A 144179-nucleotide genomic window follows, 5' to 3' on the forward strand; every position below is an offset into this window, starting at 1 on the left:
ATAAGGCCAAAAAAAAAAAAGTTAAAGGCATAAAGAATAGAAAGGAAGAAATAGAAGTTTCTTTTGTCACAGAGGACAAAAATTTACATAGAAAATTATACAGCAATTATAAAAAACAAACAAAATAACAAGCCCTAGTAGAGTTAATAAGTGAATGCAGAAGGCCATCAGTAGGAGATAAGACGAACATTGTATCTCAGTATCATAGACGCAAACAAGGGAGAATAAAAATTTTAAAATACTAAATTTTCCACTTCCAGTTAGTATTTAGATGGTCAGAAGAGCCTATCACTTCCACCCTAACAACCAAAATAAGCCAGAAAAGGTTTAGCACCAAACCCCTCAGAGAACTGAGGATGAAAAAAAAACAAAACTCCAGAAATTGACTAGTTCTTCATAAGTGAGAAGAAACCATGGCTGTTCTCATCTCTGGGAAACAGCAGGGCAAAGCAGAATCTACCATGGATAGAAAGTGAAACTAGCCAATTTTTTTTAAACCACCTAATGGCTGTATGTGGATTGGTACAACAAATTAGAATTCTGAAAAACAAGAGTCACAGAACAAATCAGGCACTAACCTGACAAATCTTTCCTATGGGACTTTACAGAATACAAGGGATAGTATACCAAATCTGAGGGCAGAGCAGGAATGGAAAGACACCATCAGGCTTGCAGAGCTTCTCCCTAGTGTAAGACAGTCATCCACTGAATTGGATGGGCAGAGCAAAGGGAATGAGAGCAATCAATTCAGGATGTTAGGGTCAGAGTGAAGAATTGAGAGAGTACTTCTATCCCTGTCTACTGCAGGTATTCTAGGCTCTCAGCTTCCAAGGTATGCAGGTGAAGTAAAAGATAGTTCCCCAATGCATTCCAGGCAGAAAAGGATCTCCCAAGGAATTGAATGCCCAGAAAAAGACAAAAGAGCAAATGAAACTTCTCAGCTAGGCCTACAGTATGGGAGACTATATTCATAAATTTATTTATCTCATGAGGAGTTAACAACCAACATATATAAAGAACTCATATATGTCAATACCAAAAATATAAAATAACCCAATTAAAAAATGGGTGAAGGACCTAAACAGGCATTTTTCCAAAGAAATACAGATGGCCAAAAGATAACATGAAATGATGCTCCATATCACTAATCATCACGGAAATGCAAATCAAAACCACAATGAGATATCACCTCACACCAGTTAGAATGGCCACTATCCAAAAGACAAGAAATAACAAGAGTTGGTGAGGACATATAAAAAAAGAAACCCTTCAAACACTGTTGATGGGAATGGAAATTGATAGAATTGCTGTAGAAAATAGTACTGAAGTTCCTCAAAAAACTAAAAACAGAAATACCACGCAACCCAGTAACTCAACTTGTAGGATTTTACCCGAAGAAAATAAAATCCCTGATTCAAAAAGATACATGCACCCCATGTTTATTGCCACATTGTTTATAATAGCTAAGATATGGAAGCAACCGAAATGTTCAATAGATGAATGGATAAAGAAGATGTAGTACATATATGCAATGGAATATTACTCAGCCATAAAAAGAAAGCTACCCTGTCATTTTTGACAACATGGATGGGCCTAGAGGGTAGTATGCTAAGTGAAATAAGCTAGGTGGAGAAAGGCAAATACCATATGATTTCACTTATTTGTGGAATCTAAAAACAAAACAAACAAAATGAATAAAATAGCAGTAGAGTTTAGACACTAAGATGTGACTGGTGGTTACCATGAGGGTGGGGTTGAGATGAGGAGGGTGAGAGAGGGGGATAAAGGGGCACAAAAATTCTCAATTGTAATATAAGTTGGTCATGGGGGAAAAAAATGAAATAAAGTAAAATAGAGAAACTTCTCAGCTAGCAGCATGGCTAAAAAACATGAGATATTTCTAGAATATTGCCAGTGCTCAGAAGGTAAAATACTGATCTTGTTTCAAAGTTTTTGTAGCCAGTGATGAAATGAATTAACCCAAAGCCACAACAAAGTCGAGAATAAAATCACCACAGATCATATTGACTCAGTCTCATTTTAGGGATATGACAGAAAAAAGAGCATGCACTTTTTTGGAAAGTAAATATTACTTTAGTTTCTCTTTTTCTTGTTGTTGTTCATGTGTGACATAACATCAAATATTACAAGAAAATTTAAGAAGAAGGAAAATGTGATTCATGGCCAATAAAAGCAGACCCGGGTATAGCCCAGAAATTGAAATGAACAGTGACTTGAAACTGTAATAAAAATGCTGAAGAAAATGGAAAGCTGAACAATATCCATGAAGAGAATAAGAAACTTCAGGAAAGACACTGAAAGACTGAAAGAATCAAATGGAAATTCTCTAAGTGAAAATTATATCATTAGATGAAATTAACAGCAGACTAGACTCCATTTAGGAAAGAAATCTGTGTACATGAAATCAGATCACTAGATAATACCCAAACTAAACAACAAATAGGATAAAGAATGGAAAAAGAAAACCAAACAGAACATCTGTTCTGTGAGGCAATATTAAATGATCTAACATACACAATAGGAGTCACAAAAAGAGAAGAAAAATAATGGGAAAGAAGAAATATTTAAAGAAATAATGATTGAGATCTTTTCAAATTGACGAAAGACATCGACTTATATATAAAAAAGGTCAAGGATCCCCAAAGAAAGTCAATTCAGATAAAAACATACCTAGACATTTTACAGTCGAACTGCTGAACATACAGGGGAACAAGAATACCAATCATGAAAAACAGCAGAGGCCAGGTGCAATGCAGAACATCTTTAAGCGGCTGAAAGAAAATAAGAAGTCAACTGAACATTCTATATGCCGTGAAATGGTAATTTAGAAATGGAGGAGAAATAGAAACCATTTTCAGGCAGACAAAAGCTGAGTTTGTCTCCACCATAACTATATAGAAGATATGCTAATAGAAGTTGTTCAGACTAAACAGAAATGATCCTAGTTGGAAACACAGATCTAAAGATGGAACAAAGGACACAAAAGAATACATACTTAGGTAAATGAACTTTTTTTGTTGTTAAAATGTTCACACACACATATGCAATATTTTAAATGTATTTACAAGACTATTGCCTGCTTAAAATAAAAAAAAAAACAATTTATTGTAGGGTTTGTGGCATGTGTAGAATTAAAAAATAAAGGTCACAAAAGGTGGGACTAAATTATGAGCTTTGTGCTAATTACTATATTAGTTGAAGGTAGACTGTGATAAAGATGCAAGTTGTAATCTCCAGAGGAATAACAATACATTAAAGGAATTAAAATACATTAAAGGAATTAAAATTTTCAATAAGTAAAGTATAATGAAATATTAAAAAAAAACAACATACATACACATATATGATTCTCTGCATAGAAAGTAGGGAAGAGGAAGAGGAACAAATGGATGGGATAAAAACTAGATATCAAGATGAAAGAGTTAAATCCAAATGTATCAATAATTACATTAACTGGAAGTGGATGGAAGACTCCAAGTAAACTGTGGGGGATTTTCACATTGAATGAAAAGCAAAAACTAACTATATGCTATTTATAGAAACACATTTTAAATATAAAGAGGCAGACTGAAAATAAAAGAATGAGAAAAGATACACCTTGAAAACAGTAGTCATACCTTGGAGATATTACATGTCAGTTTCAGACCACCACAATAAGGCAAATATTGCAGTAAAGTGAGTCAAATAAAGCTTTTGGTCTCCCAGTGCATATAAAAGTTATGTTTACACCATATTGTAGTCTATTAAGTTTTTAATAGCATTATGTCTTTAAAAAAGTAAATAACTTAAAAATACTTTATCGCTAAATAATGCTGACCATCATCTGAGCTTTAAGGAGTTATAATCACTGATCATCATCAATAAAAATAATAATAAAGTATTTGAAATACTGCAAAAGTTACCAAAATGTGACACAGACACACCTAATGTGATACAGAGACATCAAACATTGGAAAAATGACAGGCAGACTTGCTTAATGCAGGGTGGCCACAAACCTTCAATTTGTGAAGAACATAATACCTGCAAAGCATAATAATGCAAAGTGCAATAAAACGAAGTATGCTTGCATAAGAAAGTTGATGTGACCATATCAATCAAACTGACCTCAAAATGAAGAGTATTACTAGAGGGAAAGATTTTTTATGAAGACAAAAGGATCAACTTATCAAGAAGACATAACAGCTCTGAACACGTGTGTCCTTAAAATAAAGTTTCAAATACACATATGAACAAAAATTATCAGAAAAGGGAGGTGCAAATCAATCTACAGATAAAGTTGGAGATTTTAATACCCATTGTCCACTGATTGCTAGAAAAAAGTAGACAAAAGTTAGTGAGCATCTACGAGATTTGAACAGCATGAACTAATTGTCATTTAGCACACGAAACTCAACTGCAGAAAACACATTCTTTTCAAGTGCTTCTTAGAACCTACACCAAGACAGATCATATTCTGTGCCATAAAACAAGTATCAACAAATAACTGATTGAAATCATAATTTTCTCTGACGATCATAGATTTAAATTAGAAATCAATAAAAATATGGTATCTAGAAAAATCCTCCAAATACAGAAAGTAAACCCATGGGCCAAAGAATAGATCCCAAGGGATATTTTGAACTGGTGATAATGAACATACAACATACAAAAAACTGTGGAATATACTTAAGGCAGTTCTTAGAGAAAAATTAGTAGCTTTACATTATTATTAGAAAAGAAGAAATATATAAAAATAAAGTTTCCATTTTTAAGAAGCTAGGAAATGGTAAGTAATAAAGCTAAGTGGGGACATGAGTGAAAATAGAAAATGGGCTAATAAAAGAAAATCAACCAAGTCAGAAGTTTGCTTTTGATATATATCTAGCAAGATTGATCATTATTAATGACAATTCCTCTACAGTCTATGAGCAAGGTGCATGAGAGTAAGGGGCCTGTTTACTTGTATTTGCTTTGTTTGTATGCAATAAGAGCTCAGCTGTAAAACTGACTGAAGGAAATACATCTCCATTCAGCCTGAAACCTTAAATCCCAAGAATGACGGTTCAGATCAAGACTCCAATGTGCTAAATTATCCTATGCTTGAGCCTTATCAGTTCTCATCAACATTTAATGATCATTTATTTTACAGAAAATGCAAAAGAAATCATTTTATGGAGAACATCTTTATAAAGTAAGAAACACATTATTCTAGTAATTATGTGCCACTATGATCATAAACATTATAAACAATTGATTACATTATAAATGATTATAAACAATCTCATCAGTAATGATAGTCTGTATGAGTTAAGAACAAACCAGCAAATTAATCACATGACTTGCAATATTACCTTCCCCGAGCTTAGTAGTTCATTAGTTTCACTATATAGGTCTCGATTTTACCACCTTCACTATTCTGGACAGCCTTTTAAAAAATCAGTTTATTGTTATTCCCAGACTATATATTTTTTAAAAACAGTTAATCCTTTTTCTCATTAATAGTATAATATGTATTTTTACGGAAATTTTGGAAAATGCACTCCAGTCGTACAAGTGATTCCCAGTACATAATCCAAGATCGATACAAATACTTTTATTGTTCCTTTATTTCCCTCAAGTACATTCTTATTAAATATTAGATAGATAATATGGTTTTTTTTTCTACAATTCTTTTCCTTTATTTTGTAGGATATTTTCCCCCTTGGTAGTGTTTACATATCTTTCCCTAAGATCATTCCTAGGCCTTTTCCATTTTATTTTCTGCCACTGTGACTGGGATGTTACTTTTCATAAATGGTTTCTGCCTAGTACATGTATCTTGTATATTAGCTATAGATTTTCTTAGCCATTTTACTAAATTAGCACTATATTTTTATTTTCCTTCCTTTTTCCATACTTACATTGCTTATTTGTTTCATATGTATTTCATAGATCAAAATTTCTAGAATAATTCTAGATTATAAACATATTGCCAAGTTACTACGTTTTGGTCCTGGTTTGAATGGGAACAATTCTTCTGTGTCATCATTATGCTAGCTATTGGTGTGAGAGTAATATTCTTCATGGTGCTGGAAGAATTATCTCCCATACTTAGTTTATAAAACTATGTTATGGAAAATGGATGTGGGATTTTGTAGAATTCAACTAGATGATCATGGCTTTTAGTTTACATTTTGATATGGTGTAGAACTGATATCCTCATACTGAACCATCTTCAGAGTCTTAGGTTAACTTTAGGTGGCTTAGTTTTTTTTCACTATTCAATTCCAGCTATTAGGATTTTCTTTTAAGATTCTGTCACTCATTTATAATACATATGAGTGTCTAAGTCTCACTTTTTGGGCATTCACTTTGGAAAAGTGAGAAAGGAACTGGGAATGAACATTTATTAGGTTACTGCTACCTCCAGGTCATCACGTTAGTGTGCCACTTACACAATTGCATTTGTTTTTTGCAATTTTATAAGATTACCTTGTTTATACTAGCTTGATTAAAAGTACTTGCTTACATTTATTTTTCAGTATTTACTTCAATACACATATCATGGGATTTATCAATTCCTAGGAAATTTGAAATGATTTCCATATAAATAATACTTTATATATAACTATAAATAACATACATACTATTTAATAATAAACAATTTCCATATAAAGTCAACCTAAAAGCCAAGCCTTTTGTGGAGGTATTTATTTTTTATCTGTTTCCAACTTTCCTTTGATTTAGTCAATTTGGGCAATACTGAACTTAAAAGGGCTTGCCTGATTTGGTCTTACCAGAGTTCTCACTTGGATTCCTATTCCACAAAGAGAGAGAGGTACACAAACAGATGACTCCCCATCAACAAAAAACACTACCTTTCAGTTCTACTAAATTTCAGGAAAATCACCATCCTCTCTAAAACCTGAACCTCAACACTCGTCCCTTACAAAAAAACATTCTTTCTCCTCTATGCTTGGCCAATTACGCACTGTTGGGATATACTATACAATACCCTCTACTTCCCCTTACACAAGGCTTAGGTTTTGTTACTGATTTTATTAAATTTCATCATACCAGGGCATCCCTATTACATACCCAGCTGGCACAATCTGATGAATGAGATCATTGTTGACTAAGTTTTTCTTACAGTAAGTGCATTTACCTATTTTATTTGTCATGTAGTGCTAGATCTTTGTAATGCTATTTTTGCCTCCTTCTTTTTTGGTTTCCTAATGGGTATTTTCTCCTTACCTTTGCCACACATACAATGTTTTGTTTGTGCTTTGAAGGATATAAAATCTATTCAAAATTTTACCAGTGGGTAAAGCTTATTTTAAAAAATCCTTAAATGTTTATAATTGAAATTTTAATAATCAGTAACAACTTTAATTCCCTTTTATGAAAGAGGAAGAATTTTGTACTTTCATTTCTCAATTTCAGTTCCCCACTGTCCTCATTTCCTTATTTACAACAGATGATCACTTTTGCATTTATATTTGTAACATTTATATTTTTACATTTTATATTTCATATTTCTAAACCAGCCAGGGCTCATCAGTGAAGCAAGTTCTACCACAAGGAGGACATTAGCTGTCTGCAGTATGAAATCCGGAAGGGTGGGAGGAGGCGCAGGCAGTCTGGAGGTGCAGGAGGTTTTAGGGTGAGGGCATTGTGATCAACTTCTATATTTACATTTGTAAACATTATTATAGTAAGTCAGACTTCTAATAGTTTAATACTTGTTGCCAGTCCTTTTAAGCCTCAACTTCTTATGCTTAGGTTCATTTTGATCAATATTTGGCATTCCCTATGCTTTGGGTTGTATGTTAATATATTACTTCTACATGATTAAAATGTTAAGTTTAGAAATAAATCACTAAACAGTTGAGTTCTTAAAATTTGTTACACTTGTCAGAGAAATATGACTTCTAACTTTTTATTTATTGCTTGGATGCTCACATCACTTACCTTTCCAACTTACAAGTCACTCAGTATGTCTAGGTTTGGCTATCTGTTCATGAGTTTCACCTGGAGCACTATTAATTTTCTCATTTCTAAAATTGATTTTTTATTTTTATTTATTTATTTTGAGAGGGCATCTCTCATATTTATTGGTCAAATGGTTGTTAACAGTTAACAACAATAAAATTCTGTACAGGGGACTCAATGCACAATCATTAATCCACTCCAAGCCTAATTCTCATCAGTCTCCGATCTTCTGAAGCACAACGAACAAGTTCTTACATGGTGAACAAATTCTTACATAGTGAATAAGTTCTTACATGGTGACCAGTACAAGGGCAGTCATCACAGAAACTTTCGGTTTTGATCATGTATTATGAACTATATACAATCAGGTCAAATATGAATATTCGTTTGATTTTTATACTTGATTTATATGTGAATCCCACATTTCTCCCTTATTATTATTATTATTATTATTTTTAATAAAATGCTGAAGTGGTAGGTAGATGCAAGATAAAGGTAGAAAACATAGTTTAGTGCTGTAAGAAAGCAAATGTAGATGATCAGGTGTGTGCCTATAGGCTAAGTATTAATCCAAGCTAGACAAGGGCAAAACATCCATGGATGCAGATGATTTCTCTCAAAACAGGGGGGGGTGAGATTCTAAGCCTCACCTCTGTTGATCCCCAATAAAATTGATTTTTTAATAAAAATGATTAATATCTTTAATCACTGCTTCTATTCCAACTATTTCTTTGGCAATATCAATTGTACAAATACTTGCCACACACATGGTGGGTTTCCTCAACTCATCCTCTGAAAAGTCATGGCCTCCAATCTCAACTAAGACATCTGTTTTTTTTCACATCAGTTTTTCTAAAATAATTCTACTTTTCTGAAATCTTTGTACTATGCGAACTATAGCACAAGGGTCTAATCGAGCCCACTGTCTTTGTAAATAGTTCTAATGAATTACAGCCAAACTTACTTGTTTATATACTCTATGGCTGCTTTCACACTCTAATAGAAGGCTGAGTAGGTACTCATTATCTGAATCCTTTGCAATGTTAAGTCTGCAGACCCTGCTATAAACCCATCATCCAATCCCTTTACTCTGAACAGATGACTTCCTAAGGAATAAAAAACATAAAATGTGTTTATCAGCTTTTAGGCCAAAAAAAAAAAAACCCCAACTACAAATTGACTAAATCTATGTATTTCTCCCTCGCACATGTTAGGGGCAATCTTAGAATTTAATTCCAATCGTCTTGAGTAGGACTTTAGTAATCCCATCTGTATTCTATTTTCTGACTGCTTATCATTACCTGAATATACTGACACTTTTCCCACCATAAAGGAAAACCAAAATAAGAAACTGATGCTAAATCCCATTCTCCAGGTCACCTTTGCTTAACATTCCATGTTCCAAACTTACAGCATCTATTGCCTCACTCCAATCCTCTCTCCCCACTCAATACTCCTGGTCCTTTCCTCAAATACTGAATTTCTATTTTAGCTTCCTATTTGACTACTTAGCATTGGTCACTCTTGTTCATTCCTTCTCTTGAAATATTCTCTTCTCCAAATTCTGGGATGGACACTCTTCCAGTTTTATTTTTGTCATCATTCATCCCCTTTTGCAAGTTGCTCTCTGTCCATGTTCTGCCTTTGTGGCTAGCTTCTCTTTGCTGGCCTAGATAAACCAATCATCACTTGTCCAATGAGGACTCCTGATTTTACGACCTAGATGATTTTTATGTTTAAGATTGAATCATCCAACTGAATTGCCCCATAGGAAACTTAAAAATAGTCAGGATTTCTCCCCAAACTGCTGCTACTCTTATGATTACTGTATCAGTGAATAGGTACTATCTTCCACCTGATTGCTAAATATAAATCCTAGGAGTCACTTGACTCCTCTTCCTTCTGCCATATGCACTTACTTCTAAGCCCCCTTGGTATTTCCTCTTAAATCTCTCCCTTTTTATCCATCCCAGTGGTCCTAGCCTAGCACAGAACACCAGCATTACTCACCTCTTAAGAGGGTCTCCCTAACCTCTCTTCTAACCCCCTCCAATCCATCAGCAGATTGGCTGTTAATGACGTAACCACAGTTAAAATACCTCAACACTCATAGGTTAAATTCAACTCCTGTAATGAGTCTTTTAAAAAAATCATGGCCTTTGCTTTCTGGTTTAGTCTTCTCTTCCCTTTCACACTAGGATATAGCTATGTTCATTTTTGTTTCTATACATGTTCTATATGACCAAGGTCAACCCCTGGAATTTCACAAACTGGGTTGGGTGACACTCCAACTTAACTGCCTAATTTCCACTCAATCTTAATTTAGATGTTACTTCCTAAAAGAACCTAGGATCTCCACACCTTCCCCAAAGTAGATAGCCTTCTTGTAATCCTATCACAACAATCACTATTGTATAATTGTGCTTTCTTCAAGAACACGGACTTGATGAGAATATGGACATTTCTATCTTACTATGAAAAACTAAACTAGTTCAGCACAGTGCCTGGCACTACATTTAATTGTTGACAGAAATTAAACTGAATCATCTTTCTCTCTCTTCTTGTCCTTGTGTTCTGGGAGCATTTTTGAACCTTGTCTTCTACTGAATGAAATTTCTGCTTTATGACTTCTGCTATTTATCAAGTTTAATGCACCTAATTTTGCTTTTTCAACTCCATGCCATTTACTTTTCCTCATTTTTGTAAGGACCTACACGTTTTTAGCATTTATAATGTACAAAGTATACATTCTAAAACCTTCTGCTATGGCATTAAATCTATTTTAGCACAAAGTTGGTATAGGAGTCACAAGAACACTGGTTGCTTCTTTTTTTGGTGCTACAATTGTTATTTCTAAATCCCACAATTTTTCTTTCTTTGCTGTTATCTATTAAGGCCTGGGTTGAATTTTGGCAGAAGAGAAGATTAGATACTACAGGAATTGCTGGGTTGTTATGTCACAAACTGGCACAGAACTACACCTGAATCTTTTACAAAAGGTGGAGGGTAAGAGACAAAAGGATAGGTAGGAAGGAAGCACTCAAAATGAGAATGACAAAACAGTTTTGCCTCTATCCGTTGTGGATGCATGCTAACCTCCCTGGTACTATCCAACCCCCACCAAAAAAGTCACAACAACATATTATATGAAAGATTTCTACCAATATGTCTTCTATTTAGAAACAGTGATCAAAGCAAATGCCACTCTCAGCCTTCTCTTAGAAACAAATAATGCTGAGGTGGTAGAATGAAGGAAACAACATTCCAGTGTTCTAAAATAGAGTAGTAAGGGTGCTTGCTGCTGTAGAGTAGAAGGGGAAAGGTTTATATAGTTCATTTAAAACTTTAGAATATGGCCACTTGTCCTATTTTATTATAATTACATAGACAATGTTCTAAGTTTTTCAACCCTTCCTTTATTCTTCTAAGGTGAATTCATTGTATGTGTACATATATGTGTGTGTTCAGTATATGGAAGGTTTTCCACTGTGCATTCCTATTGCATCTTGAGCCACAATGCTTAAGAACTAACTGCGTCACTGTTACTAAGCTGGTACAGAAAAGCACTTTGACCCAGATCTGCTCTTTCTGATAGCAAATGATTGTTATCAGATTAAATTAAGAAAGGATAGGAGGACTAGGGAAAGCTGATCTTGAAGCCCATTAAAGTTACATGACATGAGCGAAAATCATTCAATATTGACAGTATGACTACGTTAAAGTGAATATAGGTATCTCACAGTTAAAGAGTAAGTCTTTAGCAGGCTCAAAAATAATACTATCTTTCCTATTAGAAAAAACTACTATGCATTATTTTAAAATTTACCATACTGAATACATGACTCTTTTGCAAAGCATCATAGTCATTCTGGAAGAGTTCTTGTTCTCAAATAAACACAAAATAAACCAACTGATTCTGAATAAGTAGTAACAACTTTATTTTAACTCAACGTGCTGAAATGCAAAAAATATTTTCAGCAACAAGATACAAAAAGTATGTATCTCACTCATCATTAACATCAGCTGATTAAAAATGAGGCTGAAAAGTTCAATATAAGTCTTTACACATTTGAATCTTGAAAAATCAATTTCCCCCAGAACTAATTTTTTAAATAATCAGAATTTTATTTTAAAAAATGGGACTCACTTAAGTTATAGCTTCACTCTAGAAAACTGAATGCAAAATTAACTGGTTACAGTATACAATGATAAATTCTAACAGAAAGATTTAAATATAAGATTTCCTCAAACATAAAGTCCATATACTGCAAACAGAAGACACAGTGTGGTGATTTTATTCCTAGTGATGAGGAAGTCTTGCATATGGTAGGCACTCAATATTCATTAAACTGGACCTAAAATTGACATCATTCCATGAACACTTAAAGTAGAGCTCATATCTGTATAAAAGAAGTTTGCAAAATACTCTGTGTGCTCAAAGTGCTGTCTTTATAATCTGAAAACACTAAAACCCACCCACCCACTTTATTTTGCAAGAATACACTGAGTATTTTTATTTTACCCATCCAAGAGCATGAACATCCAACTCAGAATAATTCACCTCTTTAAGTATGCCTGGCTGAAAAAAGCTTATTGAGTTCGATTTTAACAAGACAACTTACCAAAGTCCCTAGTGTTTTATATTAGTAACACTGGGTAGCATCTATGATCCACCTTTTCATAAAGAAATCTATTCAGATTTTAAATTTATGCACAAAACTTAAATGGGTAAATAAATTAGTAATTTTACTTATGTAAACTTAAGCTCTAACTTAGGTCTAGTTTAAGAATAAGCCAATAATGTTCATAAATTTTTAAGAGAATTTTGTTAATATTTTAAAACTTAATTTAAAAATTGATGTCCTAAGAAGGCACTGTTTTCACATTTTGTCATGCAGTAAATTGGTAACATTTTTGAAAATTGTAATTTCCACTGTCAACCAACTGTCCCTCAAAATAAAGCACATTTAAATGAAATATTTCAACTAACCTAAACTTTCAACATTTAACTAAGTCCTATTTTCAGAAATTTACTTTTTTGAACATACTGTACACAAGACCAAGTGAATACAAGTTCATGTACACACACACACACACACACACACACACCCGCCCAAGGACCACGTAATACGTGCAAGGTTCTCCAATTACTATTTCAAGACAATGATACATGAGTATTCAAATTCAAGGAGGTAACAATGGCAAGCCATAATATGGCACCTTCATATTTGTGCTCCAAATACCAATACACATTAAAATTAAAAACAAAAAGGCACAAATATAGTGTTTCTGTACTCAATCCAAAGAACAGTTCTCCAATGGTTACTTTTATAATATGTAATACTTAAAATCAGTTACTACTTTTCTAAGGAAAAGCTTCACATGATGAAAGGAAAACAGGAGCAGGTGGGAGATAGTTCAAAAGATTAGACTGCTCAGGACACAGTCTATGCCTATTTGAAAACAGCATGTGTAGTTTAAAAATGAATTTAAAAAATGCTATTAGAGCACTCACATCAGAATACACTAACAATTTTTAACATTGCCTCAAGAACCCAGAATACAAAAAAAAACCCCACAATAAATAAAAAAAAATAAATCAACTACCATATGATTCTGTTAGTATAATGGTAGGCATTATATTATCTGAAAAGTGGACATTTCTACGCACATGGGTATTCTTTCAGCACAGTGTTTGACATTTTTTGGTACAAAATGTGCTACCAAACCCAAAAAAACCCCTTTATAATAAATTCCTTAAGATTTGCTATAAACACTAAAGCAAATAAGGGCTAGCTGCTGAAATGTTCATTACATGGTGTTATTACTGATGTCACTATGACTAGAAATGTAGATTCAGTGAATTAATTCACAATGTGCCTGTGTGCATTTGATGTAAATGGATACAACAGTATATATATAATATATATATACACACACACAACAGTATATATATATATATGACAACAAAAAAATAGCCTGAGGATTATTTTCTTACAAGACCCTGGCAAAATCTTGAAGTATATATGTATATATGTGTATTTTTTTTTTAATTGTACATTGTAATTGTAATAGACTCAATCTTGCTGTGAAGTTAAGGGGTTTCTGCTCCCTATAGTACTCTTACATAGATAGGATGAGGCCCATTAACATGTAAGCATTTTTCTTCTATCCCAAGATACTCTTCCCACTTCAAATTTAATACAACGAAGATCCAATTCAACTACAGAGAAAGAAAGATATCTGAAAATATGGTATTTTCAACCTCCAGTTTGTTGTGGATAACACTTATTTGATAGTGTTTGTTCAAGGTAAATATGAACATTAATGATATATTAGGATTGCTGCAGTGAAAACCTAACAAAGAGATAACAAAAATAAAATACATTTTAAAACCTCAGGCTTCATTGTTGTCCTAAATTCAAAACCTAAATAAACAAATTATAGAAATTTGAATCTGGAGAATAAAGTAATATATGAAAATATATAGGTACATGAATTTTTTTTTTCCAGTGACACAGTTTTTCCTTGTGGTCAAATATAAATCTTGCCTAAGAAGCATACTGTCACTATAAAGGAAATCAGATGCTGTGACTTGACACTGACCACTTGTACTTCTCTGGGACAATACACCAAAACAGACCTCCACTGTGAACAGAGCTATCAAACACTGAACATGTGTATATGTTTAAAGCTAAAATTCATTTATAATAAAGAACTGGCCCATGAAAAGCAGTTTATAAATAGTTTATCCTGTTCACATTATGCAGAATTTCAGTATCGTCCACAATGTTAGTACAGTAACTGAAACAGAAAGGAGAAGGCTAGAGGGGGGGAAAGGTTCAAAGTGTGGCCTGACATATTTCTAAGGGTTCTCTCCTTTAGTCTGCAAAAAATACTTCATTATTTTTAGGAGAGTAGACTGCCCAGGATTCATTTACTGTTCAGACACCTTCTCCAAATTATGACAGAACAGGAGTAAATTCAATAATGAATATCTGAAATTCAAACCCATTTATCTATAATCAAGGATTTCTTTCTTATCTGTTATGACAAACATCTCAGTTGCCTCAATCTGTCTTAAAAAATTTCTTTCAAAAGTTAAGACACAATTAATTATAACTTATTAGTTTCCTCAAAAGCAAAAAATATATGTACCATTCAGCATACAAAAGTTACACATTAAAAGTGCATTATATATCTTTCTTAATTGGCCCACTCATTAAATTTACATTTGGTCACCCTTACTTTTAACATGTACAGAATTCTTCATATAAATGTAGGTCACTATAAATTAAATTAATTTCAGCACAAAACATTCTTTTTCTAAACTGAAATTTTAACCTCAATCAATTCTCATTCATTGTAAACTTGGAGAAACCCACAAAAAGCACAAGCAAAGGTTCATTATGCTTCTCTCAGTTTGTTGGACAGTTAACATATAAGCAAACAACATTTGGGCCAACTCATTGCATATCTGCCCCCTGAAATGAAAAATAAATTAGAATTGAAGCAGTGTATTGCCATAACTTACCTTGAAGGTAAGTAGGTTCTCTTGTATTTATACATCTTACACTGGAGATGTTACCAGTAATCTCCAATACAAGTGCTCTTCAGGAGAATCTAGTTTTAAACTTTGAGATAGCACAGGACAAACCCTATAAAATTGACTTTGTTTTTCTCAAACTGATGGAAGATCCTTTTGAAACTCAGTATCTTCAGTTATCAATATTACTGCATTATGGAGCTAGTGCAATCCTGCATAGCCTTGGTCAAAATGACAAGGCACAATAAAAAAATGAAAGTATTACATGAACAAGAGAAGTCACTGAAGATAATTTAAGGCCTTGAAGTGAATTAGAGTATAATCAGTCTAATTTAAAGCTGAAGAATAAACCATAAATTATCCACCTGAAATACAAGCAATATGCTTTTTTAGCTTCTGTTCTGTGGACAAGACAACAGAAACAACTCTTGCTTATGGTTTGTGTATTAGAATCCTTCTGGACCTGGAGGAGTAAAAGTCAATTCCATTTTTCTACAGTTCATGGAAGATTCAAGACTGTTTTAGCCGTTTGCGGGGAATGCCAAACTGCGGACACTGTGCAGATGCTAGCGCTCGGAAGGCTTCTGCTACTAAATGAGGGTGAGACTGAATCATGGACTTCCAACCTGATGTTTCCATTATGTCTGCTGATTGGCTGAAAAATAAAATTGAGAGATATTAAAGAGTACTTTTCAGAATGTATTGTCAATTTTAAAAAAATGTACAGATTTCAAAATATTTTCAACACTTTGCCATTCTATGTAGTCAAATTATTTTAATTCATTAAAATATTATCTTTACCTTACTGGTATTTTCTCTTGTGATTGAAGCTTCTTATTTTTCTGGAAGTTCTATTCTCTTGAAGTATGTGACACTTGTCTCCACAGTCCTATTCCCATCATTACCATTTCTGTACTAGCTCTCTCCAGAGCTCTTTCCCCTGGCTCTTACATGCAGGTTTTCTTCAGACAACTTTAGTCCTCTACTCTTCTCCTTTAACATTCATTATTTATCCTATCTCATGCACTTCACAATTTTAACTATCATATTGAATGATGGTAACTATTGATTTGCTCAATTCTAGCCTCCATGCACTCCCCACTCAAGGTCCAATCAGCTTTCTCTTTACTTGGATGTGTCAGGATCCATAAATTCAATACTGTCAGATAAGAACTCCATGTGTCTCTTTCCAAGCCCCAAATTCTTCCTCCCGCATTTCCAATCATCTAATGATTCCACCATCACCTGAGATTCAAGTCAGAAACCTGAGCGTCATCCTAGAACCTGTCATTTCCAAACAATCATTAAAGGCCTATTTTAATTTCCAAAGATACCTAAAATCCCTAGTTAATGCCCACATCATCTTGTGTTTGATTATCACAACAGTCCTCTCTTTCTCTTCTGGTCTACTTACTATCTTGCTCCTCTTGAAACAGCTTCCTTCCACGTGCTGCTTTAGTAACATATGGGACTATCATGTCATGTTCTATTGTTCCCCATGGCCAGGATCCAAATTCTTTAGAAAGAGAAATAAGGTCTCCTTCTTCCTCTCTCTAGTGTTCCACTTGCCACTTCCATGTTCTGGCATTTTGTGTACTGATACCAAATGGCTTATTGTAGCCTATGTACAGTATGTTCTCACTCAATTAATATAGCTCAAACAACAAATTCAGTTACCCTTTATTGTCTCCTGTCAGGACTCTCCCTTTCTTGTCTTCTGCCTTCTCTCACCCACAATCCAAATACCCAATTATTATATATTTTCCCTTCAAAACAGTATATCCTTTCATTTCCATCTAGTCCCCTTATCTATAATCAAGTCTAATTTCATCTTTCATCTCTTGCTTTAACTACTCCAATAACTTTCCAATTGGCTTACCTGTTTTTAACATTGTTCCTCAACCACCACTACCACCTCAAAATCTCCTCAATTTACTCCCTACCTGGCATACAGACAAATTGCTAAAGACACAAACTGACGATTCCCTACCCTAGTTTAAAGGGTGAATGAATTTGGATGGCCTTCCAGGATCTCATCTGTCTGCTTTTTCCAGCTTCTTCTTATAACCTCTCTTTCTCACCCTCTGCTCTTCTTCCTTCACCAAAACTTGCACACCTGATTCCTTTTTCTAATATGAACTTTCTCATTTCTTCACCAGGGTAACTCCTACTAATACTTCAGATCTTTATACAACAATTCCTCAAGAAGTCTTCTGAATCCTACATTAGGTTAGGTTCCTTTCATATATGTTCAGATGGGTTACTACCTGTCACCACACTATATTGCTAAAGGGTATCAGTCCTGGGCAAGTTCACTATGGATTTAGTGTGACCAAAGAAAATGACAGCAAAATGTACTTGGGGTCAAAGAGTTATACCCAACTTTATTTCCAGATGGCAGGTCAGTCACCAAAATCCAGTTCACTCAGAGTGAGTCTGCATGCAGCAAGCTGGTCTCTGCCCCTGGGCCCCTCTGTCTGCACAGCCGTCCTCTGGGCCCCTCTGTCCACACAGCCGTTCTGTACAGCCGTCCTCGGGGCCTCTCTGCATAGTCGTCCCACATAGCCATCCTCTGGATCTGTGTCCTCGGTGCTGCCACGACTCCAGCCTCTGCTCTGCTCTCCTGCAGCCTTGCAGCCCTGCCACCGTGTGGTGTCCAGAGCACTGGGCGGAGCTCTTTATTATAGAGTCAACAGCCATGTATTGCCCACAGGTGTGCAGTGAGCTAGTCAACGACAGCCAGGTGAGAATCCTGTCCAGAGAAACTCTCAATTTATCCACACTCCAGCCCTCCAGGATTCTCTCTCTCAATCTATGTGCCCTTAGTCCTCTGCAATGGTCCATGTGCAAGGAAGCTTGAACATTGTTCTCCAGCCTTTCCAGCAAAAAGTCTTGCAGACACACAGGCCGGACTTGTCACTCTGTCTCTGACCTCTGCCTCTTTGGTCTTAATGGCTGGAACTGCTGCTCTGGTTTCAGTTGTTGCCATAGCTTCAGTAAAATCCTATTTGGCTTCCCGTCTAATTAACTTCCATCTACTGCTCGTATCAAATTGTCTTGCCAATGGGCTTCAGCCCCAGGCAAGTTCTCTATGGATTCAATGTGACCAAAGAAAATTGACAGCAGAACGCTCTTTGGGGTGAAAGGGTTATACCCAACTTTATTTCCAGGTGGCAGGTCAGTCACTAGAATCCCATTCACTCAGAGCGAATTTGTATGCAGCAAGCCAGTCTCTGCCTCTGTGCCCTTCTGTCTGCACAGCTGTCCTTTGGGCTTCTCTGCACAGCCATCCTCTGGGCCTCTGTCCTTGGCGCTGCCACGACTCCAGCATCTGCTCTGCTCTCCTGCAGCCTTGCAGCCCTGCCACTGTGTGGCACCCAGAGCACTGGGCAGAGCTCTTTTTATAGAGTCAAATTGCCCACAGGTGTGCAGTGGGCTAGTCAACCAGGGCTAGGTGAGAATCCTGGCCACAGGAACTCATTTTATCCACATAAATCAACCCACATCTGGGTCTTGTAACCTTCACGAGGCCCCTCAAATTCCTCCTGTGAGTAATAGGTCTTACTTCTTTCCGGGCTCTCGTTGCTTCAGCTACTGTATGTGTTACCTTGCATTTTGTAATCGCTGCCTCAAGGCGGGCTGCACTGTCAGGGAAGACAGCTTTCCCATCTCTGATCCTGACAGAACAATTCCATCCACCCCTAAGTCCCACAGCCACCAGCTCAGCCTGAGTATAGGGGTGGACCACAGAGTGCTCCACGACCTGGGGAGGGGGCTGCTCCTCTCCTTGGGGAACTTTCAGCTGCTGGGTCTTTTATTTTCTTTACAACTACTGGGTGTGCTTTCAATACAGGAGGCACCAGTGCCTCTGGCACCACTTCTTCATCCTTCCCCAACTCCTCCATTTCTGGGACTGATGGCACCTTTCTCTCCACTCCCCAAGTGCCTCCTCTGCTACAGTCTTTACCTTTTTACTGTGCCTAGCAGCAATGCTACCTCTGTCTTCAGAAAGTCTCTTACCTTCAGCTCAATGCTTCACAGCTGATGTTCTCGTGCCACCTTCGCCTGTGCTTCTTTCAAGAGTGCGTCCTTTTCCTTGATGGCCTCTTCCTCCTTCAGAACACCTGGCAGCACTGCTGTCTCGTCTCCAATAGCACCTTGCTGCCAGCGCTCTTGTGCTGCCTCCTCCCGCATCAAGGCCATCTCCTTCCTCAGGGAATCCACAGAGGTTTGCAGCTCATGTTCTTGTGCCGCCTCCTCCCGCATCAATACCATTTCCCTCCTCAGGGCATCCACAGAAGTCTGCAGCTCTCATTCTCATGCCACCTCTTGCAACAATGCCACTTCCCTCCTCGGGGAATCTACTGAAGTTTGCAGCTCATGTTCTCGCACCGCCATTTCTTGGGTCTCCTCTGTACACCTTTTTAAGACTGTGAGGAGCAGCCAACCCACAGTCCCCGCTTCTCAAAGGATCCACTCACTCTACCAAGAGCCTCCCCTACTGCCTCAGGTGTCACCTCCAATTGCCTCCAGTCCTGGGGTGAGGCCCAGTCCTCTAAGAGGCAAGCCACCTCAGACCACATACCCATTGGGGGACAATCCACTATTTCCCCATTCACAGGGGCAGCCTGCTGAAGCACCCCTCCCATAAGGGCAGCCTGTCTTTTTCCTTGGTCAACAGTGAACCCTGCCGACTTTTCACCAATTGTCTTGCCAATGGGTTTCAGCCCCAGGCAAGTTCGCTATGAATTCAGTGTGACCAAAGAAAATGACAGCAAAACATTCTTGGGGTGAAAGGGTTATACCCAACTTCACTTCCAGGTGGCAGATAAGTCACTAAAATCCCGTTCACTCAGAGCAAGTCTGCATGCAGCAAGCCGGTCTCTGCCCCTGGGCCCCTCTGTCTGCACAGCCATCCTCTGGGCCCCTCTGTCTGCACAGCCATCTTCTGGGCCTCTCTGTCCACACAGCCGTCCTGCACAGCCATCTTCTGGGCCTCTCTGTCCACACAGCCGTCCTGCACAGCCGTCCTCTGGGCCTCTCTGCATAATAGTCCCACACAGCTGCCCTCTGGATCTGTGTCCTCGGTGCTGCCACGACTCCAGCCTCTGCTCTGCTCTCCTGCAGCCTTGCAGCCCTGCCACCGTGTGGTGTCCAGAGCACTGGGCGGAGCTCTTTATTATAGAGTCAACAGCCATGTATTGCCCACAGGTGTGCAGTGAGCTAGTCGACCATGGCCAGGTGAGAATCCTGGCCAAAGAAACTCTCATTTTATCCACAACACTTTTTCAATTATTTGTTTAATTCCTATTTATTTTCTGCTAAACCATAAATTCCATGAAGGCAGGGGAATCATCTGTCGTGTTCATTGTTATATTCTTTGTACTGAGTACAGTGCCTTGAGTATTTACTGAATAATAAATATAAATTATCTGTCAAATGAATAATCAAGCGTCACTGCTTTAATTCAAACTATTCTTTCTGTCTTCAATTCCTGTTATTTCCTTCTTAGCTCTGCTAATTACTATTCATGTTTTAAGACTCAGCTTGGTCATCCCCAGGAAGCCATCCCTAAACCTCTAGCCTCTGTTAAGTGCCCTGCACATACCGTCCTTTCTGTCATTACTTACCAGATTATGATGAAAATGCATATTTATATATTGATTTTTTTCATTAAATAAATTTCTCAAGAACAAAAATTTTTCCTCACAAGCATTTTTATATGCAGCACCCCAGCATGGTGCTTGAGACACAACAGATGCTAGTTGTTGAACTAAACAGTAACTAATAACAACTTTTTTTATTTGCCTGATATTAAATTACCACTGTGTCATTATGTTTATAATTTGAACTAGTTACTTAGAATCACCTAGATACCTCTTAATATACCTGACATTTTCATTTATTTAATTTAACAAATACCTACTGAAGGTCTGTACATACAACAGCTTATCTAGGGGATATAAAAATAAGCTGATATTTTGGCATTGAAAAAGCTAAAATGCAAAATGTTTTCTTAACAGAAAAAAACCTAGAGCTTAAAAGCATATAATTATGAAGGATCATAAAATTGTCATTTACTGCTAATACATTATGTTTTAAATTCAAATTTATTTTTCTAGGATCATGTACCATGATAATAACAATACCACACACTAACCCATATACAAACCAATCAATAACTTAAAAGTAGTCATTAATTTTCACTCTGAGAAAACAAAATTCACAGATTGATAGGAATTCACAGTTAACCAACTTCACATATATTAAAACAGATGAAAGCAATGTGAATTAACTAAGTCAACCAACATCCCTTCTATTTAAAGTCTGTAACACTGCCTTTTTTCACTTTCTATCAACTTGTCTTTTCTCACATCAACTTCTGGTGATTTGAAAATATGGAATTTAAGGGCTTACAGTAATCAAAAATAGATGCAAATTCTTCAACCTATTGATTTTAACCTTTTTTATTTTGATTAATTACAAAGAGTAGAAAAATCATTCTAAACATGAGGAAAAAAGAAAAGTTCTCTTAGTTCCTGTGCAGAAGGTACAAGCTTAAAGATGTAACAAATAGCCTACCTCTCATAGTTTGATCATAGAAAGGAAAGATCAAAGAGCTACCATTTTTGTAATATTAGGCAGTTACCCTACAAAAGTGTATGATGTAGAGCACTTGGTTAACTTAAGAAGCAGTGGGTCAGCATTCAAATGTAAAGACTTCTTAGGCAAATCTGGAGGGTACATTCCTTATAGGATAAAATGAGTATCTCCCACATTTTTAGAAATGCTTTCTGAAAGGGCAGGGGAAAAATCTCTAGTAGCCATTGAAATATTTGGACTCAACTATATACTGTGTGAGTACATGTGCTTAAGAAATTAAAGCAACAATCCTAGTTCACATTAGAAGCTAATCTACAAGGGAGCATAGCCTCAAGAATCCACTAAGTAGTCAAGTTATTTTTTTTAAGTAACTGGCAGTTTGCTTCATGTAACTAATATTTGGATTCATACTTATTGTAGATGACTAAAAGGCTAGGCAAACACTTAATTTCATGTGTGCAGATCAACTTTAAGTCAGAAACTGAGGTCATCTTACTTGCTGTTCCAGTTTTTCCCATCTTTACACCCAAGCTGTCGAAGTACACTGCACCTGCATTGAAGATTTAAACACACTTAAAAAAAGTCCAGTGAAAAAATATGGAAGGTGTCATGCCCAGTGAAATACAAGCATAGCTTACCTATTAATAAAGTCTATGGCTTGTGCTTTCAACTGTTCTGCACTGTGCAAATCTGCAAGGACAAGGGTATCAGCAACGTTTTCTACTGAGAGGTTACTACACAAAGCTTCTTCACACATGACCTTCAGTCGTTCCAGTGCATACTATCCAAAAAGAAAACAGCACCATTAAACATTTACTCAAACTACCAAGTTTTAATACATATTATTTGTGACTTAGAAAATGAAGTTAAAGCACAGTATACTTTGATTTGAGGGTTAAAACAGTCTTTAAATTATTTTAACCTAATATGAAGAAAATATGAATGAATTCATACAAGACTAATTTTTTTAAGGAAATTTTAATTTGCCTAAGTGAAAAATATGGTATATTTAAAAAATATATGCTTAAATTTTATTCTTAGAAAATCCCTTATTACTCAATACTCTTAATGAGCATATTTCTGTTAGCTATTTTTAAAAACCAGAGTGTATCAGCTAGCACATTGCATGTTACCACCTTTCAGTCTTGAAAATTTATAAGGCCAAACAAATCAATATGCATAACCACTAAAATTCTTGCAGTCATTAGTGTATATTTCATTGTAACATGTTTAGCAGCTTTACTGAAGCATAACTGATATACAATAAACTGCACATATTTAAAATTTAAATTTTAATAAGTCCATACAGCCATATAACCATCATTAAATCAAGACAGTGAACATACTCATCACCCCCAAAAGTTTCCTCATTCCTCTTTGTAATCCTTTCCCCTTGCCCCACCCCAGGTAAAACCTCTGATATGCTTTCTCCTGCCATAATTCAGTTTTTGGAGTCTTCTGTAAGTAGAATCAGACAATTTGTATTAATTTTTGTGTACAAAAATGAGTTGTACTTCATTTTGTGGCTTTTTCCACTCAGTATCATTACTTTGAGATTCATGCATGTCATTGTCTGTATATAGATCGTTCAATGCTTTTAATTGCTGAGTAGTATTCCACTGTAAATAGACATACTACAATGAGTTTTTCCACTCATTTGTTGGTGAATATTTGGGTGTTACCAGCTTTTTTAGCTATGACAAATAAAGCCTCTATAAACATGTAAACACAAGTCATTATATGGATATATGCTTTCTTTCCTCTTGAGTAAAAACCTAAAAGTGGACTCACTGGGTCATAGAGTAAGTGTAAAACTGTTTTAAGGAACTACCACTTAAAGTATTTTTATCATTTTATATCCCCATCAGCAGTGTATGAGAGTACTAATTGTTCCACAACCTTGATCAGACTTAGTATGGTATTTGTAATGTTAGTTGACATAAAACATGTACAGAAGTATCTCATGATAGTTTTAATTTATATTTCCCTCATGACCAATGATGTTGAGTATCCTTTGATACACTTGACTATTTCAGGAGGTGTCTATTCAAATATTTTCTCTATTTTTGAAATAACACTATTTTGTCATAACTGAGTTTTGAGGGCTCTTTATATAGTCTGAATACAAAAGTTCTTTATCATATATATTCTGGATAAAAGTCATTTATCAGATATATGCTTTACATTATTTTCTCCTGTTTTTTGAAGAGAAGTTTAAATTGTATTGATGTTCAATTTATTAGTTTATTTTCTTTTATATATTATGTTTTTGGTGTTATAGCTTAGAAGTTTTTGCCTAGCATAAGACTATGAAGACTTGCATTTTCTTTTAGAAGTTTTACATTTTTAGGTTCATAATCCATTTAGTATTACTTCTTGTATATGGCATGAATTTCACATACAAAGTTCATTGCTTTAAATGAATTAAAGTTCACTTTTTTTGGCATATGGATATCTGATTGTTCCAGCACCAACTTTTTGTTAGAAAGACTATCCCTTTTTCACTGAACTGTCTTTGAACTTTTATAATTAGATATCCACATGTGAGTCTATTTCTGTCTATTCTGTTTCAATGAGTTAGTTAGTTATGTGTCAATCTTGTCACCATTACAACACACTGTCTTAAATACTGAAGCTTTATAATAAATCTTTGTTATCAGGCAGTTAGTCCTCTACTTTGGTTTTCTTTTTCAAAGCTGCTTGACTATTTCAGGTTCTTGCACTTGCATATCAATCTAAATCAGCTCGTCAATTTCAGGGAGGAAAGAAGGAAAAAAAGCCTGCTAGACACACATTGGTTCTACCAATCAATTTTAAGGAGAATTGAAATTTTAACAATATTGAGACTTTCAGTACATGAAGAACTTTCTCTCTCCATTCATCTAGGTCTACCTGATTTTCACTTGGCAATATATTATAATTTTCAGCATACAGGTCTTGAACATCTTCTGTCACATTTATACTTTTATAATATTTCTATAGTCACTGCAAATGGCATTTTTAATTTAAGTTTCTATTGAGATAGTGTAGATTCATGTGTAGTTTCAAGAAATAACAGATTCTGTATACATTTGGCCCAGTTTTCCCCAATAGTATCACACATATGCATAAACATACACACATGAAAGTGACGTGGACAATACTTCTGGAAAAAGCTTCCAATGTAATTTCAAGATTGAGTACTAATGGCTTTGAGATTTTCTGGCATTTTTGCACTGTTTCCCTACCTTCAAAAAATCACCATTATAAAAGAGCATTAAAAAATTAAGTTTTTTCTTTCTATGCTATATTTAAAAATCTCTGAATACAGAGAAATAGACAAAATTCCGAGTATTTTCTCCTTTTTAAAAAAGTCATGCACTGTATTTTAATTAAGACTATCTGAACATTGTAATAAATTATGTATTCTATTATTTGTTCTTACAAAACAGTAAAGATATACTCAAAACAACTGAGTTATGGAAAAATTCACTTCCTTCCACAGACTCTAGCTGGCTCAAGATATTTTTATGTCTTAGATTTAAAAAAAATATCACTTCCATATTATACCACTGTATGTTATTCACAACAGTCTCAAGAGCCATCTAAGATAGTATAAATTAATTCAATATTTCAAGTTATTTGGGGTTTTAATTTGATGAGAGCTTTCTAGAGATACCAAGCTTAAGGACATTTTTCAGCTCTTTAAGACCTAATTACTTACTTTGTCTGCAGCTGCCAACAAGTTGTCAGCCATTTTGTCAAGGTTTGGTGCTTTCCCTGTGTAAATGAATCTCATCAGTTCTTTAAAAACCTCAGGGTCTACATCATTTATTTCCACTCGATTCTGATATTGAAAACAACACAAAAAAGTTATACTTAAAAAACTCACAAACATAAATGAAACAAAGTGAAACTTTGACAGTAATGTAAAAGCCTCAAACCTGTACTCAAGTACTGTATAACTCAAATATGCATCAAACCATTTTAAAATTGAGGTAAGTACATCTTTAGTATGCTAAGGCAGCAAAGGGAAGCAGGCAGGTCTAATAGAAGTATACCCAGCCAAGCACTACCATATAGATAAATAAACACTAATTTCTCAATTAAAGAGTAAAAAGAAACAAAAACAAAAACAAAAAACCCATAGGTCAAACAAAATACATCTGTGCTCAGTTTCTAACCTCTGTCTTAGAGGAAGATGGCTATTAGCTTTTTCTTTGTTGAATTACTATGAATTCCATTCATAATACAATGCCTCAGACCTATAACCAACATTTCTATTCCCAGCTTTAAGGAAAAGTAGGGCCAGGTATTTGAGATAATTCCAGGGTCTACTACCTCAGAACTTTCCCTTTTGCAAAAGCGGCATGTAATATTATCTACTGACACCTCACCTGTTTGTTTGAGACATAGTTCAAGGAGGACTAACTTCTTTTTCATTCCTGTACTTTGGTATTTGGTTTCTCTCCTGAGGTCAGTGAAGTTAAATATCTAATACTAAACAATACCAAATTTTCCTATTTTCTGATAATAACATTTGATACCATTGATGTCTCTACTTGAAAGTGATGAGAAAGCTGATCTTAGTATCTCCCCAGGACAACAAAGAAAAGAAAATAGCTATTTTGTTGCAGCCTCTGTTTCTACAGAAGTAATAAAGCTGACCCATATAAACTCTAGTTGTCTAGTCAGAGCACTAAGGCTTACATGCAATGCAACCATCAAAGAATCAATCTCTAATCTTTACTGACTACATTTCAAGATGACTAAGTAAAAGTTCTGAAACATCTAGGAAAACCAAAAAGGTAGTATCTTGATTATAGCAAATGTACAATAACATTGATGTATTTCATGTATTTTTGTTAAATCTAATAAACATTCTCTTATTTTAGTGGTAAAAAGAATATAGGCATTATTTTTGTTCTAGGAAACAAATTGCAAAATCAACTCATAAAGTCTAGAAAGGAGGAATATACATCTTAACCAGACCACTCTCATATAGTTATAAAACAGAACAGTCCTTTTGGATAACAACTAACCATTTTTCTGCTACCAGATGAGCATCAAAACAGCTGTTATTTAGAATATTCCCCCATATTAGGCTACATCAATTGTTTTACTATAGAACACATTTTTTCACATCTTTCTATTTCTTTCTAAAATAATAGCATAATAATGAGAATGTGAACTGTAACTCTTAAAATATATATTCCACTATTCTACACTTGCAGAAATTAAATATTAGCCTTCAAACCATTTACCTTTTTGCTTTCTTCCATTTCATGCTCAAACATTGCATTAAAAACTGGGGATCGAGCTGTAACAAGATTAAGCATCATTATTTATTGCACAAATGTATGAAAGAACTGTACAATATTACTCAAAAGTAGAAAGTACCTGCAAGTACAGATTTATGGGCTTTAAATTCTTGTCCTCTCACAAAAACACTGCAATCTGTAAATCTTGTGTTTTCCCAGAGATTACCTAAATCTTCTGCTAGTCGACATTCAGGTACCTTCAAAGTATTTGTATTGGTATGTCCTGATATATTTACTGAATCTTGGACCACACTCACCTAATAATAAAGGGACAGCAAGAAAAACACTTTTACAAATTAGTATCAGTAATTAATTACTAAGTTTATATTTAAATTTGTCATTAAAATAATTTGGGTAACTCAGTGCACCCCTGGATCAAATACCTGGAATTGAATTTAAGGATACAATTTAAAGAAAAGAATACAGAAAAATTTGAAACAAACTAGATTGAGTGTCATTTTCATAATTAAATGGCTTACTGATTAGCGGGAATGCTTGGTTATTAATTACAAAAACAATTCCTTAAGATAAAAGTCATAACAAGAAGACATTCTTTTGAGGTAGAGGAAGACTTTTAATTTCCTTATATATACTACAAAGCTACCAATATTTATTATACATACAATAACACAGCATCACACTCATAATGACTTTTCACAATATTAAAAGAGGTTATAAAACTGTAATCTTAAAATATACAATTTTTAAAGTATTTTAAGTGTTATTCTTACATGCTCTGATTCCAGTAAAATTGATTTAAATTTTAAAATGCAAGAATTCTCACAAAAGCAATTACAATTATTAAAGTTCATGGAAATCTTTTCTAAAAATCAACAGCAAGAACAATACAAATAGGTCATCATGAGGCACAGAGAAGGGAAGCAGGAAAGCACAGAGTCTTCTGAGCCATTATGGCAGTCAAGTGGACTGGTCGACATTCTTCTCCTATTCTCTGCCTGAATGTAAGTCAAGAAGGACTAGCTAGTGGCTTCTGGAGCAGAGGGTGGAGATCTAATGGCTCAGGGTGAAGATGGGACTCCATTAGGACACACGCCCTTCCAAGGGGCTAATGATGTTACCAGTGTCTTATTCTCACCCTCCTGCCCCACCAAACTTTATGCCTCACATGGAGAAACCATTAGCATAATGGATGTAAGGTCCCTCAAAGGTTCCCTGGACTCCTTTCATGTGAATAAAGAAGAAATCAATTGCCTTTCATTGAAGGAAGACCTGCTGGCTTCTGCTGACGATTCTGGTGCAATCAAAATCCTAGACTTGGAAAATAAGGAAGTTAGCAGATCACTGAAGAAACATGCCAATATTTGTTCCTCTGTGGCTTTTCAGCCTCAAAAGCCTCAGAGCCTCGTGTCATGTGGACTGGATATGCAGGTCATGCTGTGGAACCTTCAGAAAGCCTGGCCACTTTGGATTACAAATTTACAGGAAGATGAAACAGAAGAAATAGAAAGCTAATGGTTGGTCACCTGGTCAGCTTTTAAATCCTGCTCTAGCTTACTCTGTGTCTGTGGCATTGTGTGGCAATATTTTCAGTTGTGGTGCAGAAGATGGTAAGATTCAAGTCTTTAGGGTGATGGGAATCAAGCGTGAACAGAAACTCGGATTTAAAGGCCACACTTCAGGGGTATCCCAGGTCTGCTTTCTGTTAGAATCCTATTTGCTGCTTACTGGAGGGAATGATGGGAAAATAATATTGTGGAATATAAGCAGCGAAGTTGAGAAAAAACAGAAAAGTCCTACAAAACATACCCACAAAAGGAAAACTAAAAGAGCAACTTATACCAAGCAGGGTGGAAACACTCATGCTTCAGTAACAGATGAAGAACATGGCAAAATTTTACCAAAGCTAAACACTGAACATGGAGATAAAGTGAACTGGCTCTTGAGTGCAAAAACAAAGGAATACCATAATATATTAGTAGCTGATCAAACTAGTCGTATATCTGTATATCCCTTAAAGGAATTTTAAAGCCAATAAAAACATTTGAAAAATTGGAAAAAGAAGAACAATACAAATATAATTTAGTTCACTTTGTAGACCTTTTATTTGCCTATGAAATAATCAATCAATAAAAATTGGTATTATTACACTTTTATATCAATTTCAATATAATACAGATTAAATTATCTCTGATTACATATAACTATGTACTGAGTAGTAGCTTAAAACACTATTGAGTAAGTCTTGCACAACCACTTTTAAGAAAAGGTATGCTACTATTATTAGAAATTTCACATTACATTTAATAAACTGAAGAAGATACCTCAATAAGTAAAGCAGATGTTTCAGAGTAAATGAATCATCTTTTACAAAAAGTGCTATCTTAGTTATATTTTTAGCTTCTGAATTAAGTAGTCACTTGTTATGCAGGAAAAAGTAACCGCATTCATTTTAAAACATACTTTGTAAGGTATTTATTAAATAAAAGTATATATAAATAAGAAGCATAAATATAGTAAACTGTAGAATATGTAAATTGGAAATGAATAATTTGGACTGAACTACTAACATGCCAACACAGAAAGTATCATAATGGTGCAGTATTATAAAATGTTTGGAGAGCGTAAAATCTCAGAAATCCTTATTTACCCAGATGTATAAACTTGTATCTCATGTCAATCAATGGATATTTCTAAAGAAAAACTTTATTTTCTGAAGATATTTTAATTAACCATTTTGTTTTTCTAACTTGCATTAACTTTGGGAATCATTTGTCATAGAAATCTTATCCAATCATTTTATAAAAAGATTTCAAAGTGAGATCAAGGGAAGGTAAGTACTGTGTCCTAAATCACGCTGCTAGTCAGTATCAGAGGAAGACTAGACTAGACCTTTATCCTCAGATTCCTTTTTTAGCATTAAAGTACACATTATTTCTTTGGAGATTTAACAATCAGTAGTACTCTTTAATTCAATCATGGTTCAGAAATGATTAATCACAACACTCTTGTGAGATGTCTTTCCTAAATATAAGAGCCAAATATTTATAAATAAATCCTATAAAAGTTCTATTAAGTTTTTAATTATTCAAACTGTTTCTAGAATTTTAATAACTACAAAATTAAAAAAAAGCTTTACTGATCCTTACTTAATTGCCCTGTTATACCATACATTATAACTTAATGTTACATAAATCAAAAACGTTGGTGTTAATATTCAGGGTTGAGTTAGAGATTAGATTTTTTTAAAATCACACAGACCCTATATTTTTTATTTGTATCAAGCACTGCTCTTGAAATTTCTAGATGGGAGGAACTAGGTCAATTCAATTATTTGCATAAACTATACAGCAGTGTTATAAAACTGTGATGATATATTTAATTTAGGAAAGGACTTTTTGAATTCTATTTATTGTCTATAATCCAACCTCAAACAATATATTTATTGATAAATTTGGTAAAAATCACATGACAGAGGAAACAAAAGGATAAAAAAAATAAAGCCATTGTTATTAGGCATGGATATATATGATGATGTATTTTTATTTGTATATGTAATCAATTCATAAGAATTTATATTGAAATACATGTCTACATAGTATTACCACAGCAACCATAAATTTTAACTAAGACATAATTAACATATATTTCAAAAAGTACACCAGGGACTGTTTATAGAGAGGAAATTAATGACCTAATTAAAAATTGATATGCAATGAATCTGAGCATTATTTTCCTGATACCTATAATTAAGAAATTGGTAAAATTTTAGTTTTTCTAGTACATATTTAAATACAGATAATTCTTACTGAGTGGAACCTAGAGTAAAAAATTCAGAAAAAAGGCTGAGATTCTTCCCTGAAGTTATAAATTGTTCTTTGAATATAATAAGGCAAAAGCACCATAGTCAAAAGTGACAAATGCTACAAAGAAAACTTTAAACTCAGTTTACCATTCTTTTTCAAATTTACTTCTGGCTTAACTTTGAGAATATAATTTAGACTGAAAATGAACATATGCAGATGCTAATCAACTATGACAACCTGAAAATTTGAGTCTCCTTGAATGTGGAATTAAGGTGACTAGTGGTTCCAATTTCTAAAAATCACAATTCTCCAAACTAATTCTGAAAGCTAGAGATCTACAAAGATGCATAGTACTGCAAGTTTTGCCATCCCTAACATTGGCTCCAAAGTGAGAAACTTCTAATAGTCTAACTTTACAACATCTAGAATAGTGGGTCTTAGATTTTTTGGCTTTTATTGATTGGTATCCCTTTTTAAAAACTGGGTGAGAGGAACAGGCAGAATTTTCACTTGGCTATGAAAGAGTTTTTTTAGAGAATAATTCAACTTCCTTCTATTATCACAAGTATTTTGAAACAGAAAGGCTATCTTAAACATCAGAAAAACAGGACTGGAGAAAATATGTATCTTTCTAAATGAATTCATTTAATTTTATTAAAGCTCACATATAGTTTATTTGTACAAGTATATTCTGTGTATCATGAAATGGCATGGGGCTATGAGATTATTTAAAATCTTTGGGAACTTCAAAAGATGAACTAATTAACAAGTTTTCTATTTTTTCTACTTATTCCTTAATTCTTATCTTCTACATCACTCTGGGAAAGAAGTGGCAAAGCTGTTTATACTGCTAGAAATCTCTACCTCTGGCTACTTGATTCACAGTATGGAACTTGCAAGATTAAATTATGTCTTGCACAAAAAAGGTAGCACCAAACTGTCTTACCTGTCTACAGCACCACTTGCAGGGGAGGGGAAGGAGGCAGTTCTTTAGGTAGGGCAGTGCAATGCTTCCTCCTCTTCTGCAAGCAGTGCTGAAGGGGCTGTAGAAGGAAGGGCATCAATGAGAGGTATGGAAGAAACAGTGGAGGGCATGAGGAAGGTTTGTTCAAAGTGCTTTTTGCCCACCTATGTCAAATATGGTGTCCAGGGTATAAACGTCATCAGTAAAAAGGTACACATTAGAGTAATATTCAAAACTGAATCTGGGGTCAAAGCCAACTTAAAATGTAAGTCATGGTGGGTTCTATTTCTAGGAGGTCATTAGCATGGAGATACAAGGTATACTTTAAAAATATATATTGAAAACAAATCATCATTTCAGCTTTCATTCTGAATTTCTTGGTTGGCTAGGTTCCAATACAATACGCTTAAGAAAGGATCTGTAAACAATTACTTCAATTCTAAAAAAATAAGTATTTTCTTTAAAATTTTTTCACAGAAAGACTTATAGCTACAGTAGTTTTTTTTTTTTAATTGGATTGCAAAGCCTTTAAGGTCTTTAAATCCTAAGATTACATGATTCTTAAAAATTAACATGCTGAAATTGAAGATAAATGGTAAAATTCTGGAAGATTCTACATTAAAGATGCTGATTTTATAATACTACTTAGAATATCTGATTTTTTGGCAACAAATGCTTTAGTATTTGCTTTTCAAATTATTTAATGATTATCTCTGCTCAAGACACTTGCAGTGTGTGCTTTATCAACCAAATAATTGCATTCATAACAAATTCATCCTACAGTTCATTTAACTTGTCTAAGTGAAAATAAGATGCACTATATTTGCACTATGTAGTCTCTGGGGCCATACTTCAATTATTCTTCTGACACAACATAATGACATAGTTTATAATCTTGCCGAGAAATTTCACACATTTTATATAAAGAAATCATGCTAACTTAGTAGCAGTTAACAAAGTTATTGTGTTTCCAAGATACTCATTTGTTTACAATAACTTACTGAAATAGATTTAACATAGAAGTTAGTTGATCTTAATATTTTCAACTGACTTTTATATGAAATTTATCAACTACCTTAAACATTTAATTAAACCTTATTACTGATGTATGTTCTCTATCAACTATATTGGTAACTTAATATAACCGTTGAATTCTCTCCAGAGATGAATCTCAACAATTCATATAGTTAAAACTGTATAATGACAACAATGACAGAAGTAAATCCAAACCTCAAATTAAGACAAATCATAAGTGTAAATTATTGGGAGGGGTAGTGCTGGTAACTTTCAAAATATGACATTTTATGTATATACATATCCACTGTTAAGTTTATCAAAATACATGTGCATATCTTAAAATTTTGAGATGCTATTATTTATAATGATAACATCTATCTGATTAAATGAACCTATGTGCTTGAATGAATAAAAAGCTTCCCGATCTTTTTCAGGCACTTTTACCACTATTTTAAGTACAGATTCAAATCAATAAAACCACTAATAATGTTTAATATAATCAATCTGAATATGACAAAAAATATTGACCATCCATGTCAGAATTACACAGAATGAAGAAGATATTCAGAAAATTTCATATGAAGATATATACATCTGTAGCTTCCTAAGAGGAAGAAGTTTAATATATGGAAATACAGCTGCATATGTAATTTATAGCCAGAGCTATGACAGACTTCTTTCAGATTATGCTATCATACTGATTTATAAGACAATCCGGTCAGCTTTTGCTGGTAAATGTTTGCAAATGAAATCTTATCAATATAACAACTACTTAATTTTAAAATTAAGTTGTGCTCTACATTTTTTTTTTTATCACTAAATATAGTCAAAGAGTTCTTTGAAGTAAAAAATGTACCCACCTCACAAAATAACGTAAGCTTGTCATCTGGCAAAAGACCATTAGCTTCATCAAGCAAAAAATCCCTTCGAATGAATTTTTTAAAACCCCAGTCTTTTCCTTGCACAAATCGGTATGCTCTTTGGCTTTCTGGTGGAAAACAGAATAGAAGTTTAAATAAAACAAATACTCAAGAAAAATTTTTGTTAATGACAACAGTTACATGAATGTGCAAATATGTAATAGTTGGCCAATACATCCATAATAATTACAGACATGTGCATTCATAAATAATGTGTCATGAGAGTTTTATCAAGTAGAACCAGATCATTCTACAACATTACTCAAAATTTGGTCATCATAATGAGCTCACTTTCAGATTTTTGGATCTCTATGTACAAGAAAAGCATGATTGAATTTCATGGTGAAGGAAGTATCTTTCTAACAATGCAGGCCCTTTAATGAAAATGGGATCAAAATACATTGGCACTGACATAATACTCATCTAATATCACAACCCAATTAAAAATATACCTTCCATTTCCTGCTTCTCTCTTTAAAAATGGATTCTCTAAATCACCAGGGTATCATTTATACTTTCCTGTTTTTACTAAACTAGAGAAAAATCCATTAACTGGTGAAATCACTGAAGTCCCTTATCATTCCTAGGTTTTTAAACATAATCTCATCCCTAAAAACAACTTTCATAAAAGTACAAAAGATGGTTTCAATATAATTTGTAAAAGATTTAATCATCTTAAGTAAATGTTTCAAATGCCTAACATACTATGTAACAACTATATATTATGAAATAAACAAGATCCTCTACAGATAGTATTCACTATTTGTTATACAAATTAATTAAGTGGAGATGGAAAACCAGTAATAAATTTAATTGAATACTCCATGCTATGGACTATTTGTATTCCCTCCAAATTCTTATTCTGAAACCCTACCCACTCAATATGTTGGTATTAGGGGGTTGGTAATTGGGATTACATGAGATCATGAGCATAGAGCCCTCATGAATGGGATCAGTGTTCTTAAAAATGAGACCCCACAAAGTTCCCTAGTCCCTTCCACCATGTGAAGACACAGCAAGAAGCTGTCTACAACCCTGAAAAGGGCCTGCATCAGAATCTGACTATCCTGACACCCTCATGTTGGACTTCTCAGCCTCTAGATTTGTAAGGAATAAATGTCTGTTTGTAAGCCACCCAGTCATGGTACTTTGCTACAAGAATCAGAACTGACTAAAACACTCCACTATCTGAAACATCAGACAACAGAAAAAGTATGTGAAACTATGTATTTCTTTGGCAATGAAAGGTACTATTTAAAACTCTGGAGTGTTTTTTTTTTTTATAATGGTGTTACTTGTTTCGGTAATTCAGTTATAGAAATTACTTAAAATTTAATGTGACAGTTCACAACATATTTCCCTACTATGCATATTGTCCATTTAACCAAAATGTTCTATTATGAAACTCTAGGCTACATGGTTTCAATTGGCTATATATGTAAAGCCTATGCTGAATTTAGTAGGTCCTGAGAATTAAAAAAAAAAAATTCCTTTAAGTTAGCATACAGTCCACTTTTCAAGCAATTCTAGTGACAAATATCAAGACATTCACTCTCCTTTCATATTGTTCTTTAGATTTTATTATCTGGCATTAAAAAAAAAATTGCCAAGGGAAAAAGAGAAATAGTTCCTGAACACTTGTTTATACATGCCAGGCAATGAGCCAGGCACCTTGCCCTAACAGCAATTATTTTTCTAAGTGACAAGTGAGTCATCATTTTAGGACACAAAAAAGTTAAAGTTAGTATTATTTAACTAATTTTACATGTCTTATGAAGTCTAAGACTTGGTTAAACAACTGCAACTCTATATAAACATTTAAAATTAAGTAATTGCCAAAATAAGTATTTCAGGTTAAGCAGATTTTAGTGGAAAAAAAATACCCTAAGTTTTTCTAGATAAAAGTACAGAAGTCACAGTATATAGTTACACAGAGACTTCTTCACAGTTTGAAAATCACTTACCCATTGCTTTTGTTTCTTCCCTTTCAGCATTCAGAAGGGAAAATTTGAATTTTGCTCGAACTTCACTTTTTGGGCAGCTGACTAAAAGTAAATATAAGGACAAGTAGTCTTTACTTTCATCATCTAATCCTTTTGGATTTACCCTCAGGCACCTAAAATAAAACAATAAGCTCATATGGAGGAGTAATACTTTTAAATATTCAAAAAAGAGAAGCAATAGTGAAATCATTTGTTAAATAATACTGCAAACAGCACTCCATCAATATAGCCACAGTTCTTTATATTACTAGGAACTTATTACAAATCTAATATAAAATTAGACTAATATATCCATTCAGAAACAACAAAAATATAAAATAGCAATGATAACATCAAAAACAAAAATCCACTATGTTTTATACCTGAAATTAATACATTATGTCAACTGTAATTCAATTAAAAAAAAAAACCACTAAAATCCAAAAGAAAACAAAAAAATCTTACCATTTCATTTTGTCACTGGGGCTAGATGAGAATGTTGAACTTTTTAACACTTCACCCATTTCCTCTCGACAAAAACTGAAGTTATTAATGGTCCACATGTAGGAAAATTTTACTACTTTAACCTATGAGATTCAGAAAACCACTTTTATAATGATGACTTTTATGCTTTTAACTTGCCATGTTAAAACATCCTATACCATACTCTTCTACCACGTCTGTAACTATGCCAAAGTGCTTCAACAATATTCTCAAAATATATATTTGTGACATAAAGGAAGGCATTTTAAATACAATGTACCTGTGTATAACACCAGCTTTCTGCTATAGGACCAGTAGACATATCTCCAGGGAGAGGTGGGGTGGGTTCCCGAGACATTGCCACTTTATTGCAGTCTTCCAAGAATTATGCAATATCCCACACAGTTGAGTACTTTAATACAAAGAAAAGAGATTTCATTTACTGATCAAAACTTTAGCTGAATGAATCACGAGGGAAGAAGTACTTTAAAAGTCATAAAATACTTTCCTAAATTAGACTATGAGGGAACTATGAGGGAACAAGATTCTATTGTTTTAATAATATTTTAAAAATGAAATCATAAGTCTGTGTGACATAAGCTGAAATCTAAACAAACTTAATACTTACTTATAGATGACACATTACTTTATAAAGGCCTACCTTCCAAAATAGCACAAATCAAAAAACAAACATGTTTTAAGTAAGATCATGAACATAAAATGGCAAAAATAATATGAAAACTTATAGTAATTAGTATCTGATTCACCTTCTTTCATCTTTTCATTGACATATTCATAAAAATAAAAAGGGTTGCGATATTAGGACAGCCTTGGAAACCATAAATATTAGTCACTCATCTGTCAGACTCCTAAATTTTGAACTAAAACTCAGAATGCGATCTAACAGGTAATTCTATGTAAGAAGAATTATACAGATTTCCACATATGTCTACTTGAATCTCAAACAAATAAGTTCTCGAATAAGACTTCCTATCGAGTACTCTCTACCAAATGCCATGCCAGATATCTGGTTAGCTGTTCTCATACTGTATCCATGTGGATACCTGATCAATTCATCATAACCTAACCAGGATATTAGTGACTACATGCTGCTGCTTTGCAACTCAAGTCTACAGAAGAAAGAGGCAAACTAGAAGAGCTGTTTAAGTAGTGTGTTCTACAGGGGTGTGGGTGGAGGGTGCTTCAAGATTAGATTCCAACACAGGGACTTAAAAAGTCTAGGGAATCTTCTTTCTGTTTAAGAATAACAAATGAGGGAAGGAAACAAATGAATCTTATGGAAAGAAACTACTAGAGAAAAAAAGGGCGGGCTTCAACCAAAATGCAGAAGAAAATATTTGCTCTGTGTCTATCCCAATAAAACAACAGTATGAAATGAGAAAACAAGATTAAAGAGAGCCACCTGAAAGATATACAGAAACAAAAGACCTCAAAAAGTATGAAAACAATTAAACTTAAAAATGAAGAAGCTATTAAAAATCTGCACTAGAAATAAACAATCACAATAAGAAACTACTACTGAGATTTATTTCTGTGAAATTCAAAATGAGAGAAAAACATTACAAGAATAAATATACCTTTAAAGGAACAAAAATCAGTATGGCCCCATTTTTCTCATTGTCAAATGCCTGAGGAAAACAAGAGTCCTAAGGGGAAATGGGGAGTATAGCACAAGGAATCTACACTATGTCATAATTTTATTCATGTTTAAAGCAGTAAAAATTCATTTCCAGCTGTCTAGAATTACTATCTCAATAGCTATTTGGTGGAGTAACAAATTCACACAAGATATTCCAGCCAAAGATAGATGAATCAAAAGGAAAAACAAAGATTAAAAACCTCCACCTTAATGGAGTAGTGATTTTTATAGGTCTGAATGTATATAATAAATCCATGTTTAATAACACTATAGACTTATTAAAAAAAATTCTTAAAACATTCTGACAAAATAAGTAAACCAGATCAAATATTAAGTGAAATTATAAAATTAACAGAGTTTAAGGCACAATATCAGTGCACACAGGATTTAGTTTTAGAAATACATAAACAAAAGGGTGTTATTCATTTGATTCCTAGAATAAAGAAATAGCTGATTCAAATCAGATGCTAGGTTTGTGGGGAAAAACCCACCAACTTAAATGATTTAGTTCAAAGGAAGAAATTCATTTTGATTCATTCATCCACCAATATTTATTTACTTAATAATAATTTAGAAGCTACTGTTTAGAACATATTATTCAAGCTCAGGAAACATGGGGGAAATATAAAACAAACATGTGAACAAATAGCTAAGCAAACAATAAATGAAACTAAAAGAAGAGAAATAGGACACAGTAATTTAGTATGAAATAGCTGAAAATTCTTCATCAGATACAGAGGAGGCTACTTTAAATATGGGTAGATCAATTCGGATTTCTCTGAAGAGTTGAAAATTAAGTTGAGAATTAAAAGATAAGAAAAACAGCAGACAGAAATCTTATAGACACAAGTCAAGAGAAAGTATCTGTAGGAGAGGAGAAAGAATAGCCACTGCAAAAGACTGGGAAAAAGATGGCCAACTAGGAAAGCAAGGTGGAAACCTCCTCCCACACACACACCATGAAAGCAACTAAAACTTAAAATGACCAGAAGGCTACAGAATAAACCTACACCTGGTGAAGAAGAGAAAATCACACAGAGAAGTGTGGCAGATCTGTGATATAGTAGGACCCAAGCCCTTTCCTCCATCCAAGCCCACCGGCAGGAGGAAGAGTAATGGAGCGGGATGTGGAGTGAAGGAGATAGGCATTTAGGAACTCTGCACACCTGGCTGTGGAGTCCTACTCTGGGCACACCAGTCCACACTGTATTTAGTTTGGTGATTAGCAGAGCTAGAAACAAGGGAGAATGGGAGCACTATGGGAGGCTAAGATGCCAGCTGCTCGTGGAGAACAGGCAATCTCTGTCAGTCCCACTGCATCTCAAAACAGATTATCTGCAGATTATTCCAAACAAACTCAGCAGGATACATGTTTTTCTCAAGTGTCCATGGAACATTCTCAAGAACAGATCATATGCTAGGCCACAAAAAGAGCTTCAATAATTTTAAAAAGACTGAACTATAGCAAGCAACTTCACAGACCACAACAGCATGAAACTAGAAAAAAATTACACAAGGAAAACAAAGAAGCCCATAAACACATGGAGACTAAACAAGATGCTTTTAAATAATCAATAGATGCAATGAACAAATTAAATCAGAAATCAAGCAATAAATGGAGACAAATGAAAACAAAAATACAACAGTACAAAATCTGTGTGTGGGATGCTGCAAAAGCAGTTTTAAGAGAGAAGTACACAGCAATAAATGCCTACTTCAAGAAATGAGAACAATCCCAAAAGAACAGTAAAAACTCACAATTAAAGAAACTAGAAAAAGAGCTAAAATCCAAAGTTAGAAGAACGGACATAAAAATATCTCACAAAAAATAAAATCAGAGAATAAAACAATAGAAAAAAATAACTGAAAGCAAAAGAAAGTTCTTTGAGAAAATAAACAAAATAGACAACCCCCTAGCCAAACTTGTCAAGTAAAAAGTGCACAAATAAACAAAATCAGAAATGAAAAAGCAATACTCAAAACTGCTAAAACAGAAATACAAAGAATTATTAGAGAATTCTATGAAATATTATATGCCAATAAATTGGACAACCTAAAAGAAATGGACAACTTCCTAGAAAAATACAATCTTCCAAGGCTAAGGAAGAAAAAGAAACTCTGAACAGACCAATTACCCTTAATGAAATTGAACTGGTAATCTTAAAACTCCCAACAAACAAAAGTCTAGGAATAGATGCTTCACAGCTGAATTCTACTAAACATTTAAAGAGCTAATACCAACCCTTCTCAAAGTATTACAAAAGGTAGAAGAGGAAGGAATATTCCCAAACACATTCTATGAGGCCAGAATGACTCTAATACCAAAACCAGCACAGACACCACAAAAAAAGAAATTTACAGACCAATATCCCTGATGGACATAGATGCAAAAATACTCTAACAAAGTATTAACAGACCAAATTCAAACATACAGGAAAATGATAATCCATCATGATCAAGTAGGATTTATTCCAGAGATGCATGAATGGTACAACATGCGAAAATCAATCAACATCATCCACCACATCAACAAAATGAAGGACAAAAACCACATATTATCTTCATAGATGCTGAAAAAGCGTTTAACAAAATTCAACATCCATTCATGATAAAAATTCTTAACAAAATGGGTATAGAGGGCAAGTACCTCAATATAATAAAGGCCATATACGAACAACCTACAGCCAACATTATACTTAACAGTGAGAAGCTGAAAGCTTTTCCTTTAAAATAGGAAACAAAACAAAGAATGCCCACTCTCCCCATTTTTATTCAACAGAGTTCAGAGGTCCTAGCCAAGGCAGCCAGACAACACAAAGAAATATAAGGCATCCAGGTTGGCAAGGAAGAAGTTAAACTGTCCCTGTTTGCAGATGACATGATATTGTACATAAAAAAAGCTAAAGAATCACCTCCAAAATTACTAGATCTAGTAACTGAATTCAGCATAGTTGTGGGATACAAAATTCATACACAGAAATCTGTTATATTCCTATACATTAATGATGAACTAGCAGAAAGAGAAATCAGGACAACAATTCTATTCACATATGCATCCCAAAGAATGAAATAACTAGGAATAAACTGAACCAAGGAAGTGAAAGACCTATACTCTGAAAACTACAAGACACTCTTAAGATAAATTAAAGAGGACACTAACAAATGGAAACTCATCCCATGCTCTTGGCTAGGAAAAATTAATATTGTCAAAATGGTGACCCTGCCTAAAGCAATCTACAGATTCCATAAAGAACCACAAAAGACCCCAAATAGCCAAAACAGCTCTGAGAAGGAAGAATAAAGCTGGGGGGATTATGTGCCCCAACTTCAAGCTCTACTACAAAGCCACAGTAATCAAGACAATTTGGTACTGGCACAAGAACAGACCCATAGACCAATGGAAAAGACTAGAGAGCCCAGAAATAAACCCAACCATATATGGTCAATTAATATATGATATAGGAGCCATGTAAATACAATGGGGAAATGACAGCCTCTTCAACAACTGGTGTTGGCAAAACTGGACAGCTAAATGGAAGAGAATGACACTGGATTATTGTTTAACTCCATACACAAAAGTTACCTCAAAATGGATCAAAGACCTGAATGTAAGTCATGAAACTGTAAAACTCTTAGAAGACAACATAGGCAAAAACCTTCTGAATATAAGCATGAGCAACTTTTTCCTGAATGCATCTCCTTGAGTAAGGGAAACGAAAGCAAAAACGAACTCATGGGAACTCATCAAACTAAAAAGTTCTGTATGGCAAAGGACACCATCAACAGAAAAAAATGGCATCGTACAGTATGGAATAATATATTTATAAATGACATATCCGACAAAGGGTTAACATCCAAAATATACAAAGAACTTACACACCTCAAAACCCAAAAAGCAAATAACCCAATTAACAAATGGGCAGAGGATAAGAAGAGATGGTTCTCCAAGGAAAAAATTCAGATGGCCAACAGACACATGAAAAGATGCTCCTCATCACTAATCATTGGGGAAATGCAAATTAAACCACAATGTGGTATCACCTCACACCAGTAAGGATGGCCAGCATCGAAAAAACTAAAAACAACAAATGCTGGTGAGGATGAGGATAAAGGGGAACCCTCTTACATTGCTGGTGACATTGTAAGCTAGTTCAACCATTGTGGAAAGCAATATGGAGGTTCCTCAAAAAACTAAAAATAGAAATACCATTTGACCTGGGAATCCCACTCCTTGGAATTTACCCAAAGAATACAACTTCTCAGATTCAAAAAGATATATGCAAACCTGTGTTTATCACAGCACTTTTTACAATGGCCAAGATATGAAAGCAACCTAAGTGTCCATCAGTAGATGAATGGATAAAGAAGATGTGGTACAAATACACAATGGAATACTATTCTGCCATAAGAAAGAAACAAATCCTACCATTTGCAACAACATGGATGGAGCTGGAGGACATTATGCTCAGTGAAATAAGCCAGGTGGAGAAAGACAAATGCCAAATGATTTCCCTCATTTGTGAAGTATAACAACAAAGCAAAACTGAAGGAACAGAATAGCAGCAGACTCAGAGAACTCCAAGAAGGAACTAGTGGTTATCCAAAGGAGAGGGGTGTGGGAGGGCGGGTGGAGAGGGAGGGAGAAGGGGATTGATTTAGTACACATGGTGTGGGAGATCATGGGGAAAACAGTGTAGCATAGACAAGGCAAATAGTGAATCTGTGACATCTTACTACGCTGATGGACAGTGACTGCAATGGTGTATGGGTGGGGACTTGATAATATGGGTAAATGTAGTAACCACATTGTTTTTTTATGTGAAACCTTCAAAAGAGTGTACTTCAATAAGACCTTAATAAAAAATTAAAAACAAAAGAAAAAGCAAACTGGATATAGAGGGTATGTAGCTCAACATTAACAAGGCAACATTTGAGAAACCACAGTTAACATCATACTCAATGAAAGCTGAAAACTTTTCCTCTAAAATCGGGAACAAGACAAGGGTATCCACTCTCATCACTATTATTTCAACAAGGTACTGGAGGTCCTAACCAACCAAATTGGTAACAAGTTGAACTTACACTGTTTGCAGATGACATATTATAGATAGAATACCCTAAAGACTCCACCAAAAAAACTATTAGAAAAACTGGAGTCAGCAAAGTTACAGGATACAAAATTAATACACAGAAATCTGTTACATTCCTATAGACTGAAAACAAACAAGCAGAAAGAGAAATGAGGAAAACAATTCACTTGCAATTGCACCCAAAAAAATAAAATACCTGGGAATAAACCTAACCAATGAAATGAAAGACCTGTACTCTGAAAACTCTGAGACATTCATGAGAGAAACTAAAGACATAAATAGAAATCTATACCATGTTCATGAATAGGAAGAATTAAGATAGTCAAAACGGCCATCCTGCCCAAAGCAATTTATAGATAAAATGCACCATCAAAATATCAATGGCATTTTTCAGTGAACTAGAACAAATAATCCTAAAATTCATATGAAGCCACAAAAGACCCCAAATAGCCAAAGCAATCCTGAGAGAAAAGAACAAAGCTGAGGGTATGATGATCCCTGACTCCAAGCTAAACCACATAGCTACAGTAATCAAAACATTATGGAACTGGCACAAGAACAGACCCATGGATCAACAGGCCAGAAAAGAGAGCCCAGATATAAACCCAAACATATGGTCAATTAATGTAAGATAAGAGCCATGAATATACAATAGGGAATAGAGAGTCTCTTCAATAACTGGTGTTGGGAAAACTAGACAGATACATGAAAAAAATGAAACTGGATTACTGTCTAACTCTATACACATGGAAACTCAAAATGTATCAAAGACCTGAATTTAAAACATGAAACTATAAAACTCTTAGAAGAAAAAAAACACAGGCAAAAATCTCTTTAACATACCCCGAGTCACTTTTTCCTGGACACATCTCCTCATGCAAGGGAAACAAAACATAAAATGAATGAGTGGGACTATACCAAACTAAAAAGCTTCTGTACAGCAAAGAAAACCATCAGCAGAACAGTACCAGAAAATACATTCATAAAAAATTTATTTGTAATGTGTTAACATCTGAAATATATAAAGAACTCTTACACCTCAACATCAAAAAAGCAAATAATTCAATTAAAAAATGGTCAGAGGACCTGAATAGATATTTTTCCAAAGAAGAAATAGAGATGGCTAATAGCAACATGAAAAGATGTTCCATATCGCTAATTATCAGGTAAAAGCAAATCAAAACAACAATGAGGTATCACCTCACACCAGTCAAATGCCACTATTCAAAGATAAGAAACAACAGCTGTTGGTGAGGATGTGGAGAAAAGGGAACTCTCCTACAATGTTGGTGGGAATATAAATTGGTGCGGCAATTGTGGAAAGTAGTACAGAGGTTTCTCAAAAAGCTAAAATACAAATACCATAGGGCCCAGTTATTTAACTTATAGTAATGTACCCAAAGAAAACAAAGTCCCTGATTCAAAAAGATATGCACCCCTCTTTTTGTCACCACATTTAAAATAGCCAAGATATGAAAGCAACTTAAGTGTCCATCAGTACATGAATGGATGAAGAAGATGTGGTACATGGCTGACTAGGGGATTAACTGAGAGGCCACTCCCTGCACGTGGTTGACCAGCAACAGTGAAGCCAGGCACTGAGACTAGAAAGCACAAAAGGGCTTAGTCCTCAAGGCAGAAACCACACCACATGCCTGCAAGGAGCACCATCGTGCTAGGCCATAACAAGGGCCACCCTGCCGATGGCAGTTTAGGGGATTAACCCAGAGGCCACTCCCTGCATGCAGTTAACTGGCACAGACAATTGAGACAGGCACTGTGACCGGGAAGCAGGAAGGGACTTTGTCCTACCAGCTAACACCAGTACCACTTGCCTGCAACCACTCCCATTGCTCCAGGACTATGAAAAGGCAAAAGAAACTTTTTCAACCCCCAAATTCCTCAAACACCAGAGGGCTCTGAGACTGAAATCACCAATGTTCCTGAAAAAGAATTCAAAATAAAAGACATAAGCTACAGAAAATATTCAAGAACTCAGAGACAAATGTGGGACGGAGATAGACACCTTACAAAATACAGTAACTGAAATGAAACAAATAGAGGGATGTAAAAGCAGATTAAAGGAGGTAGAGAAGACAGTAAATGGAACAGAAATTAGAGAACAGGAATACAATGAGGCTGAGGCAGAGAGAAAAAAGGATCTCTAGGAATTAAAGAATATTAAGAGAACTGTGTGACCAATCCAAACAGAACAATATTCACATTATAGGGGTACCAGAAGAAGAGAGAGAAAAATGGATAGCAAGTGTCTTTGAAGAAATAATTGCAGTAAACTTCCCCAAAATGGGGATGGAAATAGTCTCTCAGGCCATGAAAGTCTACTGATCTCCCAACACAAGTGACCCAACGAAGACAACACAAAGACATATAATAATTAAAATGGTAAAGATCAAGGACAAGGACAGAGTATTAAAAGCAGCCAGAGAGAGAAAAAAAGATCACCTACAAAGGAAAACCCATCAGGCTATCATTAGACTTCTCAGGAGAAACCTTACATGCCAGAAGGGAGCAGCATGATATATTCAATGCAATGAAATACAAGGGCCTTGAACCAAGAATATTCTACCAAGCAAGATATATTATTTAAATTTGAAGGAGGTATTAAACAATTCCAGATAAGCAAAAATTGAGGGAATTTACCTCCCACAAACCATCTCTTCAGTGTATTTAAAAAGGACTGCTGTGGATGTAAGTGTGCCTAAGGCTAAATAGCTGTCCCCACAGAAAATAAAACCACAGCAAAGTAAGTAGACCAATTAAATACTAACCAAATGCTAAATTAAATAAGCTACCCACAAAGTCAGTCAAGGGAAACACAAAGAGTATAGGATGACATTTAACATATAAAGAGTGGAGGAGGAAGAATAAGAAGGGAGAGGAAAAAAACCTTCACATTGTGTTTATAATAGTGTAATAAGTGAGTTAAGGTAGACTGCAATGGCAATAAGTACATATCGATCAATAATCACTCTAAATGTAAATGGACCGAATGCACCAATCAAAAGACATAGTTACAGAATGGATAAAAAAAAGTAAGACCCGTCTGCCTACAAGAGACTTACTTCAAACCAAAAACATACACAGACTAAAAGTGAAGGGATGGAAAAAGATATTTCATGCAAACAACAAAGAGAAAGTAGCAGGTATCGCAGTACTTCTATCACACAAAATAGACTTCAAAACAAAGCAACAAGAGAAAAAGAAGGACATTATAGAATGATAAAGGGGCAAGTCCAACAAGAGGATATAACCATTGTAAATATCTATGTACTCAACACAGGAGCACCTACATACGTAAAAACAAATACTAACAGAATTAAAGGGGGACATAGAATGCAATGCTTTCATTTTGGAGACTTCAACACACCACTCACTCCAAAGGACTGATTAACCAGACAGAAAATAAGGAGACAGAGGCATTGAACTCACATTAGCACAGAAGGATGTAACAGGCATTTATAGAACACTTCACCCAAAAGCAGCAGAATATACATTCTTCCCAAGTGCACCTGTAACATTTTCCAGAATAGACCAAATACTAGGCCACAAAAAGAGCCTCGGCAAATTCAAAAAGACTGAAATTGTAGCAACCAACTTCCCAGATCACAAGGGTATGAAACTAGAAATAAATTGTATGAAGAAAACAGAAAGGCTCACAAACACATGGAGGCTTAACAACATGCTACTACATTATCAATGGACCAACGACCAAATTAAAACAGAGATCAAGCAATATATGAAGACAAATGAAAACAACAGTGCAATGCCCCAACTTCTCTGGGATGCAGTCAAGACAAATCTAAGCAGAAACTATGCAGCAATCCAGGCCTATTTAAAAGAAGAAGAACAATCCCAAAAGAACATTATAAATTCACAATTATTGAAACTGGTAAAGGAAGAACAAATGAGGCCCAAAGTTAGTAGTAGGAGGGACATAATAAAGATCAGAAAGGAAATAAATAAAATTGAGGAAAATAAAACAAAAGAAAAAATTAATGAAATCAAGAGCTGGTTCTTTGAGAAAATAAACAAAATAGATAAACCCTCTAGCCAGACTTATCAAGAAAAACAGAGATCTACACACATGAACAATCAGAAATGAGAAAGGAAAAATCACTATGGAAAACACAGAAATACAAAGAATTATTAGAGAATACTATGAAAAATTATATGCTAACAAACTGGATAACCTAGAAGAAATGGACAACTTTCTAGAAAAATATAACCTTCCAAGACTACCAAGGAAGAAGCAGAAAATCTGAACAGAGCAATTACCAGCAATGAAATTGAATTGGTAATCAAAAAACTAACCAAGAACAAAATTTCCAGACCAGATGGATTCACCACTGAATTTTATCAGACATTTAGAGAAGACATAATAACGATTTCTCCTTGAAGTTTTCCAAAAAGTAGAAGAGGAGGGAATACATTCAAACTCATTCTATGAGGCCAGCATAACTCTAATAACAAAACCAGGAAAAGACACCACAAAAAAAGAAAAATTACAGACCAATTTCCCTGATGAACACAGATACAAAAATACTCAACAAAATATTAGCAAACCAAATTCAAAAATACATCAAGAGGATCACACACCATGATCAATTGGGAATCATCCCAGGGATGCAAGGATGATACAACATTAAAAAATCCATCAACATCATCCACTACATTAATAAAAAGGAAAAAAATCACATGATCATCTCCATAGATGCTGAAAAGTATTTGACAAAATTCAACACCCATTCATGATAAAAACTCTCAACAAAATGGGTATAGAGGGCAAGACCCTCAATATAATAAAAGCCATATATGACAAACCCATAGCCAACATCATACTTAACAATGAAAAGCTTAAAGCTTTTCCTCTAAGATTGTTAACCAGACAAGGATGCCCACTCTCCCCACTTTCATTCAACATAGTCTGGAGATCCTAGACAAGGCAATCAGACAACAGAAAGAAGTAAAAGGCAACCAGATAGGTAAGGAAGAAGTTAAACTTTCCCTTTTTTGCAGATCACATGATACTGTACATAAAAAAGACCTAAAGAATCTACTTCAAAACTACTAGAATATCTGTACTCAGCAAAGTTGAATTATCTAAATTCAGCTAATATACAGAAATCTGTTCCATTCTTGTACACTAACGATGAACTAATAGAAAGAGAAATCAGGAAAACAATTCCATTTACAACTGAACCAAAAATAATAAAATACCTAGGAATAAAACAAACCAAGGAAGTTAAAGACCTATACCTGAAAACAAGACACTCTTAAGAGAAATTAAAGAGGACACTAACAAATGGAAATTCATTCTATGATCCTGGCTAGGAAGAATTAATATTGTCCAAATGGCCATCCTGCCTAAAGCAATCTATAGATTCAATGCAATCCCTATCAAAATACCAACAGCATTCTTCAACAAACTGGAAAAATGCTTCTAAAATTCATACGGAATCACATAAGACCCTGAATAGCCATAGCAATCCTGGGAAGGAAGAATAAAGTGGGGGGGATTATGCCGCCAACTTCAAGTTCTATTACAAAGCCACATTACTAAATCAAGACAATTTGGTACTGGCACAAGAACCATACACCAATGGAACAGAATAGGGAAATCAGACATTAACCCAAGTATATATGGTCAATTAATATACGATAAAGTAGCCATGGATATACAATGGGGAAATGACAGCCTCTTCAAAAGCTGGTGTAGGCAGAACTGGACAGATACATGTAAGAGAATGAAACTGGATTACTGTCTAACGTCATACAAAAAAGTAAACTGGAAATGGATCAAAGAACTGAATGTAAGTCATGAAACATTAACCTCTTAGAAGAAAACATAGGAAAACTCTCTTGAATATCAATGTGAGCAACTTTTTCATGAACGTATCTCCCCAGGCAAGGGGAATGAAAGCAAAAATGAACAAGTGGGACTATATCAAACTAAAAAGCTTCTGTACAGCAAAGGACACCATCAGTAGAACAAAAAGGCATGCTACAGTAGATGAGAACATATGCATAAATGACATAACAGTAAGGGTTCACATCCAAAATATATAAATAACTCACATACCTCAATAACCAAAAAGCAAATAATCCAATTAAAAATTGGGCAGAGGATCTGAACAGACAGACACTTCTCCAAATAAGAAATTCAGATGGCCAAAAGGCACATGAAAAGATGCTCCACATAGCTAATCATCAGAGAAATGCATATTAAAACCACAATGAGATAGGAGCTCACACCAGGTACAGTGGCTAACACCCAAAAGACAAAGAACAACTATTACAGGTGAGGATGCTGAGAAAGGGGAACCCACCTACACTGCTGGTGGCAATGTAAATTATTTCAACCATTGTGGAAAGCAGTACGGAGGTTCCACAAAAAAATCAAAATGGAAATAACATTTGACCCAGGAATTCCAATCCTTACCCTAAGAATGCAGGATCCCAGATTCAAAAAGACCTATGTACCCCATGTTTATCGCAGCACTATTTACAATAGCCAAGAAATAGAAGCAACCTAAGTGTCCATCAGTACAAAAATGTATAAAGATGTGGTACATACACACAAGTACTATACTGCTATTAGAAAGATGCAAATCCTACCATTTGCAAGAACATGAATGGAGCTGGAGGATATTATGCTCAGTGAAATAAGCCAGGCAGAGAAAGACAAGTACCAAATGATTTCACTCATATGTGGAGTGTAACATCAAGAAAATCTGAAAGAACGAAACAGCAGCAGTCTCAAAGACTCCAAGAATGGACTAACAGTTACTAAAGGGAAAGGGACTGGGGAGGGTAGGTTGGAAGGGAGGGATAAGGGGATTAAGGGCATTTTGATTAGCACACATAATGTGGGGAGGGGGGCACGGGGAAGGCAGTAAAGCACAGAGAAGACTAGTGACTATAGCATCTTACTATGCTGATGGACAGTGACTGCAATGTGGTGGAGACTCAATAATGGGGGGAATGTTGTAACCAGAATGTTGCTCATGTGACTGTATATTAATCATACCATAATTTTTAAAAAGTATATATATATATACACACACATACACATACACATAAAGAGTGGGGTAGAAAGAAGGGTGACAGAAAAAAGAACCTTTGAATCCTATCTGAATACCATAATAACCAAGTTAGGTTAGACTTAGATAGTAAGAAAGCTGCCCTTGAACTTTTGGTAACCACAAATCTAAAGCCTGCAATGGCAATACATACATATGCATCGATAATCACCTTAAATGCAAATGGACTGAATGCACCAAAAAAAGACAGAGTTACAGAATGGACTAAGAAAATGGGTATAGAGGGTAAGTACCTCAACATAATAAAGACCATATATGACAAACCCACAGCCAACATCATACTTAACAGTGAAAAGCTAAAAGCTTTTTCTCTAAGACTGGGAACAAGATAATAATGCCCCCCTCCCCACTTTCATTCAGCATAGTATTGGAGGTCCTAGCCACAGCACTCAGACAACACAAAGAAATAAAAGGCATCCAGATTGGTAAGTAAGAAGTTAAACTTCCAATGTTTGCAGATGATAAGATATTTTACATAAAAAAACCTAAAGAATCCACCCCAAATCTACTAGAACTTATAACTGAATTCAGCAAAGTTGCAGGACACAAAATTAATACACAGAAATCTGTTGCATTCTTATACACTAACAATGAACTAGCAGACAGAGAAATTAGGAAAACAATTTCATTCACAACTGCATCAAAAATAATAAAATACCTAGGAATAAAACAAACCAAGGAAGCAAAAGACTTATATACCCTGAAAACTACAAGACACTCTTAGGAGAAATTAAAGATACCAGTAAATGGAAATACATCCCATACTCATGGATAAGAAGAATTAATATTGTCAAGATGGCCATCCTGCCTAGAGCAATATAAAGATTCAATGCAATCCCTATCAAAACACCAACAGCATTCTTCAAAGAACTAGAGCAAATTGTTCTAAAATTCATATGGATCCACAAAGGACCCCAAATAGCCAAAACAATCCTGAGAAGGAAGAATATAGCGGGGCAGGAATTACACTCCCTAACTTCAAGCTCTACTACAAAGCCACCATAATAAAGACAATTTGGTAATGGCACAAGAACAGACCCATAGATCAATGGAACAGAACAGAGAGATAAGATATAAACTCACACATATATAGTCAATTAATATATGATGAAGGAGCATGGATAACAATGGGGAAATGACAGCATTTTCAATGAATGGTGTTGGCAAAACTGGACAGCTACATGTTAAGAGAATGAAATTGGATTATAATGTAACCACATACACAAAAGAACACTTTAAACGGATCAAAGACCTGAATGTAAGTCATGAAACCATAAAACTCTCAGAAGAAAACACAGGCAAAAACCTCTTGAATATAAACATGAGCAACTTCTTCATGAACAAACCTCACTGGGCAAGGGAAACAAAAGCAAAAATGGGACAAGTGGGACTACATCAAACTAAAAAGTTTTTCTACAGCAAAGGACAACATCAGTAGAACAAAAAGGCATCCTACCGTATGGGAGAATATATTCATAAATAATTATCTGGTAAGGGGTTAACATCCAAAATACAACAAGAGTTCACAGGCTTCAACATCCAAGAAACAAATAACCTGATTAAAAAATTGGTGGAGGGTCTGAATAGACACTTCTTCAAAGAAGAAATTCAGATGGCCAACAGGCACATGAAAAGATGCTCCACATCGCTAATTACCATGGAAATACAAATTAAAATCACAATCAGATGTCACTTCATGCCAGATATGATGGTCAAATTCCAACAAAGAACAACAAAAGCTGGTGAGGATATGGTGAAAGGGGAAGCCTCCTACATTGTCGGTGGGAATGTAAATTAGTTCAACCATTGTGGAAAGCAATATGGAGATCCTCAAAAAACTAAAAATTGAACTATCGTTTGACCCAGGAGTTTCACTCCTAGGAATTTACCCAAAGGAAACAAGGTCCCTCATTCAAAAAGACACATGCGAAATGTAAGACAGAGAAGCCAAGACGGCAGCATGAGTAGGGCAGCGGAAATCTCCTCCCAAACCCACATATATTTTTGAAAATACAACAACTGTTAACTATCCCTAAAAGAGAGACCAGAAGATACACTACAACAGTCAGGCTACTTCTACACCTACAAGAACGCAGTGCCTCATGAAGGGGGTAAGATACAAGCCGCAGCTGGTGTGACTTGAGGGCGTCCCCGACCCCAGCTCCCTGGCGGGAGGAGAGGAGTTGGAGCGGGAAGGGAGTGGGAACCCAGACTGCTAAATACCCAGCCCTAGTCATCCGCACCGGGAGCACAGACACACAGTGTGTGGTGTGCTGGATACTAGGGAAACGGAACAGTAAAACCTGCAAACTGGTCCCCACAGCTGGCGCCCCTCGGACAAAAGAAAAGTGAGTGCCTTTTGAAACTCTTAAAGGGACAGGAGCCTCACAACTGGATGGAAGTGTCCCGGCACACTCAGTCCAGCAGCTGGGAATCCCGGGGAACTCTGGGCGCCATAACCCCCTGTAGGCAGCGCAACTCTGAGGCCACTCATGGCGATAAACAGCCTCCCACCCGTTCCCCCTCAGGTGCGGCACCGCCATAGTGGAGCAGAAGCCTGAGGCCGGCCACGCCTACAGCCGCTGCACAGAGCCACCTCCGTAAACGCCCAGGCCAGACTCAGAGATACCGTAGGCGTGCACCTACCCAGCTCAAGCCACTAGGGGTCGCCGTTCTCGCAGGAGAGGAAGGCAACAAAAAAGTGGGAAGGGGCTTTGTACTCCCAGCTGACACACATGCCAACTGCCCACTACTACCTCCATCACAATGAAAAGGCAGAAGAATCTGATACAGACCAGAATAACTCAGACATCCCCTGAGAGGGAACCTGGGGAGATAGATTTAACCAATCTTTCAGAAAAAGAATTCAAAATAAAGGTCATAACCATGCTGATGGAGCTGCAGAGAAAAATGCAAAAGCTAACGGATAAAGCTGGGAGGGAGAATACAGAAATAAAACAATCTCTGGAAGTACTTAAAACCAGAATGCATGAGATGCAAGAGACTGTTAATGGAATAGAAATCAGAGAACAGGAACACAGAGAAGCCGACACAGAGAGAGATAAAAGGATATCCAGGAATGAAAGAATATTAAGGGAACTCTGTGACCAATCCAAACAGAACAATGGCTGCATTATAGGGGTATCAAAAGAAGAAGAGAGAGAAAAAGGGATAGAAAGTGTATCTGAAGAAATAATTGCTGAAAATGTCCCCAAACTGGGGGAGGAAAGTCTCTCAGACCACGGAAACACACAGAACTCCCAACAGAAGGGACCCAAGGAGGACAACACCAAGACACATAATAATTAAAATGGCAAAGATCAAGACAAGGACAGAGTATTAAAGGCAGACAGAGAGAGAGACAAAAGGTCACCTACAAAGGAAAACCCATCAGGCTATCATCAGACTTCTCAACAGAAACCTTACAGGCCAGAAGAGAATGGCATGATATATTTAATGCAATGAAACAGAAGGGCCTTGAACCAAGGATACTGTATCCAGCACGATTATCATTTAAATATGAAGGAGGAAATAAACAATTCCCAGACAAGCAAAAGTTGAGGGAATTTGTCTCCCACAAACCACCTCTACAGGGTATTCTAGAGGGACTGCTCTAGATGGGAGCACTCCTAAGGCTAAATAGATGGAAACGGAGAAAATAAAATCACAGCATAGAAAGCAGACCAACCAAACACTAACTGAAGGCAAAAAATGAAATCAACTACCCACAAAAACAGTCAAAGGAAACACAAAAGAGCACAGAATAAAACACTTAACATATAAAGAATGGAGGAGGAGGAATAAGAAGGGTGAGAAATAGAGAATCATCAGACTGTGTTTATAATAGCTCAATAAGCGAGCCAAGTTAGATGGTAAGATAGTAAAGAAGCTGACCTTGAACCTTTGGTAATCATGAATCTAAAGCCTGAAGTGGCAATAAGTACCTATCTTTAAATAATCACCCTAAATGTAAATGGACTGAATGCACCAATCAAAAGACACAGAGTAAAAGAATGGATAAAAAAGCAAGACCCATCTATATGGTGCTTACAAGAGCCTCATGTCAAACCCAAAGATATGCACAGATTAAAAGTCAAGGGATACAAAAAGATATTTCATGCAAACAACAAAGAGAAAAAAGGTGTTGCAGTACTAGTATCAGACAAAATAGACTTCAAAACAAAGAAAGTAACGAGATAAAGAAGTACACTACATAATGATAAAAGGGTCAGTCCAACAAGAGGATACAACCATTATAAATGAATACACACCCAATACAGGAGCACCAACATATGTGAAACAAATACTAACAGAATTAAAGGAGGAAACAGACTGCAATGCATTCATTCTAGGAGACCTCAACACACCACTCACTAAAAGGACAGATCCACCAGACAGAAAATAAGTATGGACACAGAGGCACTGAACGACACACTAGAAGACATGGACTTAAGAGACGTCCATAGAATTCTACACCCAAAAGCAGGATACACATTCTTTTCAAGTGCACATGGAACATTCTCCAGAATAGACCACATACTATGCCACAAAAAGAGCCTCAGTAAATTCAAAAAGATTGAAATCCTACCAACCAACTTCTCAGACCACAAAGGTATAAAACTAGAAATAATTGTACAAAGAAAGCAAAAAGACTCACAAACACATGGAGACTTAACAACACGCTCCTAAATAATCAATGGATCAATGACCAAATTGAAATAGAGATCAAGCAAAATATGGAAACAAATGACAACAAGAACACAAAGCCACAACTTCTGTGGGATGCAGCAAAAGCAGTTTTAAGAGGGAAGTATATAGCAATGCAGGCATATTTAAAGGAAGAACAATCCCAAATGAATAGTCTAACATCACAATTACCGAAATTTGAAAAAGAAGAACAAATGAGGTCTAAAGTCAGCAGAAGGAGGGACATAATAAAGATCAGAGAAGAAATAAATAAAATTGACTAGAATAAAACAATAGATAAATATCAATGAAACCAAGAGCTGGTTCTTTGAGAAAATAAACAAAATAGACAAGCCCCTAGCCAGAATTATTAAGAGAAAAAGAGAATCAACACACATCAACAGAATCAGAAATGAGAAAGGAAACATCACGACGGACCCCACAGAAATACAAAGAATTATTAGAGAATACTATGAAAACCTATATGCTAACAAGCTGGAAAACCTAGAAGAAATGGACAACTTTCTAGAAAAATACAACCTTCCAAGACTGACCAAGGAAGAAACACAAAATCTAAGCAGACCAATTACCAGCAAAGAAAATGAAGCAGTAATCAAAAAACTATCCAAGAGCAAAACCCCCGGGGCAGATGGATTTACCTCGGAATTTTATCAGACATACAGAGAAGACATAATTTCCATTCTCCTAAAAGTTTTCCAAAAAATAGAAGAGGAGGGAAAACTCCCAAACTCATTCTATGAAGCCAACATCACCCTAATACCAAAACGAGGCAAAGACCCCACCAGAAAAGAAGATTACAGACCAATATCCCTGATGAATGTAGTTGTAAAAATACTCAGCAAAATATTAGCAAACTGATTTCAAAAATACATCAAAAGGGATCATGCACCATGACCAAGTGGGATTTATCCCAGGGATGCAAGGACGGTACAACATTCGAAAAATCCATCAGCATCATCCACCACATCAACAAATAGAAAGACGAAAACCACATGATCATCTCCGTAGATGCTGAAAAAGCATTCCACAAAATTCAACATCCATTCATTATAAAAACTCAACAAAATGGGTATAGAAGGTAAGTACCTCAACATAATAAAGGCCATATATGATAAACCCACCGCCAACATCATACTGAACAGTGAGAAGCTGAAAGCTTTTCCTCTGAGATCGGGAACAAGACAGGGATGCCCACTCTCCCCACTGTCATTCAACATAGTACTGGAGATCCTTGCCATGGCAATTAGACAAAATGAAGAAATACAAGGAATCCAAATTGGTAAAGAAGAAGTTAAACTGTCACTATTTGCAGATGACATAATATTGTACATAAAATCCTTTAAGACTCCATTCCAAAACTACTAGAACTAATATCTGAATACAGCAAAGTTGCAGGATACAAAATTAACACACAGAAATCTGTGGCATTCCTATACACTAACAATGAACTAATAGAAAGTGAAATCAGGAAAACAATTCCATTCACAATTGCATCAAAAAGAATAAAATACTTAGGAATAAACCTAAACAAGGAAGTGAAAGACCTATATCCCGAAAAGTATAAGACACTCTTAAGAGAAATTAAAGAGGACACTAACAAATGGAAACTCATCCCATGCTCTTGACTAGGAAGAATTAATATCGTCAAAATGGCCAACCTGCCCAAAGCAATATACAGATTTGATGCAATCCCTATCAAATTACCAGCAACATTCTTCAATGAACTAGAACAAATAGTTCAAAAATTCATATGTAAACACCAAAGACCCCAAATAGCCAAAGCAATCCTGAGAAGGAAGAATAAAGTGGGGGGGATTTCGCTCCCCAACTTCAAGCTCTACTACAAAGCCACAGTCAGTAATCAAGACAATTGGGCACAAGAACAGAGCCACAGACCAGTGGAACAGACTAGAGACTCCAGACATTAACCCAAACATATATGGTCAATTAATATATGATAAAGGAGCCATGGACATAGAATGGGGAAATGACAGCCTCTTCAACAGTTGGTGTTGGCAACACTGGACAGCTACATGTAAGAGAATGAAACTGGATCATTGTCTAACCCCATACACAAAAGTAAATTTGCAATGGATCAAAGACATGAAACAATAAAACTCTTAGGATAAAACATAGGCAAAAATCTCTTGGACATAAACATGAGCGACTTCTTCATGAACATATCTCCCAAGGCAAGGGAAAGAAAAGCAAAAATGAAAAAGTGGGACTATATCAGGCTGAAAAGCTTCTGTGCAGCAAAGAACACCATCAATAGAACAAAAAGGTATCCTACAGTATGAGAGAATATATTCATAAATGACAGATTCAATAAAGGGTTGACATCCAAAATATATAAAGAGCTCTTTCACCTCAACAAACAAAAATCAAATAATCCAATTGAAAAATGGGCAGAGGAGCTGAACAGACAGTTCTCCAAAGAAGAAATTCAGATGGCCAACAGATACATGAAAGATGCTCCTCATCGCTAGTCATCAGAGAAATGCAAATTAAAACCAGAATGAGGTATCACCTCACACCAGTAAGGATCGCCACCATCCAAAAGACAAACAACTACAAATTTTGGTGAGGTTGTGGAGAAAGGGGAACCCTCCTACACTGCTGGTGGGAATGTAAATTAGTTCAACCATTGTGGAAAGCAGTATGGAGGTTCCTGAAAATGCTCAAAATAGAAATACCATTTGACCCAGGAATTCCACTTCTAGGAATTTGCCCTAAGAATACAGCAGCACAGTTTGAAAAAAACAGATGCACCCCTATGTTTATCACAGCACTGTTTACAATAGCCAAGAAATGGAAGCAACCTAAGTGTCCATCAGTAGATGAATGAATAAAGAAGACGTGGTACATATAGACAATGGAATATTATTCAGCCATAAGAAGAAAACAAATCCTACCATTTGCAACAACATGGATGGAGCTAGAGAGTATTATGCTCAGTGAAACAAGCCTGGTGGATAAAGACAAGTACCAAATTATTTCACTCATATGTGGAGTATAAGAACAAAGAAAAACTGAAGGAACAAAACAGCAGCAAAATCACAGAACTCAAGAATGGACTAACAGTTACCAAAAGGAAAGGGACTGAAGTGCATGGGTGGGAGGGGGTATGGAAAAGAAAGGTGGCATTACGATTAGCATGTATAATGGGGGGGCACGGGGAGGGATGTGCAACACAGAGAAGACAAGTAGTGACTCTACAGCATTTTACTATGCTGATGGACAGTGACTGTAATGAGGTTTGTGGGGGAGATCTGCTAAAGGGGGGGCCTAGTAAACATAATGTTCCTCATGTAATTGTAGATTAATGATACAAAAAAAAAAAGATATATGCACCCCTATGTTTATCAAAGCACTATTTTACAATAGCCAAGATACAGAAGCAACCTAATTGTCCATCAATAAATGAATGGATAAAGAGGTGGTACACACACACAATGGCATATTATTCAGCCATAAAAAGAAAACAAATCCTACCATTTGCAACAACATGGATGGAGCTAGAAGGTATTATGCTCAGTGAAGTAAGTCAGTTGGAGAGAGACAAGTACCAAATGATTTCACTCATTCGTGGAGTACAACAACAAAGCACAAGCAAAACTGAAGGAACAAAACAGCAGCAGACTCACAGTCTCCAAGAAGGTACCTGTTGCCAAAGGGAAGAGGTGGAGGAAGGTGGTTGGGGAGGGAGGGAGAAGGGGTTTAAGGGGCACTATAATTAGCAATCACAATATAGGTCATTCATGGGGAAGGCAGTACAGCACGGAAAGACAAGTAATGACTGTATATCACCTTACTACGCTGATAAACAGTGACTACAATGTGGGGTGAGGACTTGATAAGATGGGTAAATGTTGTAACCACGTTGTTCACGTGAAACTTTTATAAGATTGTATATCAATAGTACTTCAAAAAAAAAAAGAATTCCTAGAAATTAGAAAAAAAAATACAAATAGTTCACAGAAAAAAAGAACTTCACTTATAATTAAAGAAATACATATTAAAAGTAAATTAAAAAGCCATTTTTTAACTTATCAGACTGGCAATCAAAACATTGGTGAGAATGTAAGGATACACGTGGAATGTAAGGTTAGGCACTCTCATACATTTCTAGAGGGAGTATAAATAACAAATTTGTTTTAATAAGCTCCCTTTTCACTTTTTATGGTGAAATTTCTACCAAAAAGGTAAGGAAATAATGCTAATCAGTAAGCCACTGATTTTGTAAGTATCAAAATTCCAATGAAGTTATTTGATATCCACAAGTACAATTTATATGGTTTCTGGCAACAATGAATGATTTTTTAAAACATTCAAGGAAAGGTAGTGAGATGAACAAACAATATGCTGAGAAGGAGAAAAAAAAGTTAACTCTTTTATAATCACTACAATACAGAAAGAACCCATGAATTTTTCACCTATAGTATCATCAAAGACTTTTTAAACTGTCAACCCCTACAGCTAGCAAAAATTCAGAGAATTGGACATTAGTTTACTGGTAATCTTTTTCTGTAAAACAATTTCACAATTAGCACCAGAAGAGATTCTTTGTCAGTTTCACCCTAGAAATTCATCCAGGGAAAGGCATTACAACTGTGCAAAAAGATAACTGAATATAAATATAGTATATTTTTGTGATACACATGTAGAACTATGGAACCATTAAGAATGTATTAAATTTTTTAATGAGAAAGTATTCAAGATACATTATATATAAAAAAGCAAAGAGCATGCGTAAAAGAACCTCACTTTTATGAGTATAAGTAGCATATAGAGTTATTAGAGGTACTGGTGCATAAAGAAAGACATCCTGGCACACAGAGGTACTAGAGTTGCACTTGGGCATTGCAGTGATAATGGTGGTAAGATATGCATATAAATATAATAGAGGTACCTCTGGGTAGTGAGTTTTTTTTTCTTATTTTTGTTTTTATTTTCTAAACATGTTATGTTTTAGTGAATACAGAAATACAAGTCATTATTTTTAAAAGAAGTAGAAAGTAGTTATTTGCAGAGCCATGTGTGTGTGTAAAGCACAGTAAATATGAATGTGCATGCACATGTATATATATGTGGTACTTTTCAAACAGAACAGATTGAGAAATGTTAGGTCAAAAAAAATGACAAAAATAAGAAAGTTTTAACATTAGTCTTTAATATTTAAGTTTATATAAGGAGATAAAGCTAATTTACTACTAATCAAATATATATAAAAATAAGTTTAAAAAACCTGGAGAGTAAAGTTCTTCAATACCTCTACAAGAGTTACTACCTTCCTCAAGAGTAACTCACAACATAATTTGTATATAAAAGCAAACTAAATAGATGTCTACAATGATTTTTGTTTTCTTTCCAGCTACTCCTTCAAATGCTGTTATGGGATGGAGTATGGAAATGCTGGTGAGCCGACTGCATCTGTCAGCAGTTAAAAGACATGTACCTTGTTTATTACACAGTAACTCTATGAGATGGGCGGTTAGACCCACTTCAACCATAAGAAATTATTAGACAGGTTAGAAAGCTTACTTTAGACTGTAAGTAATCAGAGTTACTAAGTAAGTAACTGGTTAAGTAACCAGAAAGTGGTTGAACATAAATTTATCTGGCTCCAAAGTCTATATATTCTTTCCATAAAATCATACTGCCCCTCCCAATACAATAGAGCTGAAACAGCCCTTATTGTCCAAGTTTATACTGTTACATAAGTATTAGAAGGACAAAGCTCTCCCAATGTCCATTTCTGTGCTATTTTCAGAATCCTATAATTTTTCCTCTTCAAAGGAAAACAAAAATAAGGTAGTAGACCATCAACTACATTCAGGACACTCAGGACTCTTCTTGTTCTTACAGAAAAGCTTGCTGTAAAGACTGAGCACAAATGAAATAAAACCTAGAGATAATTGTAAGACAATCAACACACATTAGCAAACAACTAAAAATTTCTTCCATATTCTAAATGTGCTTCTTCTAAAAACTTTTAAGTGTGATGTTTCCTAGTTTTACTTATAAAGGAAAGTAAGATACTTTGTTGGAATAAACATGTATGCAATTCTGTACTTTAACAAAATGTTTGAATGTCAGAATTATTGTTCTTTTTGTATATGTCAGACACACATAGCTACAAAAACTTATTATAAAGAATTTCAAATATTCAGAAAATATATAAAAATCATGTCAACAATATTCTCACCATCTCTGTATCCTCCTAACATCAAATCTCCCCTCCCCAGTAGAAGTTATCTATATACTGAATTTACTATCATACTAATGAATTTCTTCACATTGTTGTTACCTGTGAACTCTCAACTATATAGAAAGTTCAGATACATAATAAAATATATGCACAATGACATCACCAAAAATGACAAGGTGGGGACCCCAAAACTCCATCCCCCAACAAAAGCAATAAACTGGAAAAATGTTTTCATGACTCTGGAATCAAATTAAAAAAACCAATCAGGGAATCCTTAATGGAGAACACAGCCACTGAATTTCAGGGAGAAAGAACTGTGGTGTGTTAACGATACTAATCATGTACCCCCTCCCTAGCTTAGCAAGCAGCTGTGAAGACATCAGCCTACAATCCTGGTGCAGGCTGCTGGTACTAGAAGGAGCCACTTACTCTTAAAGAACTGTAGTTGTGTGCTTTGTCCACTCTGGTAACTTCCTGAAGGATCAGCTCAAGCGCTTGCCTTAGTTTTACTAGTCTTGGAGCTTCCCCAGGGTAGAAGCAGCATTCTGGGCAGTAGAATTTGCCAAAAGTATTTAAAGGCAAATGTATTAGCTGCAGCTGCCTGGAGCAATGGATAAGAGATGATGTAAGCAATAGCCAGACAGGGAAGTCTAGGAAGAAAGAAGCTGAGAAAGCTACTTGGGGGAAAAGGACTTTGAAAAGCTCCCACATAGAGGAGAGAAACTAGAAAGCTATGTACATACCTGGGGCCCAACACATGCTTGGAAAATATGTGAGAAAACCCTAAGTTATCAACTGTGGTTGACCTTTGGGTGCCAAGCAAGCAGAAAATTCAGACTAAGAGCTGTGAATGGCCAGGTAAGCATTGAAGGAATGCCCCAACAGAAAGACAATTTCTGTAAAACTAGAAAAGTTTTTTATTTTTTCACCGTGCATTTCTGAAAAGCAAAAGTAAGCTGGAAGTGAAAAGTTGGAAAAAGATATTCCATGGAAATAACCAAGAGAACTGAACTGGTTGGCTATATTAAGACAAAATAGACTTTAGCCAAAAGTTGTTACAAGAAACAAAAAGACATTACATATTGATAAAAGGATCGCTCCATCAATTAAACATAAGTAAACTGTAGTAACATAGTTTATATGTGTGTGAGTGTATACATATAGAATCTAAATAGACCAGCACTCCAAACCATGTCCAGCAGAAACAGCAGAATTGGAGAGAAATAGACAGTTCTACAATAATAAAGGTATCAATACTTAACTTTCAATAATGTATAGAACAACCAGGAATATTAAGTCTCTAATAAATTTTAAAGGACTGAAATCATACAAATTATATTTTCCTTTACCTTTCTTTTTTTTGCATTTGATTTGAATGGTTTAAGGGAAAAAGAAATAGTTGGGAGGTGGGGTGGGGTGCAGGAACGACAAACAACAAATGACAAAAAAACCGCAAACAAACAGAACAAAACACCACTACCATATTCTTTTCCAGTCACCTTTGGGTTCAGCCCACCAGGAAGGCTCTCCGTAAAAGTCAGCCTTCTTCCTCCTCTCTCTGCACCAGAGTGTGGCCTAGTTCCAAACACAGATTCCCAGGTAAGAGACAGGTGGAGGTGGAGGTGGAACCCACCTCCTGAAAGCAGTAATTTGAAATCTGTTTTCTTACGTGTCTTTCTTTCTTTTTAACCTCCCATTGGGGTGATAAAAAAAAGAAAACCATGTGAAGGTTTTTAACTATACTAGCTCTTCAGCTGGCACTGATTATATTTTATTCTCCAAAGAATGAATGTACTAGAATTATAAGGCAGACACCCAGAGGCATCAAAAGACCACATCTGGGTCCTTGCAGCTTTCACCCTGTATGCCTTCAAGTGTTTCCATATTGGCTGGAGTGTGGAGGCTATGTTGAATCTGTTTTGTACAGCACAGCTATATCATTCCTTTTTTATTTTTTTTGGAAGAACATTATGTTTACTAGACTCCCTCCTTCACGAAGTCCCCCCAACAAACCCCATTACAGTCACTGTCCATCAGCGAAATAAGATGCTGTAGAATCACTAGTCTTCTCTGTGATGCATATCCCTCCCTATGACCCCCTCCACAATATACATACTACTCATAAGGTCCCCTTTCTTTTTCCCCGCCCTTATCCCTCCTTTCCCACCCATCTTCCCCAGTCCCTTTCCCTTTGGTAACTGTTAGTTCATTCTTGGGTTCTGTGATTCTGCTGCTGTTTTGTTCCTTCAGTTTTTCTTTGTTCTTATACTCCACATATGAGTGAAATAATTTGGTACTTGTCTTTATCCACCAGGCTTGTTTCACTGAGCATAATACTCTCTAGCTCCATCCATGTTGTTGCAAATGGTAGGATTTGTTTTCTTCTTATGGCTGAATAATATTCCATTGTCTATATGTACCACGTCTTCTTTATTCATTCATCTACTGATGGACACTTAGGTTGCTTCCATTTCTTGGCTATTGTAAACAGTGCTGTGATAAACATAGGGGTGCATCTGTTTTTTTCAAACTGTGCTGCTGTATTCTTAGGGCAAATTCCTAGAAGTGGAATTCCTGGGTCAAATGGTATTTCTATTTTGAGCATTTTCAGGAACCTCCATACTGCTTTCCACAATGGTTGAACTAATTTACATTCCCACCAGCAGTGTAGGAGGGTTCCCCTTTCTCCACAACCTCACCAAAATTTGTAGTTGTTTGTCTTTTGGATGGTGGCGATCCTTACTGGTGTGAGGTGATACCTCATTCTGGTTTTAATTTGCATTTCTCTGATGACTAGCGATGAGGAGCATCTTTCATGTATCTGTTGGCCATCTGAATTTCTTCTTTGGAGAACTGTCTGTTCAGCTCCTCTGCCCATTTTTCAATTGGATTATTTGATTTTTGTTTGTTGAGGTGAAAGAGCTCTTTATATATTTTGGATGTCAACCCTTTATTGAATCTGTCATTTATGAATATATTCTCTCATACTGTAGGATACCTTTTTGTTCTATTGATGGTGTTCTTTGCTGCACAGAAGCTTTTCAGCCTGATATAGTCCCACTTTTTCATTTTTGCTTTTCTTTCCCTTGCCTTGGGAGATATGTTCATGAAGAAGTCGCTCATGTTTATGTCCAAGAGATTTTTGCCTATGTTTTATCCTAAGAGTTTTATTGTTTCATGTCTTTGATCCATTGCAAATTTACTTTTGTGTATGGGGTTAGACAATGATCCAGTTTCATTCTCTTACATGTAGCTGTCCAGTGTTGCCAACACCAACTGTTGAAGAGGCTGTCATTTCCCCATTCTATGTCCATGGCTCCTTTATCATATATTAATTGACCATATATGTTTGGGTTAATGTCTGGAGTCTCTAGTCTGTTCCACTGGTCTGTGGCTCTGTTCTTGTGCCCAATTGTCTTGATTACTGACTGTGGCTTTGTAGTAGAGCTTGAAGTTGGGGAGCGAAATCCCCCCCACTTTATTCTTCCTTCTCAGGATTGCTTTGGCTATTTGGGGTCTTTGGTGTTTACATATGAATTTTTGAACTATTTGTTCTAGTTCATTGAAGAATGTTGCTGGTAATTTGATAGGGATTGCATCAAATCTGTATATTGCTTTGGGCAGGTTGGCCATTTTGACGATATTAATTCTTCCTAGTCAAGAGCATGGGATGAGTTTCCATTTGTTAGTGTCCTCTTTAATTTCTCTTAAGAGTGTCTTATACTTTTCGGGATATAGGTCTTTCACTTCCTTGTTTAGGTTTATTCCTAAGTATTTTATTCTTTTTGATGCAATTGTGAATGGAATTGTTTTCCTGATTTCACTTTCTATTAGTTCATTGTTAGTGTATAGGAATGCCACAGATTTCTGTGTGTTAATTTTGTATCCTGCAACTTTGCTGTATTCAGATATTAGTTCTAGTAGTTTTGGAATGGAGTCTTAAAGGATTTTATGTACAATATTATGTCATCTGCAAATAGTGACAGTTTAACTTCTTCTTTACCAATTTGGATTCCTTGTATTTCTTCATTTTGTCTAATTGCCATGGCAAGGATCTCCAGTACTATGTTGAATGACAGTGGGGAGAGTGGGCATCCCTGTCTTGTTCCCGATCTCAGAGGAAAAGCTTTCAGCTTCTCACTGTTCAGTATGATGTTGGCGGTGGGTTTATCATATATGGCCTTTATTATGTTGAGGTACTTACCTTCTATACCCATTTTGTTGAGTTTTTATAATGAATGGATGTTGAATTTTGTGGAATGCTTTTTCAGCATCTACGGAGATGATCATGTGGTCTTTCTATTTGTTGATGTGGTGGATGATGTTGATGGATTTTTCGAATGTTGTACCATCCTTGCATCCCTGGGATGAATCCCACTTGGTCATGGTGCATGATCCCTTTTGATGTATTTTTGAATTCGGTTTGCTAATATTTTGCTGAGTATTTTTACAACTACGTTTATCAGGGTTATTGGTCTGAAATTTTCTTTTCTGGTGGGGTCTTTGCCTCGTTTTGGTATTAGGGTGATGTTGGCTTCATAGAATGAGTTTGGGAGTATCCCCTCCTCCTCTATTTTTTGGAAAACTTTAAGGAGAATGGGTATTATGTCTTCTCTGTATGTCTGATAAAATTCTGATGTAAATCCATCTGGCCTGGGGTTTTGTTCTTGGGTAGTTATTTATTAGTGCTTCAATTTCTTTGCTGGTAATTGGTTTGTTTAGATTTTGTGTTTCTTCCTTGGTCAGCCTTGGAAGGTTGTATTTTTCTAGGAAGTTGTCCATTTCTTCTAGGTTTTCCAGCTTGTTAGCATATAGGTTTTCATAGTATTCTCTAATAATTCTTTGTATTTCTGTGGGGTCCGTCGTGATGTTTCCTTTCTCATTTCTGATTCTGTTGATGTGTGTTGATTCTCTTTTTCTCTTAATAAGTCTGGCTAGAGGCTTATCTATTTTGTTTATTTTCTCAAAGAACCAGCTCTTGGTTTCATTGATTTTTTTCTTATTATTTTATTCTTCTCAATTTTATTTATTTCTTTTCTGATCTTTATTATGTCCCTCCTTCTGCTGACTTTAGGCCTCATTTGTTCTTCTTTTTCAAATATCGATAATTGTGATATTAGACTATTCATTTGGGTTTGTTCTTCCTTCTTTAAATATGCCTGGATTGCTATATACTTTCCTCTGAAGACTGCTTTTGCTGCATCCCACAGAAGTTGTGGCTTTGTGTTCTTGTCATTTGTTTCCGTATTTTGCTTGATCTCTGTATTAATTTGGTCGTTGGTCCATTGATTATTTAGGAGCATGTTGTTAAGCCTCCATGCGTTTGTGGGCCTTTTTGCTTTCTTTGTACAATTTATTTCTAGTTTTATACCTTTGTGGTCTGAAAAATTGGTTGGTAGAATATCAATCTTTTTTATTTACTGAGGCTTTTTGTGGCCTACTATGTGGTCTATTCTGGAGAATGTTCCTTGTGCACTTGAGAAGAATGTGTATCCTGTTGCTTTTGGATATAGAGTTCTATAGATGTCTATTAGATCCATGTGTTCTAGTGTGTTGTTCAGTGCCTCTGTGTCCTTACTTATTTTCTGTCTGGTGGATATGTCCTTTGGAGTGAGTGGTGTGTTGAAGTCTCCTAAAATGAATGCACTGCATTCTATTTCCTCCTTTAGTTCTGTTAGTATTTGTGTCACATATGCTGGTGCTCCTGTGTTGGGTGCATATGTATTTATAATGGTTATATCCTCTTGTTGGACTGACCCATTTATCATTATGTAATGTCCTTCTTTATCTCTTGTTACTTTCTTTGTTTTGACGTCTATTTTGTCTGATACAGGTACTGCAACACCTACTTTTTCTCCCTGTTGTTTGCATGAAATATCTTTTTCCATCCCTTGACTTTTAGTCTGTGCATGTCTTTGGGTTTGAGGTGAGTCTCTTGTAAGCAGCATATGGATGGGTCTTGTTTTTTTATCCATTCAGTGACTCTAAGTCTTTTGATTGTTGCATTCAGTCCATTTCCAATTAGGGTAATTATCGATAGGTATGTACTTATTGCCATTGCAGGCTTTAGATTTGTGGTTGCAAAGGTTGAAGGTTAATTTCCTTACTATCTAAGAGTCTAACTTAACTCACTTAGCATGCTGTTATAAACACAATCTAAAGGTTCTTTTCCTTTTCTCCTTTCTCTTTCTACTCCATTCTTTATATATTAGGTATCATATTCTGTACTTTTTGTCTATCCCTTGATTGAGTTTGGGGATAATTTAATTTTGTATTTGCTTAGTAGAAGCTGTTCTACTTTCTTTACTGTGGTTTTATTACCTCTGGTGACAGCTATTCAACCTTAGGAACACTTCCATCTATAGCAGTCCCTCCAAAATAGACTGTAGTGATGGCTTGTGGGAGGTAAATTCTCTCAGCTTTCATTTAACTGGAAATTGTTTAATCCCTTCTTCAAATTTAAATGATAATCTTGCTAGATAAAGTAATCTTGGTTCCAGGCCCTTCTGCTTCATAGCATTAAATACATCATGCCACTCCCTTCTGGCCTGTAAGGTTTCTGCTGAGAAGTCTGATGTTAGCCTGATGGGCTTTCTTTTGTGTGTGATCTTACTTCTGTCTCTGGCTGCTTTTAACAGTCTGTCCTTATCCTTGATCTTTCCCATTTTAATTACTATGTGTCTTGGTGTTGTCTTCCTTGGTTCCCTTGTGTTGGGAGATCTGTGGATCTCCGTGGCCTGAGAGAGTATGCCCTTCCCCATATTGGGGAAGTTTTCAGCAACTACCTCCTCAAAGACACTTTCTATCCTTTTTTGTCTCTCTTCTTCTTCTGGTATCCTATCATGCGAATATTGTTCTGTTTGGATTGGTCACACATTTCTCTCAATATTCTTTCATTCTTAGAGATCCTTTTTTCTCTGTGTGCCTCAGCTTCTTTGTATTCCTTTTCTCTAGTTTCTATTTCATTTATCGTCTCCTCCACCATATCCAACCTGCTTTTAATACCCTCCATCGTGCTTTTCAACGATTGGATCTCCAACCTGAATTCATTCCTGAGTTCTTGGATGTCTTTCCGTACCTCCATTATCATGTTGATGATTTTTATTTTGAACTCCCTTTCAAGAAGAGTCACGAGGTATATCATTTAAATCTTTCTCGGGAGTTGTATTAATAATTTTCTCTGGACCAGGTCTTTGTTGTTTCATATTTTTATACGGCGCCCTCTAGTGTCCAGAAGCTCTATTCTGGAGCTGCTCAGCCCGTGAAGCAATGCTAGAGGTCGCAGGGGAGCGGTATTGGTGCCTGGGGGGAGGAAAGAGCTGTTCCCCGCCTCCCGGCTGCTGTGTCTGTTTCCACTGCCTGAACCAGTGGGCTGAGCACACAGATATAAGCTTTTGTCCCAGAGCAGCCGGATATGGATCCCTGTTTTCCACAAGCAGCTGGAATCCCAGTCTCCCCAGAACTCTGCCTGTCCCAGCTTTCCAACCCCATAATCAGAAGAGTATGATGAAAGCACCATGAAATGTAGGTTTGTGCTCCCAGCGTAGATCTCTGGACCTAGGAATTCAGCTGTCCCAAGCCTTCCACTCCCTCTCTGCTCCGTTTCTCTTCCTCCCGCCGGTGACCTGGGGTAGGAGAGGGGCTCGGTCCTGCAGAGCCACAGCTCTGGTATGTTACCCCATTTGGTGAGGTCTGCTCTTTTCTCTGGGTGTATGCAGTCTGGCGTCGTCCTCTTTCCTGTTGCTCTCTAAGGATTAGTTGTGCCAACTATATTTTCTAATTGTATCCAGTTTTAGGAGGAAGCCTCTGTCTCTCCTCTTAACACCGCCATCTTTTCTATAAAACCAAAGTATCTTTTCTAATTGCAATGGAATGAAACTAGAAATCAGTAACAGGAAAACTGGAAAATTCACAAATATGTAGAAATTAACAGATACATTCTTAAACAATCAACAGCAAAAAAAGAAATCATAAGAAAAATTATCAAGTGTTTGAGACAAAAGAAAATGAGAACACAGTACAGCAAAATTTAATGCAATCTTATGGATGCAATGAAAACAGTATTCAGAGAGAAATGTATAACTGTAAACACCCACATTTAAAGAAAGATCACAAATCATGTATTGTATGTAAAGTTACTGTATGTAACTTCACACTTACAGTACCTAAAGAAAGACAAGCATACTAAATCCAAAGATTGTAGACAGGAGGAAAAAACAAAGATCAGGGCTAAGACAAATGAAATAGAGAATTGAGAAACAACTGAGAAGAACAAGTAACACAAAAATTGGTCATTGGAAAGATCAACAAAAGTGACAAAACTTTAGCTGGACTGACCAAGGGAAAAGTGAGATTCAAATGACTAAAAGATTCAAATGAAAGTAGAGACTTTCCTACCAACCTTATAGAAATTAAAAGAATTATAAGAGAATACTATGAATTATTGTACACCAAATTTGAAAACGAAGAAGAAATGGGCAAATTCCTAAAAAAACACAAATTTATCAAGACTGACTCAAGAAGAAACATCTGCAACCTATCACCAGTAAAGAGACTGAATTATTTATCAAAAACAAAAACAACTTGCATTATGACAGTTTTTAGAAACCCCATGCATTTGTTCTCCAGTGAAACTGGTGAAAATTATAAAAGAAAAACCATTCAAAGTCTCTAGAAATTGCCCTGGTAGCAAAGAGCAAATGATGTATTAAAAAAAATCTACTAGGGATTGTAAGAAAATTCTATGGTGTTTGAACCAGGACTTGCCCTTCCCACTCAGGGAGTTGGGAAACTCCATTCCAGACTGGTAACAGCCAAAAGCACAAGGCTCCCTCTTTCCCCAGTGGGCTCAGGGATCTCTCTTAGTGGAAGGCTCAAGATGTCAACATTTCTTATCCTGACTCCAGCTACCTACTGTGCAAGCTAAATACCCAGGTGAATATGGCTAAGAAGTAGAAGTGGGACCTCCCTTCTTTCATGCAGCCCACACTGGTGGGATGTAGGCTCTACCTTGAGTATAATGCTGTTGGGGCATGGTTATTATTGCCATTTGTAACGTGGGGGTTCCACATTGGGAAGGCCAAACCAAGAAAACCTGAGGGTATTATTGCCCTCCCTCCCCACATTCAACCAAGTGCTCAGCTCCTATAGCAGAGATATCACTGGGAGAGAAATGCGTTATTGTCCCTACTCCATACTCCAAAGATATGACTTGGAAATACTCTGTGTAGGAGAAGGTGGTCATAAAACAGACAGCTCAAAATCTCTTCCCAGAGAAATACTGACTTCATTTGCATGGGAATGAGCAAGGGCACTCTGAGAAACAGTGAAGGTCCTGGTAAGAGCAACTGAGAGGTCAGTGGAGGAATTACTGACATAAAAAACTAAACTGTAGGAGGGTTTCTTTGTCAGAGGAAAAAAGTAAGGGAGTCAGCTAGGAGGAGCCTGCATGGGGTCAGACCAAATCTTAAACAGTGACTTATGAAACCATCCCACCTCCAAAGGACCTCAAATTTTATTAGTCTGTGTAACAATTAATGCCTCAGGGCATTGCTAAAAACAATTGAGCAGTTAGCACTAGATTAGTGCACCTTAACAGTTGTATGGGCCAGTATAAGAGTCAGACAGCCCTTCAAAAACCACTGTCATTCCCAGGTTACTATGTGAAAACCACAGGCTGCATGTGCCCCTTGAGGAGAAACATCACAGGCTTACGTACCTATGTACTGGATGGAACCAGCCAGCCACTAAACACACAAGCAGGAAACAATAACATGCACTGGAAAGGATGAACTAGCTCCAAGAACAACTCCATTATACAAAACATGCATTCTCAAACAAAAAATTATAACATACGCAAAGAAACAGGACAGTATAAACCATACAAAAAAAGTAGTAGAAACTGTCTAATTGCAAAAAGCTACTGGATTTAACAGAGAAATCCTTCAAAGTAGCCATTGTAAATATGCCTAAAGAACTAAAGGAAAACATGATTAAAACAAGCAGAGGAAATTATGCTGGTAATGTAACAAGTTGAGATTATCAATAAAGAAGTAAAAATGATATATAAAAAAAATTCTGGAGTTGAAAAGTGCAATAACTTAAATGAAAAATTCACATTAGGAGCTATGTCATAAACAGTAAATATGAACTGGTAGAACAATTATTAAACTTGGTGAGAGATCAACAGAGATCATTCAAGCTAGAGATTATAGAATGAAAAAATGAACAAAGCCTCAGGCATTTACATATAATGGGAATACTAAAAGGGGAGGAGAAATAAAATGAGGCATAAAAAATAATTCAAGACATAATGGCTGAAAACTTCTCAAATTGATATAATATACATATTTAGGAAGCTCAACTAACTCCAAGTAGGATAAATGTAAAGAGATACAGAGACCCATTATAGTAAAAATGATGAAATCCAAAGACCAGGAAAACATAGTCACTAGGATGGCTGTAATTAAAAAAATAAATAAATGGAAAAGTACCAGTGTTGTGAGGATACAGAGGAATTAGAAACACTTGCCTACTGCTGGTGAAAATGCAAAATGGTTCAGGCACTGTGGGAAGTTTGGCAGTTCTTCAATAAGTTAAACATGTTTACTGTATGATCCAACAATTTCACTCCTAAGTATGTATCTAAAAATAGGTGTTCAAACAAAAACGTGTAGAATAATATTCACAGCAGCACTATTTATTCACATTAACTAATAAAAGATAACTGGCTAAAAATCCACAGATGGACAATCCAAATGACCATCAACAAATGAATGTATAAAATGTGGTATATGCATAAAATAGAATTACTCATTTCATATTCATAAAAAGTAATGAAGTACTAGGATTGATGTATGCTACAAGATGGATGAACTTCAAAATGACATAGAAATGAGAAAAGCCAGGCACAAAATGCCACGTATTGTATGATTTTATTTATATGAAATACCCAGAGTAGGCAGATAAAGGGACACAAAGCAGATTAGTGGTTGCCGGGGACCGGAGAGAGGGGGAACCAAAGAGTGAGTACTCAATGGGTATATGGTTGCCATCTGAAGTAATAAAAATGTCCTGAAACTAGATACTGGTGCTGGTTGCAAAACACTGTTAATGTACAAAATGCCACTGAATTGTATACTTTAAACTGTTAAAATTGCTAAAATGGGGAATTTTATGTTATGTGAATTTTACCTCACTAAAAAAAAGTATATGTACATGCATGTCCATACCCACACATAGTTCTTCTGTGATTAAAAAGTAAAAGACGTAATTATAAAGTTTCTTCTGTAACTGTTGAGTATAAGTTAGCTATTAGAGAATAAAATAGTAAAGAGATTATTTGTAATGACTTTTCGGAGAAAAAATATTAAGGTTTTTGACAATTGTCTTGAATTGGACTCAATTCTTGGTGTGTTGGCTACCAAGCTTCCAGACCAATGGAATATATAAATTATCCAGCAAAGTATAGTGTTATTTTTTAAGTCACACTAAGAATATCATCAGAATTCTATCCAGTTATAAAATGTGACTAGCATGTTTATGAAATGCTAGTCTTTGTACTATCATCTGTATTCAGTTCAAGTTTTCTAGGAGCTAGCTTAATCAACTGATATTAATCATATTGCATTCTTGTTTATTAACTCTTCAACTTATAAAATGTAAACCATTCTGCAACTGGGAAATACTACAATATTTATGCTGAAAGTTATCTGAAGTTCTTCATGAAGTTATAACTGAACATACTGTCTGAGGTCAAAACAGTTTTATACATATGATGACTATGATTACATAATGAAAGGAAATAAGTTAATATGTAACTTACTACATAATGTTCAACAGTTTTACTAAGACTGTTAGGAAGAATAACTAGACTGCTTATCAAGGTGATAAAACAATAACATGTATCATAAATTTATTAAATCTCTGAATTAAGCATATTATGACTTCATGGTACAATGAACATTTATTATGTGCTTAGATATATTGTGCACTCTAATGGATCTTGAAGTACAAAGGTGAGTAACATAGTCTCTACTCTGGAGAAAACCATTATATAGGAGAGAGAGATACATGCTAGGATAACTTTCAATAAGATAAAACAAAAGATCAATGTACAGAGTAATAATGAAGCATTTTCAGAAAAGGAAGGATATCCAAGATAATCCTTTAGCTGGACTGTAAAGGAAGCAAGCAAACTGTGGAAGACCACAAACTATAGCACAGATTTTAATAGCAAGTGTTCTATACCAAGTTGGATCATTGTCTTCTCATGGATTCCATAATCTTACAGACATTGAGCCTTTCCTTTGTCTATTAAAGGATCACAATACCTCATTTCCCTATGGTTGGTGAGTGGACAAAGTGAAATAATGTACATATACATGCTTACACTTAGCACAGAGTACAAGAATAGATATATAGCAAGGAAAACTTCATAGGGAACATTTACAGAAAAGTAATTTGGGCAGTGGTAGTAAGGGTGGTAATAACCAAGACAAATAATTAATGTATATGAAAAAGTACTTAAAGCTGCCATGGGGTCTTTTGTCCCTGGGTATGATGGAATAGCTGACAGCTATTTGTGTAAAGGCATCTAGAGCTGCTCAAAAAATAAGATACCTGAGGGGCTAAGATTCTGATGGAAAGTTGAGACTTCTGCCAAATGATGACCCTGAATGAAGCAGGAAGCCAAGAAGAAAGCCTCCAAAAAAGCAGAGCAAAGTTTTCAGATATACTACTGAGCAGACAAGGATTAGAGCTCAGGATCTGCCGGTGAGAGGGGCCTGAGTAAGAACATCAGGCTCTGCTTGGGAGGCCTGGAAAGCTAGACTGCATGAAAAGGACAAGCCAAATGTACAAATACACTTATGTCAGTCTTGATTCACTTCAGTCCCTGACTGGTTCGACATTACCATCCCCTTCAGCCCCTATGCTTTATATCAAGGACAGGATGAATCCTCTATGAAAGAAGATACCATCTGGAGCCTTTACAATTTTCATAACGGCTAATATTCAATTAGTGACTTCCAGACTGCCAAAAGACTGAAAACTAAGAGAAAAGAAGAGGCAATACACATAGACCCACAAAACGTTCAGACATTTGGAAGTCAGAAGACAAGAACTTTAAATGTGATGAATATGTTGTAGAAGAAAGGAAAAGATGGAAAAAACAGAAGAAAAACAGAGTTTTATGTTAAATCCGTAAGAAAGAAACAAGTGGAAATTCTAGAACTGGAAAAATAATTGTAATTAACAACTTAATATGTAAGTTTAGTAGCAGACTAAAGAATCAAAGACAAGAGTAGAAAACTTTTTAAAAGGTCAATAACAGATATTTACACTGAAGCAGAATAAAAATACAGAAAATACAAAAAGAAACTAGCACAAATGTGAGACACAGTGAAAGTCTAACATGTGAGTGGAGTGGCAACACTTAAAAAGATAAATAACTGAAAGTTTTCCAAAATTGGTCAACAAAATAATTAAAATTGTTATAGCACTTAAATAGACGTACAATTAAAATGCATGGTAACAATAATGTAAAAACAGCAGGTAAGTGGAATAAAAAACATGCTAAATAAACAAAAAAAGTGTTCCAAGGTTCTTGGCAAAATAAGAAAAGTAAGTATTGATATTATCTGTAATGTCAAAGAAGCATACTGTAATCACTAGGGTAACCAGTAAAAGAAAAATGAAACAGCATAACTAATAATACAACAGATAAACCAAAAAGAGGAGAGGAAAAATAAAGAAATAGTAGAATAGTAGCTAGTGATATAAATAATTACATGTAAACAGGCCACATATACCCATTATCAGACAGGATTAAATAAATACCTAAAGACATAAAAACTAAGAGCAATGTCAGATCTTGGAATAGTAAAAGAAAGTAGTGGGAAAACTGGCAAAAATCTGATTCAAGTCTTCAGTTAGCTAACAGTATTATACCAATGTTATTTTCTTGGTCTCAATAAATTTGATATTGTTACATTATTTAATATAAATATAACAAAGTATTTACATTTAATTGTTACTTAATAGGGGGTTTAAAATTAATACATGTTAACATTACAGGAAGCTGTGTGAGGAAAAAAATGGAACTATTTGGTGTTTGGAGAAGACTTAAATGTAAGGATATAGAAAGGTTTGAGTTAAAAGGTTGAGAAAATATACACTTTATACATCCTATCGAAAAAACAAAGAGGGCACACCTTTACTAGGATAAGACAAAAGAGACTTTAAAGCAAGAAACACTGAGAGAGATAAAAATGAAAATAATAAAATGAGAAAAAAAGGTCAATTATGAAAACATAATTCTGAATATGTCCCTATACAATGGGATCAGTTCCAAAAATCACAGTGGAGGACTTTAATTCACTTCTCTCAGTAAGTGAAAGAACAACCTTAATGACATTAACACATATATGTTACATATGTATATGTATATATACATGTAACGATATATATATATCTTAACATGTGTGTATATATATGTATATTACACACACACACACACACACACACACAGAATATGAGATTGGGGGTAGGGGGTGGATAGAACCTCGCACTCAACAGAATAAGAATGCATATTCTTCTCAACTGCCCAGAAAACACTTGCCAAAACTAACTATATTACCACATAAGTCTTTCAAATTTTAGTTCATTTAAATCATTTGGAGTATGAACCTTAATCACAGTGAAACTAAGTTAAAAACCCTAAGCGAAAAATAACTAGAAAATACCTAGGTCCCCAGAAATTAAACATTAGCTTTCTAAACCTGTAAGTGGAAAAAGAAGAAATCACAATAAGCATTAGAAAATATTTTGAACTTAATAACACTGAAGATATTTCTTACCTTGAAAGATATAACTATTACTGATGGCTAGGAAACTTACAACCTTTCAGGATTATATACCAGAAAAGGCAGGCTAAAAATCAATGATTTAAAGTTATACCTAAAGAAACTAGGAAAAAATTAGTCAAACCCAAAGAAAACAGGAGAAATAATAGAGGCACGAGCAAAAATCAATGACTGTGGGGAAAAAGTATGTACAACAGAGATAATACAAAGCCAAGAGCTGTCTCTCTGAAAAATAAAATTGACTGATCAAGGCAAAAGAGTGAGGACATAATTTATAATACCAAAACCAACTCCCTAAAAGACAATGAGGATTTCATGAAAACATTATACCAATTTAACTGGTAATTCAGATAAATGAGATAATTGAAAAAATAACTTTTCAAAACTGACAATAAGAGAAAATCATAAATAGTCCTATTTTGATTAAACAGAGTCATTAAAAACCATCCCACAAGGAAAACTTACACAGAAGGCTTCATTGCACAAGCTCTTCTGCAGAATGAAAGACAAACTTCACAGCTTGCTTAATGAAATTAGTTCAATTTTTATACCAAAATCTGTCAAGCACTTTACAAGAGGGAAAAACCTCTCTTATGAACACAGACATAAAAATCACAGGCAAACTAATAGCCAGTCAAACCTAACATTACATAAAAAATATATTTTATGACCAATACCATTTTATTTGAGTAATGCAAGGGCAATTAACATCACAACCTATTAATATAATTAAGCAAAAAAGAGGAAAAATACATCACCCAGACAGATGCAGAAAAAGTGCATAATAAAAATTCAACACCCTTTCAGGATGAAAACTCTTTATAAAAATGAGAAAAAAAAAGTTAATTTTACAAAAAGTGTGTTAAAACACATCCACACCCACACACCCTCAATAAAAATTCCCAAAGAGATGAGACAATAAAGACCATTATGGGCACTTTCATTCAACACTGCAATAAAAGTCCTAGCCAGTACCTTAAAGCAAGAAAAATAAAAGGCAAAATAATTGAAAAAGAAAGAAAATGATTATCAGTCACAGGTAACATGACTGTATACAAACTAACAGAATTTTGTCTAGGTTGCTGTACATAAGGCCAACATACAAAAAATCCACTGTATTCCTACACATTAGCAACAAACAATCAGAAAATAAAAGTCTTATGGGACATAACTTGTAGTATAAATTTTAAAAACCCACTTCTCTTAGAAACAAATCTAATGAAGGAAAATAAAAGTCTTATGGGACATAACTTGTAGTATAAATTAAAAGACCCACTTCTCTTAGAGAAACAAATCTAATGAAGGATGCTCACAATCTACAATGAAAACTACAATACAGTAGTGACAATAAAGACAAGCTATATTAATGGAGGAATATAGTACACTCATGAAACAGAATATTCAGAATTCTCTCCAGATGGACATGTAAGTTCAATGCAATCACAGCTAAAATCCTAAAAGTGCTTTTTGTGGAAAGTGACAGGTGAGTTCTAAAATTTATATGGAAATAAAAAGGGTCAAGAACACCCAAAGCAATCCTGAAGAAAATGAAGCTGAAGGACTATATATCAAGCATATGATACCAAGACTTAAGGACAAAAAGTAAAAAATATCAAGACTTAAAATATAGTCACTGAGATTAAGACAGAGTAGTGCTGGTGCAAGAATAGAGGAACTGACTAATTGAAGAAAATAAGAAGGTGAGAAACCATTCTACACATATTTAGACAGTTCATTTATGACAGAAGTAATAATGAAATACAGTATAGAAACGATGGTCTTATGATGCTGTATCAAATGGATTATCATATAGAAAAATAAAATCTTGATACTTAACCTCATACACACAAGATCAATTCCAGATATATTTCAGGTGTAATACGAAGCTATGCAATAAAGTTTGGGCTGGGGGGCATGAGAGAATATGTTCGTACCTCTGCAGTAGGCAAATATTTCTTAAGCAGAACACAGGGCAAAAAAATACCTTCATTACATGAATTCAGGACAGGACTTATATCCAGAACATACAGAGAATGCCTGAAAATTACTATAAAAATTGCAGGCAAAAAAAATTGGCCAACAACTTAAATATTGCATTTAAAAACAACGACAAAAAAAGGAGTATATCCAAAAGGTCAATAAACATAAGAAGAGGTGTTCAACTTGAGTCATCAGACCAACAAATGAAGACAGCAATGTGGTACCACTACTCATGAAACTGAATGTTAAAATTTAAAAAGACAATAACAATGAATGTTGTTGACCAACATGGAGAACTCAAATCTATAAAATTACATTGATAGTGAAAGTATAAATTAGTATAACCACTTTGGAAAATGTTTACAATATATATTAAAGCTAAACAAATGAATACCTTACAACTGAACAATTCCACTTCTGGATTACAGCCAACAGCATACATTCATATGCTCATCAAAAGATGTGTCTGAGAATGTTCACAGATGGACTCTAGATATAAATATGAAAATAAAGCAGTAAAACACTTGTGACAGGCAAAAACTAGAATCAACCTGAATGTTCATCAACAAAAGAATGGATAAATTGTGGTATACTCATATAGTGGAATACTATACAGCAATTAGAATGAACAATCTAGTAAAACATGTAACATGAGGAATCTCATAGACATGTTAAGGCAAAAAAGCCAGACATGCTGTATGATTCCATTCAAACAAAGTTTTAAAAAGGGTAAAACAAACAAGATATAAGAAGCTAGAATAGTAGAGGTGTGACAAAGTTTTGAGACATTATGAATTGGTACCAAAGTTTGTGGTTTAGAAAACACACCTGGTTCAATGATAACAGAGATTCATGTAAGAAACCAAAGAAAACGCTTTTTGGACAACTTGAATTTAGGATACCAGTGTGGGGAGAGGGAGGGTACAATTATAAACATACTCAAAAGACCATGAAAATATGTCATATTTATTACAGCTTTACAGATATGCAAACACAGAAAAATGATGTGAGATGAGTGCTATTTATTGGCTTCCTATGAACTCTATTCCACTAGATGGTTCCTAAGAAGGAATAAGAATCTTCAGTAGCCAAATCCCTGCATGTATACTTACTGATTCCAGCAAACCACCAAAAACTTCACCAAAAGCTTTTAACTCGTAAGAGAGGGATTTCTCTCTGAAGGTACATCTTCAGTACTGTAAGGAGAATCACTGTGAAAATTTATTTTATAATAATCCACTTCATAGCCAACTTTGCAGAAACTTGTCTATTCTGTAGGGCTATCGAAATGAATTAACTAACTTTTTCTTTGGTAGAAGCAATTTAATAATACCAAGAATAGATATTTTACAAAGACTTTCCACATACCAAGCTTAAGTATTTATCTAATTTGATTCCCAAAGTAATTGTACAAGGAAGGTAATAACTGTCTCTGCTAATGTTACTGATGAGTAAACCAGAGCACAAAAAGGCTATGTTGGTTGACTGGATTGAAGATGGTGGAATAGGAAGGCAAGGCAGAAACCTCCTCCCCAAAATACATGAAAACGACTGGAAGACTGCAGAAAAGACAACCTACAGCTGAGGAAGAAGAGAAGACCACACAGAAAAGGGTAAAGTGGCAAAGCCAAGATTAAGAGGGACCCAAGTCCTCCCCCCACACCAGCCTACAGGCAGGAGAAAGAGGAAAGGAGTGGGGAGGGAGTAGGAACCCAGGAGTGCTGCCCACCTGGCCCTGGAGATCTGCAATGAGATCACAGGCCCATACCATATTATATTGGGTTCTGGTGAGCAGTAGAGCTGAACACCAGGGACAGCCAAAACACTCTGGGACACTGAGACATCAGCCAGTATGGAGGGCAGGCATGTTCTTGCCAGTCCTGAGACCCAAATCAGAGGCAGGAGTTTGAAAGATTTGCCAGCAATGGGAGTGGTGAGGGCTGGATGGAAGTCCCTCCTCAGGAGAAAGGAGAGGTGGACTATACCTCCCCAGCCCTCTCTCAGCCCAACAAATCACGACTCTCAGGAACCCCAGATACTCAATCCCCCTTGCAGGCAATGCAGTCCCAAGGCTTCTCCCTGCACGCACTGCTGGGAGCCAAACCACAATGCCCAGTGGCAGTATCAGACTTTGCTGCCTGGCAGGCAAAAGAAGACTCCCCCAGATCCCTGGCTCCATTTCAACCCAACTGGGGAGATGCATACAGTAGCCAGCCCCAAGAGCTCCTTCCTCTCTGTAGGTGTCCAAAGCCGGTGCTGCATGTCTGGCGAGAGCATAGCCAACATCAGTCCACCCAAACCATTAACCCTGCAGCCCTGCCACTGCTGCAGGCCAGGCAGAGGATGGTCCTTCCCACAGCAGAGCTCAACAGAGATTCCTGAGCTTATCAAAAAGGCTTGGATGAAGCAAACTGCCCACCTAGACTAATATCACTACAGAAGTCAGACAGAAAGGAGGCCCCACTCAAGGCACACCAATAGCTGGAGTCCCTGTAAAACAGAACCAGGCACTAGAGAGTAAAGAATCTTGAGCTTCTGGGCACCATAGGATGCCTTCTTCATAAAGCTCTCACATTATAGGCCAGAAAGTATAGCAGAGAAAAGCATCTAATACAAAGAAACACAGAAACCCTGGCAAAATAAGTAGGCAGAGGAATATGATCCAAAGAAAACTGTAAGACAGAATCCCAGAAAGAGGACTAAATGAAACAGAAATTACCTATCTTCTTGATAGACTTCAGAATAAAAGCAAAAACATACTCACAGATTTACAGAAAAGTGTTCAAGATCTCAGGAGGACTTCAACAAAGAGACAGAAGATCTAAAAAAGCTGACTCTGAGCTCACTCAGAGTTGAAGAATACAGTATCTGAAATGAAACATACAATGGAGGGATTTAAGAGTAGACTAGAACATGTAGAGGAGACAGTATATGAAATGGAAATTAGAGAACAGGAAAACAAAGAAGCTGAGGAACAGAGAAAAAAGGACCTCTAGGAATGAAAGAATGGTAAGTGAGTTATGTGATCAATCCAAATGAAACAATATTTACATAATAGGGGTACCAGAAGCAGTAGAGAAAGACAAGGGATAGAAAGTCTATTTAAAGAAATAATTGTTGAAAAAAAAGTTCCCCAATTTGTGGAAGTTAATAGACACTCATATCACAGAAGTACAGAGATCCCCTAACAAAAGGAACCCCTGAAGACAACACCAAGACATATAATAATTAACATGGTAAAGATCAAGGGTAAGGAGAGAATGTTGAAAGCAGACAGTGAGTGAAAGAAGATTACTTATAAAGGAAATCCCATCAGGCTATCATCAGACTTCTCAACAAAAACTCTTCAGGCCAGAAGGGAGTAGCATGATATATTTCATATACTGAAACAGAAAGACCTCCAACCAAGAATCCTCTACCAGGTGAGATTACCATTTAAATTTGAAGCAGGGATTAAACAATTTTCAAATAACAAAAGTTGAAGGAATTTGCCCCACTAAGCCAGCCCTACAGGATATGTTAAAGACACTGCTATGGATGAAAATGATCCAAAGGCTAAATAACTTTCACCAGGAAAATAAACCCACAGTAAAGGTAGTAAACCAACTAATTATCAAGCAAGTACAAAATTAGAACAAAATGAAGCAAAATCAACTATACACAAAATCAGTCAAGGGATATATAAAACATGCAGATTATGACATCCAATAAGAAAAATGTGGAGGAGGAGGAAGAAGGAGGGGAAAAAAAGTACCTTTAGATTATGTTTGAAACAGTAATCAGCAATTTAAGATAGATTAATATATAGTAAGAAGCTATCCTCGAACTTTGGTAACCACAAAAATAAAGCCCACAATAAATACACACACAAAAATAAATAAATAATAAATATATAAGAGAAATCTAATTACAACACTAAAGAAAATCATCAATAACAAGAAAAGAGAATTAGGAGAAAGAAAGCAACAGAGAGGAGCTATAATAAACAGCCAGAAAACAATTAATAAAATGGCAGTAAGTATGTATCTATCAATAATCATCTTAAATGTAAATGGACTGAATGTACCAATCAAAAGGCATAGAGTGGCAGAATGGATAAGGAAACAAGACCCATCTTTATGCTGACTATCAGAGACCCATTTCAGACCCAAAGAAATATACAGACTAAAAGTGAAGGGACAGAAAAAGATATTTCATGCAAATAATAGGGAGGAAGAAGCAGTAGCATTACTCATATCAGACAAAATTGATTTCAAAACAAAGAAAGTAACAAGAGACAAAGAAGGCCATTACCTGTAATGGGATCAGTCCAACAAGAGGATATAATCATTATACAAATCTATGTGCCCAACATAGGAGCACCTAAGTATGTAAATCAAATACAGAATTAAAGGGAGAAATAGATTATGACACCTTCATTTTAACTTAATACACAACCCACATCAATAGATCAACCACACAGAAAATAAATAAGGAAACAGAGGCGCTGAACAATATTAGATCAGATAGACTTAAGAGATATCTAAGAACACTTCACCCAAAAGCAGCAGGATACATTTTTCTCATGTACATGGAATGTTTTCCAGAACAGATCACATACTAGGCCACAAAAAGAGCCTCAATAAATTCAAAAAGATAGAAATTGTATCAAGCAACTTCTCAGACCACAAAAATACAACAGTTCAACTTAATTTATATATTCTGACACATCCCAAAATTATCTCGTGTACTCCCTTTAATGTGGATGCCTCATTTTGAAGACCATAGTTCTAAACAAATGAAAAAGAATTCCAAAGAAAAAACAGAATTGAAGAAATAATAAAGCTGAACAGATTTCAGAGGAAGAGAAGAAAACAAAAAAACTGAAGGAAAATCCACTAGAATTTGACACTTGGAAAATTTTCAATTGATAAAAGTTTTAATGCACATAGGATTACATTTCATTTTCCATGAGGCTATTCTACTTTGTTCTACATTGTTTACATAATCACATATAAATATTTTCAGGTTTAAAATTTTTATAACTACCTGTAAATAAAGTGAGAAAGAAATTAAGTTACAAAACAACATGCAAATATCTTGATGATGATGTAAAATTAACAATAACAACTGGGAGACTAAGAGAGTGAAGACAGGAACAAAATCATCATTTATAGAGGCAAGCAATACTGTTTAGAGAAAATAAGTAAAAAAGAATATTATTAATAAAAACTAAGAACTATAAGTTCTTAAAACCTTAAGAACTTATAGAACTATAAGCAGGCACAATTTACAGTAGGAAGTGGTACTGGTGGGAAGGTGACTTCCAATTCTTTTTACTCTTTTATGTAATGTCAATGTCAATAAAATTATGACTTCTATTTTTAAAAAGCATTCTAAGTAGGGGGAAAGAAGCAGTGCCTAATTTAGTATGCCCATTTACAAAATGGAACACTGACTACTGACTGCCATAGTAAGCTTACATTAAGCACTCCTACCATTCACCCCCTTCTTTTATGGCATTTTACCACCAAGTTTTATGTGCATGATTGTCTTTTTACCCTCTATGAAGACTTTTTTGTGTTTCTACATTCATATAATGCAAAGCTTCAGTGTTTGTTTAAAAAAAGAGACGGAGATTTATTAAATGATCTGAGGGAATTAATAGAATAACTAATTCATATCTACACAAATGCAAACAGAAAAAGCCTTCTCATAGCTTCAATCACTTAAAACCAGCTTATCTTAAGTTTACTAAGATGTGTCTAACATGGAGATTTTATTTCAAATCGCCTCTTCAAAACAGAAACAGCTATGACTATCAGTAGAATATTCAACCCAGTGGAAGAATATCTGAACACAGGTTTACGGAGAAGAATCTTAGTGGGCAAGAGAACAGGAGATGATGAATACAGCAATGGCAATATTCTGAAGCCTAGCCAAGGAAACAGTTGGCTAGGGATGGGAAGACCCATTCCTTCTTCCTGGCTATATATATTCCTATATAAGTATGAGGAAACCCAAAAAAGGTAGGGGAGTACAAGGAGGGGATGGGCATCTAGTAGTCATGATGATGATGAAATAACATAGGCCTGTTTTAAAAAAGAAAAAGAAATGCATAGGGTTTGAGCAAATACCTTCATTTACCTTAAAGTCAGTCTACTTACCTGGGTCCTTAACTTTTTCCCTATTTTTGGCTACTGAGAATCCCAAGTAAAATAGTTGTTTTACAGTTTGAACTCTCTGTCCCAAGTTAAAGTTGTCTTTCCTTTGAAGCTTGACAAGTTTGAAGCTTTTCTAAGTCAAAGGCAGGAGAACATGAATAATTTCATATGGTCTAACCAAAAGTCCAGCCTTTAAGTGATTACAAATGGTAGACTTCAAGTTTATGTTTCTCTAGGGCAGGAATTCTCAAATTTAAGTGTGTATTAGAATCACCTGGGAGGCTTGTTAAACCAGAATGCTAGGCCCCAACCACAAAGTTAATGATTCAGTGGGTCTGGGTCCCGCTTGAAGCATACATTTCTAACAAAGGTTTCAGGTGGTGCTGGTCTAGGAATGTCACATTGAGAACCACTGCTGTAGTCTGAGAGTTATTAGCCCAGAAAGCTATGAATACCACTAATATAAAGATTTAATCATCACTGCCATGGCCATCCATTTAACCTCCACCTCTAAGTACTCTGTTTTTACCGGGTATAATTCTGAAGGGAAGGGCTAGTTTTCAACTTCTTTGTTTTAGTGTCTTTATCCGGTATTAGGCAATCTTTTTTGAAATCCACAACATCCTCTAACACTGGAAGTAAGGAGGCAGTTTTAATTGCATTTATACTTGGAAACTATATTAAGGGTAGGCAAAAGATATACAGACATTCTCTGACCAACTCTCTCATTTGATAATTAGGTTTCTACATAAGCAGAAGTTTAAAGCCTCTGCTTACTGTTACCCTGCCACTCAACCAAGGTTCCCCCTTAAAAAACAAACAAAAAACAGAAAACTAAAAGTCAAACTGTGTACACATATTGAAAGCCTAGAAATATTACTGCATTTCTGTTGCTTTAATGTATTTTCAGAAAAGGGATTAATAGTAAGAAATTGTTTAACAAAACTTCTAGATATAGACATTATATGTAGTTTTTCTTAACGTTTAAAATGGAAAAAAGCCCTGGTGTCCATGTGTTGAGAGACCTGGGTTCTAGCCCCTAGACATTCTAGGTTTCAGACCACATGCCCTTTTGCACATTTATTAAGTTTTGGCTCTACAAAGAGTTGGGGGTAAGAATCACTAAGTCCCATCCTGTTTTACCATAAATACAGCAAGCCTCATACACTATAGACTGAGATTTACTCAATAGTACCACATAATTTCCTCACAGCAATGAACTTCTTAAAAAAAAAAAAAACTACAATCATTTCAGAACCTGATTGCTTCTCCTATACTGTAACATTAAGGATACTCTGGATCTCTGAAAACCAATTTTTAAAAATCACCATTTGCAAACAACTACATTTATATGTCCTAGTAGTTGCTATAAGCGCAACTGTTTTCCTATTATTTATGTAATGACTTATATACAAGGCACAAGAAAAACATGTCTTATAGCATCTGTATTAATAGCAATTTATATATATGATTCCCTTAAAATATATGAAGCAAGTACTTCACTTTTTAAAAGGAGGCTATTTTCAGAAATCATATATAGACAATATTGGGATTTTTTTTAAAAATCACCTTTACTTAGCATAACAGTTTATCACTAAGGTTATTAAAACTCATGAGGTAAGACTTTGAATTATCCTAATATATAAACTGTGGCAAACTGAAAAGAGTCAAGACTGTCAGGAGACTACTCATTACAGCCAAATTGCAAGATTTCTCTGATTCCTTTTTCTTCTTAAATCATTCATTGGTTCCTTTATTCATTCTCCCTCTCTCCTTCTGACTGACCCACTGTAGTAGTCTGGGAGAATCTACACTGAGCTGGGCCCTGTGGAATCAAGAAAGGACAACAGAAAAGCAGCTCTTGACTTCATAATTTGAATTAGATCTGTGACGTCCTCTGGGTAAAATATTCTGTAACTTCAAAAGTGCTTAACAAACAAAACAGCAAAAACCTGATCACATTTTTATTGGTAAAAATTTCAAATAGCTGAAACCAAATGTTGTCACCCAAATGTGTGTATGTGCATGTATTTTTAAGCAGCACGGGCATGATTAAAGACCAGGATCATCCAGATACTCTTAATACCAAAGCATTACCATCAAATTCACTATAGTCTCTAAAAGCAAATTTAGTTGAGCATTAGCCTATGAAGTTCTGCAAATTTCAGAAATGGATTAAAGAGTCAAACCAGATAGAATCAGAAACTGCCTATACATAATTTTTTGTAAAATGTGTGAAACAGCAGGAAATACATTTTATAAACTTTTGACACAATTAAAAATTTTTGAAGTCAATTCAAGCTCTAATTGATAATAGTAACAAAATTCTTTTATCCAACTCAGAAAAGTAAATTACCTCAATTAACAAATAATTTAACCTTATCCCTTCTTTAAGCACCAACACTGCTCTAATCTGTCCATCTTAATTTCTACCTCTTCTGTAAAACTTTACTAACCTATCCATACATCTCCATGCCATTCTCCTCAGTAAAAAGAATTACTCCCTAGCTACCCACAAACTTTCATAACCAATACCTCTCTGTGGGTAAAATGAAAGTTCCTGTGGCCAGGATTCTCACCTGGCCCTGGTTGGCTAGCTCACTACACACGTGTGGGCAATATGTTGCTAATGATTCTATATAAAGAGCTCCGCCCAGTGCTCCGGGTGACACGGTGGCACAGCTGCAAGGCTGCAGGAGAGCAGAGCAGAGGCTGGAGTTGTGACAGTGCTGAGGACAGAAGCCCAGAGGATGACTGTGCGGACAGAGAGGCCCGGAGGCAGAGACTGGCTTGCTGCGGCATGCAGACTCGCTCTAAGTGGATGGGATTTTAATGACTCACCTGCCACCATGGAAATAAAGTTGGGTATAACCTTTTCACCCCAAGAGCATTCTACTGTTATTTCTTTGGTCACACTGAATCCATAGCGAACTTGCCTGGGGCTGAAACCCAGTGGCAAGACACTCTCACACAGAATCAATCAAATTTACTGTAGTTATTAGTACAAAAATTCCTAAGATTTTTACTTCACACTTGAGAACTTTACTCATACATGTTATCTCATTTGATCTCCTAAATAATCTTGTGAAGTAGTTACTTCTGTTTTACAGAGAGGGAAACTAAGCAATGTACCTAAGCACAGAATTTGGGGGGAAAAAAAACATCAGCTAGTCAAAAATTGAATCCAGGATTTTTAATTGAAAATACTATGATTTTTCCAACTCATCAAATATACTAAACTCCTTGACATTACTGTATTTTCACCTTTATGTATTCACAACCTAGTAGAGATGACAGATAGTAAGCAAAGACATATTGATTGGATTTGAAATCAACTACTGTAGAAGTATTACATATTTGCTAAACAGTACAAAATATTTATTGTCATGTAAAAAACAAAGCACTAAATTTAATTTAGTATTATAATGATCCAGGGAATACCATTAGGATTAAGAATTTGGTTTTCGATATAGACTTAGGTTCAAATCCTGAAGCTGTATATGAGTTCTCTGGGCCTCAGTTTTCTTGTTGCAAAATGGGAATTATAAATGGTAATTATCTCAAATAACTGGTGTATTGAATGGGAATGTATAGAAGACACCTAGTATAGACTCTGGTATACTTAAAACACTCTATAAATTAATTTGCATGAGTATCAGTATTAAACTCAAAGATAGAACTAGATAGAAAAATGATGTCATGAACTATTAAGAAAAGCAGAGTTAAATTTTCCTGAGTATGTTTTTTGAGATTTTTGTTTTTCAACCTTTATCATTGGCTCTTTACCAGCTACAGCAGCTCTTACATCTATTGCTCACATATTGCTTATCTTCCATTTCCCTTTTAATGCAAGTAATGTGGACGTTTAGTTGGAAAAAGACAGACTGATGTCCAAAATGTCTCTTAGGAATTTCATAGCCTTCAAGGGAACTTCCGGAGTAATGGAAATGATGTGTATCTTGACTGGGCTGTTGTTACACAGGCGAATACATCTCTAAAAACTCATTGAAATGTACCTGTAAGATCTATGTACAAAACAATGCAAATTAAAAAAAAATGTTTAGGTTTTATAAACTTTGAACAAGTTACTTTTCCTTTTTGGCCCTAAGCTTTCCCATCTCCAGAAAGGGAATAATTTCTTACTCAGAAACATTGTGGTGAGTATTAAAGGTAAGGTCTGTAAAGTATGCACAGTACTTTCCTCACAGTTGCCAATTCTGAATCCATGAATATAAACCCTAGGCATTTTTCAAATATCTGGGTCCTAAAATGTTCATCTAAAATTAAAGGTATAGTCTCTCCTTCTTCTATTCTCCCCTGACCTCTTCTGTTTCAGGAAAATATGCTAAACATTTTATTAAGTCTGGTGCTCCCCTAGTTTATTACAAAATCATAATGGAGTCTTTTGTTTTCATATTTCTCCTCCTGCTCATTTAGCAATTGTAAAAAATTTTTACCTTAAATTACTGAAGACTTCTTTACCAATCTTACCCAAAATTAATCTGCTACAATTCCCTCCTCAAGAGCCTAATGCTCCTATGAAAGGAAACAACAAAGTGACTTATTGCCAGAGCTGAGAGTTGTAATAATGTTGAAAGGTCTGAAAGATATGCATCAATTTTGCAATATCCTCTTTGTCAACTTCTAAGACTCAGGAATAGTCCCCCAAATATCCTAACTGTTCTTAGTAACCCATTAAGAAACTACCATCCACTAATTTATGTAAAAAGTTACATAATTCATTTCTTATATTACTCTTTCAAATACTAAAAGTCTAAAATTGGGGTAGTTCCATACTTTGAAAACACAACTCTATTAAAGTAAACAGTTCCTTTTACTAGTTTTCAAATTGTAAGTGTCTAAGCAATGCTCTTTGTTCTAGAATTCTGGGACATTGGAACAATTTCACATCTGTCTAGCAGTTTACTGCACAAACCTTAATATTAAGTACCTAAATTGGTTAGGCACTAGAGAGAAACAAAGATAAGGTCAGAGAGGCAAGTACCTAACTAAAGCAGATAAGTAAAATGCTAAAATAATATCCTTTTCCTAAACCTGTGAAGGATCTAGAAAAAGCAGGTGGAAGGGGTGAGAGTTCTGACTCCCCACTGTTATTTCCAGACCACTTTTCCAACTTCTACCAAAACTGTCTAACAGTTGCATAAGTCCATTACATTCTCTTACCCTCTCATACCTTGCTATCATCTACTCCCCTCTCTTCCAGTTAGGCTCCTCTATGGAGGACTTCAACACCTGTCTCCAAAGTCTTTCTCATTGTTCCTGCCATCACCTTGGATGACCGCACTGAACTTACCACCGACCAGCATCAGAGTTTCTTGGCATTCTTGAATGATCTTATCCACTTAAAATTTCAGCTATCTTTTTCAAAGATTCTGACTTGTAACTTATTACCTAGAATAACTTGACTGACCAGGAAAATAAACATTGGTAAGTCATTCTAATAATAGAACTTATTCCTGTTTTGTCATCAATTTAATCCCCCTATACCTCTTATTATCAACACTTCACTGAGCCCTTCCCATCCTTCTTAAGTCATTACCCCCTGTAAGGTTTCACTTCTTCTGTATCAAACTCAGACCCCACATGCATCTCTTCAAACTCTAACAAGCATGTTTAACATTTTGGTCCTTTGTTCTTTTACCACAACCATTCTGTAAACCCTTCAATCCATATCAATCTAACCACCCACTGTCTGCTCCTTTGTTTGTTTGGGTTGCTGAGCAATGGTGTAGAAAATCTTTAAAAAGCAGAATAGTAGCTTCTTAAATATATGCTTTCATTAAATACATACTTCTGTTTTTAACTATTTGCTGTCAAAAGGGTTTATTGCAAAATAAAAGACTTACCAAATAATGAAATTATTAAATTAGAGATTCAGATCCTCATTTGTGCTGGTCCCATTTTAAGTGCTCAACAGACATAAGTGGCCAGGTGGCCAGTGGCTACCATAATGTAAAGTGGTGATTACAGATCATTTCCATCACTACATAAAACTTTATTAAACACTGCTGCTATACACATCCTATGTCAGGACTGAATAGCCACTGTTTCTGTTACCATAATCTATATGTCAGTCTAACCTAGATTTCCCACTGACACCACCTACTGCCATTTTTATGACTTCATGAATCTTGCAAGCTGCAGCACTGAACATAGCACCCAAAGTGGTCAATAAAGGGAGTGACATCAAATTTCTTATTATCATCTGAGACCAAAAGGAGTTAACTGCCCCCAATCATTTGTGTCCCAGACCATTTTCAGTCATGGAGATCCTCACCCTGATATTGTCATTAAAAGAAGATGTTGGTTACCCTGTGTCTGAGAAGACTTACGGAAAGAAAGGTGTACTTTGCTGATTTCTTTCAGATTTTACCACCTGTTAAAGACAGAACTCATTACTACTATCACTGGACTAGACCATGGCAGCAGCTGGAAATGAAAACTCTACACACTCACTAGTTTTATTTTAATGTAACCATTAATAACAGTATTTCATTAAAAATTAAATGTCTGTTAAAAATGCTGGGTCAGACAGGATGCTGTGACAAAAGACATAAGCTAGCACTATGCAAGGCAAAGGCAGAAGAAAGCATCATTCTTGAAAAAGATAAGAGGAGTCTTAAAAAAGGTAAGGGGAACTACACTTTTTGATATCTAAGTTATAAAATCCAGGAGAAAAATTGGCAAAATAGTATGCCCTAGAATAAAGGGTAGGAGGAATCTGTATGTCTGTAACATTATATCCTGTGTGTCCATAACCATTAAAATGGTTTAATTCTTCTTAAAGAGAAATATTTTTAAAAAATTTTTATTTTGGTATCATTAATCTACAATTATATGAAGAACATTATGTTTACTAGGCTCCCCCCTTCATCAAGTCCCCCCCACATACCCCTTCACAGTCACTGTCCATCAGTGTAGTAAGATGCTGTAAAATCACTACTTGTCTTCTCCGTGTTATAGAGCCCGCCCCATACCCCCCCTCCACATTATACATGCTAATTGTAATGCTCCCTTTCTCTTAAAGAGAAATATTTTATCAAGAAAAACATTTCACATAGTCACTCAGCTTACAGGGAAAAAAAGAAAAAGAGAAAAAAACATGAAAGAAAAAGAGACCAAAGAGAAAGAAATGAAGAAAATAATCCATGAAGAGAATGTGTTAGGAGACCCTGAATTTCAATCCAGTCTTTTCTGAAATGATGTTAACACCTGGCCAAACTAGACTTAGTAAAAGGAGGCTAGTGCCATCCATGCGCCAGCCCTGCCTCTCTCACAAGGAAATGCTTTGCAAAATAAACTGAGTTGTTCTTGTACCTCATGGGAACACTTTAAGGACATGAATACCATCTCAGCTCTTATGATAATGAGCTAATAGTTTCAAGATTCTTATGACTAGCAATAATCAGTAACTACTTAGGAATATGTAGAGCACAAGTATTTATCAAATAGCTGCTCTGCTGGGAATAGTACTTCATAACAGTAAGAAATGAAGTCAGATAAAAAAATTAGCTATAAAAAGGCATATGAAAATGTTAAAAAAGGAAAACTATGGGCTTATCTGCAATTATGAGTCTATATGTATGTTTTAATGAAAGAAATCAACAACTAATTATGATCACCAAAAGGTACAAGAATGATGCCTCCCTAGGTATGATTCTAACATGATCTACATTTATTGAGGAGTGAAAAGGGACTAACCACAATCCTAACACTGAAAAGGATACACAAGCAGAAATAGTTTTTGCACCTTCATTTTCACTACACAATCCAATCATGAAAAATACATATTAGCAACAGTGTCTTCTGTGACACAAGACAAACTCCATAAATAACAAGAAATTAAATAGAAACAACACACAATTTTTTCAACTTTCAAGTTCAGTAACTGAGTAACTCTGTTGTGTAGATAGTGTTTCCCTTATTTAAGGGTAACAAAATCTCACAAAATAATGAACCACCTACAATCTGGGTAGATAGTCAAGTAAGAGCAAGTAAATTTCAGCACTGTGTAATTAGAGCTTTGGGCCAATGTTGAAGACCAGTTAATAAAATAGCCTACAAAATTTTCATCAGCTTGCAAAATCTTAAGTCCTTTTCTATGTTCAGGTAGAGTTAGGCAGAAATGCAGTATTTGTCAGAAAGTCTATAAACTATACAGTGAAGCTGTAATTGTCATGACAGCAGTCTTTTTCCTTTAATTATACTTACATTTGCTTTATATTCTGCATCTTATCAACTGACAAGGCAAATAGAATCATCTGGTGGGCTTTGTGAAAATAAACATGTCTCCATTCCGCTTTGGTGTTCATATGGAAGGAGTATATGGATATGAGTGGAGCAAAGAATGATCCTTATTCTGAACAGCTAGCCTATCCACAATGCGATGCCACTTCACACATACCAGAATGGCTAAATATTGAGAGAATAACAAGCAAATGTTGCCGAGTATGTGGGGCAAATGGAATTTTCATTCGTTACTGATCAGACCATAAAATGGTACAACCGAGGGCGGAGCCAAGATGGTGGCGTGAGTAGAGCAGCAGAAATCTCCTCCCAAAACCACATAGATCTATGAAAATATAACAAAGACAACTCTTCCTAGAATAAAGACCAGAAGACACAGGACAACATCCAGACCATATCCACACCTGCGAGAACCCAGCGCCTCGCTAAGGGGGTAAGATACAAGCCCCCGGCCCCGCGGGACCCGAGCGCCCCTCCCCACAGATACTGCAGGGAGGAGAGGAGGCAGAGCGGGAGGGAGACGGAGCCCAGGACTGCTGAACACCCAGCCCCAGCCATCCGGGCCAGAGTGCAGACACACTGTGTGCACGGGGCCCTGGATACTAGGGAAATAGGGCAGCAAGAACAGTGAGAGGGTACCGGAGGCCTGGTGCCGGAGGACAAAAGAAAAGCGAGCGGCCATTTTTTTTTGTTGTTGTTGTTGTTATTGTTTTGTTTTGGTGAGCGCTTTTTGGAAATCTTAAAGGGATAGGGACCCCAATACTAGGGAAACAGGGCAGCAAGATCGGTGAGCGGGTGCCTGAGGCTGGTGCCGGAGAATAAAGAAAAACGAGTGGCCATTTTTTATTTTTTTTAATTTTTTTTTTTTGTGTGGACGTTGTTTAGTTTTGGCGGGTGCTTTTTGGAAGTCTTAAAGGGGCAGGGCGGGACACTTAGTCCAGAGGTAGGGAATCCGGGGATCTCTGGGAACCCTAACCCCTGGGCTGCAGGGAGCAGGGAGGCCCCTTACAGAGATGAATAGCCTCCCAGCCGCTCCCGCTCCAACACGAATCCACCACTTTGGAGCAGCTGCCCGAGCCAGGCCACGCCCACAGCAACAGCAGAGATAAACTCCACAGCAGCTGGGCAGGAAGCAGAAGCCCTGTCTGCGCGCAGCTACCCAGCACAAGCCACTAGAGGTCGCTGTTCTCCCAGGAGAGGAGGGCCACAAACCAACAAGAAGGGAAGTTCTTCCAGCCGTCACTTGTCCCAGCTCTGCAAACTATTCCTATCACCATGAAAAGACAAAATTACAGGCAAACCAAGATCACAGAGACACCAGAGAAGGAGACAGACCTAAACAGTCTTCCTGACAAAGAATTTAAAATAAAAATCATAAACATGCTGACAGAGATGCAGAGAAATATGCAAGAGAAATGGGACGAAGTCCAGAGGGAGATCACAGATGCCAGAAAGGAGATTACAGAAATGAAACAAACTCTGGAAGGATTTATAAGCAGAATGGACAAGATGCAAGAGACCATTGATGGAATTGAAACCAGAGAACAGGAACGCATAGAAGCTGACATAGAGAGAGATAAAAGGATCTCCAGGAATGAAACAATATTAAGAGAACTGTGTGACCAATCCAAAAGGAACAAAATCCATATTATAGGGGTACCAGAAGAAGAAGAGAGAGGAAAAGGGATGGAAAGTATCTTGGAAGAAATAATTGCTGAAAACTTCCCCAAACTGGGGGAGGAAATAATCGAACAGACCACGGAAATACACAGAACCCCCAACAGAAAGGATCCAAGGAGGACAACACCAAGACACATAATAATTAAAATGGCAAAGATCAAGGACAAAGAAAGAGTTTTAAAGGCAGCTAGAGAGAAAAAGGTCACCTAAAGGAAAACCCATCACGCTAACATCAGACTTCTCGACAGAAACCCTACAGGCCAGAAGAGAATGGCATGATATATTTAATGCAATGAAACAGAAGGGCCTTGAACCAAGGATACTGTATCCAGCATGACTATCATTTAAATATGATGGCGGGATTAAACAATTCCCAAACAAGCAAAAGCTGAGGGAATTTGCATCCCACAAACCATCTCTACAGGACATCTTACAGGGACTGCTCTAGATGGGAGCACTCCTAGAAAGAACACAGAACAAAACACCAAACATATGAAGAATGGAGGAGGGAGGAATAAGAAGGGAGAGAAGAAAAGAATCTCCAGACAGTGTATATAAAAGCTCAATAAGCGAGCTAAGTAAGGCAGTAAGATACTAAAGAGGCTAACCTTGAACCATTGGTAACCATGAATTTAAAGCCTGCAATGGCAATAAGTACATATCTTTCAAAAGTCACCCTAAATGTAAATGGACTGAATGCACCAATCAAAAGACACAGAGTAATAGAATGGATAAAAAAGCAAGACCCATCTATATGCTGCTTACAGGAGACTCACCTCAAACCCAAAGACATGTACAGACTAAAAGTCAAGGGATGGAAAAACATATTTCAGGCAAACAACAGTGAGAAGAAAGCAGGGGATGCAGTACTAATATCAGACAAAATAAATTTCAAAACAAAGAAAGTAGCAAGAGATAAAGAAGGACACTACATAAGGATAAAGGGCTCAGTCCAACAAGAGGATATAACCATTCTAAATATATATGCACCCAACACAGGAGTACCAGCATATGTGAAACAAATACAAACAGAACTACAGGGGGAAACAGACTGCAGTGCATTCATTTTAGGAGACATCAACACACCACTCACCCCAAAGGATAGATCCACCAGGGAGAAAATAAGTAAGGACACAGAAGCACTGAACAACACAGTAGAGCAGATGGACCTAATAGACATCTATAGAACTTTACATCCAAAAGCAACAGGATATACATTCTTCTCAAGTGCACATGGAACATTCTCCAGAATAGACCACATACTAGCCCACAAAAAGAGCCTCAGCAAAATCCAAAATAATGAAATTCTACCAACCAATTTTTCAGACCACAAAGGTATAAAACTAGAAATAAATTCTACAAAGAAAACAAAAAGGCTCAAAAACACATGGAGGCTTAACAACATGCTCCTAAATAATCAATGGATCAACGAACAAATTAAAATAGACATCAAGGAATATATAGAAACAAATGACAACAACAACACAAAGCCCCAACTTCTGTGGGACGCAGCGAAAGCAGTCTTAGGAGGAAAGTATATAGCGATCCAGGCACACTTGAAGAAGCAAGAACAATCCCAAATGAATAGTCTATCATCACAATTATCGAAATTGGAAAAAGAAGAACAAATGAGGCCTAAAGTCAGCAGAAGGAAGGACATATTAAAGATCAGAGAAGAAATAAACAAAATTGAGAAGAATAAAACAATAGCAAAAATCAATGAAACCAAGAGCTGGTTCTTTGAGAAAATAAACAAAATAGATAAGCCTCTAGCCAAACTTATTAAGAGAAAAAGAGAATCAACACAAATCAACAGAATCAGAAATGAGAAAGGAAAAATCATGACAGACTCCACAGAAATACAAAGAATTATTAAAGACTACTATGAAAACCTATATGCCAACAAGCTGGAAAACCTAGAAGAAATGGACAACTTCTAGAAAAATACAACCTTCCAAGACTGACCAAGGAAGAAACACAAAAGTTAAACAAACCAATTACGAGCAAAGAAATTGAAACGGTAATCAAAAAACTGCCCAAGAACAAAACACCCAGGCTGGACGGATTTACCTCGGAATTTTATCAGACACACAGAGAAGACATAATATCCATTCTCCTTAAAGTTTTCCAAAAAATAGAAGAGGAGGGAGTAAGTCCCAAACTCATTCTATGAAGCCAACATCACCCTAATACCAAAACCAGGCAAAGACCCCACCAAAAAAGAAAATTACAGACCAATATCCCTGATGAATGTAGATGCAAAGATACTTAATAAAATATTAGCAAACCGAATTCAAAAGTATATCAAAAGGATCATACACCATGACCAAGAGGGATTCATCCCAGGGATGCAAGGACGGTACAACATTCGAAAATCCATCAACATCATCCACCACATCAACAAAAAGAAAGACAAAAACCACATGATCATCTCCATAGATGCTGAAAAAGCATTTGACAAAATTCAACATCCATTCATGATAAAAACTCTCAGCAAACTGGAAATAGAGGGCAAGTACCTCAACATAATAAAGGTCATATATCATAAACCCAAAGCCAACATTATACTGAACAGCGAGAAGCTGAAAGCTTCTCCTCTGAGATCGGGAACTAGACAGGGATGCCCACTCTCCCCACTGCTATTTAACATAGTACTGGAGGTCCTAGCAATGGCTATCAGACAAAACAAAGAAATACAAGGAATCCAAATTGGTAAAGAAGAAGTTAAACTGTCACTATTTGCAGATGACATGATATTGTACATAAAAAACCCTAAAGACTCCACCCCAAAACTACTAGAACTGATATCGGAATACAGCAAAGTTGCAGGATACAAATTTAACACACAGAAATCTGTAGCTTTCCTATACACTAACAAAGAAACAATAGAAAGAGAAATCAGGAAAACAATTCCATTCACAATTGCATCAAAAAGAATAAAATACCTAGGAATAAATCTAACCAAAGAAGTGAATGACCTATACTCTGAAAACTACAAGTCACTCTTAAGAGAAATTAAAGGGGACACTAACAAATGGAAACTCATCCCATGCTCGTGGCTAGGAAGAATTAATATCATCAAAATGGCCATCCTGCCCAAAGCAATATACAGATTTGATGCAATCCCTATCAAATTACCAGCAACATTCTTCAATGAACTGGAACAAATAATTCAAAAATTCATATGAAAACACCAACGACCCCAAATAGCCAAAGCAATCCTGAGAAAGAAGAATAAAGTAGGGGGGATCTCACTCCCCAATTTCAAGCTCTACTATAAAGCCATAGTAATCAAGATAATTTGGTACTGGCACAAGAACAGAGCCACAGACCAGTGGAACAGACTAGAGACTCCAGACATTAACCCGAACATATATGGTCAATTAATTTTTGATAAAGGAGCCATGGACATACAATGGCGAAATGACAGTCTCTTCAACAGATGGTGCTGGCAAAACTGGACAGCTACATGTAGGAGAATGAAACTGGACTACAGTCTAACCCCATATACAAAAGTAAATCCAAAATGGATCAAAGACCTGAATGTAAGTCATGAAACCATTAAACTCTTGGAAGAAAACATGGGCAAAAACCTCTTAGACATAAACATGAGTGACCTCTTCTTGAACATATCTCCCCGGGCAAGGAAAACAACAGCAAAAATGAACAAGTGGGACTATATTAAGCTGAAAAGCTTCTGTACAGCAAAAGACACCATCAATAGAACAAAAAGGAACCCTACAGTATGGGAGAATATATTTGTAAATGACAGATCCGATAAAGGCTTGACATCCAAAATATATAAAGAGCTCACAAGCCTCAACAAACATAAATCAAATAATCCAATTAAGAAATGGGCAGAGGAACTGAACAGACAGTTCTCCAAAAAAGAAATACAGATGGCCAACAGACACATGAAAAGATGCTCCACATCGCGAATTATCAGAGAAATGCAAATTAAAACTACAATGAGGTATCACCTCACACCAGTAAGGATGGCTGCCATCCAAAAGACAAACAACAACAAATGTTGGCAAGGCTGTGGAGAAAGGGGAACCCTCCTACACTGCTGGTGGGAATGTAAGTTAGTTCAACCATTGTGGAAAGCAGTATGGAGGTAAATCAAAATGCTCAAAACAGACTTACCATTTGACCCAGGAATTCCACTCCTAGGAATTTACCCTAAGAACGCAGCAATCAAGTTTGAGAAAGACAGATGCACCCCTATGTTTATCGCAGCACTATTTACAATAGCCAAGAATTGGAAACAACCTAAATGTCCATCGGTAGATGAATGGATAAAGAAGATGTGGTATATATACACAATGGAATACTACTCAGCCATCAGAAGAGGGCAAATCCTACCATTTGCAGCAACATGGATGGAGCTGGAAGGTATTATGCTCAGTGAAATAAGCCAAGCAGAGAAAGAGAAATACCAAATGATTTCACTCATCTGTGGAGTGTAAGAACAAAGGAAAAACTGAAGGAACAAAACAGCAGCGGAATCAGAGAACCCAAGAATGGACTAACAGGTACCAAAGGGAAAGGGACTGGGGAGGATGGGTGGGTGGGGAGGATGGGTGGGTAGGGAGGGATAAGGGCGGGGGAGGAAGAAGGGGAGTATTAAGATCAGCATGTATGGGGGCGGTGGGAAAAAGGGGAGGGCTGTACAACACAGAGAAGACAAGTAGTGATTCTACAACATTTAGCTATGCTGATGGACAGTGACTGTAAAGGGGTTTATAATGGGGACCTGGTAGAGGGGAGAGCCTAGTAAACATAATATTCTTCATGTAAGTGTAGATTAAAGATAACAAAAAAAAAAGTAAGAAAGAAAAGGGGGATTGCTCCATGATAGGATAAAACTAACTGCAAATCAACGATTAATGCATGCTTTAAATATCCTTAATTTTGATCACTTAAAGGGTGTCAGATGATCGGCTATGGAGGTACACTTTTCTGATAATATTCCTTTCTCTTAAAAAAAAAAAAAAAAGCAGTTCCTGTGTGGTGACCTCCAATGAGTTCTACACAATTGTATAAAGGGCATATCAATGTGTGGGCAAAGGGTCTGTTTGTGTTTATACAAAGGATCAAAGCCTAATTTGGTTACCCAGAAAATGAACTAAGATATGATATGAAGAAGAACTTCCAACATCAGCACTCTCTGGAAGAGTCATACCAGAAGATGATCATCAAAAAACCTCAACGAAGATCCAGGCGATGCTGCAGTTGTAGCTGCAATCATCCCACCGGTTCCTGGACTTGCCATTGGAATGAAGAAGGAGATATCTAAGCTGGCCTGTGCATACAGTAAAACAACAAATTTGACTGGACCTACACTGTTGGAACTCAACCAAGAATTAGGAGAAGTGCAAGTTGTAGCGCTCCAAAATCTTACAAGTACAGACTATCTACTGTTAAAAGAACATATGGGATGTGAACAGTTCCCAGGAATGGGCTGTTTTAATTTGTCTGATTTATCTCAGAGTGTTCAAGTACAGGTGGACAATATCCATCATATCATAAACAAATTTTCACAAATGCCTAGGGTGCCTAACTGGTTTTCTTGGCTTCACTGGAGATGGCTGATAATTATAGATCTGCTTTGGTTATGTAACTGTATTCCTATTATGTTAATGTGTGTGCACAATTTAATTAGTAGTTTAAAACCTATACATGCTGAAGTTACTCTACAAGAAGATATGTCAAAGAAATAATCAATCTTCCCATGTTTTCTTCCGTCTGCTACTTCTATAGCTTTTATTCTTCCTTCCTAGTTACAACCCTTAAATAGAATTCGTGCCTCATATCAAATTTACCGAGTATCATAATTCCTCCAAGTGGTAAAGATACCTCAAGACAAATGCTGGGCATAGAAGCCAGAGGGCATAAATCTGCAAAGAATTAAAAAGCTAACCTTTTCAAACAATAAGGCTTCTCTCTCACTTACCAACTTTACATTTCCCTGTATGGCCCCGGAAGATGACTGGTTAGCCAGAGACGGTAAGATTCCTCAAGGGAGGAACAACCTAAGACAGGCACAGTCGCAGGGGGACCATCAGATGAGAAATTGGGGATCGACAGAGGTGAGGCTTAGAACCTCACCCCCCGTTTTGAGAGAAATCTTCTGCATCCGTGGATGTTTTATTGCCCTTGTCTAGCTTGGATTAACACATAGTCTACAGGCACACACCTGATCATCTACATTTGTTCTCTTACAACACTAAACTAAGTTTTCTACCTTTATCTTACATCTACCTACCACTTCAGCATTTTATTAAAAATAATAATAAGAATAATAATAATAAAGGGAGAAATGTGGGATCCACATATAAATCAAGTATAAAAATCAAACGAATATTCATATTTGACCTGATTGTTTATAGTTCCTAATGCGTGATCAAAACCGGAAGTTTCTGTGATGACTGCCCTTGTACTGTTCACCATGTAAGAATGCATTCACTATGTAAGAATTTGTTCACCATGTAAGAACTTGTTCGTTATGCTTCAGAAGATTGGAGACTGACGAGAATTAGGCTTGGATTGGATTAATGATTGTGCATTGAGCATTGACTCCCCTATACAGAATTTTATTGCTGTTAACAACCATTTGATCAATAAATATGAGAGATGCCCTCTCAAAAAAAAAAAAAACATGGTACGACCACTTTGGAAAACACTAGGTAATATATACCAAAACTGAATATAAGCACACACCGTGACCCAAAAATTGTACTACAAGTTACATACCCTACAGAAATGTATACATGTGCACTAAAAGGTATGTTCAAGAATGTTATATAGGGGTATACTTATTGTGGCTCAAAACTGAAAACAACCGAGATGGGATATGTAGTCATACAGTGTTATAGAATACTACAAAAAAAGAATGAAGAAACTACTGCTATACACTTCATGGATAAATTATATAAAAATAAGTGCTTAGGACAAGAAGCCAGATACAAGGGTATATATGTTACATGATTCTATATGCATGTCTTTGAATGTATGTTTTATTCCTCAATAAAACATACCTAATATTAAAAACCAACAAATATTTAGTAAATAAATAAGCAGCCTCAATGCCTGTATTTGTAATTAAACCTGTTGCCAGTGCCATGTTCCCTCCACCCTAAAATTGGAAGAGAACACTTTAAAAAATCTTCCCTCATGCTTATTTAAAACATTTTTTATTAAAACAAAGGTTATATTAGAGTAATAGAATGCAAGAGTAAAATATTTAGAGAAAAAACTTATTTGAAAGGAATTTTAACATCAAAGCTCTCCCCCTCCACCTTAACCACCTCAGATCTTCACCTCCCTTTCATCTGCAAAGAGTTCACTATTCTCTGCCATTCATATAGTAGAAACATTTGAAAAGTAATGACCAACCCTAACAAGGTAGTTATGAGGACTGAAACAGAGGGTGCATATAACATTTTCAGCACTGTGACTAAGCACTCAATGGAAAGACAATAAATCCCAAATAGCAAGTCTTCCAGGTCAAGGGCTATTTCTAATTCATCACTGAAAACACAGAACTTGGCATTTAATAGTTGGTCAATAATTATTTGCTGAGTAAATGAATAATGTGATCTCTAAACATAAAGATAAAACAAGTGAGAATGAAGGGAAAAATCAAGAAATTCAAAAGAAGATCTCAACCTATTTTTGTTATCAGGGTATATGACAAGATTTTAAATCTCAAATTAATCAACAAAATTATGTACATATAAAAACTATTAAACAAAAACTGTCTCAGTATCACTTTCCCTCCGTATACTTCACAATGCAGAAGGGAGATGTTTTAACTAAAATTAAAAGATGGTTCTTTAATATTGAAACCCTTTAAATGTATTTCTGAATGAATCCCTTATGAAGGTGACAAGAATAGTAAGTGTATCACAATTCACCCATCATAACACATTAATATTCTGATCAAATAAGTCATAACAGAGTTAAAAGGAAAGATTTCTGTTAATCCTTAGTTTTATTTTTATAAAAATAAAAAATTAATTTAAATATCAAAATTGTCAAGACTGCAATCTTATACAGTTTTAAAAGACAAATCAATGCAATACCTTAATCTTCACTGTGTGTACAAAATATCAATGAACCATTTGATAAGGCCCTTCTTCCCTCCCTTGTAAGCCCATCATCTATTTATATGTCTTAGATCAGAAATAGCATCACTGTTTTTAATTAACCAAGATTTATACAAAGCACTTAACTATGTGGAAAGCATTATTCTAAATAGAAAAATACACTCATTTAGTTCTTATGACAACTCTTGCAAGGTAGGTACTATTATCATTCCCATTTTATAGATGAAAACATTGAGGCAGAGATGCTGAGTAACTTGCTTAAAGTCACAAAGCTTATTAAATAGTCTGGATGCATGCTCTTAACCTACTTAGAGCTCAAAAGTAAAGCAGTACAAGTTTTGTAAATTTATTCTGACTTCATTTGATGTTCGGAGGTTAGTTACTTTGAGGACATAACTAAAACAAGGCACCACTAATACCACATTTCATTAATTCTAAGATGTCCACTTTTTTCATATTTTAACATTTCTGAAATTGATGGCATTTTACAATTATAACTGACAGTGCCTCTCTTTAGGATACATAAAATATGTCTCTTAATGATAAGTACAATTCAAAACTTATGATATTAACTATATCTCATGGGATCAAATATCTCAAGTACTTGACACATTGGTACAAGTACTTTAGAGAGAGTAGTTCTTCCCTTTAAACCAAAATGACCTATGACAAAATTCCATGTAAGGGTATCTTTACACTGTAGTAAACTGTCAGTTTCTTAGTCCACCCATGTTCAAATAAACCAGGTTATACTCTGCTAGGAAAAAATTTCGGTTTCTTTATACAATTTGAAGAAGAAATTTTTGTTGATAAAGGACTTGGGGGTGGCAGGAGGCAGACAGACAAAAGAGTGAAAATAAGACACCTGAGAATGTAAAATTTCATTGAAGCCTGTTCTCAAAAGCCATTCATAAAATGCTCATATGGAAACATCTTTTCACATGTTAAAAAACACACCTTGAATGCCATCAGAAATGACCAAATCTACCATGTGCCCATGCCCCACTTGAGCTTCTCTAACAAAACTGGATGTTAAATTTAACTGCCCATTGAATAACTGGTTAAAAAGGGCTTAAATAAAATCCTAAGAGTCACCATCAAAAAATTTAAATGAAATTCATTCAAGTACTTGAGACCTTCCTATATTGATACTTGCCTTGGCAATTTCAGAATGAACTTTTTTCAAATGGTTTTTTTTGTATTTTTGTTTGTTTTTGACAAATAGGATGAAAACTATTTACCTATCAGGGGAATTTCCCACTAAAATACCAAAAATTGTATCCAAATTACAACTGAAAAAACACCTTGAGACAACTGCACTCTACCTAAAAAAAATAACCTAATTCCTTGGAGGAGAGTACAAATGCGTTTTAAACAAGAAAAGACTGTCGATTTGCTTCAGAAAACATTCCCACACTGGAAACAATTGCATATTATTTGTTAACAAATTTCAAATAATACTTAAAAAGCATCATACTACTTTCAGTTACACTATAACCTTTGAGATCTTATACTACCTAACAGCAGAGTAAACCTCTCTTTTTGTTATTACTAATTATTTTTATTCCTATAAAGAATATAAGCAGATATGACAGCCCCAAAGGAGTCTGTATTGGCGGAGGGGGTTCAAAGCACTTTCATACTGCTTATATGAATTATTTCCATCATACTTTCACTTTAAGTGTATAAACAACCTCCAAACCAGTTTGAGGTAATGCAATTTTATATCTTTAGATAAAATTTCTTTAATTTGCTATCTTTTACTTAAGTAAAGTTCTATTTCACATAGTTATACAATTCAGAATAAAATTCTAATAATGATTCTGTCCTCCTTTAGAACATGTAAGCAAGTCTGAAGAATGTTATCACAGAGGAGCTCTACTTATGTATATAAATAAAAGGCCTGGCAAAGTGTGCCTGTAAGAACTATAACAATATACAAAAAGCAAACAGTTGTTACGCAAGAGTTTAGTATGATTTTAGAAACTAAAAACCAGAGAGAAGGCAAGAAGGAAAACATACTGAAGCCAGTAAGAACTAATAAAAATAAATTCTGTAGGTCAATAATTTCCTTAATACAAAATTTAAGGAAGGCTGCCTTAGCAGTTCAGAATAATACAATGTTTCTACAATAACTCAAAAAGTGTTTCAGAAGCAAGTTTTGATAGAGCCTGCCCCCTTTTATTTCTACAACGGATGTCTTCTAGAACCTTTACTTACTGTGCTTTTAAAGTCTACTTTAACACCATTTTCCCTTCTAACATACTATTTTCTATAAGGCTTTGTTGTTGCCAGTTAAGGTTCTGCCAACCTTACATTCTCCAGAAAGTAATTCCTGCAGATGAAATGTGTTCCACTAAAGATGTAAATTCAGGAGGGTTTAGCAACTATCTAAAATAGCATTTAAGGTATCAGGGGACTGTTTTTACTCTGCTGAGTCCAAAAGCACCATCACTGACCATATACCTAAGGTTCAGAAGCAAACTCACCAATCATTACCAAGGCCTTCATTTTCAACTCTCTAAATTTGAAAAAAAGTTCTATGCATAAAATTTCTCCCATAAGAATAAATCACTAAAGTATAACCAAAATATTTAAGTCATGTTAATAGTTACTTAATGATTCTATAAGTATAACTGTAATACATAAAATATAAAGCTAACTGCAAAAATAAAACATCAACTTAGACAATAAATACAACAAAGATTATCTTTAATTTTTGGAAATATTCAGCAGATATCTCCACTTTTGGTGACTACATGGGGGTGATGAAATTAAATCAAAGCAGCAAACAGAAAGAGGTACAAGTTCAAGAGGAAAAGTTCTGAATAGCACGGCCAACCTCTCTGGCCTGCCATCACTAAGTAGTTGCCACAATTCCTTACCTTTACATGCTTTCAAAATATCTCAAATAGCATTTCTGTAAAATACTCTACCACTCATTGTCCTCTCCACTTCTCTACTTGTCTTCCAGAAACACATTGCTCAAGTATCCCTTTCCTTAGGAAGTGTTCCCTGATGCCCCTTCTCTGTGCTTCCAAGGCTGGAATAAAATGCTATAACAGCACTAGTCACACTACAATAACAGTGTTTAATTGTCCACTGCTCCTACTTTCTGAGGTCTAATTGCATTCCTAAAAGTCTAGTATTCAATGCTTGATAAATAGTACTTAAAAAACTATTCTGTTTGAATATGTTTTTAATGAATGAGTTTATAAAAAAGAGTTTGAGCTGGCTTACACAGCATCCAGATGGTGATAAATAGAAACATGGGTCTGAGCTCAGGAAGGAAGATATGGCTCATGCTAGAAATAATTTTATCCTAAATTTAGGCTTGTTACTTTGGCAGATTAAAATAAAATTCATTATCAAATAGTTTGTGGATGGACTGACTACTAGGAAAAGTAACATTTTCTTCATGTTGCTAAATCCAAAATGCACTTTTTAATTCCCAACTTTATGATTTCTCAGCTTCAATCAACACAGTTTTGGTTTTATTCCCTGGTTTCAAGAATACCAAGGAAAATTTCCCCCAATCTCTGATACCACCTTCTCATTCTTCTTTGCTTTTTCCCAATGTTTAAATGTTGAAGACTCATAGAAGACTAAGTCTCTTTATATTCTCTCCCCTTGGGCAGTCTCATCCCCCGTCTCCCACACTAAGACATCAATTTTAAGTTATATACTGATTATTCCCAACTGAATTATCATAGTTCTTCCCCTAACCCAGCTTCCCAGAAACTAATAAACAAAAAACTGCTCCTCTCCCAGTATTATATTAGGCACAAGAACCATTAACCCTGCAAATTAGGCTTCTTCTCTCCCTAGACCCCACATCTATCTGTCACTAAATCTTACCAATTTTACTTCCCAAAGATGTGTCAAATCAGCCACTTTCTATCATGGCTATCTTGGACCAAACTTCCATCATCTCTTGCCTACATTAGTAATAGCTGAACTCAATTCTACTCAAAGTATGGTCTATGGGCCAACACTGGTCCACAAACTATTGTTATTGGTCTGAAACAAGGTAAATACAGAAATGGAGAGGAAGCATTTAGTAATTTTTATTGCAATTTGACACAGCCACAACATTAATTTTATTGTGTGTTACTGAAGTTCCTAGTATGGATTAGAGACTAAAAACAAAATGGGTCCTTCACCACATGTAAATTTCAGAAGCCCTGGTCTAACTGATCTCCCTGCATTTACACTTGCCTCTCTCCAATCTGTTTAAGCAGCCAAGTGATGTTTTTAAAGCAAAAGTTTAAGTAACATTCCCCAGTGGCTTCCCACTGCTCTTAGGATTAAGCACAAAATGCTTAGCAATGATTGGTCATTATGATCTGCTTCACTCTCATTTCATCACCCAGCCTTATGTGCTAAGGTCCAGCAGCCACAAAACTTTTCAGTTCTAGAAAGCTGAAATGGACAACATCATTTGGGTAACTCCAGTTCATCCTTCAGATTTCATCCTAAAAGTAATTTCTTCAGAGCAGTCCCTGATACATTAGTGGGCTTTCATTGTTTACAATAATTTTCCTTTGTGGCTGTAATTATTTTTTTTGTTATTGTTTAGTTTCTTTATTTCCCAACAGACTTGCTTCCATAAATACAGGTACACTCTTTCGATTAACATGTGTCACAAGAGCCTAGTACAGTGCTGGCACAGATCAGTTTTCAATAAACTTTTCCTAAGTAAATAAATTTAAGTCAGGAAACAAAATGATAAGCAGGAACACCAAATGCAAATGCCTTCAATCTCTAGTCATGTATAAGTCTTGGGACAAGTCTGTGTGCAAAGAACTTTACAAAGTTTACACATGTTTTTTACTTCCTTAAACAACCTAAAAAGACCAGAACCATCACAGTGGAGATTTAAACATCTTCAGAAAAGAGAAAACCTAAAGAAACTAGTAAGGTCTGTGAGGCAAGAAAAGGTAACAGATTCTACAACCAGATTGCATGTCTTCATTGCTTACTTAGCTGGCTGATTCTGGAAGTAATCTATTTCTCAGGTTCCTCATTTATGAAATGGAGATATAAAAAGGCCTTCTTCAAAAGACTGTTATGAGGTTTTAAACAAGTTAACATATATAAGTCATTTGACTTGTAGGTATCACAGGACCTGACTGTGTTTTTTAAGGTTAGGGATTATCACTATCTTTAATATTACTGATATTTCTCTTTTAAAATGCTTCATCTGCTTACCTGCTTACAGTCTATCAATGCCACATTAAAGAAATTACAAAAACGCAGTCTGTATTACTGTTCTCTGTAGAAACAATAAATTAATTTATACAGTAACAAAATATGAATCATTTCAACATCAAAAAGGTCAAATTTAAAAAGATCAAGAAGGCAGCTTTCCATTCTTACTTCCTCTCTCACAATTAATCTACCAATAGGCAAACCATGTCAAGCTAAGAAGTGATGATAAAGAATACTGAATCCTTACCATGTGCCAGGCACTGTTGTATTTAACCTACATTAAGTCATGCAATCACCATCACCATTATCAGGTACATTACTAAGCCCATTTTATAGCTGTAAGAACTGAGGTACAGAGAGATTAAATAACTTGCCCAAGGCCAAAGCTGGAAGATGGCAAGGCACGGTTTCAGAGCCTGACAGTTCAGCAACAGCATTTGAGCTCTTAACGACTAGGCACCATTTCTCCCAAGAATGACAGGATAATAATTTAAAATATTCCACCTTTCCCATCAAGGCAGGAGAGAGATAATTTTCCAAGGTATAAACCTTTTATTACTTAAGACTCCAGTCTAAGAAAGCAGATTCAGCTTTAAGGAAACACTGAGAAGACAAGTGTTGGAACAATTGAGGCCCAGAATTATTCAGATATAGACAAAGCATCAGAAGCCTCAAAAGTATGGCTGAATGACAATTCAGAGAAGCCAAATTTGGGAAAAGCAAAGGGTAAATCTTGATTTCTACTGATATAAGAATGCACTCCTTGAGGGAGAGAATCCTACCATCCTTTTCCCTTTATGTGATTCAGTACACAAGTACATAGACTCAAGAGGAGGAATCAGGAGAAAGGACAGCGAAAGGGAATACAGAAGGAAATCAAGGCTTGGGCTCTGTACTGCAGTTAGCTTGATGTACTCTGGTGAATGTGAGAGAATTTAAGAGGGCAATGTGTACGTGGAGGTAGGGAGGTTAAGGGTATGACCACCGTTGTGGAGGAACTCGGTGGCCTGCCTGGGGAGCCGAGAATTCACCCTACAATGGGCTAATCCGGACGACAATTTCGAGTGTATATGTTTGGGATGAAAGATACGGATGTGGACGCAGGTGGGGAGCGGGTGCAGTTTCTTGCTTTGGGCGGTACTTCGGGTGGGAAAGAGAAGTGACAGGTATAAAGGGGCGGGAGTTGAGGCACACAGGTATTAAGAAGGAGAGAAACTGGGAAAAGAAAAGGGGCGAAGCTTGTGGAGGAAAGTCATGGAGATCCTGGTAGGCGGGGGCTGGGAAATCAATGTGGCGTGCGGGGGTGCCGGGGGAGGCGGACCGGAGTCCCCAGGGGAAGCAGAGACTCAAGAGAAGAGGGCGGTCCGGGGGGCGGAGGAGGGGGCTGAGGGGCGGAGGCGGGAGGCAGCCCCCGAGAAGGGGACGGCAATGCTGCCGGAGCGGCGGTCCCGAATCCAGAGGAACAGGGGGGCAGTGGGTGAGGAGGAGGCCGCCTCAACCGGCGCAGCCGCGGCCGGGAGGAGAGCGAGCGAGCCTCTGGGGCTGCGGCGGGGGCCCCGGAGGGGGAGGGGCACCTACCCGGACGTGCGGAGCGGCGGCCGGCAGTCCCCGCAGTGGCTCCTCTCAGGCTGAGGCGGCGGCCGTGGCGGCGGTGGTGATGGCGGCGAGTCCCTGTGGCGGCCGCCTCCGCCGAACCGCATCCCTCCTTCCCCGTCCGCCTTCCTTATCTCCCGCTCCTAAACTTCTTCCCTGGGATAAACAAACGCGCCGCCAGGGGCGGCCGCCTCCGCCGTTCCCGCCCCCACGCAGCGCACCCTCTACCGCCCTCCCCGGGCCCGTCCAGGCGCAGGCTTCCGAGTTGCGACTCCGGCCCAACGCCTGCCAGAGCGCGTGCGCGCGGCAGCGGCGTGGGCTCGCGAGGCTCTTCCTCCCTCCCTCCCTCCCACTCCGGGCACTTCCGGGCCGGCCGGGTTTTGAGAGAAGCCGCTTCCGCCTTTTCTGTTGCGAGGTGCTGGGCTCCCGGCCGCAGTCAGGACCGCTGTGGAGGGCGGGGGCCGACCTCGCCGAGAGGACCAGCCCTACACTCCCAACCTCTTCGGCCCAGCAGAAAACTTTCCTTGACTAAAGAAGTCACCGATAACGCCTCCTAACTGGTCTACTTGACCCACGTAGGGTGCGACCGTTAGTGCGCACGATTTCCTTGGGGCTGTCCCAGGCTAGAAAGCCAAGGGACAACTTTTACTGAGCCCCTGCTGCAAGCCCATAACTTTATGAAGTAATGAAACGATAACAGCTGTATAGTCTCTAACAAGAAGTGGAGACAACTCCAGGTAGACAAATGAAGTGCTACGGTGGAACGGTTTTCGGTAGAGGAGACGAGGCTCACTGGAAGCCCCAGGCCTAGGCGGGCTGGGGTCCGCCGGGGGGCGGCTGAGGATGCTGGGCAAGCGCAGGAGGGCCGGCGCGCCCCGAGGCGAGACATTGGTAAATAGAGCCCTAGCCAAGCAAACGTCTGTAGAGTTGAGAAGAGTGCCTCATGGAGTTTAAGAGAAAGAGGTGACAACAGAACTTCATTCAGCACGTCCATGGGAGAAAGCTACTTGATCTAGCTGCCAGGAATATTCTCATTAAAGAGGTTTGAGGGGCTAAAAATTAGGCTTTGCCAGAGCGGGCACAAATATAACTTAAGTACCCCATCTCCTTTGCACATCAGTGAACTGACTGCTTCCCTTGTTTCCTAAGAAAAGGAGAAAAGAGTGGAAGAAAACCATTTCCGTATGTGTTGAACGCTGTAAGCACAGACTTGTTTTATCTTTTGTTAATCCTCTCAACTTCTTAACAGCTTTGTGGTAGACGTTATTCCCACCTTACAGATAAAGCAACTGAAGATCAAAAATAGTAACTAAATCATCCAAGAGTTAGTAGGGTTTTAATGCTGGGAAAGCAGATCCCCCTTGCTTCTGATCAGTACTGCATTGGGTTACAATCTTATGTATTAAACACACGATAAGTGGGATACAACTAGCACGAAAGATTTTCAAAAAAAATAGTAAGATCAGCATAACCAGAGTCCAAAGCTGCCGTAGATCAAGAGTGAAAAAACACGTGAAAGTGAGCATTGGTGTGCTGGGGACTGGTGCTGACAGGAAACATCAGTGTAAATTTTCACATTCTCCAAACATGAACAATAGTTAAAACTTCACTTTACTCGTGGGTCCTGTGTTAACTTTATGATATGTAACAGAAGCAGTGAAAATTACATAGTTTTTGCCCAGGCCTTTCAGCCATTTCAACCCATTAGTATTATATCACATACTCTCTCACTAATCCATCATCATTAGACATTAACAAATGTAATATGCTCTAGGAATCAAATCCTCCCAAGTAGAGTTAAGAAATGAGTGGTACTTGATGACCGTTGACACTTGGATTCTACTTGGGGAGGAGTTAATAAACTTCCACCACAGTGACGTCAAAGATCTCAGGGTATTCTCAGTCTTTTCCCTAGGCTTTATCTCTTTGCACTGTTAAGATACACCATTGTTTTCCTTGAAATATTTGATGACTTAATCACTGATAAAGTAATAGTAGTAAGAATAATTATGGCTTGTAAATAATACTAATGGTTTGGCAAAGTAAAAGATAGTTCTGTGGTCAGAAAGCTTGGATTAAAGCTTGTTGCTATATTACCAGTCCCCTAAAGAATTACTTTCTTGATTTGATTTCCTACTTACTGGATACCTACTGGAAAGCTAGACTATTACTGCCATGTGTAACTTTTGAAAATAGAAAAATAAGTAACAGCTTTATCACTGGTATGGAAGATACTGTGCATCCACCAGTCATGTATCAGGCTTGCATCCCTTCAGGCATTAGCCATGAGGATCATCCAACTCCTTAGACACCAAGAAATGTTATGGTACTCATTTTGCTGCTCATTGTCAATTTTCTGGAGGAAGCCAGTCAGACTCCTCAGTGGATGTGAATGACTTAGAAGTTGTACTTTCTGTAACTAATAGGTTGGCAGTTAGTGAGGATCCGAAGAACCATTCTCTGAGCTTAGTGAGCACAGATGAGAACCGACTATAGACCTTCTTGCCCTGACCCTATGAGGCTCTGCCTGAAGAGCCAACCAAGCATCCCACTCTGGTATTTTAATGACAATAGCATCTTCTTTTTTCTAAATTAAACATCACAGCTGCTGTCATTTCATGGCTGGGTACACACAATGGATTCACCACTGCCTTTTATACCACCATATGTTTTGTATTATCATTTTCCAACTGTAGTTGTCAAAAATTAAATCATACAGAGACAAATAGTTCACAAATTCATTATTCTGTTTAAAGCTCAAAAAGTAGTTATATGCTTGTTAGCAAACATTATATACGTAACGAATCCTAAGTGATGTGTTCCTTGAGCTTCTCTGGACATTTTGTTTATACTTCTCCCTTGTAATTTGGTCCACCAAGCTCTTCTTTCTTAGTGAGCTGGCTTCCACATATTTTTCTAACCATTATCCCCTCCTACCTTAAATTTCTTCAAGGGAACCAAACTCAGGCATTACTTCCATAAATTAACACTTGCGGTCAGACATTTAAAATAACATTTAGCTTTTGGAATTTATGTGGAGAGAAAGGAACAACTCATTTGCTAATTATTTTTCACTGTAATAAATATTTGGCCTTGGATCTAGAATAAAAATCTAAAACCCTTGTTTAGTAACTTGGAAGTTTTCTTACACATTATTTCATTTTCTCTTCCCAGGTCTCCATTTCTTTCTGTATCTGGCTTTTCACATTGCTTGTGAATTTCTAGTTTTGTAGTAGTTCAGCATTATGTGATACTTTTTAAGGACCTAAAACTTCAGAACCATAGCTTACACTACAGAACTCACTTACAACCCTTGTGTAGTGCTACTATAGAAATAAGGGCTAGTAAGTGTGATATACTTATCACTTAGAAATCTTTCCCAGAAAACTGAGAACAAGGCCCACCCAGGATTCTGAGAATAGGATCATTTTTATGTCCTTTGTTTTGGTCCTTTATTGGCTGCCTTATTTTCATGTCCTCAGCCACATTATGTCATATGTTACAGGATGCTCCCTTGTTTTAAATTAAATATACATTCAGATATTTAATGCTTTGGTCCTTTGGCTATGCTGTTGGGTCTATCATAGGAGGGATGCTTTTTGTTGTTTTTCTTCTATCTCCATATGAAGATTAAGGGTTGAGTTGCAGTTCACTAGCTGGAATACTGTTACATTGTATAGCCATTCAAATAAATATGAATTTTAATCAGGCTTGAAACATTTGAGGCTCTTAAAACAGTAATCCCTAGATTCTGGATCAAAAATTCCCCAATGAATTAGAAACATCATTACTTCTCCCTAGGCAATACAGCATCTTGGAAAAATCTTCATTACCCTACCTGCAAATCCTCTATTCAGAATGTAAGGGGAGAAAAACAACACAAATGAAGTCTACTACAAGATTATCCAAAGCCTCTGCTGCATCCCCCAAGGCATGCCCAGAAAACTCTCATCCCTCATCACTTACAGTTGCTGGATACACATGGTGACTGCTTCCATGATCTGGTAGTCCCTGATGACCTCTCTTCTTCAGCTTCAGCTTAGCCAACTAAGCTCTTTCTCTACTGGTGCCCTGGGTCTGCCTGTTTTGCTCTCAGGTAACCAAGAAGTTGCAATTGATTCTGGACCCTGGATATATCCCAGGGGAAGCCTAGATCTTTCCACTGTGCTCTCCAGCCAGTGGTCACCAGTCTCTGCAGCAGCTCCAAATGGCTCTCCTTTATGTCTCCTATGTCATCACAGTGTATCTGGGTCAGGATCTTTGTCGCCTCCCAGAGAGAAATATCCTTCAGCCTATCAGGGCAGTTTTTGGCTAGAGTTTAAACATTTGCCTCTGCAACACCCAATGGGTTGTGTTCCCTGTCTCTCTAGGTGCCTTCTGAAAATTAGGGTCACTTCACTCTACCTGCCTCTGACCCAGACAAGAAACAGCAACTCCATGGCCATCTTCTCTGGACACACTAAGGAGCCATTCCTCTGCATAAACTTGGGTAGTCTTCTGTCTCTCTCAGACTAAGGCACCCCTCATCCCAAGGGGGGTGCATGTAGAGATGGACCCTGCTCCCAGACCAGCAGTCTAGAAGTCTTAGCGGGCCCCTTGGGTGAGTTACTGCCATGTTTCTGGGATTGCCCCACAGCCAATCAGACAGTAGGTGACCCAGGAGTCTTGGAACCTTGGTGCCTCAGTGTTCTTTGCTGGTTTTCCACCTCTGATGTCTCAGAAGGGTGAAATTTTGTAGCTCAGCCTTCCCTGTCTGCTGCCTCCCTGCTTTAGAAACTTAGCTCTGTTGTCTGGCTGTTACCAATTCTACATTCATACCCAACACAACACTGAGTGGCCACCTAACTCCAGATGGTTCTCTGCTATTCAGAGCCCTTTGCTGAGAGCCTGCCTGCTGTATTGGAAACCCTGGTATGGCTATTTCCAAAATTAGAAATCAGGGACACTTGCCTGTACCTCCCAGTAGTGGGTCAAGCCCAATCTCTGCAACTGTCCCAGACACCTATCCCTAGCCCTCCCCATAACATTTCTGGCCTTGTTGATTTGTCTTTTTTCCTTCCTCTCCTTGTCTGTTCATCCTTGCCAAAGCCTTAGCACACTCTTGACCTTCTCTGCCTGAACTATGCCAGGCTGAAGAAGGGCCAACTAAAGGGCTATGTAAATCCTGGATACTCATTTAGAGGCCTCATCCCACATTCTGCCAAACACTGGAAAATGTAGCCATAGCCCACCTGAAAAATACAATGTTTTATTATGCAAAATTAAAGATATTCCTATAATTTTCCTCTTTTAAAGTATTATCTCATTTTGCAGTTTTCTTTGTATTTCAGAGCCAAGACATTTTTTCCAGCTCTCAGACAATTTGATAAAACCTGGAAAAGCTTATGAGCCCTAGGAGCCATACCTATAGTAAGAACCTGAGCCTTAAAAGGATTTTAAAAATGGCTCTGGAATGGAGGGAGGCAAGCACTTACACATTTGACTCAGTTTCAAACCCCTCCCAGCTCCCCATCATCACCTAGATTTTTCTCTTCCCCAGTTTTTAATACACAGGTTTCTCTGTTTTATCCTCTGCCTCCATCACTCACCTTTCACATGTGCTGCTCACATAGACACCCCTTTATTCCAAGTGCCAGCTGGCCTGCCTGGATTTCGTAGCATCATCAGCCCCTTTCATGGCATTCCTTCTACCATTGAGGGCCCTTAGTTATCGTCTTAAAGCACCCTCCCCACAGAAGCCTGCAGCTTTGGACTATGACTTTTGTTTGCTTGACCCTATAGAAAAGATGATGTTCTCTGCTGACTGGACTCTCCTAAGTCTGTAACTGCACCAGCTCTCTGCCCCGTTCATCCCCTCCAAGAGATAAGTCTAGTACTGCATTTTGAATGCTTCAGGCTTTCCCTGTCTGCTGGACTGATTAGTGAAGCCACTTGTTTCTGAAACAGAATAACTACGAGAAATTACACTTTACATTTTCCCACTGAAGCACTTGTTCACATTTCTCTGTACTTTGGGTGTTTCCTTCCCCAAAGGAGGTCTCTTATGCCTCAGCCACATATACCATTACTGCAGTATTTCTCTGGAGGTTTTCCTGGTCACTTACTATAGATTGAGAACATATACTAGAAGCAAAATTTCCCCCAGAAATCACCTTAGATTACATCTTTTCTAAATATTAACCATTGCTAAGCTGAAATAACCAGTAGAAGTTTGGCTTTGACTTTTCAGGATTTCTGGTTTTTACACAGTGATTCTACAATTTCAGTATAATTCTTAAAATTGAATTATGCATATTCAGTGCACACAGTGAACCAGTTAGGAGGGAGAGCCTGCAAAACATTATTGCCTCTTCAGTCTCCTTTCTCATTTGTTTTTTCCCAGAAATAAAACTAAGCTAGACTTTTAAAAATTGTGTTCTGCTATAGTCTACAAATTTAAGAGAAAAGGTGATGAATGTTTTTATTTTCATGTTATCAATAGCTTGGCATGAATTTACTTCCATTTTGAATGTGGAACCTACTGTGTGCAAAGCAGGTGTGACAAAATCGCATTTTCCTTTCTAAACATCTGTTAAAGCTGTTTTCTTTCCTTTTTCCTAAATTTGATTTCTCTTACTTGTAATCATTTAACTATAAAAGATCTGGATATTTATACAAAATGTTTTTGTGCTTCATTTCTCAAATTCCTTTTCTGAGTTTGATTTTTATTTTATTTCTTTCTTTAATTTTTTAGTCCAGGATAGACTTAAGATATGTTTTCTTTGACTTGAAGAAAACAAGATTTAGGTCTTGGAATAGTCACTTGATGCCTTGAACTAATTTGTGGTGTCCTTCCATTGGCATAATATGCACAGGATGTGTGATGGTTCTGAGCCTGTTTGCCTTCAGATCTATCTCTTGCCATTTTCCTCTGCTCATCTCAGCCAGCTCCTGCAGGGTGTTTTCTAGGCTCCTGTGTCAGCTGGTTTCCTGCTGAGTTAGGTCAATAGGAAGCATTGTCAGGAGCCCAGTAGGTCAGAAGGGAGAAGCCAGTGTATTTCTCTCTTACTCTTTGCCTTAGGCATTGTCCCCTGCAGAGACTGTCCCCTCCCAGGCTCCATCTCCTGCTGGACAAGCCTACCACAGAATCAGCCCTGGGATCCTGGCAGTACTGCCTCTTCCCTTCTGCCTGTTTAAAGTGTAATGTGCTTAAACTGTGCTTGCTATTCCCTGGATTCTTAGTTTTCCTATCACCAGTACAACGTATTCTTTGTATTAAATTCTCTATTTGAAGAGTGTAATTTCTATTTTTCTGGTTCAACTCAGCACATTTATCCATTTTATGTTTTCGTAAGGATCTTTTTCTGCTTACAGGGAAAGGGATGATTTTCACAGAGAAATAGTCATTTGAAATTTATGAATCTGTCTGTGCTTCTCCATATGGCTTGAAAATGTCATTGTTCTTTCTGCTCCTTACCTCCCATTCTTGCTTCCCATCTCCCATAATACCCTATCCATTCACTGTCCTCTCCACTCTCCATACTTAATATGCCTTCGGAAGTCTATCCCCATAGATGCACAATGATAGGCTTTTTAAATTTTTTCATTCTTTTTTTATATTGTTCTTAGAAAGAGTGTCATAGCTGTAGATAGCAAAAAGAGCTCTGGATTTTCCATCGAGAATTTGAATCTGTGTGAATTTGCTTGAATCCCTTACTCTCTTTCTACATAACAGTGCCTTTGACAGTAAAACAGGGGAAAAGATAACTTCTTCATCAGAGCTATGAGGAGCAAATGAGATTAAAATATATGAAAGGATTTTGTAAATGATAAAATGCTAAGCAAATATTATTACTTAAACACAGTAAATAAAGACTACTCTTTCTTGAAACAAATGCAATTTAAAAGTTAACAAAGATATTTCTTAATTGGAATTTATACTGAACTTTAATAGCATCACATGACCTTCACCTGACATAGGATTTCTCAACCTCCATTCTATTGACATTTGGGACTGGATAGGTCTTTGTTGTAGTGAGCTGTCTATGTATATTGTAAAATATTTAGTGGAATCCCTGCATCTATCTGTTACTTGCCAGTAACACTCTCTTCCTCAGTTTGGGCAACCAAAACATCTCTAAACATTGCCAAATATCCCTTGGGAAAAAGCAAGGAGTGAAAGCACCCCAATTTGACAATTACTGATCTAACCAAACCTACTGGGAAAAGGCCATTCCTTTGTAGTTTAAGTTGTTAAAAAAAAAATAAGAAGTTTAGTATTCCAAAGAAGATTATGGAAAAGGACTTTTAAAAATACAGTTCAATCGTGAAACATAACCTGTCTTAGAAATCCATGAACCTTAGTTATTGCCACAGCAGTGATGTGTTTAGGTATTTATGTTGTATTTTATGTTTAAGTAGTTATACTGTATATTAAGTATTTATGCTGGAGAGATTAATCATACTACTGAGTATTGTGATTGCACTACCTAACCAAGATAAACTTTCTTCATACAATTAATACATCTTGTTATTTATATTAGATATTTAAAAACTACACTAATACTTTATATCTGACTATCATGTTAATATCTTTTGATGTCATTTAAGACAAGGAAACTCAGATTGAATTTTAGCAGGGACATATATTTCAGTCATAATATGACTAATATATTCTGGGTCTGTACTTGTACAGACTACCTTGAGTAGCAGTAGTTCAATTTTATGAGCATCATGGCTAGGTCATAATCAGTAAAATCCTTCATATTATAGCAATTCCTAATAATATGCTCTTAGCTACCATTGAATTTCTAGGATACTGGAAACCAAACCATAGCTAATTAAAATATAAAACATATTCTTTTTAAAATACTGATCCCAGCTCTCCAAACATGTATTTTCTAATTTATATTGTCAACAGGTTTCTAAAACCAGGTTCCCATCTCCAATAGTGTCAGTTAGCTTTCTTCCTAGCTTAAGAAAATATTGACCAAAGCAGATTATGAAACAGGAGGAGCCAGTTGTAATAATAAGGGCTACTTTTTCTGGGAAGACAGAAGAAACATACTATTCTTGAGGTGAATAAATTGCTAAGCTTTGTGGACACACAATGTCCCCATGACTGGTAGAAAAGATATTTATTATTTTAGGAGAACTAGATTCATTTCCTCATATATGATTTTTCATTTTCCTGGTTAATCTTCCTTTGGGGAACTATGGGCCCTTTTTAGAGGGGGACCACAGCCCATAATATTACCAGCATTAATAACAACACTGTAATTATTATAATTGTAAAATTTAAAGATTTAAAAAATTTGTTTTTTAGAGATTTTTTTTTTCTAGAGTATTTCAATAAAAACAATCTTATGATTGAGGAAGGTGGTAGAAGTTTAGGTTGCAGACAGTGCAAATAAATTGGGCCAGAAAGTTAGGGCCCTCTTATTTGCTGCCATAATACTGGATTTGAATGATTTTGGACCAGGCCTTCCTCTACATTCACTGCCTTTTCTCCAGTTCATCACATATGCAATCTGGCCTGCAACTTCCCATCTATTAGACACCTGTGTAGAAATTTGGATCTCTAAACTCTGCCAAGACAAAGTTTGGGCTAGCATCCTGCACTACAAATGAATATTCCCCAGTGGAATTCTCTTGTTTTTGGAGAAGGAATCCATTTGCAGTATCAGTGTTTGCCTCATCTGCTTTTTAGGGTCTGAGAAACAAAACACTATGTAAATATACAGAAATTATCTGAGCCGGAATTCCTATTCACATCATAAGGAAGGAAGAAAAAGCATTGATGTTGGGCCATTTCAGAGTCCTTGCTGCTACTTCTAATTAAAGAAAGTTATATGGCCAGATAGTTACAGGGACTAGATTGACCCTCCTACCTGTAACAACAACAAAAAAAATAGAAAACAAAAACAAAACAGACAATGTGCATGAAATAATGGGTTTCAAGTCACTGGCTATCAGGCAGTGAAGGACAGTGATTCTTGAAAGACAAGACATGAGATAATACCTACTATTGTCCTAGTGTACTAACTTGAGAGAGCGTTCAGGCTGTGAAATATGGAAAGGTGAAGCCCAGTTAGGACCATGAATTGAAGAGACAGAGGTGAGAATCCAGAGAGATCAAGGCAGTGAGTTGATAGGATAAGTGACAAAGAAAAGAGAGCAGCACAGAAAGAACACTGGAAATCTGTAGAGGAAACCCTGTCAAATATTCAGCAGAGTCCTGATCAGCACATGCCTCTGAGGAAACTATGTAAGGCCCAGGAAGCAATCATCTGGTAAGAACAGAGAGAACTCACACTTAGGGCTAGGGATAGTGTCTGTTTCCACCAGCCTGACTGGAAAAACTCATTAATTTATAAGGCACTGGGTAGATTACTCAAGAAGGTCTTGCCTCATTATTGAGAATAGTTAGCCCTGGACTGTGAACTCCTCCCAACATGCCAAACAAACCATAAAAGCAAAACCTGAAAAGATCAAGCTATTTCCAAGTAACTTAATATTATTCCTGAGCAAAGCTCAAAAAGATTTATGAGAATTCTAAAGTATCCAGCATCCAACAAAATAAAATCCACAAAGTATTCATGCAATAAAATATTGGCAGGCAGGCAAAGATACAGGAAAATATAGCTCCTAATGAGGAGAATAGTCAGTCAGTCAAAACTAACCCAGACATATCCAAAATAGACACATGATATAATTATTAGTGAAGGACACTAAAACAGTTTAGTATTGATTATATATATTTTAAAAGTTAGAGATAAGAAAAGACCCCAATCATATTTTTAGAGAGAAAAACTACAATGCCTGTGATGAGAAATACACTATATAGGATTAACAGCAAATTAGATATGGCAGAAGATAAAATCAGTGAATTTGAAGGCAGAGTAATGGAAACTATCCAAAATGAAACACAAAGAGAAAAAAGAATCCCCCCAAATTAAGGAGCATTAGTGAGCTGTGAGACAACTTCAAGTGGCCTAATGTATGGATAATTAGAACAGTCCCCACAGGAGAAAAAGGGAAGGGGCAGAAAAAAATATTTGAAGAAATATGTCCAAAAATTCTCCAAACTTAAAAACTGTAAACCCTCAAATACAAGAAGCTCCATGAAGCCCAATCACAAGAAACATGAAAAAAATTACAGTAGTCCATCCATCATTGACAAGTTGTTCAAAAATGATGATAAGGGGGAAAAACCTAAAAGTATCCAGAGATAAAAGACATTTTACATAAAGAACAAGGATAAAAATTACAGGAGGATTTTTTATTGGAAATAATACAAGTGAGAACACAGTGGAGCAATATCTTCAATGAAAACCTGTCATCCTATAATTATATGCCTTGCTAAAATATCTTCAAAAACAACAGTGAAGTAAAGAAATTTCAAACATACAAAAGCTGAAAGAATTTATTACCAGCCACACATACTGTAATGTATTTTATAAGACATTTCCTCAAGCAGAAGTGAAATAATATAAAATGGAAAAATGAATGTACACAAAGAAAAAAGAGCTCTGGAACTTGTAACTACATAGGTAAAAATATAACATTTTTTCTTCTTATTTAGGTCCTTTAAAAGATAAAGGATTATCATTTAAACAAAAATAATAATGCACTATGGGATTTATAACATATATATAAGTAAAATGCGCAACAACATTAGCCTAAAGGCCTGGGGGAAATGGAATTATATTATTGTAAAATTATTATTGTAGAGCTTAAGTGGTATGATATCACTTGAACAGACTATGACAGGATAAAGCAATCATTAAGATTTATAGTGAATAATCCAACAAAGCAGAAAAAATTAATTCATCAAAATATAATTAATCCAAAAGGTAAAAAAAGAGGAAAGGGGAGAACAAAGAATATGTTTAACAAATGTAAATATAAACAAATAGCAAAATGATAGACTCAAACCTAACCATATTAATAATATAATTAAATATAAGTGGTCTAAACACTACAATTAAAACAGCAAAATTGTCAGATTGTATTTGAAAGCAAGATCCAACTATGTTACCTGTAAGAAATGCACTTCATACATAAATACAGAAACATATTAGAAGGATGGAAAAAGATATACTATGCTAACATTAGTCAAAAGAAAGATGAGGTGGCCATATTAATATTAGGAAAAGAAATTTTCAGAGCAAAGAATATTAATAGGTATAATCCTTCATAATCCTCATTAAATGATTTTGAAATAAAAATTGAAAAATCATAAGGATTATGATTAAAGGTAATCATAGGTTTTAAGGTAAAAACTGATAGAACTGCAAAAGAAGTAGACAAATTCACAGTTATACTCAGAGATTTCAATACTTTTCTCAATAGTAGAACAAGAATGCAGAAAATCAACATTGAATGAGAAGACTTCAGCAACTATGACCAACTTGACCTGACTGACCTTTATAATACTGTACACAGCAAAAGTGGAATACACTTTCAAGTGCACACAAACCGTCTACCAAGACAGATCATATTCTTGCCCATAAAACAAATCTCAGAAAATTCCAAAAAGTTCCAGCCATACAAAGTATGTTGTGAGACCACAATGGAAATAAGCTGGAATTCAGTAATCTAAAGGTCCTTGGAAAATTCCCAAATAGTTCAAAGCTAAATAATGTACTTCTAAATCACCCATTCATCAAAGAAGAAGTTAAAAGGGAAACTAGAAATTATTTTCAACTATATGAAAATGGAAATACAACATATAAGAATCTGTAGGATGTTTCCCTTAAAGGAAAATTTATACCATCAAACACCTATGTTAGAAAAGAAGGAAGGTCTCAATCAATGACCTCATTTTCACCGTAAGAAACTAAAGAAGTAAAGGAAATTAAAATCAAAGGAACTTGGGTTTGTATTGGTGAGGATGTAGAGAAATACACATCCCTTGTACTTTGCTGGTGGGGATGTAAAATGGTGCAGCCTATTCAGAAAAGTCTTGCAGTTTACTCAGATTGCAAAACATATAGTTACATGTGATCCAACAATTCCACTTCTAGAAAGAAATGGAAATTCCACTTTCCAAGAAAAATGAAAATATAGTTTCAATAAAAACCTGTACATAAATGTTCATAGTTGTGTTATTTATAATAATGAAAAGGTGAAAACAAACCAAATGTCCATATACTAATGAATTGATAAACAAAATGTGATATTGCCATGTAATGTAATAATATTCAGCCATGAAAAAATGAAGTACTGACACATACTACAATATAGATGAAAATTGGTTATGTATATATTAAGTGAAAGAAACCAGACACAAAAGGCCACACATTACATGATGAAATGTGCAGAATAAGCAAATCTATAGAGACAGAGAGTAAACTAGTAGTTGCCAGGACTTGGGGATTAGTGGGTGGAATGGAGAAATTGGAAAGTGACAACTAATAAGTATGCAGCTTCTTTTGGGGTATTAAAAATGTCCTCAAATTTGGTAGTGGTGGTAGTTGCACAACCCTGTGAATATATTAAATATTACTACGCATACACTTTAAGTAGTAATTTATAGTTTGTTATTTTTATCACAATAAAGATGTCTCAGAATGAATATAATAAGGGAATCAACTTATCTTTCCACCATCAAATCACTTGTATAAACTCCCCTCCACCTAACTCATCCCATTCTCTTCTTAATCCATACTACTACTCCACTTACATGATCTTCCCAAGGTCACTAGTGTCCTGCATTTGTCTAATTCATTGTCAAGGTCTGTCCTAATTTTACTCAACCTTAGCAGCATCCAAAATTATCCTACCACTCCATTTTTTTTAGAACAGCATTTTCTTTTACTAGAGTCCCCTGAAATCACACTCACTTAGTTTTCTCTTACCAGATTTGTATAACTAGCTGTATACTCATAATATTCACTTAGATGTCTAATAGGTGCCTAAAACTTAAACTATATGACAGGCATCTATTTGTTACAATCCTATTCTACATGTACAGATGAGGCCCATACCTACTCTTCTCCCAGTTTTTCTCATGAAAGTTAATACACAATCATTTACCCAAGAGCTTAGGCCAAAAACTACAGTCATTTACCATGTTTCATTCCTCTTCTCCCCTAATCCTACCACACTCAATCATTGCATGTTTTAATAGTTCTACTCCAAAACTACATGCTGAATATGTCCCACTCTCCAGTTATTTATTCAGAGACATTAAAGAGGGGACATGTGGAGAAGTACCCGGGAGATTGGATTCTATGTGGGTTATAGAAAAAACTTTTGCCTTTAATCCAAATGAAATGCAAAATTTGGATTGAAGTAGTAAAATGAGCTAGCTTAAATCTTTAGAGTTCACTCTGATTTCTGCATTGAAATTAAACATGGGGGGTACAAAAAATGAAAATAGGGACCACAAATAGGAGGTTATAAAAATTTTAAAAACAGTGATTGGACTATTATGTTGGCAATGAGGTGATTGAATTCTATATATACTTTTAATGTAAAGCCAAAAATATTGGCTAATAAAATAGATGTGGAACATGAAAGAGAAAAATAATGATACCACAAGTATGGGCTGAACAACTGGAAGGATGAGTATGCCATTTCCTGAGGGAAGACCATTGAGAGATCGATCATGTTTGGATAGAAGGAAATAAGTTTGACTTTGAATATATTCTAGGTAAAACCATTTTTCAGGTATATATATATAGGACATATCAAGTAGGTTGTTGGATATATGAGTCTAGAGTTCAGAAGAGGGCCCAGGTAGTAAAAGAAATCCTATAATTCTCAACATATGTGTGGTATTTAAAACCATGAAACTGGATGAAATCCTCATGCTGCATGGATGAGGAAAAGACCATGGAATGAGCCTTGGAACCCTTCGACAGTTAGAAGTCAAGGGGATAAGGATCAGTAAGGAAGGCTGTGATAAAGTGGCTGGCCAATGAAGTAGGCCAAAAACCAAGTGAAAGTATTATTAACACTTTAAGATGAGTGAAATTGCAGTGTTCTTAAACCCTGAAAGGATATCCTGAGGGAAAGGGAGAAATTGGTTATGCAAATAGATATAATTTGCTGGAATGATGTCCTTGAGTAGACAAAAAAGTATGGGATTAGGAAAGTAGATAGCATGTTGGTCTATAGGGGCATGGGCAGTTCATTCATAGTGGCAGAAAGGAAGGTAGTATATGGCACTGATTACCAGAGAGATGGGTGGGAAAGTTCTTTAGGTTCTCTTTTGAAGGACAGATAAAGTCACTGGAAAAGAGAAGAGAGAAGATTAGGGAACTAAGACACCATAGTAAATACTACAATCACCAAGAATTATATATGACAGGAGTATTGTTGGATAGGATGACAATGAGCCAGGGGCTAAAATCTTCAAGGCATAAAGAGGAGTCTTCAAGGGTTACTCCTACAATGAATGATAGTGATATTATGGTGGGAAGATATGAGATTCAGAGCTAGAGTTTTGGTGGGAAAGGGTGGGAAAATGATCGGGAAGCAGTTAAGAGTAATAAGGAGGTTACTTGGCCCACCACCAGGTCCAGTGGTTTGAGGCAACTTTGAGAAGAAATTGGCACTACTTATGAGGACTACTGGGGAAGTTGTGTTTCCAGGGAAGAGAAAGGGATATGTAGAAATGTGGAAATGCATAGATTAAATTTTTTGTTGTCATAATGACTAGTTACTGGAGTGCTGTGAAGGTTTAGTGACCAGGAAAGACAGAAAAAAGTCCCAAAACGTAGAATCAGGTGTGAAAAATATAGTCATCCTGCCCAAATGCCAATAGCACCACTATTAGAAATCTCAAGCTGGAAAGCACATTCAGAGAAGAGGCTGGAGATTCTCTTAGTTGGGTTCCTCCACAAAGTAGCATTCCTTGTAAGTATTCATTTGGAGGTGCTGGGAAAACCAGTAAAAGAACAGGAAAAAGGGAAAAGAAGTCAACCAGTACTCCATTAATAAGCCAGGTATCTTAGTGGTTATCTGGAGTTTTACCTTCTAGGAAGTTAAAATGGGAAATCTGAGAAAGGAGCAAAACACATTCCTGACAGTTATGCAATATCAAGGGTGACAGAGCTGAGGCAAATACTTGCCAACATCTGAGAGTCATTGATTGCAGGAGACCTGCCCACCTGAGGGGTCCCAGCAAAGCACTGACAGAAGCAGTTATGGGGATACAGAATGAAGCTTGCCTGCTCTGTAGGATAAATTACAGGAAGCAGAATTGCAGAGTCTAAGGATAAGTACATTACATTTGTAATTTTGATAGACATCTCCAAACTGTTATCACACAGAGTGTACTAATTTACATTCTTACCAATACTGTGTGAGAGCGTCTATCTTTCATACCCTCCCCAAGTCTATGTTCCATTAAATTTTTGCTTTTTGCTAGTCTTCTAAACAAGTATTTCAATGTAATTTTAATTTTCGTTTATCTTACTATGAGTGAGATCGAGCAGTTTAAAATACATTTAGAAGTCTTTTTTATTTCCTTTTCTGCAAACTGCATGTTAATATTCTTTGTCCAGTTTTCTTTCAGATTATTGAACTTTTTCTTATTGAGCTGTAGAAAACCAGCTCTTTATAATATGAAGTGCAAGTATATTTCCAGTTCACTTCTGTGCCTTCGGAATTTCGTTACAGAATTCTGTCCATTTCTCTCCATCTCCACTGCTGGTCCCAGCGTCCATCAGCTCCCACCTAGATTAGAGTCCAGGCCTCCTACCAAATATCTGCTCTCACTCCTGCCTCCTAGATATCATTATCAATGTACTAGACAGAGCAGTCTTGGTAAAATGTGAATCAGATTATACTACATCCCTACTAAAAATACCCCAAGGGCTACTTCTCAGCACACGTAAATCTACACCTCATGTTATGGTCATTATGACCCTTCATGGTTTACTCCTTACCTGCTTCTTTGAACTTATTTTCTATAGCTCTCTGCCCCGAAAATGACCTTATTTCAGACCCTTGAACAAGCTGAACTTGTTTGTATTTAATGGCTTTTGTGCTTTGTGCTTAATATTCCTTTTGGCTGGAATGACCTTTCCCCAATCTTTTCATGGTTCTCTTTCTCCCTTGTTGGCCATCAGCATGCATAGCTCTCACTCTAAGGGGCCTATCATCCCCGTCAGAGTAAAAGTGCACACGTACCCAAACCTGCACTTCCAATTTTCAGGTCAGTCTCTGCCTTTTGTATTATTTTGTTTTAATACTTAGCATAATGTCTAGAATATAATAGACTTAGTATTTTAACCCAAAGCATATTTCAGAATAAAAGGATATTGCTTACATTCAGATTCTTGAAAGTCTTCCATATTTGCCAGTATTTTCTAAATTATTTGAAACAAGTTTTGTCTGGGGAACACAAACTGAAATGGCTAAAATCAATGCCATTTTTAAAAAAAAGTTTTATTAAGGCATGATTGATATACACTCTTATGAAGGTTTCACATGAAAAACAATGTGGTTACTACATTTACCCATATTATCAATTCCCCAACCATACCCCAATGCAGTCACTGTCCATCAGTGCAGCAAGATATCACAGATTCACTATGTGCCTTCTCTGTGCTACACTGTTCTCCCCGTGGTCCCCCACACCATGTGTACTAAATATAATGCCCCTCAATCCCCTTCTCCCTCCCTCCCCACCTGCTCTCCCACACCCTTCCCCTTTGGTAACCACTAGTTTATTCTTGGAGTGTCTGAGTCTGCTGCCATTTTGTTCCTTCAATTTTGCTTCATTGTTACACTCCACAAATGAGGGAAATCGTTTGGCATTTGTCTTTCTCTGCCAATGCTAATTTTTAATGCTTGTACAGGTCACTTGGCTAAATTGTTGTAAAGGAAACAAAAGGAGGAACAGTAATGTAAACAGATTTAATTTTTCTGGGGTGGGAGAGTATAACCTTACAATTACAAAGATAGTCCTGTAAACAAGCCTTTCAAATATCACTTAAAAAGAAATATAGGGGGATGTGCAGAGTAGATGAAGGGGCTGACGGTTCAAACTTCCAGTTATAAATAAGTCATGGGGTGTAATGTAAAGCACAGGGAATATAGTCAATGATATTGTAATACCTTTGTAAGTTGACAGATGGTAACTAGTATTTCTCATGGGGATCATTTCATAGTGTATAAAAACACTGAATCACTGTGATGTATATCTGAAGCTAATAGGATATTTTATGTTAATTATACTTCAATAAAAAGTTGTTTTATAAGCAAGTAACAAGTGTAAATATTATAGAGATATATGAAAAAAACTACTGTAACATTGTATAAATAGCTGTAGCTTGGAATAAAAAATACAATTGCCTCATCATATACACATTTAAAGAATACTCTCACCCAAATAATGTTGATAAAAGTAAAATTAATAAGCTCTGAAAAACTTGAAAGATGGTGAAAAAGCCTAAATTTCTTGAGTGTCCTTATGAAGGACATTTGTCTAAAATGCTACCTTGACTCACAACAGACTTACAGTAAACAAGAAACAAATTTTTGTTTGGATTTAGCTACTAAATTTTGGGGTTGTGTTTTCTAACCAAAATATATTCTAAAAAAGAAGGAGCCAAGATGGTGCCGTGAGTAGGGCAGCAGAAATCTCCTCCCAAAATCATGTATATTTTTGAAAATACAACAAATACAACTATTCCTGAAAGAGATACCAGAAGATACAGTACAACAGCCGGGCTACATCTACACCTGCGAGAACTCAGTGCCGCACAAAGGGGGTAAGATAAAAGCCACGACCCAGTGGGACCCAAGCACACCCCCCGACCCAGCACCTTGGCAGGAGGAGAGGAGTCAGAGCAGGGAGGGAGAGGGAGCCCAGGACTGCTAAATACCCAGCCATAGTCATCCGCACTGGGAGCGTAGACACACTGTGCATGGGGTGCTGGATAATAGGGAAACGGACCAGTAAAACCTGCGAGCGGGAACCCACAGCTGGCACCCCTGGGACAAAAGAAAATGAGTGCCTTTTGAAAGTCTTTAAGGGACAGGGGCCTCACAGCTTGATAGAAGCATCCTGGCACACTCAGCTCAGTGGCTGGGAGTCCTGGGGAACTCCAGATGCCCTAACCCTCAGGGAGGAAGCACAGCTCTGAGACCCCTCATGGTGATAAACAGCCTCCCATCCATTCCCCCTCCAGCACGGCCCAGCCATAGCAGGGGAGCACCCTGAGAGCAGCTACACCCACAGCAACTGTCCAGAGCCTCTTCCACAGCCACCAGGGTCAGACTCAGAGGCCCTGTTGGGGTGCAGCAGACCAGCACAAGCCCCTGGGGATCGCCATTCTATCAGGAAAGGAAAGTGGACAGCAAGCAAGAAGGGACTTTGTTCTCCCAGCTGACACACGTGCAAACTACCCACACTACCTCTATAGCCATGATAAGGCAGAAGAATTTGTTCCAAACCAGAACCACACAGACAATCCCAAGAAAGAGCCTGGGGAGATAGATTTAACCAATCTTCCTGAAAAAGAATTCAAAATAAAAGTCATAACCATGCTGATGAAGCAGCAGAGAAATATGCAAGAGCTAACGACTAAAGTTGGGAGGGAAAATACAGAAATAAAACAATCTCTGGAAGGACTTAAAAGCAGACTGGAAGAGGTACAAGAGGCCATTAATGGAATGGAAATCAGAGAACAGGAACACAGAGAAGCTGAGGCAGAGAGAGATAAAAGAATATCCAGGAATGAAAGAATATTAAGAGAACTGTTTGACCAATCCAAATGGAAAAATATCTGCATTATAGGGTACAAGAAGAAGAAGAGAGAGAAAAAGGGATAGAAAGTGTATTTGAAGAAACAATTGCTGAAAACTTCCCCAAACTGGGGGAAGAAATAGTCTCTCAGACCATAGAAGCCCACAGAACTCCTAACAGAAGGGACCCAAGGAGGACAACACCAAGACACATAATAATTAAAATGGCAAAGATCAAGGACAGGGACACAGTATTAAAGGCAGCCAGAGAGAGAAAAAAGGTCACCTACAAAGGAAAACTCATTAGGCTATCATCAGACTTCTCAACAGAAACCTTACAGGCCAGAAGAGAGTGGCATGATATATTTAATGCAATGAAACAGAAGGGCCTTGAACCAAGGATACTGTATCCAGCACAATTGTCATTTAAATATGAAGGAGGGAATAGGGAAACAAAAGTTGAGGGAATTTGTCTCCCACAAACCACCTCTACAGGGTATTCTAGAGGGACTGCTCTAGATGGAAGCACTCCTAAGGCTATATAGATGGAACCGGAGAAAATAAAATCACAGCAAAGAAAGCAGACCAACCAAACACTAACTGAAGGCAAAAGATGAAATCAACTACCCACAAAAGCAGTCAAAGGAAACACAAAAAAGCACAAAATAAAACACCAAACATATAAAGAATGGAGGAGGAGGAATAAGAAGGGTGAGAAATAAGTAATCATCAGGCTGTGTTTATAATAGCTCAATAAATTAGCTAAGTTAGACAGTAAGATAGTAAAGAAGCTAACCTTGAACCTTTGGTAACCACGAATCTAAAGCCTGCAATGGCAATAAGTACATATCTTTCAATAATCACCCTAAATTTAAATGGACTGAATGCCCCAATCAAAAGACACAGAGAAATAGAATGGATAAAAAAGCAAGACCCATCTATATGCTGCTTACAAGAGACTCACCTCAAACCCAAAGACATGCACAGAACCAAAAGTCAAGGGATGGAAAAAGATATTTCATGCAAACAACAGGGAGAAAAAAGCAGGTGTTGCAGTACTAGTATCAGACAAAATAGACTTCAAAACAAAGGAAGTAACAAGAGATAAAGAAGGACATTCCATAATGATAAAGGGGTCAGTCCAACAAGAGGAAATAACCGTTATAAATATATATGCACCCAATATAGGAACACCAACATATATGAAAAAAATACTAACAGAATTAAAGGAGGAAATACAATGCAATGCATTCATTTTAAGAGACTTCAACACACTACTCACTCCAAAGGACAGATTTACCAGACAGAAAATAAGTAAGGACACAGAGGCACTGAACAACACACTCGAACACATGGACCTAATAGATATCTACAGAATTCTACACCCAAAAGCAGCAGGATATACATTCTTCTCAAGTACACATGGAACATTCTCCAGAATATACCACATACTAGGCCACAAAAAGAGCCTCAGTAAATTGAAAAGGTTGAAATTCTACAAACCAACTTCTAAGACCACAAAGGTATAAAACTAGAAATAAATTGCACAAAGTAAAAAGGCTCACAAACACATGGAGGCTTAACAACATGCTCCTAAATAATCAATGGGTCAATGACCAAATTAAAATAGAGATCAAGCAATATATGGAGACAAATGACAACAACAACACAAAGCCCCAACTTCTGTGGGACGTAGTGAAGGCAATTCTAAGAGGAAAGTAGATAGCAATCCAGGCATATTTAAAGACAGAAAAACAATGCCAAATGAATAGTCTAAAGTCACAATTATTGAAATTGGAAAAAGAAGAACAAATGAGGCCAAAAGTCAGCAGAAGGAGGGACATAATAAAGATAAGAGAAGAAATAAATAAAACTGAGAAGAATAAAACAATAGAATAAAATCAATGAAACCAAGAGCTGGTTCTTTGAGAAAGTAAACAAAATAGATAAGCCTCTAGCCAGACTTATTAAGAGAAAAAGAGAATCAACACATATCAACAGAATCAGAAATGAGAAAGGAAACATCACGACGGACCCCACAGAAATACAAAGAATTATTAGAGACTACTATGAAAACCTATATGCTAACAAGCTGGAAAACCTAGAAGAAATGGACAACTTCCTAGAAAAATGCAACCTTCCAAGACTGACCAAGGAAGAAACAGAAAATATAAACAGACTAATTACTAGCAATGAAATTGATGTAGTAATAAAAAAACTACCCAAGAGCAAAACCCCCGGGCCAGATGGATTTACCATGGGATTTTATCAGACATACAGAGAAGACATAATACCCATTCTCCTTAAAGTTTTCCACAAAAATAGAAGAGGAGGGAATAATCCCAAACTCATTCTATGAAGCCAGCATCACCCTAATACCAAAAACCAGGCAAAGACCCCATCAGAAAAGAAAATTACACACCAATATCCCTCAAAAATACTCAACAAAATATTAGCAAACTGAATTCAAAAATACATCAAGAGGATCATACACCATGACCACGTGGAATTTATCTGAGGGATGCAAGGATAGTACAACATTCAAAAATCCATTAACATCATCCACCACATAAACAAAAAGAAGGACAAAAACCTAATGATATTCTCCATAGATGCTGAAAAAGCATTCGACAAAATTCAACATCCATTTATGATAAAAACTCTCAACAAAATGGGTATAGAGGGCAAGTACCTCAACATAATAAAGGCCATATATGATAAACCCACAACCAACATCAGACTTAACAGTGAGAAGCTGAAAGCTTTTCCTCTGCAATTGGGAACAAGACAGGGATGCCCACTCTCCCCACTGTTATTTAACATAGTACTGGTGGTCCTAAGCACGGCAATTAGATAAAACAAAGAAATACAAGGAGTCCAGATTGGTAAAGAAGAAGTCAAACTGTCACTATTTGCAGATGACATGATATTGTACATAAAAAACCCTAAAGACTCCACTCCAAAACTACTAGAACTAATATCGGAATTCAGCAAAGTTGCAGGATACAAAATTAACACAGAGAAATCTGTGACTTTCCTATACACTAACAATGAACTAACAGAAAGAGAAATCAGGAAAACAATTCCATTCACAATAGCATCAAAAAGAATAAAATACCTAGGAAAAAACCTAACCAAGGAAGTGAAAGACCTATACCCTGAAAACTACAAGACACTCTTAAGAGAAATTAAAGAAGACACTATCAAATGGAAACTCATCCCATGCTCTTCGCTAGGAAGAATTAATATCGTCAAAATGGCCATCCTGCCCAAAGCTATCTACAGATTCAATGCAATTCCTATCAAATTATCAACAGCATTCTTCAATGAACTGAAACAAATAGTTCAAAAATTCATATGGACTACCAAGGACCCTGAATAGCCAAAGCAATCCTGAGAAGGTAGAATAAAGTGGGGGGGATCTCACTCCCCAACTTCAAGCTCTACTACAAAGCCACAGTAATCAAGAAAATTTGGTACTGGCACAAGAACAGAGCCACAGACCAGTGGAACAGAATAGAGACTCCAGACATTAACCCAAACATATATGGTCAATTAATATATGATAAAGGAGCCATGGACATACAATGGCTCCTTCAATACATGGGCTACAATGGACAGTCTCTTCAACAGATGGTGCTGGCAACACTGGACAGCTACATGTAAGAGAATGAAACTGGGTCATTGTCAACCTCATGCACAAAAGTAAATTCGAAATGGATCAAAGACCTGAATGTAAGTCATGAAACCATAAAACTCTTAGAAAAAAACATAGGCAAAAATCTCTTGGACATAAACATGAGCGACTTCTTCATGAACATATCTCTCCGGGCAAGGGAAACAAAAGCAAAAATGAACAAGTGGGACTATATCAGGCTGAAAACCTTCTGTACAGCAAAGGACACCATCAATAGAACAAAAAGGCATCCTACAGTATGGGAGAATATATTCATAAATGACAGATCCAATAAAGGGTTGACATCCAAAATATATGAAGAGCTCACACACCTCAACAAAGGAAAAGCAAATAATCCAATTAAAAATGGGTAGAGGAGCTGAAGACAGTTCTCCAAAGAAGTTCAGATGGCCAACAGACACATGAAAAGATGCTTCACATCACCAGTCATCAGAGAAATGCAAATTAAAACCACAATGAGATATCACCTCACACCAGTAAGGATTGCCACCTTCCAAAAGACAAACAACAACAAATGTTGGTGAGGTTGTGGAGAAAGGGGAACCCTACTCCACTGCCGGTGGTAATGTAAATTAGTTCAACCATTGTGGAAAACAGTATGGAGGTTCCCCAAAAACTTCTAAATAGAAGTACCATTTGTCCCAGGAATTCCACTTCTAGGAATTTACCCAATGAATACAACAGCCCAGTTTGAAAAAGATAGATGCACCCCTATGTTTATCACAGCACTATTTACAATAGCCAAGAAATGGAAGCAACCTAAGTGTCCATCAGTAGATGAATGAATAAAGAAGATGTGGTACATATACACAATGGAATATTATTCAGCCATAAGAAGAAAACAAATCCTACCATTTGCAACAACATGGATGGAGCTAGAGGGCATTATGCTCAGTGAAATAAGCCAGGTGGAGAAAGGCAAGTACCAAATGATTTCACTCATATGTGGAGCATAAGAACAAAGAAAAAACTGAAGGAGCAAAACAGCAGGAGAATCACAGAACTCAAGAATGGACTAACAGTTACCAAAGGGAATGGGACTGGGGAGGATGGGTGTGAAGGGAGGGATAAGAGGGGTGGGGAAAGAAAGTGGCCATTAAGATTAGCATGTATAATGTGGGGGGAGGCACGTGGAGGGCTGTGCAACACAGAGAGCACAATTAGTGACTCTACAGCATCTTACTACGCTGATGGACAGTGACTATAATGGTGTTTGTTGGGGGGACTTGTTGAAGAGGGGAGTCTAGTAAACATAGTGTTCCTCCTGTAATTGTAGATTAATGATACCAAAATTTAAAAAAAGAGGTTGAAAGAAAAAAGAAAAAAATATATTCTAGTCTACACTGACAAATACAAGTATTTACAATGTAACCTTGGATTAACCTAACCATCTGAACTTCCATATCTAGATTTATATCTAAGTGTATATCTAGATATAAATCTAGATGTCTATGTTTTATATCTTTTTAATCTCCCCTGCATTCTTTTAGAAACAATGTAGTGTATAGAAAAGTAAATCTGAACAGGGTAAATGCTACCCAGGTATATTCTCATCTAGAAGTATAAAATTTTATAACTACTTCTGAAAATAAAAATAATTGCTTAGTTTTATCAATCTCATAGAGTTTATACTAATTTATTTAAAAATATCAAAAAATATTTTGATCATAGTTCAAAATGTTTGAATATCAATTTGTGAATCTTGTTTTTAAATGTGTGCATTTTTATAAGAAATACAAAAAACAGAATATTTAATTCTAAAACAGGAAAGAGTGCACATGGCCATATACTTTGGAGTTGGAGTGATAATTTACTAGATAGAAGTATTTGTCCACACTATTAATGTAAAGAACAAAATCTCCAGTTTCATAAAATATGTTTAGATCATATCATAGAAATATCTGCTTTACTTATTTTAATAACAGTTTATAACAAGATATATTTTAAATGGTACAGTGTTTTTTTCATAACCTCATTTTCCACTGGATATGAGGATTCTCAAAGGCTAGCTTGAGACACTACCCAAACTTCTTAGACTATGTGCGGAAACACCATTTCCCTCGGCGCACACTGTATGGTAATCTGCTCCCTTGGAAAACCAGGGTTTTGACCAAGCTATCCTTAGCAGAAAGTGATGATGTCATTCTGTGGAGCAAGGGTAGCAAGGGTGACATAAAAGCCATCATTCCAATTCAGAAATTTCCAGTCCTAGGTTTTCCGTGTCCTGCTTTGTTTCCTCCTTTTTGACCCATCCACTAAGGGACACAGGGACCAGTGCACATTTCTTACCATATTGCACTAGCATATACCTGCACAACTTTCCATTTCATTTTTTGGTTTCTCTGATTACTCTTGACTCTAAAATTTTCTCAGACCAGAGTATATTCACTGTGATATGTAGGAATTCTATAATTAAATGCATTGATATGAGAATCTACATAATTACCACGAATGCCTCCTATTAGCATTTACCATTTTAATAAAAGAAAAAATGTGTTTTATTGCCCATAATATTTTAACAAACCATTTGTTTGTCTTAATTATGAAGTTGTTTTTGTGAAGATATTCTTAATCATAGTTATCTACCTTAGAAATTTTACAGAATTCAATTAATAAGTTTATGTCTATAGCCTGGTTTATAATAATATGGCTTAAATCAGCCACTGTTCCTGAAAAGAAACAGCATGGTATGGTAATAGATCAAAGCCCTGCACAAGAGATAGTTGCCCTGGATTTTCATGCCCTCTGAGTTGCAGTGAGACCTCAGAAAATACTGAACTCCACTTCATAAAATGAAGACATGAGCATAATTACGTCTAATTCGTTAGAACATAAGGGAGAGGGCAAGATGATCTCTCCAGGCTTTGGATTCTAACACTAAAACCATTAGCTGATTTAAAATTTGGGCTATATCAAGAATTGGTAAAGTTGTAGAAATTACTTTACTCTTTTGCGTGGAGATCTGTTTATCCAGAAATAATATGTCTGTCTATCCCTAACCCCTAGCTAGACAGAAAATATGACCTATCCTTTTAAAAAGAAAAATATACTCAAACTACCAAAAGACCTTTTTAATTTTGTTGTTAAATACATAACTCAGAAAAAAAAGAAAAAGAAAAGCCAATAAATGAATGTTCTGTGAATCAACATAGCTCTTATGAGGAGTGACTTCATATTTTTCCCTTGCAGTGTAATAGAAGGATGGGCAAGGATTTATTCCAAGTATCCCAGGTCCACCTTTCTGTACTTATAAACTAAAAGGAAAGCAGTAGGACTGGACTGAACAATAAAGCTCTTTTAATACTCTAAGACATGGTTTCATCCACTTTCTTATTTTTCTCTTGCCAAAGAAAGTAGAATGACAACACATTTAGATTTAGAAGAGCATTGATTGATAGAACACCCTGCCACCGCCACCCTTGGATCAGTTGGGGTGGAACAGGAGAAAACAAACAAACAAAATCTTCAGCCAGTTCATTAAAAAGTATCTGTTTGAAATCTCTTTGATTTGTGGCTTTTCTTGATGACTTCTCCAGACATCTGCTTTTATTTCCCTACAAGTTATTTCAAAAGATAATGAAAGGTGGGTAAAAAATATTTTTTAGGTTCTACAGGAAAAAAGTATAGATTATTTTTGTCCTTGCTTTGATCATTCTTTCCATGACTCTCCAGCCAGCTTCATAAACTATAACTGAGATCAAAACATAAGAATTCCTGTTATCGCTCTGAATAAGTATCTGCCTGAGTAAATGTGCAGAAGTTTCTTTTCACTAGCCTTCTCAGGAGCATAGTTCTTAGAAATATATAGCATAGAACTCCGATAAACCTATTCATTAAAAACTCTGCTTCATCACTGACAAGAATTCTGTGGACTCTCAGTACATATAATCACTTTGAAATAGGACTCAACTGTCATTTCTTTTTATGTGGCTGCAGACATGTACCTGTTCTCCTTAATGATCTCATTTTCCCTTCTTTTGTTTTCCCAGATCTTCGCAGTTGGAGACAATGCTGTTCTCCTCCAGTACCAGGCTGACCTGTTCCTTGGCAGAGCTTGACCAGGTCAGGTTAAAGCAGTTTTTTTTAGCGCCACCTACAGATAGAGCCTAGGATTATTCTTTCTGGTTTGTAACTGGCATGGCCGGAGGAAGCTCTTGGATTGGAATATATGAACATTTTGTTACAGGGTTTATTTTCCCCTTTTACCCATCATATTAATCCAGATCATGAATTTGCTCTGCTTTCCTTCTTAGACTTGAGATACTCTAGTCCCTGAACTAGAGTTCACTTGGCTGTGACCCCAACTCCTTATTTGGCTTACACCAAGCCTCTTTCCTGTGGACCCTGGATCCCCTGGCAAGAGGCTTGCTATGAAGAGAGTTTTATAATCAATACCAGATGGATTCCTGATGTTACTCTCCACCTGACTGATGAGGACCCTGAGTTACTCAGCATCTAAGTTCAAATGCCCTTTGGTTTTTGAGCAGTTAGGTTCCTGGCTACTCCCCCAGATGGAAGCTGCTCAAGACTGGTTGGTATTTTAACGTCCTGTTCTTCAGTCGCAGCTTCTCCTCCTTTCCTGGTTATACATGTTGCTAAGGTATCAGCATGCCTAGTGCCTCAGTCTGTCTAATTTATGATACTATGGCGTTTACCCTACATGCACATACACATGCATTTGTTACCATTATTTTAAGATAAACTCATTAAGGATTAAGGTGTTGTATCTAACTTTCCCTAGAATCCTCAGATACTTATATGGAAGAAGGTAGTCATGATTCCCTTTGAAGCCCTTGAAGCCACTACTCAGTTGACCCTTGAAAACTGTACTATTTATAATGTGTCCATCTACTTCTGGATCTATGACATGCCTAAATGACACTTTATGTATCTATGTGAGGCTAATAGAAATCACTGCTTGTAATTTCATTACTTGGTGTTTTCTGGACTCCCCAGAACTTCAGAAGGCATACTTTCTCCTAACAACCCAATTCATACTTAAAGTACTTTAAATTTAGCCTTTGTCCCAGTTGAGCAAAACACAAGATGCTGATACCTAAATAATGTGATTTATTTTGTAGACTCTGGCAACTGAGACATATCAAGAATTTTATTCCCCACAGCATGACTTTAGCAGTACTGAATTTCTTCCCCTCTACTAAAAGCATTTTTCTGTCAATACAAGTTTTAATTCTTCTTTGCCTCCTAGAAGTCTTTTCCTTCCTGGCATCTTTCCCAGATCTTCAATGATCTACTCAGAAATTTTCAGTTTCTCTTACATACCAAATCATAGAAAGGAATTCCTTGGTCAGACTTTTTTTTCCCTTAACCTTATCTTTTGTAATGGAGATCAGACTCTTGGTCAGAACACAAAATTGCTAATAGACAAAAGCATAATTATGGCACATATAGGGCACTGCAAGCATTTTGCTGGGGTCGCTTCTTCCTGTGCTCACAGTGAACTACAAACAGTTGTGGTTCTAGTAACAAATAAGCAGCCAACTTGTATGTTTTTATCTTCCTCACTAAGAACTCCTGTTAATATTGTTTTAAAAATTGTCTAGCTTTTGTTTTTCTCTCAGACTCATCTCTGCTAATCTGACATGTATTAGTAATTTTTATCTGATGAATATTTATCCCTATTTCCCTTAAATGTGTTAGATATCCTATCTGGCATAGTTGACAGCTGTTATTCTGGGGGGAGTTTTAGCCACCATTATCTTGGGATTCCCTTTATCTTTCTTTAATGTTGAATTTCCTTTTTGCTTGACACCAGTCTTCCTCTTTTAGACTCTTTCTTTTTGACGAAATATATTCTCTGTTAGTTGCCTGAGAAAGTTTGTGTTGTAATATGTCAGTCAGGATTCTACCAGAAAAGGCAGAACCAATAGGAGATAGATACTAAGGGGTTTATTTTAAGGAACTGGTTTATATAACTGTAGGAGCTGGTTAGGCAAGTCCAAAGTCTGTTGGGTAGGCTGTCAGAAAATGCAGACTGGAAATCCCAAACACAGGCTGAAGCTGCAGTCCACAGGTGGAATTATTTTCTTCTTCGAGGAGACCTCAGTTCTGTTCTTAAAGCCTTTCAACTGATTGAATCAGCCCCACCCAGATATATAGAATGATCTCTCTTACCTGAAATCTACTGATTATAGATACCTCGTTTCTCTGTTCTTCCTTGAGATCCCAGAAGTTGTCTAAAGGCTGTAAGAAAAACTTGGTGAACCATCCTTACTCAATGAGAGTCTAACTCAGGTGACTTAGATGAGTATGTCTTTTAAAATAGCATTGAATACATTTTTAGGGATCTTCATTTTTTGCTCCTTTTCTACTATCTTCACTTCAAATTACTGTGCTTCCATAGCACATCCCATCCTTCCTACAGGCAATAAATGAATATAATTGATTAAGTTACTGCTTTTTTATTTAAATTTGATTCTTTCCTGGATTTAGATTTGCTCATGAAAAAGAAAAGAGCTCTTGAATGTGAAACATTCTATAACTGGATACTCTCATCTACTGTGTTTTAATTCTTATTACATTCAGTCATATTTTGGCCTTTTTGTGATCTTGACTAAGCTTCTGAGAGTTTCTCATTGTAGCCATCCAGATAATATAACCCATATATAAATTTGAACTTCTAGTATGAAAGTTCTGAAAATTGGGACATCATGTTCTTTAGTCATTGGAAGGCAAATTACAAAGTTTAGCATCTAATTTTTTACTACTATGCAAATTCCACCCTAAACAGCATGGGAAAATGCAAATTCAGCTCCATCCCTATTAGCAATAAGTTTTAATTCATAACCTTACACAGTTGGCATTAGAAGTAGTAGCATTCCCTTCCAACATCCTTATCTACAGTTTCGGCCTCCAAGCAAGTCCCTGAGACACATGGTTCTGTGTTTCTTGGAAGGTTTGCAGTAATTCATTACTACTTTCAAAACCCCTGAGTCCAGCTCCAGTGCTCGGTAATTACTCCAGTGTGGAGAAGAGTCAAACTAAATGTGCTTCTCCAATAATTTCTAATTCAAATATTCAAAACTACAACACACATCTTGCTTAGATTTTAGAATTATAGGATGGATGCTCAGTTAAGTGTTGTGTATAATGTTACTTTGGATACTAAGCATTGGGATACATGGGCTTTATTCAGCACTGAACCCCTAATAAGTATTTGAAAATACTTGTACACCAAAGGAAAGTCTTGTCAGCATCACTGCTATTGCTCAATAGTAGCTTTGTCAACAAACAACTGTATCAACCAAAACAAAATAGTCATAGTGGTTTGGGTAATATTACTTACTGTAAAACTTATTTTTATGCTATGGAATCCATTTTACAAATGACCTCTTGTAGAATCCCAATATATAAAAAAGATAAGGAAAGAATTTCTCAGGTTGAGGAGTATGGGATGCACAGAGAGAAGTGAGTTTAGGTTTCTCTTCAGATCATGGTGGCCCACAAAGCACATCTGGAGAATTCCAGAGTTCTGCAGAACATGCTGAGAAACCCATAGATTTATATTATTTCCAAGAACAGTTTGATTATTTGCTTAATAATGTATTGGTTAGTTTTGCTATATAAGATGTAGCCAGTAAGCTTTGGGGGTACATAGCCTTAAAGTAAACATCCAGGGAAAGAAAATGCCATGGAAAATAAAACCTTTGACCCTGGAGAGACTCTGAAATAAAAACATAAAATGGGTACTATTATGGAGAAAAACTTGGAGCATAAATGCATACAATCACAAGCAAATTTTTAAAATCACACTAATTAGAGCACACCTGATCTTGTTTGATCTGGGAAACTAAGTAGAACTATTTTTTTGTAGGTAAATAGATAAAAAATGCCTAGGGTTACCAGGAGCTATCTACATACCAAACATTCTGGAGTAAAGATGTAGTTGTGCTTACCAGTAATATATTAAACATAATATTCTACTCACCAATACTTGGCACAGTATTGTGTGAGCTAGAGTGTGTGCTGCGAGCACAAACATAACTGAGATATTCCAGATCTTAAAGTGCTTTATGAGTCACCAAGAGAAGATTGTATTACATCCAGCAGAGGTATAGTTATATGATTCTATATAATATAATATAGGAAAATATAATAATAAATATAATCTATAACTATGTGTCATTATTGATGTTAGAAATCTGTTGGAAACCTTATGTGGTAAGTCAGAAACATAACTTTCCAGTAACCAGAATATCTGTAGGGCATGGATATTGCATTAGCTGACTATCATATAAGAGAAGTTGCTGTGTACAACTGCTAAAGAGCAGCTAAAGTCATTGAAAGGACCAGAATCAAGGATATGAAACAGCAAGATTCTGAGGATTTAAAGGCTGGAAGATTTGGCAAAGAAAATTAGAAGAGGGCATTAATTATAAGATCATTAAGTTTTAGGGATTTCATGTACAGCATGGTGACTGTAGTTAAAAATTCTGTATTATATCCTTGAAATCAGTTAAGAGAACAGATCTTGAATATTCTCACCATAAACACACACAAAATGGTGCCTATATGATGTAAAGGATATGTTTAACCTTATTATGGTAATCATTTCACAACATACACAAATATGAAATCATTATGTTGGTACCTTAAACAATAAAGCTAGAAAAAATATAAAAGTTTACTTAAAAAAAGAAGACTCTCTTCTTATTTACACAGGCCTAAATTCACCATTGTTTTTCAGTTGGTATACTTTTGAGGCATTTGTCTTCCAAAAGTAGGTTTTCATTTCAATGACAATGGCAATAATGCTTCCTTTGTAGAACTTATTGGGGGGGGCTTGGCCAAATCAGACTGGGCATAGCATAGAACACACATTTGCTTCTTCCTAATGGTGCTTCATTTTGGTGGCTGTGCCACATGGATAGCATTCAGTAATAACAGTTGTATCTCCATACAGTGATGAGCCAGTTCTTAATGATTCTGAAGGCTGAATGTTTTGATGCTGCAACCAAATTAATGCAAGCATAGAGACTTAGCCTATCCTGACCAGACTTTCATCCTTTCATTAATTAAAAAATGTAGTTATATTTTTATAGACACTTAGACACTGTATAGCTGCTATAGAGCATATAAAGTTTAATCCAATATGGCTCTCCCACTAAGGATCTTGGTATGGTTATTCTTACATCTTCCCTTCTGTCCATCTCTGAAAAATTCTCACTTTCTTCTTAGAACACCCTGCTAGGATTAGATTTGCTTCTAAGGACTGGCCACGGCTTAGAAAAATGAGTCTCTTGCTTGCCAGGATCTCCATTATGACTCTGCTGAGACAAATTTAGTGCCAAACGGAATGTGTGCTTTGTTTGATCAGCACTGATTTCTGAGCTGGGCCCTGGAAAAAGAAAACATGAATTTGTCAGTATCTATGGAGCCAGAGAAAAGTGACCTGATTGCAGTTTGTCCTGATTACAGCTGTTCTGGTACCAAGTGTGGCACTCAGAACATCTACTGAGGTCTCATGCCAACCAAACTCAGTTTCTGCATGCAGCAAATGCTAGGGCCTGTTAAATAGATGAGCTGTACAACTCCTAAGTAGCCAATTCTTGAGTTGGAAGTGATACTGATAACTTCACCTTCCTCAAGAAAATCTTCTCCTACTACCTGCCCAGAATGTCAGGTTTCTCCCTATCCCCATGATGATCCATAAATAATCTACCCTAAACTCATGATGATGATTGGATTCAACATTGTAATTGCATATGCCTGACTTTTCCACTACGTCAACAGTTTCTTTTCTGGAAATTCTCCCAGTGTGCATGTCACAACCTGTTAGGTAGATTTTTGAGCCTATAGAACTGCATCTCATAGTTACATTTATTCTCTGTCATTTTCAGCACTTAACATATTGTCAGTGCTTTTAAAGGATGAAACTGCTTTTAAAGGATGAAACAATTCCTTAACATATATATAGACATAGGGTATTTATAAACTTTAAAAGTACATTTACATCTGTAATCATTTGCATTTCCCACAACCACCCTCTGAAGGACAGCAAATCCCTCTTTAACAAATGAGGAAACTGAGGCAGAAAGTTTAAGTGGCTTCACTGAAGTTACACAGGTAGTGACATAACTAGATTTAGGATCAAGTTCCCCTGACTCCTAGTCTAAGACTTTTGTTAACTATTGTCTAGTCATAGCTTTACTCTGTGAAAGCTATTCCTACTAGAAATATCATTTTAACTATATATTTCATCTCTTGAAACTGTAGTGTGGCTAGCATTTACAAAATCATACTCAGTAGAAGCAGTGAACACTGCCTGACTTACCCAAGCGGCAAAAGATACAAGGACAAAATCATCAAACAGATTTTTCTTTTTCTGAGTCTTTGAGACAGCATAGTGCAACCTCAGATTCACCTTGACACCAAATTTCATTGAAACCAGTCTTTATCATGAGGACCACTGGGTACCTTTCTTAAAACCACTACTACTTGGTTTTACAACACTGTTCAAGTAATGAGACTGTGTCCCAGAACTTCACTGGGCTTCCTGCCATATCTATGGATCTATCATCATGACTTTAATTTTAGTGCATGGAAAGGATCTTAATAAGAATCATGAATCACATTTTACAAATGAGGATAAAGGATGTGAACTTAAGTGATGTATTCTATTAAGGCCATGGAACCAGTTAGGCTTCTTTATTCATTAACTGACTCATTCAAAAAGCATTTATTTGAAAACCTGTTTTGTTCCAGGAACTATTCTGGGTACTGGAAATGCAACAGTGGGAGGAAAAAAGACAAAAATCATTGATTCAGTGGGGTTTATATTATAGTTAAAGAAGGCAAATAATAAATAAAAAAGATAAAGTAAATTATGGAGTGATTAAATGGTAAGAACACATAAAAGAAAAGAAAAGCAAATGTCAATCTGTTTGGGCTGCTACCACAGACTGGGTAGATTAAATAGCACAAGTTTATTTCTCACAGCCCTGGAGCCATAAGTTGGAAACCAAATCACAAGCATGGTCACATCTGGGGAAGGCCTTCTTCCTGGTTTGTAGTTGGCACCTTCTCACTCTCTCTTCATGTGCTGATAGAGGCAAGGGAGCTCTATAGGGCCTCTTTGGTAAGCACCAATCCCATTTATGGGGCACATTTTCATGACCTAAGCACCTTCCAAAGCTCTGCCTCCTAATACCATCACTCTGAGCGTTAGGATTTCAACATGAATTTGGATGGGTGGAGTGGGTCAGGGAGAGACACAAGCGTTCATATGATAGCAGCAGGAAAGGAGGGTGAGGAGTTCTGGGAGCACTGGGTAAAGTTTAAATAGGGTGTTCAGGGAGGTATTCACCAACAAGGTGATGTTCTTGAGCAATCATTAAGGAGGGGAAGGAGTAAGTAGTGAGATTCTGTGTGGAAAGCCTGTGCAAAGCCCGCTAGGCAGGAATATGATTTCCTCTGGGTGAAGCCAAGGCCAGGTGGAGGGACAGAATGTGGCAGGTGCAGAGTAGTGGAGATGAGGTCTTAGAGGTCACGTGGAACCAGACCTAGGAAAGGCTGCCTTATAGGCCATGGCAAAGACTTTGGTCTTCACTCTGAGTGAGAGAGATGAGAAGATATGGAGAATTTTG

General features: G+C 36.4%; 1 protein-coding gene and 1 pseudogene across 5 annotated transcripts; one reads left to right on the plus strand and one right to left on the minus strand.

Annotated features, from left to right (window-relative positions):
- Positions 1–11886: 11886 nt before the first annotated feature.
- On the minus strand, positions 11887–109476 carry SPOPL (speckle type BTB/POZ protein like). 5 transcript variants are annotated; one of them, XM_036912747.2, is made up of 12 exons: positions 109176–109476; positions 78579–78673; positions 36832–36963; positions 36534–36655; positions 36051–36202; positions 34027–34154; positions 27501–27678; positions 27365–27420; positions 25825–25947; positions 22760–22902; positions 22618–22671; positions 11887–16173 (listed from the first exon to the last, which is right to left on the minus strand). In XM_036912747.2, the coding sequence occupies exons 3-12, from the start codon at positions 36907–36909 to the stop codon at positions 16029–16031; spliced, it is 1179 nt and encodes a 392-aa protein (XP_036768642.2). In that variant the 5' UTR covers positions 36910–36963; positions 78579–78673; positions 109176–109476; the 3' UTR covers positions 11887–16028. The 5 variants fall into 5 exon arrangements, with proteins under 5 accessions (XP_036768642.2, XP_036768640.2, XP_036768645.1 ...); XM_036912745.2 differs by lacking the exon at positions 78579–78673; XM_036912750.2 differs by lacking the exons at positions 36832–36963; positions 78579–78673; positions 109176–109476 and adding an exon at positions 32132–32228 and having other exon boundaries at positions 36051–36131; positions 36534–36657.
- On the plus strand, positions 27688–30607 carry LOC118926167 (WD repeat-containing protein 53-like; annotated as a pseudogene).
- Positions 109477–144179: the final 34703 nt, after the last annotated feature.

Source organism: Manis pentadactyla, chromosome 8 (genome assembly GCF_030020395.1).
Source record: "Manis pentadactyla isolate mManPen7 chromosome 8, mManPen7.hap1, whole genome shotgun sequence".
Classification (NCBI taxonomy): domain Eukaryota; kingdom Metazoa; phylum Chordata; class Mammalia; order Pholidota; family Manidae; genus Manis; species Manis pentadactyla.

What these genes read in the sequence shown, in the direction of transcription:
- SPOPL (XM_036912745.2), bottom strand. Translation starts at nt 36,909, where the DNA reads ATGTCTCGGGAACCCACCCCACCTCTCCCTGGAGATATGTCTACTGGT. An exon ending in CCATAAATCTGTACTTGCAG is followed by an intron (nt 27,421 to 27,500) that starts GTACTTTCTACT and finishes ATCTTGTTACAG; the next exon opens with CTCGATCCCCAGTTTTTAAT. An exon ending in AAATGGAAGAAAGCAAAAAG is followed by an intron (nt 25,948 to 27,364) that starts GTAAATGGTTTG and finishes TTTCAATATCAG; the next exon opens with AATCGAGTGGAAATAAATGA.